The sequence below is a fragment of the Halichoerus grypus genome, chromosome 2 (genome assembly GCF_964656455.1).
Source record: "Halichoerus grypus chromosome 2, mHalGry1.hap1.1, whole genome shotgun sequence".
Taxonomy (NCBI): domain Eukaryota; kingdom Metazoa; phylum Chordata; class Mammalia; order Carnivora; family Phocidae; genus Halichoerus; species Halichoerus grypus.
This window is the reverse complement of record NC_135713.1, coordinates 74,059,419-74,203,597: the sequence shown is the minus strand read 5'-3', so window position 1 is coordinate 74,203,597 and position 144,179 is coordinate 74,059,419. Positions and strand designations below refer to the sequence as shown.

The following is a 144,179-nucleotide window of genomic DNA, read 5'->3' as shown; positions in this document are numbered from 1 at the left end:
ATATGCATACATGAAAATGAGAAAAGTTTCCATCTTATTCTTAAAGTAAGTTACAAAAGTTTAATGAAGATTTTCCAACACTCTGAAGTGTAATGCAATTTATTACACAATTTAGGCTAATTTCATAGTTGATTTATACATTGGCATTTTATATTAGATGCCAGTGAGCATAATGAGATATAAAATTACGGGACTGCATAAAGCTTGTGAAGAGGACAGGAATATATATCAAATGTAAGTTACTATTCAAGGAATTGCTGATTACCTATCCTTTACCCTGGGCTATTAAAGATTAACGTTTTCATGTAGAACCTGAGAAAATATAGTCTGGGGATCCCATCTCTGCTCTCTACACACTAAATGAACAAATAGCAATACATTATGAATTTTGCTCTTCCAATAGTTCACAGTGCTTTCAGTATTTTGCCTCATAACATAAATTTTATAGCTTTACCTAAGCCAACTACTGAAATAAATAGGGTCTCCCTCCAGAAACTGAATTTTTAAAAACAAGCCAAAAACCCCTAAAGAAATCAAAAGGAACCATTAAAATTATCATGTCATCTCCTTGAAAATGCAGCCAATGATACCATCAACACAGCATTGGCTATAGATAGCAGCCCAGCAACAGGACTAACTGCCCACTACGGGTATGCCAATCAGAGAACCCACTGAGAAAGACTGAGAAAGACTTCAATGTCAGAATAGAGGGAAGAGTAAAATCAAGAGTAGTGTGAGCACTCAAACTTCCTCTGTGAAAAACACAACATAGGAAAGCATGCTCTGGTGTCTTGAATCATTCATCACAAAGATTAGTGGGATTCAAGCCATACTTCCAGTGACAGTTGGCTAAAATAAGTTTCTCATCAGATCTATTTGGGATCTTACAACTCTTCACTGTGGATTCCTCCACATTTTGTAGAAAATGCTCAGTTTGAATCATCAGAGAAAAATTAGCATCCTACTTGGTCACAAAGAACTTTAAACTTAAAACAACATAAGTATGGGAAGTATTTTTTAAAAGATTTTATTCATTTATTTGAGAGAGAGAGTACATGAGAGAGAGAGAGAGAGAGAGAGAGAGCACTGGCACGGGGAAGGGAAGAGGAAGAGGGAGAAGCAGACCACCCACCGAGGAGGAAGCCCCAATATGGGCAGGGCTCGATCCCAGGACCCTGAGATCAGGATCTGAGTTGAAGGCAGACACTTAACCACTGAGCCACCCAACTGCCCCAGTATGGGAAGTATTTTAATTAGGATTGTACAACAATTTATCCAGGATGACAAAGATCCATGCACAAAACTCACCAAACTCACAGAATGAGATAGAATTTCATTTTCTACCCTCTTAAGTTACATATACAGAATTTATGAAACTTACCCTTTGGTTTTCCAGGCTAGTTCCTATCAATCCTGGTTCTTTCAGAAAGAATAAAAGAACTCCTCCTTTTGTCCAAGTCTTTTAAACTTTCCCAAATTTCAAACTCTCTTTAGAGTCTATCAGTATACTCATCATTAACAGAGTTAATCCTTCCTTGTCAGACATGCATATTCTTGATAACATGGAAAAGATGGTGGAGGAGTAGGGAACCCTATTCCAACCAGTCCCAGGAATTGAGCTGAATATCTACTAGACCACTCTGAACACCCACAAAATCAGCCTGAGATGTAAGAAGATAGATCTGGAGCTCTACAAAATATCGCAGGTGGTGGGTTTCGAGGTACGAAGCAGGGAGCCGTGATTCCGTGGGCAGATATCAGAGAATAGGGAACGTGGAGGGAGCCCAGCAGTAGGGATCCTATACCACCAGTGAGCAATAGCCTCCTAAGAGGGGGACAGGGCACAGACTCACAGACCGGTAGTGACGGGAAAGGACTTTAGGGCAGCCCCCCAGACGGAAACCCAGAGCAGCGGGGTAGCATGTGTGAAGTGGGAGTGGCTGGTGGTTTTAGAAGCACAAAGGGCAGAGACTTGCCTCAACCTGGAGACGAAGACTGGAAGTGCAGCAGAGGGGTGCACAACCCAGGACAGTGCAGTTTATAGCAACACAGACAGAAACGGAGATAGCATGGCCTGGAGAGCTCACTGAAGAACAGACTGTGATCTCTCTGCTCTGAGGCAGAGGGTTGGAAACAGTCTCGTCTGCTCTGACTCTCGGAAGAGATACGGAAAGCCACTAGGGAAAGCCGCCAGAGAACAAAAGCCCCAAAAACCGGTTTTCACAGAGCCCATCCCCCACAACAGGGGGCAGGACAACTCTGCCCAAACAGCGTTGCCTGAGTAACAGCACGGCAGGCCCCTCCCGCAGAAGACAGGCTGGGAAAACAAGAGGCCAGCAACCCTAAAGTCCCTAGAAAACAGGTGCATCTTGCTTGGGTTGTGGTCAATAATTTGGACTCTATACATTCCCTCAAACACCCCTCAACAGAATGACTAGGAGGAGGAACCCCCAAAATAGGAAAGACTCAGAGACTACGACTTCTGCCACAGATTTACAAATGGATTCAGATATAACCAAGATGTCGGAGATGGAATTCAGGGTAGCAATTGTGAAGACAATAGCTAGAATGGAGAAATCAATTAATGACAACATAGAGTCTCGAAGGGTAGAAATGAAAGTTGAATTGGTAGAACTTAAAAATGCTATCAATGAGATCCAATCTAATCTAGATAATCTAACAGCTAGGGTAAGCGAAGCAGGAGAATGAATTAGTGACCTAGAAGATCAATTAATAGACAAAAAGGGAAAAGAGGAGGCCAGGGAAAAACAACTCAGAATCCATGAAAATAGAATCAGAGAAGTAAGTGACACCATGAAATGTTCCAATGTCAGAATTATTGGAATACCTGAGGGGGTGGAGAGAGAGAGAGAGTACTAGAAGATATATTTAAGCAAATCATAGCTGAAAACTTCCCTAATCTGGGGAATGAAACAAACATTCGTGTCCTAGAGGCAGAGGGGACCCCTCCCAAAATCAAGGAAAACAGGCCAACACCCCAGCATGTAACAGTAAAACTCGCAAATCTTAGAACCAAGGAAACCATCTTAAGGGTAGTTAGGGGGAAGAGATTCCTTACATACAGAGGGAGGAACATCAGAATAACGTCAGACCTATCCACAGAGACCTGGCAAGCCAGAAAGGCCTGGCAAGACATATTCAGGGTACTAAACGAGAAGAACATGCAGCCAAGAATACTTTATCTGGCAACGCTGTCATTTAGAATGGATGGAGAGATGCAGAGTTTCCAAGACCGGCAGAAACTGAAAGAATATGTGACCACTAAGCAGGCCCTGGAAGAAATATTAAGGGAGGTTCTATAAAAGGAGAAAGACCCCAAGAGTGATAGAGAAAAGAAATTTACAGAGACAATCTGTAAAAACAAGGTCTTCAGAGGCAACATGATGACAATAAATTCATATCTTTCAATAATCACTCTCAACGTGAAAGGCCTAAATCCTCCCATAAAACGGCACAGGGTTGCAGATTGGAGCAAAAGACAGGACCCATCCATATGCTGTCTACAAGAGACTCATTTTGAACCTAAACCTACATGCAGACTGAAAGTGAAGGGATGGAGATCCATCTTCCATGCCAGCGGACCTCAAAAGAAAGCTGGAGTAGCAATTCTTATATCAGACAAATTAAATTTTAAACTAAACACTGCAGTTAGAGACACAGAAGGACACTATATCATTCTTAAAGGGTCTATCCAACAAGAAGATCTAACAGTTGTAAATATCTATGCCCCCAACATGGGAGCAGCCATCTACATAAGCCAACTGTTAACCAAAATAAAGAGTCATGTTGATAACAATACGTTAATTGTAGGAGACCTCAATACTCCACTCTCAGCAATGGACAAATCATCTAAGCAGATAATCAACAAAGAAACAAGAGCTTTGAATGACACACTGGACCAGATGTACCTCATAGATATATACAGAATATTCCACCCTAAAACAACAGAACACTCATACTTCTGCTTGAGCGGTCATGGAACTTTCTCCAGAATAAACTACATACTGGGTCACAAATCAGGTTTCAACTGATACCAAAAGATTGAGATTCTCAGACCATAATGCTTTAAAACTGGAACTCAATCACAAGAAATAATTTGGAAGAAATTCAAACACTTGGAAGCTAAAGACCACTCTGCTCAAGAATGTTTGGGTCAACCAAGAAATCAAAGAAGAACTTAAACAATTCATGGAAACCAATGAGAACGAAAACACATCAGTCCAAAACCTATGGGATACTGCAAAGGCGGTCCTAAGGGGGAAAGACATAGCTATCCAAGCCTCACTCAAAAAAATAGAAAAATCCTGAATTCACGAAATAACTCTACACCTTAAAGAACTAGAGAAAAAGCAACAAACGATGCCTAAGCCACATATTAGAAGAGAAATAATTAAGATTAGAGCAGAGATCAATTAAGAAACCAGAAACACAGTAGATCAGATCAATGAAACTAGAAGCTAGTTCTTTGAAAAAATTAATAAGATTGATAAACCACTGGCCAGACTTATCCAAAAGAAAAGAGAAAGGACCCAAATTAATAAAATTATGAATGAAAGGGGAGAAATCATGACTAACACCAAGGAAATAGAAACAATTATTAGAAATTATTATCAACAACTATATGCCAATAAACTGAGCAATCTGGATGAAATGGAGGCCTTCCTGGAAACCTATAAGCTGCCAACACTGAAACAGGAAGAAATTGACAACCTGAATAGGCCAATAAGCAGTAACAAGATTGAAGCAGTGATCAAAAACCTCCCAGAAAACAAGAGTCCAGGGCCTGATTCATTCCCTGGGGAATTCTACAAAACATTCAAAGAAGAAATAATACCTATTCTCCTGAAGCTGTTTCAAAAATTAGAAACAGAAGGAAAGCTTCCAGACTCATTCTATGAAGCCAGCATTACCTTAATTCCCAAACCAGGCAAAGACTTCATCAAAAAGGAGAATTTCAGACCAATATCCCTGATGAATATGGATTCCAAAATCCTCAACAAAATTTTGCTAATAGGATCTAACAATACATTAAAAGGATCATCCACCACGACCAAGTGGGATTTATCCTCGGGATGCAAGGGTGGTTCAACATTCGCAAGTCAATCAATGTGATAGAACACATTAAAACGAGGAGAGAGAAGAACCATATGGTCCTCTCAATTGATGCAGAAAAAGCATTTGACAAAATACAGCATCCTTTCCTGATTAAAACTCCTCAGAGTATAGGGATAGAGGTAACATTCCTCAAGTTCATAAAATCCATCTATGAAAAACCCACAGCGAATATCATCCTCAGTGGGGAAAAGCTGAGAGCATTTCCCTTAAGATCAGGAACACGTCAAGGATGCCCACTCTCACCACTATTGTTCAACATAGTACTCAAGTCCTAGCAACAGCAATCAGACAACAAAAAGAAATAAAACTTCTTCAAATTGGCAAAGAAGAAGTCAAACTCTCTCTTTTTATAGACAACATGATACTTTATGTGGAAAACCCAAAAGACTCCACCCCCAAATTACTAGAACTCATACAGCAATTCAGTAATGTGGCAGGATACAAAACCAATGCACAGAAATCAGTTGCTTTCTTATACACTAACAATGAAACTGTAGAAAGAGAAATTAGAGAAACGATTCCATTTACAATAGCACCAAAAACCATAAGATACCTCGGAATAAACCTAACCAAAGAGGTAAAGGATCTATACTCTAGGAACTACAGAACACTCATAAAAGAAATTGAAGACGACAAAAAAAGACGGAAAAACATTCCATGCTCATGGATCGGAAGAATAAACATTGTTAAAGTGTCTATTCTACCCAGAGCAATCTATACCTTCAATGCCATCCCGATCAAAATTCCAATGACATTTTTCAAAGTGCTGGAACAAACAATCCTAAAATTTATATGTAATCAGAAGACCCCGAATCGCCAAGGAAATGTTGAAAAAGAAAAAAACAAAGCTGGGGGCATTACATTGCCCAATTTCAAGCTATATTACAAAGCAGTGATCACCAAGACAGCATGGTACCGGCACAAAAACAGACATATAGACTAATGGAACAGAATATAGAGCCCAGATATGGACCCTCAACTCTATGGTCAAATAATCTTCGACAAAGCAGGAAAAAATATGCAATGGAAAAATGACAGTCTCTTCAATAAATGGTGCTGGGAAAATTGGACAACCACATGCAGAAGAATGAAACTTGACCATTCTCTAACACCATACACAAAGATAAATTCAAAATGGATGAAAGACCTCAATGTGAGACAGGAATCCATCAAAATCCTAGAGAAGAACATAAGCAGTAACCTCTTTGACATCGGCCACAGCAAATTCTTTCAAGATACATCTCCAAAGGCTAGTGAAACAAAAGCAAAAATGAACTTTTGGGACTTCATCAAGATAAAAAGCTTCTGTGCAGCAAAGGAAATAGTCAGCAAAATGAAGAGACAACCCACAGAATGGGAAAAGATATTTGCAAATGACACTACAGATAAAGGGCTGGTATCCAAGATCTATAAAGAACTTCTCAAACTCAACACCCAAAAACCAAATAATCAAGTCAAAAAATAGAAGACATGAACTGACACTTCTCCAAAGAAGACATACAAATGGTAACAGACACATGAAAAAATGTTCATCCTCATTAACCATCAGGGAAATTCAAATCAAAACCACATTGAAATACCACCTTAAACCAGTTAGAATGGCAAAAATTGACAAGGCAAGAAACAACAAATGTTGGAGAGGTTATGGAGAAAGAGGAACCCTCTTACCCTGTTGGTGGGAATGCAAGTTGGTACAGCCACATTGGAAAACAGTGTGGGGGTGCCTCAAGAAATTAAAAATAGAGCGACACTATGACCCAGCAATTGCACTCCTGGGTATTTACCCCAAAGACACAGATGTAGTGAAAAGAAAGGCCATATGCACCCCAATGTTCATAGCAGCAATGTCTGTAATAGCCAAACTGTGGAAAAAGCTGAGATGCCCTTCAACAGAAGAATGGATAAAGAAGATGTGGTCCACATATACAATGGAATATTACTCAGCCATCAGAAAGGATGAATACCCAACTTTTACATCCACATGGGTGGGACTGGAGGAGACTATGCTAAGTGAAATAAGTCAAGCAGAGAAAGTCAATTATCATATGGTTTCACTTATTTCTGGAACATAAGGAATAGCATGGAGGACATTAGGTGAAGGAAGGGAAAAATGAAGGGAGGGAAATTGGAGGGAGAGACCAACCATGAGAGACTATGGACTCTGAGAAACAAACTGAGGGTTTTAGAGAGGAGGGGTGTGTTGGAATGGGTTAGCCTGGTGATGGGTATTTAGGAGGGCACATACTGCATGGAGCACTAGGTGTTATACGAAAACAATGAATCGTGGATCACTATATCAAAAACTAATGTATTGTATGGTGACTAACATAATAAAATAAAATTAAAAAAATAAAATAAAATTGCATAATACAATTAAAAAAAAGACATGCATATTCTCCCCTTTGCACTGCTGTCTCCCTTTCAGCTGTCCCTTTTTCAGAATCAAACTTTTGTTTTGTTTTTCCTCCCAATTCCCTAGATTCTGAATTGCCTGCCTCTTTTGCCTATCTATCCAAAAATTCTGATGTTTAAAACTGAAATGAAGAGTAGCCTGTATCACTGCTGAGTGAATATGAATGAAAATTTTTCTTGGAAGTTAAAGAGTTAAGGACCAGGATGGAAAGGTAGCTGCTGTGGAGACCTAGACTCAATGATTCAGTTTACTTGGAACGATGGATACTCCATCTATTTTGCTCAAACTAAATGACTTCAACCTTCTTATTACATTGCTAATCAAATAAAATTATTCAGAAGCATAGTATTGACCAATAAGGCTACTGTGGCATTAAATTCAACCCAGAAAAAAATCCTATACTACTATTATCACAGGTTTACAGAAACTAGGAACTGGCTTTATTTTTCTACAAACCCTACTTTCAAATACGTTCCGTTTAATCTCTGTTCCCATTTCCCTGGTCATATTTCGTACATATCCCATGAATTTTGAGTCATTTTAGATTAAAATCCATGTTCAGCACTATGATTCACCTTCAGGTACTAAAAATCTTCATCCATTCTAAGTTAAAACTTTAACCTCCTGTTCAATCCAAAACTTTCCTCCTCCAGCACAAGCCTAAATATTGTTCAGATCTGTGGTGGGAGATATACACTCTCATCTTTCACTTCCACATGACTCCTTTCCCTGCCATTTTCTGGCTTCAGAGCCAATGAGAAACTTCAAGAAACCAGGCCAATTTTTATATTTGCACTTCTCTCTGACTCATACTGGTTCACCTCCAATGTCTTAAATGTCAGGTAAAAAATATGGTCATTTTTGTGCAAGACAGGTAAGTTTCCTTGAAGGCTCTGTGAGGACTTTAGCCTTTCACTTTTTCTAGATATAGGCTATCACACTTGACCTGAAGTTTTGTGATCCATCCCTGTTCAATTCATGCTTGCCGAAGCATGCAATACAACCTACTTTTGGACTCTGTATGTCCCAGCATGTTACCATATTGCTTTTAAATTACTGTCTTTGCCAGAAAGACTAAAGGACACGGCAGTCCTTTTCCATTATGCTACATGATTCCAGTGGCTTTCTTGTTTTTAAACCTCATGGTAGTTCTTGAGTAAAGTTTATTAAAGATTCTCTCATGTAGGTAAAGTACACTGAAGATAAAGGACTGATACTCCCCCCCAAACACTGGCATATTCTAAGGAAGTATAAATTGGTTATTCTCAAATATACCACTGTAGTAAATAAATGTGTAGTTGAGAAGAGTCAGACTCCTTTCTTTTCTTTGAAAGTATTTTATTAATGTCCGTCTAAGATATCTAGAAAGAAGACTGAAGTCTTTAGCTCTTTACAATCTAGATCTATCCTTCCAGGATACAGAAAAGGTCACTAATGTCAAGAAGTTTCTTCTTTGACAATATTAAATGTAAATACACCATCACAAATTCCCCTTGCCTAAATTCACTCTCCTTGTCATTTTTACATCTTTTACTTTGTAACTGACTAGCCAAGAACTTGAATGTCAGTTGTATTCAGAATAATCAAATTTGAAATTGCCAATGACAAAAGTTCCCACTGTCAACTTTTTTTTTTAAATTTTTTATTGTTATGTTAATCCCCATACATCATTAGTTTTAGATATAGTGTTCCATGATTCATTGTTTGTGCATAACACCCAGTGCTCCATGCAGAACGTGCCCTCCTCAATACCCATCACCAGGCTAACCCATCCTCCCACCCCCCTCCCCTCTAGAACCCTCAGTTTGTTTTTCAGAGTCCATCGTCTCTCATGGTTCTTCTCCCCCTCCGATTTCCCCCCCTTCATTCTTCCCCTCCTGCTACATTCTTCTTCTTCTTTTTTTCTTTCGTAACATATATTGCATTATTTGTTTCAGAGGTACAGATCTGAGATTCAACAGTCTTGCACAATTCACAGCGCTTACCAGAACACATACCCTCCCCAGTGTCCATCTCCCAGTCACCCCATCCCTCCCACCCCACCCCCCACTCCAGCAAGCCTGTTTGTTTCCTGAGATTAAGAATTCCTCATATCAGTGAGGTCATATGATACATGTCTTTCTCTGTTTGACTTATTTCGCTCAGCATAATACCCTCCAGTTCCATCCACATCGTTGCAAATGGCAAGATCTCATTCCTTTTGATGGCTGCATAATATTCCATTGTATATATATACCAAATCTTCTTTATCCATTCATCTGTTGATGGACATCTTGGCTCTTTCCACAGTTTGGCTATTGTGGACATTGCTGCTATAAACATCGGGGTGCACGTACCCTTTCGGGTCCCTACTTTTGTATCTTTGGGGTAAATACCCAGTAGTGCAATTGCTGGATCATATGGTAGCTCTATTTTCAACTTTTTGAGGAACTTCCATACTGTTTTCCAGAGTGGCTGCACCAGCTTGCATTCCCACCAACAGTGTAGGAGGGTTCCCCTTTCTCCGCATCCCCACCATCTGTCATTTCCTGACTTGTTAATTTTAGCCATTCTGACTGGTGTGAGGTGGTAGCTCATTGAGGTTTTGATTTGGATTTCCCTGATGCCGAGTGATGTTGAGCACCTTTTCATGTGTCTGTTGGCCATTTGGATGTCTTCTTTGGAAAAATGTCTGTTCATATCTTCTGCCCATTTCTTGATTGGATTCTTTGTTCTTTTGGTGTTGAGTTTGATGAGTTCTTTATAGATTTTGGATACTAGCCCTTTATCTGATATGTCATTTGCAAATATCTTCTCCCATTCTGTCAGTTGTCTTTTGGTTTTGTTGACTGTTTCCTTTGCTGTGCAAAAGCTTTTTATCTTGATGAAGTCCCAATAGTTCATTTTTGCCCTTGCTTCCTTTGCCTTTGGCGATGTTTCTAGGAAGAAGTTGCTGCGGCTGAGGTCGAAGAGGTTGCTGCCTGTGTTCTCCTCAAGGATTTTGATGGACTCCTGTCTCACATTGAGGTCTTTCAACCATTTGGAGTCTATTTTTGTGTGTGGTGTAAGGAAATGGTCCAGTTTCATTCTTCTGCATGTGGCTGTCCAATTTTCCCAACACCATTTGTTGAAGAGACTGTCTTTTTTCCATTGGACATTCTTTCCTGCTTTGTCAAAGATTAGTTGACCATAGAGTTGAGGGTCCATTTCTGGGCTCTCTATTCTGTTCCATTGATCTATGTGTCTGTTTTTGTGCCAGTACCATACTGTCTTAATGATGACAGCTTTGTAATAGAGCTGGAAGTCCGGAATTGTGATGCCGCCAGCTTTGCTTTTCTTTTTCAAAATTCCTCTGGCTATGCGGGGTCTTTTCTGGTTCCATACAAATTTTAGGATTATTTGTTCCATTTCTGTGAAAAAAGTGGATGGTATTTTGATGGGGATTGCATTGAATGTGTAGATTGCTCTAGGTAGGATTGACATCTTCACAATATTTGTTCTTCCAATCCATGAGCATGGAACATTTTTCCATTTCTTTGTGTCTTCCTCAATTTCTTTCATGAGTATTTTATAGTTTTCTAAGTACAGATCCTTTGTCTCTTTGGTTAGATTTATTCCTAGGTATCTTATGGTTTTGGGTGCAATTGTAAATGGGATCGACTCCTTCATTTCTCTTTCTTCTGACTTGTTGTTGGTGTATAGGAATGCCACTGACTTCTGTGCATTGATTTTATATCCTGCCACTTGACTGAATTCCTGTATGAGTTCTAGCAGTTTTGGGGTGGAGTCTTTGGGATTTTCCACATAAAGTATCATATCATCTGCAAAGAGTGAGAGTTTGACTTCTTCTTTGCCAATTTGGATGCCTTTGATTTCTTTTTGTTGTCTGATTGCTGTGGATAGGACTTCCAATACTATGTTGAATAGCAGTGGTGATAGTGGACATCCCTGTCGCATTCCTGACCTTAGGGGGAAAGCTCTCAGTTTTTCCCCATTGAGAATGATATTCGCTGTAGGTTTTTCATAGATGGCTTTTATGATATTGAGGTACGTACCCTCTATCCCTATACTCTGAAGAGTTTTGATCAAGAAAGCATGCTGTACTTTGTCAAATGCTTTTTCTGCATCTATTGAGAGGATCATATGGTTCTTGTTCTTTCTTTTGTTAATGTGTTGTATCACGTTGTTTGATTTGCGGATGTTGAACCAACCTTGCAGCCCAGGGATAAATCCGACTTGGTCATGGTGAATAATCCTTTTAATGTACTGTTGGATCCTATTGGCTAGTATTTTGGTGAGAATTTTTGCATCCATGTTCATCAGGGATATTGGTCTGCAATTCTCCTTTTTGATGGGGTCTTTGTCTGGTTCTGGGATCAAGGTAATGCTGGCCTCATAAAATGAGTTTGGAAGTTTTCCTTCCATTTCTATTTTTTGGAACAGTTTCAGAAGGATAGGTATTAATTCTTCTTGAAATGTTTGGTAGAATTCCCCTGGGAAGCCATCTGGCCCTGGGCTTTTGTGTTTTGGGAGATTTTTGATGACTGCTTCTATTTCCTTAGTGGTTATAGGTCTGTTCAGGTTTTCTATTTCTTCCTGGTTCAGTTTTGATAGTTGATACATCTCTAGGAATGCATCCATTACTTCCAGGTTATCTAATTTGCTGGCATAGAGTTGCTCATAATATGTTCTTACAATTGTTTGTATTTCTTTGGTGTTGGTTGTGATTTCTCCTCTTTCATTCATGATTTTGTTGATTTGGGTCATTTCTTTTTCTTTTTGATAAGTCTGGCCAGGGGCTTATCAATCTTGTTAATTCTTTCAAAGAACCAGCTCCTAGTTTCGTTGATCTGTTCTACTGTTCTTTTGGTTTCTATTTCATTGATTTCTGCTCTGATCTTTATGATTTCTCTTCTCCTGCTGGGTTTAGGCTTTATTTGCTGTTCTTTCTCCAGCTCCTTTAGGTGTAGGGTTAGGTTGTGTACTTGAGACCTTTCTTGTTTCTTGAGAAAGGCTTGTATTGCTATATACTTTCCTCTTAGGACTGCCTTTGCTGTATCCCAAAGATTTTGAATAGTTGTGTTTTCATTTTCATTGGTTTCCATGAATTTTTTTAATTCTTCTTTAATTTCCTGGTTGACCCATTCATTCTTCAGTAGGATGCTCTTTAGCCTCCATGTATTTGAGTTCTTTCCGACTTTCCTCTTGTGATTGAGTTCTAGTTTCAAAGCATTGTGGTCTGAAAATAGGCAGGGGATGATCCCAATCTTCTGGTACCGGTTGAGACCTGATTTATGACCTAGGATGTGATCTATTCTGGAGAATGTTCCATGGGCACTAGAGAAGAATGCGTATTCCGTTGCTTTGGGATGGAATGTTCTGAATATGTCTGTGAAGTCCATTTGGTCCAGTGTGTCATTTAAAGTCTTTATTTCCTTATTGAGCTTTTGCTTAGACGATCTGTCCATTTCAGTGAGGGGGGTGTTAAAGTCCCCCACTATTATTGTATTGTTGTCAATGTGTTTCTTTGCTTTTGTTATTAATTGCCTTATATAATTGGCTGCTCCCATGTTAGGGGCATAGATATTTACAATTGTTAGATCTTCTTGTTGGATAGACCCTTTAAGTATGATATAGTGTCCTTCCTCATCTCTTATTACAGTCTTTGGTTTAAAATCTAATTTGTCTGATATAAGGATTGCCACCCCAGCTTTCTTTTGGTGTCCATTAGCATGGTAAATGGTTTTCCACCCCCTCACTTTCAATCTGGGGGTGTCTTTGGGTCTAAAATGAGTCTCTTGCAGACAGCATATCGATGGGTCTTGTTTTTTAATCCAATCTGATAGCCTGTGTCTTTTGATTGGGGCATTTAGCCCATTTACATTCAGGGTAACTATTGAAAGATAGGAATTTAGTGCCATTGTATTGCCTGTAAAGTGACTGTTACTGTATATCGTTTGTGTTCCTTTCTGGTCTATGTTGCTTTTAGGCTCTCTCTTTGCTTAGAGGACCACTTTCAAGATTTCTTGTAGGGCTGGTTTCGTGTTTGCAAATTCCTTTAGTTTTTGTTTGTCCTGGAAGCTTTTTATCTCTCCTTCAATTTTCAATGACAGCCTAGCTGGATATAGTATTCTTGGCTGCATATTTTTCTCATTTAGTGCTCTGAATATGTCCTGCCAGTCCTTTCTGGCCTGCCAGGTCTCTGTGGATAAGTCTGTTGCCAATCTAATGTTTCTACCATTGTAGGTTACATATCTCTTCTCCCGAGCTGCTTTCAGGATTTTCTCTTTGTCTCTGAGACTCATAAGTTTTACTATTAGATGTCGGGGTGTTGACCTATTTTTATTGATTTTGAGAGGGGTTCTCTGTGCTTCCTGGATTTTGATGCCTGTTTCCTTCCCCAAATTAGGGAAGTTCTCTGCTATAATTTGCTCCATTATACCTTCTGCCCCTCTCTCTCTTTCTTCTTCTTCTGGGATCCCAATTATTCTAATGTTGTTTCGTCTTATGGTATCATTTAATCTCTCGAATTCTGCCCTCGTGATCCAGTAGTTGTTTCTCTCTCTTTTTCTCAGCTTCTTTATTTTCCATCATTTGGTCTTCTATCTCACTGATTCTTTCTTCTGCCTCATTTATCCTAGCAGTTAGTGCCCCCATATTTGATTGCACCTCATTAATAGCCTTTTTGATTTCTACTTGGTTAGATTTTAGTTCTTTTACTTCTCCAGAAAGGGTTTCTCTAATAACTTCCATGCTTTTTTCAAGCCCAGCTAGTATCTTTAAAGTGATGATTCTGAACTCTAGATCTGACATCGTACTAATGTCCGTATTGAGTAGGTCCCTGGCAGTCGGTACTACCTCTTGTTCTTTTTGTTGAGGTGATTTTTTCCGTCTTGTCATTTTGTGCAGAGGAGAATAGATTAATGAGAGAACAAAATGCTAGCTGGGTAACAACGTCCCCAGAAAATATACTCTAAACAACTCAGAAAAGACCTGAAGTAGTGGGAAAAGAAAGGGATAGAGAGAAAAAAGAAAAAGAAAGAAAAAAAGAAAAAAGAAAAAGATACAGATAAAAACAAACAAAAGCAGAACAAAACAAAACAAAAACAGAATGTGATCAAATATGATCAGGCTGGTTTATAGATCAGTGCCACACACTAGATTTTGGGTGTATTTTGGTCTGTTAAAAGAAAGTCCCTCCCAAAATTTTAAAGAAAGAAAAACTTATATATGTACAAAAATAAGGGTTGATATGATGAAGGGATGGAATATGACTGTAAAGATGGAAATTATAAAAAATTTTAAAAAAGGATTTGATAAGTTGTTTGAAAAAAGAAAGAAGAGGATTAAAAAAAAAAAAGAAAGAAAGAAAAAAGGGAGAGAATGTGATCAGGCAGGGGAGTAGAAAAAAACCATACACTAGAGATTTAGAGTATATTTTGATCTGTTAGAAGAAACTATCTCAAGATTTTAAAGAGAGAACAACTTATATATATATGCCAAAAATACGTGTAACTACTATGAAGGGATAGAATATGACTTTAAAAATGAAAAATAAAAATGTTTTTTTTTTAAAAAAGGGATTGATAAGATGTTGGTTGAAAAAGGGAAAAAGAAAAATTCAAAAAAAAAGAAAAAAGAAAAAAGAAAAAAAGACAGTTAAAAAAAATAATTAACTTTGAAAGACTAAAGAATCATGGTAAAAAAGCCATGAATTCTACGTGCAGTATTCCCCTAGCGCTGGAGTTCTGCCCTTCTCATTGATCGGTAAACTTGGTCTTGGCTGGCTGTTCTCGCTGATCTTCTGGGGGAGGGGCCTGTTGCCGTGGTTCCCAAATGTCTTTGCCGGAGGCAAAATTGCCCCGCCCTTGCCCGTCCGGGCTAAGTAATCTGCTTGGGTTTGCTCTCCGGAGCTTTTGTTCCCTGCAAGCTTTCCGTACAGCTTTGGAGGCGGAGAGTGAAAATGGCGGCCTCCCAGTCTCCGCCCTGGAGGAGCCGAGAACTCGGGGTCCCGCTCCTCAGCGAGCCCCCAGAGAAAAGCAGTCAGTCACTCCCGTCTCCCCGGTCTCCGGCCACACTCCGTGCTCACCCGGCCTGTGACCACGCCTTTCTATCTGGCACCCGACCCCGGGTGGAGTCTCCAAACCCAGCAGATCCCCGCGGTGCGCTCCCGCACCTCTCCTCCCGGGGGAAGAAGGTGAGTCTCCCCGGATCTGCCGCTTGTTGGGTCCCTGCTGGAGGAGCAGGGGCCGACGGTGCCGCGGATCACGGTTTATAGCAACCCCGAGCTGAGAGCCCGCGCCTGGGCTCCGTCTCTGCAGCCGGCTTCCCTGCTCCGATACCTGGGAGCTCTGCCGCACTCAGGCACCCCCGGTCTTTCTGTGACCCCGAGGGTCCTGAGACCACACTGTCCCGCGAGGGTTCCACCCCCCACTTCGCCACCAGAGTGACGTCCCTCAGCGGAGCAGACTTCTAAACGTTCCGATTTTGTGCTCCGTGGCTCTATCACTTGCCAGAAGCGGCCGACAGAGGCCCCTCCCCCGCCGTTTATCCTCCCGAATAACGCCTCGGATTCACTTCTCTGCACGTCCTACCTTCCAGAAAGTGGTCACTTTTCTGTTCAGAGAGTTGTTGATATTCTTTTCTTCGATCTCCTGTTGAGTTTGTAGGTGTTCAGAATGGTTTGATCCCTATCCAGCTGAATTCCTGAGAGGAGACGAAATCCAGGTCTCCTACTCCTCCGCCATCTTGCTCCGCCCCTCCCACTGTCGACTTCTATTTATATAGAAAAAAATCACAGATGGCAGTGGATTTTACAGACCTGACACTGAAGCTTTTTATCATTGGAGACCCACAACGTTGTACAAAGCAAAAATGCCAAATAATTCACACACGGGCAAACACAGGCCATAATAAGAGGAAGCAAAGTCTATGCATACAACTGTTTTCTACTTAAAGGCTTCTTTACACATGCTGGAGTTTGCCTGAAGTGCCAGACTTCACAGCACCAAGTAAATACACAAAGCTGATTTGTGTACTACATTGAATACACATGCAACAAATATTTAGCTGTGTATATTTTATTTGTTTGTAAAATACCTGCCTACTTCAAAGACAAGAATGTCTTGAAAAAGGGGATGTGATCCCTGACTGCTTCTAAGGCAAAAGTAACACAGGAAAAATCACAGCATAGTAATCCTTCTCCCTACCCACACTGTTCCTTCTGGGTAAAACCAAGGTGAAACCAACATTAGATTCTGTCTGGAAAAGACAAACACACGCACACACATAGAGAGAAATGCCTGGGAGTTTCCTGGCATTCTCTCTACCTCTTGTATGCTCCTGCCAGTTAACTCTGAAAACTTCTATACTGTGTCTATATGATCCAGGATGAGCACCTGAATAGAAATCATCATCAACAGCCCCTCCAACCCTCCGACGCCTTTTGCCCTTTTGTTTGGTTGGGCCACCTGAGAGCCCAGCAAGATACTGGAGGGGAGGATAAGGCAGAGTTGTAGAAGGGTAGGCAGGGTATTTGTTCTCCACTCTCTCTCTGAGAAATCACCATGGATTGGCAATATCCTCCACCCCCACTGAAGGTCACAGCTTCACTCAAGGTGGCTCCTCTCCACAAGGTGGTCTTCTTCCAGGTAGTAGAAACCACTTCCTTCCCTTGTTTCTCCAAGTCAAGAGTGATAACAGCTGTTACTCCAGGATACGACCTTCCACCACTTTTAAAAATATTCCTTTTATTAAGCCATTCTTGAATCCTCCATTTTGGAATGTGCCATGGTTTCCTGCTGGAATCTTGGCTGACAGACATGAGGGTAGCCAATACACCTGCTTCGTTCCCCATCATACACTAAGTTGTCAGGATAAGGCTTGACAAGGGCACATAGTAATTGCTTAATTCAAGGAAGGAAGGAAGGAAGGAGCTAGGGAGGGAGGAAAGAAGGAAGAAACCTGCCTACAGGGTTTATATTTAAAACTAACAATGGAAAGGCTTACCTGCTTTTGTGATCCCTCTTTTAATTATTACCTGGGAGGAGCATCCAGACTAATTATAGTGAGTCTCTGTTTTAAATCTTCCCTCCAACATCTCACCTGGACTCTTAAAATAGCTTTGACTGCTTTCTCTGTTTTGATTTTAGATCTCCTACAATTCACTCTTTGTACAGCAGTCAAGTTGATTTCTCTAAAAATGCATACTTCACCCCTGCAGCTTCTAAGCTACTCATGGGTTTGGAGGTCAAGTCCAAACTCTTGAATGTCCCACATAAAAATTGCTATCTCTAGTTCCTACCATCCTCCTTAGACTTATCAAATTAATGTCAACCCTGAAAACTGTGTCCCAGGATACAAAGCTACTCTGTGAAACAGCAAATGTCCACTGAAATTACATTTAGTCACTTTTTTAAACTTAGGAAATGAAAACAAACAAACATAAAGTACATACATTAGTGAGTAAGAAAGTTTAGGGACTTTAAAATGTGGGCCACAGAAATAAGCTAAGGTTGATGAAGGACTAAAAGGATAGTTTTAAAATGTCTTTTGGATCACAAAATCCCATTAATCCACATCTAAGTTACTATACCAAAACTAAAAGTAAAAATTCCCTTGAATGTTTAAATTTATCGTTTAATAATTTGTTTATAATATAAAATACAGTTCAACTTTTTAGAGGATTATTCTATTTAAATATTTTAAACTTACTTTCCTTTTTCCCCCCTCTATAAGTACCTCTTTCAGTGGAGGAACACAGCTAACCCAAGGGGAGGCCCCATGGAATAAATCTGATACATACACACACACAAACCTCACATTATAGGAACTATTCAGAAGAGCAATTAATCAACAGAGTAGGACGCACATATTGTGTTGTTCTTATCATGATGTGCAAGCTAAACACCATGCTTTTTGTTATTGCTATTTCACATATCTTGCAGAACATAATTACAGAATTATAGACTGTCTACCCAGGATGGATGTCTCTTCTCAAACAGATCGCACACAGCTTGACCCATTTGTTTTGGTCCCCTTTAATTACAATAACTGTCAGTTTGACACAATTTTAGAACAAAGATTATAAGATTATACCTGGTTATCTATCACCCACAGAAGGAAAATGCAATGTTTCTCATCTCTATTATATAGCCTTTTTCTGTCCACCTGCAACATTTATAGCTGTCTAAAGAAATGTGTCAAAGTGATAAGGCCCAATCAGTGGAAACTACAATAAAACAGCAGCATATTTTCATGTATAAGCTCATCTATTGGTTACACTTAGGACATTCTTGGTTATAAACCAACTCACACAATCTTAAGTCAAAAGGCAATTGTTCACTGCAAGGATGTTGAGTGTGACTTTGCCTTTTGCCATCAAATTGATGACAAGGACCCCAAGTGAAAATCAGAAGCTTTAAACATTCCCCATTTTAATACAAATGACCCAATTGTTAGTCAGTGTTATAGGTTAAGTTCTCCAGAAAGCAGACTCTGAGACAGAGTTCAGCACACAAGATATTTAGGAAGGAACACTTCCAGGATCAACAATCTGGAAGGGAAGATGAAGAATCAGAATTGAGCAGAGAGAGGAAGAGGCCAGATTGTCATGCAGGTCTTACAGGCTCACCAGACCAAAGAATACACTGGAGCTTAAGTGATCCTTTGGAGTCATCCCACTTTGGAACAAAATAAGTGAGCCTTTACCCCTCTGCCTCTATCACTCACTGGATGTGAACAGAACCTGGAAGGACATGCCTTTGGGGGAGACAGCTCTGCAGCTCAGACTGTCACTCAACAGATGAAGACTATTGCTGCAGCACCAAGATAGTATGTCCTTCCTTGAAGAGATTCTAAGCAGGACATATTCCTGTCTATATGGACCCCTTTGCACCACTTAGCTCTGTCTATGCATGTATGTTGAAACAGCATGCTCAGGAATCCAGTAAGCCTCACTTTTGTGGAGAAATGTAAAACAGGGAGGTTAGTAGATAGCAACAGCTGCCCAGTCTGCCATCCATACTGATACTCACCTTCCTCCACTACCCGTGCTAGATTCCCCTTGCAGCTACCACTCTGCAAGTCCCCTGGGCTTATCTGGTGACATGACCCAAACCCTCACTCCAGAGGGGACTAGGACCCAAGTCGGTATGCTGTTTTCAAACTAGAATTGTTGTAACTGTTCATTTACAGTAAAATAATAAATGGGCAACAGGAATGTATTAGTCTGTTCAGCCCTCCCTAACAGAGTGTCACAGCCCAGGTTTGAACAATAGAATTTCTATTCTCACAGTTCTGGAGGCTGAAAGCCTAAGATCAAGGTCCAGTAGGGTTGATTTATGGAGAGGCCTTTCCTCCCGGCTTGCAGATGGCTGCCTCCTCACCAGGCCCTCACATGGCCTTTTCTTCTTACACATGCAGAGAGAGCACATGCTCTGGCAGCATAACTCTTCCTTTCCTAAGGATAATAGTCTTGTTGGATTATGGCTCCTCTTAGGACCTCACTTAACCTTAATTATCTCTCTGAGTACTCTATCTCCAAGTGCAGTTATAGGGGGCATTAGGGCTTCAGCATACAAACCTGGGGGGAAGGAATACAATTTAATCCATAAATAGGACCCAAGTGGTACCTAAAGACTTTGCCTTGCCCTGCCCTGACTGTGTATCAAAAGTCCTACAATCTCCTTATGATCAGGATCAATTACTCCTGCCAAGATGGTATCTCCACTTCTCACCTATTAGCCTCTGAATGTAAGAAATTCAAAGTGCCCAGTTGGCTGATGTAGACTGCAATCCAAAAGGACCTAGGCAAGTGCTGCTCACTATGGGGACAAGACATCTAGCCCTGAAGTCTACAGTTGCAGGGATAGGAAGCATCCAGCCCACTCAGGTATTTATGAGTAACAGAAACTGAAATCACTTCTACTCTTTGATTCTGCAAAGATAAACATAGAGGAGCACTGGTTAAAGTGGTGAAAACAGACTGTACTCAGTAACTACTGACAGGAGGAGAAAGAGTTGAGCGCCATTCTGATTTGTGCAAAGGTAATTTGGGCATCTTAAGGGAGAATGAGGAAGGGAGGAGATGTTATGCATATAAAACACATTTTAAAATTTTAGTCAAGGGCGCCTGGGTGGCTCAGTTGGTTAAGCAACTGCCTTCGGCTCAGGTCATGATCCTGGAGTCCCTGGATCGAGTCCCGCATCGGGCTCCCTGCTCAGCAGGGAGTCTGCTTCTCCCTCTGACCCTCCCCCCTCTCATGTGCTCGCTCTCTCTCATTCTCTCTCTCTCAAATAAATAAATAAAATCTTAAAAATAAATAAATAAAATTTTAGTCAACATGAATTAGTTATTAATATTATTGTCTGCATTTCCAAAATAGATAATTGGATAAACATTTTATCTGTGGTTTTGTGACAGGACCAAGCTAATTGGTTCCTGTTGATAATTACCAGTGTAACAACAACCATGAATACCACAACAAATAATAATAGTGTTAAATGACAATTGTTGCATGATGTCTAGGTGCCAAGGACTATACTAAGTGTTCTACCTGGATTACTTCCTTATTCTTCACAAACTTTCTATTAGGTAGTACTATGTATATGCATATAGATACACACACACACACGCACACATATACACATGCATATATATACATATACACACATTCTAGGTCCTAAGGAATAAAACATTCCCTGGACTTACTTAACAAATAAACATACACCTGCATATTTCAAACTGCATCGTCCTAAATACATTCAATATTTCTCTATAATGAACCCTACATTCTACAATACAGATTCAAGCACCTAAAAAATAATTTTTCATAAAGTAAAGCTCACCATGTATTCTCTCACTGAGAAAAACGATGAGCTTTTGATGAATTGTTAAATGGCTTAGCTATAAAAGAACAAGATTTATTGCCTTACAAGAGCTAACTCCTTGATGGAATTTACTCTGTCTTCATTTCACAGAAAGAAAAATAAAACCAAAGTGTCTGCTGTTGTCCTTCAGTGCCAGTCAATGTCATTTGAAACCTCCTTGTTACTGTATAAAGGCCAAAGGCATGGGTCTGCATCAACCACTACACTCAAGTATGTCAAGGGAGTAAAGAAGACAAAATGTGTGGTTATAGAATCATATATTGCCCCAGCCTGCATCATTCTGGCTGGAGGGCACCCATCTCCTGAACCATGGCACAAACACTAATACATCGCGGGATATAGTTTCCAGTTCAACTTAAGTATTTGCTTTGTGGATTCTGTGGTCTTTAAATTCCTCTGAACTCATTAAAATAAAGTTCACTAGTTTTTGAATTTAAATTGTCACATTGCCATCTTGTGGCTTCAGAAGAGGAAATTGATGATCACTGGGAACTTCTCCCTCCGCTTGGAACTTCGGTTACAAGGACACGGTATCTCTGCCTGACTGACCTCAGGGAGGATGAAAAGGCTCTGTTGCTCTGACTGACAGCCATAGGACCTGATAGAGGACAGAACTTTTATATAAAATGGGGATGTGATTGCTGAGCAAAAAAAAAGCATCTTCTAAATTAAGTGTAAAATATGTAGAAACTAAGTGAAAATCTGAAAAGGTCTTGGTGTGAAGCATCATACAGTGCTCCATAGGAAGACCGTGAAGTCACATTTGCTCAGGAGCCTTGACTATTTTCTCTAACTTGAACAATTACAGAATGAATGCATTCAACAGCATAACAGATTGCACAACCAATTCATGCAGCTAAGAGATCAAATTTAAAGCAGAAACCACTCTAAGCAAAGTGTCCCTGCTTGGCTGATTCGAGAGCTCCACTAAGGTCTGCAGCAAGACAATTACCAAGGCCAACTCTGTTGGCTTCAATTCCCAACCCTGTTTTGTTTTTTCTAAAAAAAGAAAAAAAAATCTTTATTTGAACATAAATGGCATGCCCTAGTATGGCTGCATATTAACATCTAATTACATTTGCCTGTGGATTCATTAATTCACCAAAATTTGCCAACTTTAGTGTTGAGAACTAATAACAAAAGTATGAATTTTGTGAAGTGCAGGTTATTTTTCTAACATATGACAGAGCAGGGAGATTTTCAAGAAAAAGACGATGTATATAGGGAACCAAATAAGCAGCTCCTGCTAAGTTAGTGGGTGAGGAAAGGCGTATATAATAGTCTAGGAAGCCTCGGAGGAGGAAAAGGGGTAAAAAAGGCAGGGCAGGGCGTTTAAAGAAAACACAGCATCTGGAAGATTGGGTTTCATACTGCCTTAGTTTGAGAATGTTTTGCAATCCATGACCCATGACCATCCCTGTGACACTCCAAGGAAACTTGAGAGCAAGTGGCAGTTCCCAAGAAACTGGCACCATGACCGGAATGGGCAACCACAGACAGAAGAGACTCAAAGACCTTGAACTTACCCCGGTAGAGCTCTTCTGCAAGTGAGCTCTCCAAAAACACCTATTAGCTGCTTCACACATATGCTATTTATTTCCAAAATTCTATTCATCATGGAAGAATTCTACTGATGAAATAGTTCTTGCTATCCTTCAACTTGTCCCAGCCAAACTGTGGAAAAAATCTGACTGTTTATTAGCTTTGAAGTGTCATTTACCATTTCCTTTAAATCCCTAAATATCTACGAATCTTTAAAGTGTTACATGTTTTCTTACTACAGTCTCCCACTGACTGGAGATACGTGGATTTTTAATCAACAGAAATGTGTGTCTCTATCTTCACTTCAATAAAGGATTTCTACCCCCTCTATTTATTGCCTGTTAAGAGGTAGTCAAGATTGGGGCGACTGAGTGGCTCAGTTGGTTAAGCGACTGCCTTCGGCTCAGGTCATGATCCTGGAGTCCCGGGATCAAGTCCCACATCGGGCTCCCTGCTCAGCAGGGAGTCTGCTTCTCCCTCTGACTCTCCCCCCTCTCATGTGCTCTCTCTCTCCTCTCATCCTCTCTCTCAGATAAATAAATAAAATCTTTAAAAAAAAAAAAAGAGGTAGTCAAGATTATTATTTGGGGGAAATTCACTGTCCTTATACACATGAACGCTCAATTTAGAAGTTAGCAGAACCATCACTCCTTCTCAGATAATGGTATACATTCAGATCATGTGTAATTACATGAGAGTGGTCAGCAGATCTCTAGAGACATTTGGAAATCAATTTACAAAATTGAGTTGCTCTTGAAATATAAAGAAACAATACAGAGAAATCATTTTCATAGGAATCAAAATTCTACTCCTCTCACAATTGATCCTCTGATGAATACTTATTTTAGGGAATCCTTGTAAAGACAAATATCATTTCAGGAATTTTTGACTTAAGGAAATTGAAAATAATTTATAAAGAAGAGATTTTCTGGCAAGTCAAAACACTGGCTTCAATTTTAATTGACACCTTTATTCAGGTGCAATAATTGATGAAAAGAACAAACTCTGGAAAGTAAGACTACTGGGTCATTTTAATACATTACAAAAATCTACCAAATACCAGTTTAGGCCAAACTTTAAGAAGCGTTTGTGCATATTTCTGTCTCTGCAAATTTGTGTTGCAGAGGACCCAGCTTGAATCCTTTGCTGGGAATCAGAGTTAGCTAGGCATGATAGATGTTTCCTGGAGGAGGTGTACAAGCAGGTTAAGCTTTGTAGCCTGAACTAACCTTCATGAGGGAAATGGATGCATGAAGTCTCAGCCTATTGTCAGACTGGAATCTGGGCCAATTGGTAGGTGGGGCTTCAAGAATACATAATTGAGCTATATTCATGACATGCTAGACTTGGTTCTAGTCCTAAGAGAATTTAAGCTTGAATCAGAAAGTGAACATTCTCTCCAGTTCCGCCAAATACTCATCACAGCTCTAAAGACTGTATCACCCATCACCCTGGGCCCCAATTTCGCAAGTATCAGAATCTCGGTTCTGGCACGGACACTGGCACCGTCAAGGTGGGCATCAGTTATAGTGACAGACACATACCCATGCTTTTCACAAGCAACAGCCACCATGGAGAGGGCCAGAGCTGCTGAGGAAGAATACAGCAGATGTTCACAAGGTAACTGGAGAGGGACAAGACTAACATCTTCCGCCCACTCCTCCTCTTCTGATGGGTTGCTATGAGCAGCATAATGGAGAGCAAGGCTTCTAACATATAGCAGTAGCCTTCGGTTATCTGTATGGGTGCAGATAACTTGGTTATCAAGTCTTTACCAAGAGAAGATTGAGTATTACAAAGCAAGACCAGCCCTTTGTGTTCTAATCTTTATGCATCAGTAAAATTGCAAACTTATTCAGACTTCAGGATTTTTATTGTTGGTGATGTGTATTAATTTGAAAGTATGCAACTTAATTTTGTGATAAGTTGAGCTCAAAATACAGGCTCTGAAAAAATTATGCATTTAATCTGACAGCACAATTGATATGAAAATTATAATTGGTTAATGAATATAGAACACTTGGATAACATTCATTTTTCTGATTACATTCATGGGTTTCCTTCAATTAGTTTTATTATCACATATTCCTTTTCATTTTTAACTTCTGTTTAACAAAATAGGAAAAATATGGACACTAACTTGAATAAACCTCAGAATAACAAGAGTATATCCATCCACAGTTGCCCTGGACAACAATGAGCATGCAGCTGCTCATGTCCCACTGGGGCCTTGTTCCTGAGGACCAACACTCTTGAAGCCCTGAGATGGCCAGATATGAAACAGTCTGACAACACTTTGAGGTCTCAGAAAATTCTAAAACTACATCAATGTCTAGCTCTAACCCTAGTGTCTTGCTTGTCTTCTCATGTTGCCTTTCCCTCAGCAGCAGCCTGAATTGGACTGGCAAGAAAAACAGTAAATTCAGGAAGAAGACAGACAAGATTAGGCAGGAAGACAACCTAACCACATTGGAAAAATTTGACTTTTACTTCAGATAACCACTAAAATAACATGCGAAGGCATGTGTGATTAAAGATTAAGAGTGATTTACCTATCCCAGGAAAGCTACAGAAACCTATCAGGCCCTGATTTTGGACTCTGGAATGAAAGAACAGTCTCCTCCCCTCCACCCTCTCCCCAAAGCTCAATAGGACACCTCATTCTTTTCAAAATCCACATGTACTAGCCCAACAAAATTTTTTTCAAATTTTACTCAAGATACACTGTATTTCAGTAAGAACCATCCAACCAAATAATCCAAGGAAGTAGGGAAAAAAATCTAAGCCTGGAATGATCTCATAGACTGTCTAAACCCACAGACAAAAAGAAGTATAAACTGTATTCCATGATTACGATAAAAAAGCAGAAACACTTTCTCTTTACATCCAATCTAAAGAATGTACCTTTTCTTTTTCCCCAATTACATTTTCCTGATCTCTCTGAGAATGTTTTTCCTTGTTATGAGGAATATCAGAGTCATAGTCATTTGTAGTTTTGAAGAGATATGTAGTCCCTGAACATAATTAAAACTCTATCATTTAACAGTAATTATTGTTACTGCATTTATTTGTTATCCATGTTTTCCTTTAATTTTATTGTAATTGAATTCAGTTACCTACCTGTCATTGTTACCTACTGTTTTTTTCAAAATCTCTAGATGGCAAATGCCACGTTGTTGAATCACACTGGTTCTATATCATCAAATCTGAGACTCTTCACCATTAAACAAAATATTTAGACTACTCTTATTACTATGATTATATTAGGATTGATTTCAGTTTTCCTATTTCATATTTTCTACTTGTTTTCTTGACACTTTAAAATTTTGTCTTCAATGTACACACTAGAATATATTTCTGTTTTTATCATTATTTACAAAGTAAATATCCTAGATTGCTTTACTAGGATTATTTTAAACCACATAATAAGTTGTGTGTTTTTATAGTCTAAGAAAAATTACTTATAATTTACTTTTATTAATGGCTACTATAAAGAATTAAATTGCTCTGGCACATATTATAATAGAAATACATCAACAGAAATAACATGTTGCAGTCAGGCTAACTAAATTTAAGACTGTGATTTGCCTTACTGTTGGATCTTTATCCTTGGAAAATAATTTCATAGCAATAGAAAAAAAAAAAACATAGCATTGGCATGGTAGAGAACTCTATCTTCCCTCTTTCCTTATTTTTACCATGGTTCTTGAAATTTAAGTTCATTTATTTAGTCTATCCTATTGGACATAGATCTATCACCTTATCTTCATTCCCCACGTATATTCTATTTCTCTCTCACAACGATTGCTATGTTCCTTTTACTGCTCCATTTCTATCTTGATTAGGCAGCTGTTGCTAAATTATCTTAATTCTCACATTCATCCTACACAAAGGAAATCAAAAGTTTTTTGAACTTATTTTCAAACAGTTGATACCATTTATTGTCTTATGTTATAGATGTCTACCTTTTCCAAAAGTGCAAATAATCTTTCCACTATTAAAATTTAAAAATGGTGATCAGTCTTAAAAAGTCCCTGAGCAGACAAAACCAATTTAGTCATACAAGCAAAGCTTTACTTATTTTGCAAGACTATCTTTGATCTGCATCATTTCTTGCTTATGCTTCTGGAAATTATAAGCAAAACTCAAACTGTTTCCCAAGACTGAAACAAGGTAACCACAAACCAATTTCCTACCATTTAAGAAAATTCTAATATTATAAACAATCACTGTGAAGAATCGTCAGTTTTCTCACTATAGAAGCTGCTTTATAACAATATACACCTGAGCCTCATTCCATGATTTGGTTTGAGTGCTCCTGGTTGTGAACAGTTTTTTGGTGTCTGCATAATGAACTTTCTCAACTACTACTTCACCTATTCATTGGCTTTATTTATTTTTTTATTTCTGAACTTGTGACACCACTTCCTTCAAAATTTATGTTTTAAAAATATCATTGTAGGACATCTACCTCTAATGGTAGAGAATTAATTTGTATCAAACCAATCTTCCTAATAAAAACAAATCCAAAATATGAATAAGAAAATTTTAATCTATTTGACAACGTGAATGACCTACAAAGGCTTTAAGTTTCAAGGTATTTGTGGTAGATGAATTTCAAACTTGTCCCCAGTTCTCCACTCCCCCCATTGGCACCCACCCCCTTTGCAATTTGACTTAGTAGATAAAGGTGGTATCTCTTCCCACATCCCAGTATACAGGTGGATCTGTGACTTGCTTTTAGCCAACAGAATGCAATTGATGATATGCTGTGCCAAATTCCGGGCCTCATCTCCAGCAAATTTTTGAAGCTTTTGTCTTTCTCTCATGGATCCCCACCACTACCATGTGAACGGGGTTAGGGGATGAGACACCCAGACTGAGAGCCAACAAACCTTTAAAAGGGTAACTGTTTAGTTACTTGTACCTGATTTAAGACAAATGAAGAAACCCAGCTGAAATAAAAGAAGTCCTCAGCAGGATCCAGACTAAAGTGCAAATCTACTAAATCAAAGTTAAATAAATGTTTGTTATTTTAAGCTGCTGATTTGAAGAGTGGCTTGTTCCACAGCAGCTGCTAACTAGTATAATAGCGCAAGAAAGAAAAGTATCAACCTGAGTTCCAGTGAATCTATCCTTTAACAATAAAGGAGAAGTGGAGACATTCTCAGACAAAGCAAAATTAAAAGAGTTTGTCCCTAGACCTACCACTGAAGAACGGCTAGGCACACCTCTCCTCTCCTCCTTGTTCCTCCAGCTGCAACAGCACACGCACCCCGGTCCCGGCACCAGGAGCCCGGACTCCAGGCGCTACCTGCGCACGCCTTCTCCTACCGCAGGGTGAGCGATCAGAGATGCCTCTCGCCTGGCCTCTCCGGCCGTCAGCGCTGGTGGCTTCTGCTCTCAGCCGCTGTGCCGCCGCAATGTGCCTCCTTGGCCTTCTGCAGTTCGGCCCTACCGGACCCGAGCATCAGCACCAAAAAGGAGCAGCCGCGGGGGCTCTACAACCCGTGGCCGCGTGTTCATCAAAAAGTTGCTCCAGCTGGAGACGCAGAACGCGAAAGTTGGCCTCAAAGAGAAACTCCCAGAAAGGGGAAAGTTTTGAAGAAATATTGGAGGAGATAGTAACATCTACTAAGAAAACCAAGGAATCAAATATAAAATAAAAATACATTTCAAGCCAGAAAATATATAATTCTATTGCCAAAAAAAGTTAATGCTTAAGAGGGAATAATATTCATTTGGCTTATTAAACAGACTATTCCTGAACCAAAACACCTGTCACCACTGTAAAATGCCTTCAAGGCTTCAGTCTCCTATTTAGCATTGAATACTTAACTTTCTCTAATAAGAAGACCATGCCTTAGATTTGGCACTAACTGCAGTCTTAGAGCAATCTCAGAGAAGTTATCTAGGAATACTGCTTTCTCACCTAAAGCTCAGGTTTCATGCAATAGATGATTCAAGTACAAGGGAAGTACAAACTAAGGTGCTAAATCGTGATCATGGTCATTTGCTGACTGCATGATTTATGACAAAGTTGGCATAAAGAGTAATAAAAAAAAGACATCTTTCTAGTACTTTTGCTGACTTTATTGGATATCCATGAAGAAAAAATGGATTGATCACTATCTCACAACATACACTTGCACTCTCACACAAATCATAGTGTTCTCTAATTCCATCTTTTTAAATTTTATTTTATTGTTATGTTAATCACTATACATTACATCATTAGTTTTTGATGTAGTGTTCCATGATTCACTGTTTGCGTATAACACCCAGTGCTCCATTCAATACGTACCCTCTTTAATACCCATCACCAGGCTAACCCATCCCCCACCCCCCTCCCCTCTAGAACCCTCAGTTTGTTTCTCAGCGTCCATAGTCTCCCCCTCTGATTTCCCCCCCTTCATTTTTCCCTTCCTACTATCTTCTTTTTTTTTTAACATATAATGTATTATTTGTTTCAGAGGTACAGGTCTGTGATTCATTAGTCTTACACAATTCACAGCGCTCACCATAGCACACACCTCCCCAATGTCTATCACCCAGCCACCCCATCCCTCCCACCCCCAAAATCTAGTATCTAATTTCATCTTGATGGTGATTCCATGGGTGTGTTCAATTTGGGGGAAAAAAAATCACCAGACTTTATACTCATGATTTATCCACTTTTCTCCATGTGTGTTATACTTCATGTTATACTAAAAAGTATATTCTAAAAAAAAAATCCTTATAAATTTCTTTTGTAAATTAATGACATTAATGGCCTCCCTGTACCCATGCCTTTCGCTCTGAAATTTTATATATCTCATTTGTATTAGTCTACAATGGTTGCCATATCAAAATACCATAGACTGGGTAGTTTAAATAACCAAAGTTTATCTCTCACCATTCTGGAGGCTGGAAGTCCAAGATCAAGGTGTTGGTAGGTTTGGTTTCTCCTGAAGCCTCTCTCCAGAGTTGAACACTAGAACTCAGACTGAAACTTTTTAGCTCACTGTGTCCTGACAAGGCTTTTTCTCTGTACATGTTCATGTCTGGTGTTTCTTTCTCTTCTTGTAAGGGCACCTGTCATATTGGATTAGGGCCCCCCCTTATGACCTCATTTAACCTTAATTACCTCCTTTAAGGCCCTGTCTTCAAATACAGTCACATTGAGGATAAAGGCTTCAACATCTGAATTTTGAGGGGACACAATTCTGTCTGTAATATCACCCATTCTGATTTGGGGGCCCAGATGTGTGATTTGTTTTGCCAAACTAGATGTGAAAAATAGGATGCAGAGCCATGAGCCCAGATTCAGGATAAGCATACAACAATGAGGAATTAGCCAGCCATAAACCCATCTTTCCAAGAATATAATAAAGAGTCTTAATGATTCAATAAAACAAAGGAGGAAGAAAGGAAGGAAGGAAAGAAGGAAAGGAAGAAAGAAGGAAAGAAGGAAAGAAAGAAAGAAAGAAAGAAAGAAAGAAAGAAAGAAAGAAAGAGCCACAAAAATAAGACCTTACAAACAACAACAATGAGATGGAAGGAGAAAAGACAGTGACTTACACTTAGAATCTGTGACTTATGCCTTCCTGGGCTTTGGCCAAGGGGACAATATACTGGATAGTTTGAAAGGAATGTTAAGGACAGAGGGGCTTAAAAAAAAAAAAAAAGAAATCTGTTTGTAGGCTGACCCACATGATCTTCTGGCAGCTATGTTAAGGCAAGGTGGACTACATCTAGTTAGTATATATGAATTAAGCACACACCATTTGCTTAGATCTGTGTTAAATAATTTTTAAAGTATATGGAAGATTTTAAAAAGTATGTGAAAGATAAAATATTCTCCCTGCTTTCAAGGAGTGCATGATCATTTTGGAGAAAGAGGACAACACCATCAGTCCTACAAATAATGTGCACAAATTGTCAGATTTAGGAATTGTATAATCAATTATAGGGAAACAGTGCCCCATGTTTTTGCTGCAGAGCTGTGATGCAAACCTTGCTGTAAAATTAAGATTGATATTTAAAAAGGAACACCCTGTCCAAAATCTTACTGCAATATGTTTCAAAGTACATTGCACATAAATATTTCATTTTCAGTATGTCAATAAAGCCAAATGCCACACAGTTTCCCATTCTCCCTTCTATGAGGCAGTACACTTTTAGTTATGGAAACTGAGTTCATATTAACCACTAAATAACTGTCTATCAACTAGCTTCTTAAGAAACCCATTGACAGGTGGAAATGAAATCAATTAAGAGATGCCTGATCTCAACCCCTTTGGATGGCTTTGTTGATTTTATAATTGTTTTAAATTTGAGAGAAATAACTGGTTTATACGTTGTTGTGTTTCTACATGGCCTTAGGCAAAGAATTAGAATCTGCAGGCCATTTCTCCCTCTTCGGTGTGTGGTTTTAAAGCTAAGAGTACAAAATATACTTGGTATTTGCTTTTCATAATGAGGAGAGGTATAATCTGTGCTGAAGGGGTTAAGTTCAGGGCATATTTCACTACACATTATAAAACACTTACAGGATAATAACCATGTTCAATTATATCCAGTAAGGCAGCAATACTCAAAAATTATTTTAGTAAAATCTCATTCCTATTCTTTCAAATAAGTAATTCTTTTTGTCTAAGGCCATGTTTTTCAAAGTGGAGTCAAAACTTTCCATGAACATATAAGCTTTTGCCAAGGCACAAAACTCTGAGGCAGACCTGTATCTTCAATTTATCAACAATTTGTATACTTTCTGTCCTCTTCACGTCTTCCATTGCTCCCATAGAGATCCTTATTGCTTTGCTTTTTTTCAGTTTCTCCTCTCTTCTTTTATTGGTGTTGCCTGTCTTTTCTCTCTGCCTTCCTTCTTGTCCTTCTCTCTGCTTCCCTCTCTCCTTCACACATACCCACAAGCATTATTTTCTTCCCTTCTCTTTAAAACATAGCACATAAAGAAACCAGAGCCAGACTTCAAGAAGGTTGTTTCACTGATACAGTGTGACCTTAGGGGCAAAAGGAAGCTACTCATCAACAAATAATGATACCTCTGCAACAACACAAGTTATTAATCAGATAATTTGTGGTGAACAGATATGGGCCTATATGCACACAACTGGGCAAATAAGAGCACTTCACTCTGCTGTCCAAACAGAGCCAAGTGTTGGGCAAAGTATGCAGACCAGTCTGTATGGAATCCTTCCCTGGTGAATTTCCTTTGCTATTGATGGAAAAGAACTTCTACATCTCAGGATGTTCACTAAATGAACAGAACTCCAGGGATGCTCAGGACCATGCAGTCTTGAGGCTCTTAATGTCTTCAACTAATTGAATGAGGCTCATCTACATAATGGAGGGTGTTCTGCTTTACTTAATGTCTACTGATTGTAAATATTAATCATATCTAAAAGATACCTTCCCAGCAACATCTGGACTATAGTTTGACCATAAAACTGGGCACCATAGCATAGTCTAGTCGACACACAATATTAGCCATTGCTGAAAGTATATGAACAACTAATTGTGTACAGATGATTTTAGGTAAGACATTTATAAACTTTTTGAAATAGCTATTTATGATATTTGTTTTAATGTGACTTGAAAAAGCATAATCAAAATACTAAACCCATGATACTTAGCAGATTATTGCAAAGAATAATTCCAAAGCTATTTAATAAAGTAAATGTATTAAGTAATAGTACAAGTTGTATGTGTCAAAAATTTGAAGGTGGGACTAAAATGACTAAAGTTTGGAAAATCCTAGCCTAAGACCTACCATTACAGATGAAAATATCCTTTAATGTTAATAAAACTAGTAGATATTTTCCAAGGAGTAGATTTTGATGAATGAAAGCCATACGCTAAGGATAGCATAGGAGACACATTCTTTGCAGTTAGAAATGACCAATGAGGTAAAAGCAGAGATTGGGGAGGGCTTCTGGGAAATATTTTGCCCTTTGCCCTTCCTCTTTCCTATAGCTTATAAAGAGGTTCTAACTTCAACGGCCATACTGGACCACAAGTCAAGCTTAGGATGAAAGCCACATGCTAAGGGTGGCAGAATAGAGAGACAGAAGTAGCCAGGGGTTCTGTTGTTCATGACACCAACATACTATTCCTTGGCTGCCCACCTCTAATTTCTTATAAATGAAGAAAGAAATAAACCGTTCCCTTATTAAAGCCACTTGAAGTAGATTGCTGCTTCTGGCAGCTGAGTGCCATCCTAAATGCTACAGGAAGGACTTCTAAGGAAATTTAGGAAGGAAAAACACTTAACTGGCTCAAAAGTTAGGAGGAAATGTTAGAGACAGGACATGAAAACAAACTACTAAAATCAATTCTAAAATGGACAATAGCTCAGGTAAGAAACTGACAATTTTTGAAATATTTAAGACTAGTTAATAATGTTATCATAGTATTTTTTTTCCATTTTAACGTTTAATCCTTCTTCAGTCTTGTTTCAGTTGAAATGTGATATAGAAATGTGAGTATTCTCAATAAGCTTCAACCTTTCACAGTTCTGGATAGGGACAAGCCAAGACTGGAAAAGTGCAAAAGGAAACATGAGAGGGTCTATATGAGCTAAAGGATTAAGAAAGCAAATCATGAGGACACAGAAAAAAAAAAAAAAAAAAAAAAAAGAAAAAGATCACTAAAGAAAAATTAACACTATTCTTCCTTTTTATGGATAATTTAAAGATTGTTAACTTTTCATGGTCTTTATCACTATGTTAAATTCAAAATAATAAAATCTGAATTCACCAAATAGGCTTATTTATATTTTTCTAATGACTTCTTCACTTTCCATAATAAATTCTTATGATTACTTTAATAGTGGAATTTTCTTGTGTGTGGAATGATATCAAATAACATATCAAAGTAAAATGAAATAATTTTTAAATAAGTACTCACTGGACAATTGAAGAGTACAGTACTTTACTACACAAAGGATGATTATAAGTAGTTTCTTAATTGGAAATAAGATATGAGGTTAAGATAATGACCCTTAGTACACATGGTAATAGCCATGAGGACAAGGTATTTCAATTTTAAAATTTCCTCCTCTTTAGTTTTTAAAGCAAAATATGTCCTCTTTTTTTTTTTTTTTTAAGATTTTATTTATTTATTTAAGAGAGAGCACAAGCAGCGGGGAGGTGCAGAGGGAAAGGGAGAAGCAGACTCCTTGCTGAACAGGGAGCCTGATGCGGGGCTCCATCCCAGGACCCTGGGGATCATAACCTGAGCCTAAGGCAGACACTTAATGACTGAACCACCCAGGTGCCCCTGTCCTTATTTTTTATAATGTTTGAGATAGTATCTTGCTACCTGGAATTCAGTTCTTACCATATACTTTGTTTCTCAGTTTTATTTCTTTCCTGTCTGCTTGCTTCCCATGTTCTAATCTAAGGAAGTCAAGGAAAAATACATGAGAAGTGAAGGAGTTTTAAATGAGATATATCATTTAAAATTATAGGAAGAAATAAAGTCAAGAAAGAAAGTCAGAATTCTTAGCTCTGCTCTCAAAGAGGACTATATACCTGGAAGGAATTGAGAGTAGTCAAGCCATTCTGAGAAGCTCTCTTTCATGGATTTCTTCACCAGTGCCTGGGGCCAGACATCAGAATGATTCACCTCAATGATCTAAAATCTCATCACAAATCTAGTAAAAAGAACTTTGTATTGCTTATTATCCTAACTTGTTTCCAGTGGAGAAACAGATCTTTCAAGATAAACTGGAATGTGTGAAAGTACAAGCAAGTAAGTAGATTGGGTCAGAATTATTATTGTCATCAGAAGGGAGCTTGATGGGGGCGCCTGGGTGGCTCAGTCGTTAAGCGTCTGCCTTCGGCTCAGGTCGTGATCCCAGGGTCCTAGGATCGAGCCCCGCATCAGGCTCCCTGCTCCGCAGGAAGCCTGCTTCTCCCTCTCCCTCTGCCCCTGCTTGTGTTCTCTCTCTGGCTGCCTCTCCCTGTCAAATAAATAAATAAAATCTTTAAAAAAAAAAAAAAAAAAAAAAGAAGAGAGCTTGATGTATCAGAGCTTTTCATGAAATGCAGACATTGCATCCTGGGTGTAATTGTGTGAAGCATTAGTCCTTAAGTGTATGTGGTGATTGCTCACACTTCATATAAACTTTAAAGCGATGCCCCACCTTTGCATCTTACTTGTCATATTTAAGTACAGAGACCTTGTCTTCCTAAATGTAATATAAACAAAGTAGTACTTTTCCCCTCAACCCTATAACTTAAATCACTTGGAACACTGAAAATTCTCATGGAATAAAATTTTTGTCTTAAATCCTACTAGACAGAATTACTTGAAGTTCTTGTGGCACATTAACTGAATTTGGCTGAAGATTCTACAGTACCCAGGTGAGAGGCTATGTGGCCTGGGCCAGTGTGGCAACAGTGGAATAAGAACTGAGATTTAATTAAGTTCAGGGTATCATTTTGAAGATTGAGATGATTTCACTGTTCATGGTTTGGTCATGGTTTTGTTATGAAATAGAAAGTATCATTGATGGAGACTGAGGGACACTCAGGTTTGTGGGGGGGGAGGTTTGGATAATGAAGTTTGATAAAGAAATCTATTACACATTCAAGGACAAAATCAAGCAAGTATTTATAGTTACTAAAATCTACAGTAACTATAAAATTTATAGTTACTGAACACAATGAGTGCTTGAAATATGAAGTGGGGAATTACAGGTATATAAAATGGTATTTGAAGTTTTGAGATTAGATCAGATCCAGGATGTGAGTCTAAATAGAAAAAAAAAAAAAAAAGAAAGTTGCACAGATGCACAGATAAGCACCAGGTGCTCCAAGATTTAATGATTCAAAAGAGGAGAATGTGTAGGTAGTATGCTACATGATGGGCAAGTCTTTCCTAACACCACAAGGGTCTCTGGCCTGATGAGTGGAGTTTGACAGTAATTCCTGCTACAAGTAAAAGGGAAAAAAAAAATTTAAAAATAAGAGGAGAAGAAACCAGAGAATGAGTCTGAAAAGGAGCCACCAGTGAAGTAAAGGAAAAGTGTGCAGGGTTCTAAAGAGTGTTGTAGCCCAGAAGTCAAGTAAAGAAAGTATTTCAAAAAGGTAAGATAAATCAATGGTGTTAAACATTGAGATCCAGTAAGAGTATTCTGTGGATTATCCAATGGGTTTTGGAGATAGAGATCACAAAGCCCTTATACAGGAGTAATTTCAGTGAAGTGATAGAAATGAAACTGATCAGAGTTGGTTGAAGATAGAATAGGAAATGAGTAAACAGAGAGAATGAGTATTTAAAAAAGTATTAGATCTAGTATCTGTAGATATTGGTTTTGATCCTCACTATAGCATAAAGTTCTAAATTATAGTGAAAAGTAAGTATATATTATGCCTACTAGAAAAACCTCATTCAGATCTTTCCTAAAGGTTCTGAGTCACAAAAAGGCATGAATAAAGATATTTACTATCCTCTCAGCACTGAAGTCTAATATAGTATTCTATATAAATCACCCGAAATGTAATTGAATGTCTACTCCCAAATTGTGTGGTACTATACAATTTAGAGTTGAGAGATAGAAATAGAGATAGAATAGATATATATCCAAAAATGTGAAGAATGGAAAGAAAAGAGCTGAAGGAACTCCACGTGCGGCAGAAGCACAGTTTGAGCGTGCCCCATGGTTGCTCATATCACGGCATTATTCTTAAAGTGTCTTTCTTATTTTTCACTTACCTAGATCATTCACTCATGACACTTTACTTAATTTATCTGAGAAAAAGAGAATGAATATTCATGTGAATATTTTAGCATTACTAGGAAAAACAAAGTGACAATCTACTCTTTCAAGTGCCTATTTATTGGCATTTATTTATACAAGTAGGAAAATAAAAGCAGGCCATGTGTAATAAGTACCATGTTTGTTGAATATCTCCTGATTTATATTCTTCTCTTCATAAACTTCTTTCTCCTCCCAATCCCTACCTACCGCCTCAAGAAAGGAAATAGGGTAAATATCATTACAGAAAGGAAACACTGATTTAAGGGAAATCCTGGCAGAAGGCATTTTGGCAAACAGCTGGGGATGACAAAAAAAAAAAAGAAATGTTGAATCATCCCAAAGAGAATACATTACCAAGTTACCTGAATTAAAATTGTTTGAATTGTTGAATTTGAGTTTACTGTATTATAAATTAATACAGTGAGGTGGGCATGGGAGGACATGAGAACTGTTGGTTCTCATGGTCGAGGCATTGTAAGAAAAATCAGATAAATTATAGGAAGTAAAGAAATACTTTCATTTGAATACACAAATATCAAAAAATATTCCACCCTCATACATGATTTCACATAGTGGATTTCTTATTCCTTGAAAATTTATTTTATGAAGAAAGGATGCTAATCCAATGCTTACCCTCACAATTCTTCACCCTTTCTACATATTAAGATAGGGAGGGAAATGCAACTTTTCACCTTTAAAACAAAGGTTGACACAAGGCTTTGATTCCAATAGGAAGAGAAAAAGTGAACAAATAATGCAGTCCCGCAGAATAAGACAAAAATAACCAAATAGCTGGAATTTGCTTCACTTTTGCATAATACTAGCTTTTCTATTTGCAAATTTCAAACAATAAGATGCAAATTTGGGAATACCAGGAATGAGCAAAAGGATCTATTTAAGCACATGAGTTTAATTAAAGCTAGGTGATATGTTATGCTGAGAGAGAAAATTTGATTTGGTGGAAGCAGCTTCTCCACCCCCGGTAGGCTTGTCCCTGCTTTTACGACACTCACACATTGCCCATTGCACTAAGAAGGCACTTTGCCCTAGTTTTTAGATCAAGCGCAACTTGTCCATGCTCCTGATGGCTCTCCCATGTCATCTTGGTACTGTGGCAAGGTTATAGAAGAAAACACAGAACTGACCCATATCATTTTGAAGGCAATCTTTTTCTAACTATTCACTAGTGGGCCGGTTTCTAAAATATTATAACTAAGGATGGAAATTAAGCTCTATTTTCCCAGATGACTCTCATATAATATCAATGACAGAGACAAACAACAAGAATCTGGAAGTATGGCAGTACTTTACAACTAGAAATTTGTTTTTTCAGTTAATTCTAAAGCTTTCCTATTACAAAGCTCCTTTAGAGGCTGATCAATGAGATCAAGGACTTTCCAGAAACCCCATGTTCTGTTATTTTGTGATCGTAAGAAAACTTTAGCAAAGACCCCTGCTATTTATTTACTTACTTGTTTTGCTACATAAAGAGAAGTCTCATTCCTGAAAGCAGAGATGCTGACTTGATTTCTCTAAGCTTAGAGATTTAGAATATTGTGAAAAATGGGAAGAAAGGATCCCTGGATCCCCAAAGTTACAGGTATTAAAAGTGTATGAAAGGACAGGGACAAATAGTCAAAACAAAGAATGAATACCATATTATTATTATTATTATTATTATGGTAATTATTATTAAAAAGAAAGAGTAGCATATTATTGTGATAATAAATACCATAATTACATAAATCCATATTTTTCTCATAATTTCACTCTAATTTAGAAAGAAAGACAAGTGGTATGCAAGCATCCAGGTTCTGATCTACAGATGCTCTTTTTTTAAAAGATTTTATTTATTTATTTATTTATTTGAGAGAGAGAGAGACAAAGACAGCGAGAGAGAGCATGAACAGGGAGGAGAGGGAGAAGCAGGCTCTACGCTGAGCAGGGAGCCTGATGAGGGGCTCAATCCCAGGACCCTGGGATCGTGACCTAAGCCGAAGGCAACACTTAACCAACTGAGCCACCCAGGCGCCCCAAGATCTATGGACACTCTTGACAAATCCTTTAAATCTCACCATTAAATAAAGAATAATAACTGCATTTAAGAGCTCCTTTTATTTATGGATATAGTTAATTAAAAATAAAAGAGTACCCTTAATTGAGAACTCCATTTCCTGATATTTATTCCTTTGAACTACCTAATTCCACAGAGCAAAATCTGTCTAATCATGAGGAAAAAAAGACAAATCAGCAGACCTTTCTTTTTCAGTTTGAATTTGTACATTTTCAAGCAACTTTGTTCGTAGGCATAAGGAAACACAGGTGAGGATATTTGTGTTTTCTATAGTTTACCCTTTTCCAATTTCAAGGCTTTAACCAGGTCTTCAGTATTTCCTTGCTGAAAGAGTTTTGCAGGGTAGGAAAACAAAATGTTCTTGAAGCCAAGTCTTTGTCCTGTCCTTTGAAAAACGTTAGTCTAATGAAAAGATTATTTTAAGTGTGATGGGGGCTGGGGAGGGGAGAGGAAGAGCCAAATCTTCCAGAGGGTTAAGACTCTCCATATTGGGAAGTAAACCAAAGGAAAAAGAAGTCAAATTAATGTGATTTTCTTCCTTCTGAGAGGACAGCAATTCTGAAGAGTATTTTAAGCATTTTTCAACATTTCCCACCTCTTCATATTCGCCAGCAGTGATAAAAGCCAAGAGAATGGATTGAGAGAGTGGTAAAAAGGTCAATTGGAGATTAGAGGAAGATGAAGAGGCATCTAGGGGGAAAAGTAGCATTTCTATTTCCATTCTAAATTCCTGATAGTGGCAATGCTGGCTTAGTAATCTTTGATGTGTTATAACTTCATTTCTGATTTATTTTGTGAAGAGAAGTAAAAGTTATAAAAGGTAAATAGTGATTACAATTGATTTATTTATACTGCTGTTTCTTCCATTTTATTTATCAGGGGAAAAAAAGTCAAATGTCAATCTAGATGATTTCCTATGGTCCTCTACTTACCCAGGGTTTCTGTTAGTATTCAGAAAATTTTATGATGCATGCTATTATTTCTAAGTATTGAACCTCATTTTCTGGACTATGTTTACTTATAGGCTGTTCAGAACAATTATTTATTTAATCCAAGGCTGCCTCATAAACATACTTTAAAGGTATGCTGTGTGCAGGAAAGTGAGTGAGGTTTCATGTTACTGTGCTTAAAGTGTATCCTTTCATCATTTTATAGTGGTTAATTTGAATAACAGTCATTTAATCTTTTATCTATGAAACCACCTGAAAAGGTTGTGTGGCCTCAAGAGTTTAAGATATGGGAAAACATTTGAACTGGTTTTAGGAACTTAGAAGGTTCTGAATATATCTGAAGTGTATTAATTTCATTAAGTGCCAACTAGGAGATAAGTGATTTGAATGCAGGCAAGGACATATATATGGCCTGTCCTGTACTCTAAATTTCTGAGGTACATTCATGCTTAGGTCAGTAGTAGACCAATAAAACACAAACAATAAACTTTTTGCATATCAGCATTCTGTCCCTGACAATGATTTAGGAAAGGTCCCTTATGTTTTTCCTGTCTGGGCAATCGGGAGCCTTTCTACCAGGAGCCCAGAATTCTTTCAGCATTGACTGCTTACTGGGCTATAAATCCGGGTAGGCACCAGTGGATCAACTTCCCCCTGCTCTCCTCTCCCCAATTATGGTGCCCCATCATCATTTAGTCGTGACCTTGCTTTATTGCTTAGGGAAAAATTAGCAACATGTCATAGATAAGCCACATAGAAAAGAGCAAGCTCATAATAAATATACCACGGAACAAAATGACTGGCAGATAATGCCCTGGTATGGGAACCAAGTGGATAGGGGACACATTCACTAGATTTGTGTGACAAGGAATGTAATTTTTACACTTTGTTTAAGGCACAGATTTCCACATCTTCTTTAAAAGAATAGGCAATATGATAAAAGAAATGTATGTTTTATGCTAGCACTATGAGGACACTTTGACATTTCTTTCCATTTTCTGACAGCTGTTTTTGCAAGTTTCTCTGTAATACTTCCATAAATCAGTAGCTGAGTATATAAAATTATGCAGTCTCCATAAAATCACAGAAAACCTTTAGGTGACTAACTTCAATATTTTCAAAGTCTTTGTTTTATATATTACAAATATTAGTTTAAAATGTTGGTTTAAATTATAAGCAGTCAACTTCCTGGCGCTTTCAGCCAGCTCGATACATGGGTCAAACCTGCTCCCATGACCAGAGGATTCCCTCAGGAGGCCAGCAAGTGGGGCAAAGATCTGTAAATCACCTCCTTAGAATGTGCTGAGGGGATGTGGCTGGGCATTGAGGTATCTTGGTATAGTAAGAAATGCTAGAGTCCAAAAGATTTAAGATGATTTGAATCTGTGTGATTTAGAGGCAAGGAATAAAATAAGTATAGTCGACAAAAAGAGCAATGTGTAGACTCTAGATCCAGTTTTGCTAGCCCTGGGTATGTGATTCTAATAGGAGAATCAGAAATGTACAGCTGGAACTTGAGAACTGATTCAGGCAACTTGTATACAACATAAACAAGAAGACAGGTTGGGAACAAGGGAAAAAGTGACATCTGGAAGGCAAGAAGAAAAGCCAAAAAAAAGAATAAGCTTAAAGTTTGAAGAAGAACCAGATGTTAATAAAATGTTGTATTTATTGGCATTAGACTACAGCATTGGGATGCCTGGGTGGCTCAGTCGGTTAAGCGTCTGCCTTCAGCTCAGGTCATGATCCCAGGGTCCTGGGACCGAGTCCTGCATCGGACTCCCTGCTCAGTGAAGAGTCTGCTTCTCCCTCTCCCTCTGCCTCTGCCCCCTGCTTGTGCTCTCTCTCTCTCTCTCAAATAAATAAATACAAATCTTTTAAAAAAAATAAACTAAAAATTTTTTAAAACTACAGAATTATGCTAGTTTTACAATATTACAATTTTTTATCCAAAACAATTTGCCGAAAGTTTATGGAATATTTGGTTTTCCAATATTAAGTTTCATCCATCACTGATTTAGGGGTGGCAATATGAGGAAATGCACAAACTAATATTTGCAAAACTAGATATACTTCCCCAATACCTTGGTTTTCAAATACTGCTGAATAAATTCTTGTTTGACTTTCAGGAACAACACCCTCAGGAAAGCCTGAGAACAAATGTCAAAAAACTCAAATCAAAACTAGGTTTTATTTTAGTTAATTCCTAGTGATTGAAAACAAGAGATTTCATTGAAAAATAGCATGTAACCTTAGTTATTTGTATCCACTATCATATACCCCACTCTACTCATTGGGTTCCAAATGACCTTCCCTTGCCTTTGTTTAATAGAAATGCTGTTTCAATATTCACTAATTCAGAAATATCCTGAAATCACACTGCCACTGCAAAGTTAGCCACTGTTGGGATTGCAAGTGTTGCAAAGACTGTAAGCTGCTTTTGGGAGATTCTTTAGGCTTGTTATCTCTCATGGTTGAATCTTAGCAACATAATGAACTCTTTTATTAGTTTAATGTTAAAGCTTCTGATATCTAGATAGTAAATGAATTTAGTAGACGGTTTTCCATTTTCTCAATCTTAAAGCTTAAGACTTGATAAAGTGAAGGAGAGTTTCAACTTTTAATGTTTGTGGGCCCTGCGTATGGGGTCTCAGAGAAACCATACTTTTACATTTACCAGAGTCAGCAAAACCTCAAAGCATGGACTCAGTTTCTGCCCAGAGTACACATTGTACATTTGTTTCATTAACAAATAACCTAAAAAGAAACATTCCAAACACAAAGATAAGAGTAAAACCTCCTTAGTTCCCCTAAGATTGGAATTGAGCAGTCTTGCACATACTACAAGCTTAAGATAAGGTCTGTAACTTTCTGCAAGGTCTTTGGTCATGATGATTTGTAACTCTTCATGTGAAAGTGTGTGTAACCCTGCACTAAAAGGTCGTTCCCCACAGCACTCTTCTTTGTGAAGATTGTGTATCCTGGGCAGCAATCCTAACTTGGGCTTTAATAAAACTCTTTTCCTTCTTTAAAATTTTTTAGAAAGGTGTGCTCATTTGCATTGAGACTGTTTATCAGTAATGGAGAAAGAAAGATTACTTTGATTTTCAGAGTGCCTTACTGTTACTTACACACATTTTTTAATTTAAAAAGCTGTGGGGAGCACATAATTCTTAAGACATACATTGACCTAAGACTTATTCCATGTGAACAAATTACAGAGTCTGACTTTCTGACCAACTCCTGATAGTTTTCATGCCATAAGCTGGCAGTATTCAGTTTTCAACCAGAATATTTTTATTACTGTGGTTTCTTAAAACTCAAGATTTGATTTCTTCTATGAGAAAAAAAGAATATGCATGTGTGTGCACACACACAAAAACTTGGAGTTAGATTTAACCATTCCATAGCAAATGTATCTAAAACATTTTTTTTTTATAAATGCTAGAAAGCACTGAGTTTGTATCTATACGACATTGAAAAACTTGGCAATGTCAAAAACTTGACTGACTGCATTCTTCACTTTTTAGCTAATTATTCTGGCATCATGTGCAGACAGGGAGTCAGTATATATTCCATATTTGTGGACAAATCCCAAATCTCAGAAATCAGGACTTTGAACAAAGTCTTCAAAGAATGTGCTTCCCCTTGAGATATATTAGATAGATAGATAGATAGATAGATATAGATAGATAGATAGATATAAATTCCTGTGCATCTTTTTCACAAGTACATGGGTGGAGTAGAGTGAAACAGGATATGCTATCAAAGGTGTATCAAAACTTAAGAAATTGTAACTGAAGGAAAATTTTAGGCATTCCACTAAAACAACCACAAAACCCTTTGTAAGTCAATGATTTTTCCCCTGAAAATAAAATTTCCCTGCATAAGTCAAGAGGTTTTAACTTTAATTCAATCTTTATATAAGTAATAAATACATAAAGTTTGAAATGTCAAATAGTTCTGAGAGCTTAATAAAAACATAAGTCTCTGCTAACACAGACCTCTTCCCTCTACTCCCTGGACACGTATACCAATCTACTGACCAGAGATAACTATCTTCAAGTCTGTTTTCTGTTCCTTCTTATTATTTCTTTGTTACTAAATAATTATTTGTTGTTAATTTTTTGTCAGTTTTAGATGGTATCCATTAACTTCTTATTTAGACAGGTGAAAATATCATTATTTTTTTATTGAAGTAACATTGAAACATAAGGTTACATTAGTTTCAGGTGTACCACATAGTGACTCAACAAGTCCGTATGTTATGCCATGCTCCCCCCAAGTGTCACCATATAAGACTATTCCAACACCATTGGCTGTATTCTCTTTCATCCTCATGGCTTAATTTTCCGTAACCGGAAGCCTATACCTCCCACCCCCCTTCACCCATTTTGCCAATCCCCCCACCCCAAAATATTATATTTCTTAAATGTACCTTGCCCTCCACTCATTACCCACTAATAATTTTTTTTCAGCCTCTATTCAGTCATTAATTATTTGTATTATCACATGCTTCTAAATCAAGTATTATAATTATGTTTCTATTTCTGTCGATATTTGTGGTGGTGGTGCTTTTCTAGCAGTTCTTTTCTTTCCTTTCCTTTCCCTTTCTTTTTATTTGTATGTTGCTTATTTTTTAATCTTGGGCTGTTTTATCCATCACCGTGTCCATCAGGGTCTAAAACACATTATTAGATTCTATTTTCCAGGCTCATGTTTTGAGTTCCAGTCTCACAAGTAACTATGCTGAATTTTGTATGCAGGTTTCCTTATTTTCAGCTCAGCTCCTCATCTCTGCCCTCCTCTTTGATCAGTTAGGATCTTCTCTGGAGGATATACTCCTTTATTCTGATTATTTTTGAAGTATCTATTAGATACTATTAGAACCTACTGTAACAGGATTTTGAAACAAGTCAAGAAATGTGAACAATTCAATTAACCAATTTACACGAGTCCATTCCTCAAAAACCTGCTTGATACTCTGTGGGAGAGAATGGGAGGAATTTGTTGGACATGCTCAGCTGTATCAAACAACAACAATGATAGTATCTTTCTCTTTAGTTCTAAAATGTACTACCAGATATCATGGTAAGCACTTTTCATGGAGAAGAATTGGGTAAAAAGAACAGCTATCAGTTCTCAATAAACATTAGGGTCCTCATTTAAATTAACATGTCTAGGAGTAAGCCTCAGACACAGCATTTTATAAATTATCAGTAAAATGTAATGTGTGAGCCAGGTATGGATTTGGGACCACAAGAACCTGGGTTTGGATATCAGTTCTACTACTTAATTGCTGCAGGACATGCTTAAATTGTTTTAGTTCTTTCATCAATAAGAAAATATTATATGACTTAATCTTTGAGTAATTTAAGAATCATATATGATATCTAAAATAATGATTCCTATTTACTGAGGATAAACATGTGCCAGGCATTGAACTAAGTAGTTTTACATACAGCTTTTAATACACATCCCCAAAGTACCTGACAATCTGTACTCAGAAAACTACAGAACACTCATGAAGGAAATTGAGGAAGACACAAAGAAATGGAAAAACATTCCATGCTCACGGATTGGAAGAACAAATATTGTGAAGATGTCAATGCTTCCTAGAGCAATCTACACATTCAATGCAATCCCCATCAAAATACCATCCACTTTTTTCACAGATTTGGATAAATAATTCTAAAATATTATGGAACCAGAAAAGATCCCAAATAGCCAAAGGAATGTCAATGGGGATGCCTTTTATTTCTTTTTGTTGTCTGATTGCTGAGGTTAGTACTTCCAGTACAATGTTAATTAACAATGCTGAGTGGACATCCCTGTCTTGTTCCTCATCTTAGAGGAACAGCTCTGTTTTTCCCCGTTGAGGATGATATTAGTTGTGAGTCTTTCATATATGGTCTTTATGATGTTGAGGTATGTTCCCTCTATCCCTAGTTTGTTGAGGGTTTTTATCAAGAATGGATGCTGTACTTTGTCAAATGCTTTTTCTGTACCTATTGGGAGAATCATATGATTCTCATCCTTTCTTTTATTAATGTGGTGCATTTTGTTGACACACACAGGGTGAAGGCAGGGATCTGATAGACACCTGGGATACAGGAGGGGAGACTGTTCGCTCTTCTGTGAAGGATTTCCAGACAGTGGCAGGTGCGAACTCCCCTCTCCTGGGATGAGGGAGAGGGCTGGCACCACTTTTCTCTGCCCCAGCTCCCATCAGCACAGACTGCAGACTGACTTCGGTGAGCAGAACAGCACCAACAGTGGAGGCCTCAGCTGCTTACACCAAGCCACACCCAACTGTGCTCTGCAGGTGTTTCTCTACTAGGGCAAGTGTGCCTGAGAATCAGTGGGGTCTTTGGTTTTGGAATCAAGATAATGCTGGCCTCATAGAATGAGTTTGGAAGTTTTCCTTCCTTTTCTATTTTTTGGAACAGTTTGAGAAGACTAGGTATTAACTCTTTAAATGTTTGGTAGAATCACCCCAGGAAGCCATCTGGCCCTGGCCTTTTGTTTGTTGGGAGATTTTTGATTACTGATTCAATTTCTTTACTGGTATGCGTCTGTTCAAATTTTCTATTTCTTCCTGTTTCTGTTTTGGCAGTTTGTATGTTTCTAGGAATTTATCCATTCCTTCCAGATTGCTCAATTTGTTGGCATATAATTTTTTGTAATATTCTCTTATTATTGTTTATATTTCTGTGGTGTTGGTTGTGATCTCTCCTCTCTCATTCATGACTTTACTTATTTGGGTCCTTTCTCTTTACTTTTTGATAAGTCTGCCTAGGGGTTTGTCAATTTTATTAATCCTTTCAAAGAACCTGCTCCTAGCTTTATTGATCTCTCCTGGTTTCTTTTCCAACAATATAAACATAATCTTGTCCTCTTCATGTACTGCTCAAAATGTGTTACTCCTTTGAAATTTTTCTAAGATACCAATCTCAGATCTATAAAGTTGAATGACATGGTTTCAAAAATATTAACAAAGAAAACTGTTTATCTATTCTTTCAATTTCCTTTTTTTTTTACTGTTCTAAGCTCTTTATTTTTTTTATTTTTATTATGTTATGTTAATCACCATACATTACATCATTAGTTCAATTTCCTTCTAAAACCACTTTATGTCCTAAAGTATCAAATCTATGAGAAAGACCACATTATATACTACCATGTAAGATTGTTTAGTCTTTAGGTAACTGACAGACTCATCAAATTCATCTATCTGATCAGAACTGCATTCAAACCTAATTAAAGGTATTGGCCTGCCATAATATTTTTTAAAATATGGAAATGAAGAGTAAAATAATCATCATAGTCATACATTGGAAATCTATAAGGTTGCTTAAACACTGGGTTAGATATACCTAGGGAGACACTGACTATTCCCATGACATAATAAATGAAAGGGGGGGGGAGTAGTATTAAATTCTGTGTAACACAATTGCATTTACTAGTTTTATAAAATTAAATAAACAAAGATTGAGAAAGGACTAAAGCGATGGTAGGATTATTTGATTTGTTTCAATAGTCATATAACAGTGTTATAATTTTAACTAATATGGAAAAATATCAATAAAGTATAATCTCCTGAAAGGAAAGTTCCAGAACCTTACTTGAACATAATTTCTTGTCTTACAACTTTTAACACTTAAATTATGAGGGTTTTTTCCCTCATAATTTAACCATATTTCTTTTTTAGCAATCTTTAAAAAAAACTTCTTTTATAAGGCTATGGAAAGTAGAATGAGATACTGAAATTTAGGTGCTGAATTTGACTCTCTGGCAAACCACATATTCTAAGTTCGTTAAAATAATGAAAAAAAAAATAGGTATCATACTAACCTTGTCATTTTTCTGGCACACCACATAATCCCTGTTAGATTGTTCTTCATCTCTAAAATCAATTTTTAAAAATGAGTGTGACACCTGCCTTCTACCTATTAGAAGGTTGTGGTAATGTTATGGAATACAAATCATTTCTTCAACATATAAAAAAGTGAAAATGTCTAGATGTGTAAATCTATAATGATCATAATTTGTAATGTTTGAATAGGTCAAAACTTGGAGGAAACTTGTGTCTAGGATCATATTCTGAAACAAAAGCCAAAGCCTCAGGAAATATAATTAAAAACAGAATCTCCTCCCAACAGGAGGAGACAGAAAGAAACTACAATTAGAAGTTTTTTAAAGTAACAGCTCTAAGAAAACAGAAAGAGAAGAAATCTTTTCCCTTATTTTCCACAGGGAGAAGTAAGCCTCTTTTCTTCAATTTGCATTTGCCTTCATACATCCCAGTAGGCCATAACAAATTCACAAACGTCCTGGGGAATATTTAACAGGCTTTTTTTTAGGTTTATTTATTTTTTAGTAATCTCTACAACATGGGGCATGAACTTGCGACCCCAAGATCAAGAGTCAAACATAGCAATACTCAATATCCATTGTAGTCCATACAAACTGCTAACTTAAGGATATCAAAATCTTAACATTTGATTGCACTATATTCCTTGAGATGATGTCATATATTTGCAAAAGTATGTTTTCAGCAATCACTATGATGAAAAGTAAGTACCTATGAAAATCAATGTGGGATAGGAAAAAGGGAAGATAGTGTCCAATCTGATTCAAATATTTGAGAAGTTGTGCAGTGTTCAAAAGGTGTACACATTAATAACTGTGACTAACAATGAAATAAAAATGTTTTCTTTCAACATATGTGTCATTTCTTTCAAATAACTATTAAACTTTTAAGAAATAAATATTTATTAAATTCTTGGACATATTTAGTTAACAAACATTGTTAACCACATCTTTGGATCTAGATGTGCCAAGAAAAAATTACTGAGACAGTATGTTCATTGTGAACTAAGAAAGTATGGGAACCCCTGGACCAATACTTAATTTCTGCAAAACTACTGTGCAATATAGGAATGCAGTAAACTCACCTCAGGCTGTACTTCATATTTTCATAACTTTAATGATAGAAAGATATTTGCTCCCTCTCACCCACTGAAGGTTAAGTGCATACTCATTAAAATGAGAATGATTCTAAGACAAACTTTTTATCTAGGACAGATCTGAGATGGCACCAAATTTAGGTTTTGTTTCTTCTCCCTATCCCCAGAATCCAGTGATGTCTTGTCATAGGAATAATAGGAATTATTATTATAATGTGAATAAGCATATTTTACAGTTATGTGAGCATGAGAATGAATTAAAGAAAAAATTGCTTTCCACCAAAATGGAAGCATCCACTCAACAAAGGGCCAGACTTTCTGGGCCTAGCAATTCACTGAAAACTGGGAAAAGGCTGACAATACATCCTTCATCAGTTAAATAATTATTAATGTGTAAGTCCAGCAGGTGTGTGACTGGAGAAGAAGATACGACATTGGAAAAGTCTTGTCTTCAACTAGATAAGCATAGCCTATTGCATCTCTATTCTTCAAGGTTTCATGTGTATAGATTGTGTATTTGCAGTATAGCTCATTATCTAGGCATTAAAGAGAAAAGAAGAAAAAGGCAAAAAGAAGTTAACCTGTATGCCATTGTATGCATCTGTGTTCTCTTATAAATATTGGATTCATGAACCATTGCCAATGAAGGTCATTCACTTTAACTGGAATGAAACACAATAGCAATGTAATTTTCTTAATCTCCTGTATGACTTTCCTTCCATGCATTACATTTCCATCCCTCATTTCTTTTGTCTCATTTCATGTCTTCTATTATAGTGGCTTTAATATGCTTATTCCCCAATCTCTTATTGGCCCACATTCAAACCATTTACTGTAGGTAATTAGCTTTACTGTGTCTGAGCCTCTGTTATCTCTGCCTGCTCTGTTCACAGCAGCCTTTTATGAGTATTCTTCTTATATCAGAATTTAAGAGAGTCAAAATAGGATCAATGTCTGTTGAGGACACTGTGGCTTACTTTTTCACAGTTTCTAACAACTACTAATTGTTCTGTTACACTCTTTTGAGTAAGAACACAAATCATTGACAGACATACTGTTTAATTAAAAAAATAATACGTTAAGTCAGACCAAATTTAAGAAGGGCTACTTTATTACAGAGTCTCTAAATCCAAAATCAAATACCAAACAACCACAAGGATATGCTATATAAAAATGTGCTCAGAGAGACTCCAGGGCAAATTGAAATGAAATCAAAGAATTTACATACCCTTGACCACGACAGCCTTAACATTTTTCCTCAGCTTAACTAAACATTAGTAAATCTTCCTGACTCTAGGCCCCAGCTCTTACTTTTCTGAGAACATTAGAATACTGAAGGGGGGGAAATCGGTGGGGGAGACGAACCATGAGAGACTATGGACTCTGAGAAACAAACTGAGGGTTCTAGAGGGGAGGGGGTGGGGGGATGGGTTAGCCTGGTGATGGGTATTAAAGAGGGCACGTAATGAATGGAGCACTGGGTGTTATACGCAAACAATGAATCATGGAACACTACATCAAAAACTAATGATGTAATGTATGGTGATTAACATAACATAATAAAAAAAAATAGAACCTGAAAACAAAAAAATACTGGTCACTAAATTTTCTCTTGGCCCCTTTGAAATGTAAGTATTTTTAAAAACTTGCCTATTTTACAACCTAGGAATATCTTTCTCAAGACATAGGAGCCATCCCTTTGAAATGTAGTTATCAAGAAAGATAGGACCCCAATCCCCATCTCCCCCACCCCCATTTTTGCAGAAGGATAGAAGTCTAACTTCAGTGGGCTCCTTGATCTGAGTTGTAAAACTTCTTCCTGTCATGAAGATATGATTTCACTTACATGTGGAATCTAAAAAAGAAAACAAATGAACAAAACCAAAAACCCAGAAACAGAAGCATAAATACAGAGAAAAAACTGGTGGTTGGGGGGGGGGGGGCAGGAAGGGTATGGCAAAATGAGTGAAGGGGATTAAGAGGTACAAACTTACAGTTATAAAATAAATAAATCATAGGGATGAGAAGTAGAGCATGGAGAATATAGTCAATACTGTAATAACATTACATGGTGACAGGTGATGACTACCACTTATCCCAGTGAGCATAACTTAATAGAATTTTCCAATCACTATGTTGAAAATAAGAAACTAGTCTGACATTGTAAGTCAACTATACTTCAATTTAAAAAAAAGAGAGAGAGAAAGTTTACTTTTCCTTTCGTGAAAGCCAGTTGGCAAACACAGATGGCCTATTATCTTTCTCTCACCCCATCTTTTAAAAACCATACTGCCTTTTTTTTTTTTTCTGCAGAGCTGAGTTCAAACTGAGTTCTGGTCTCTCAACCAGAATAAAGTCTTCCTCTCCTGTTTAATGTTGCCCAGTGCAATTTTTACTTTGCCACACTAATGCTTAATAAAATTATTTTAAAAAATATTCAAGGGGCGCCTGGGTGGCTCAGTCGTTAAGCGTCTGCCTTCGGCTCAGGTCATGATCCCAGGGTCCTGGGATCGAGCCCCGCATCGGGCTCCCAGCTCAGCGGGAAGCCTATTCTCCCTCTCCCACTCCCCCTGCTTGTGTTCCCTTTCTCGCTGTGTCTCTCTCTCTGTCAAATAAATAAATAAAATCTTAAAAAAAAAATATTCAAAACCATCAAATTTATCTCATAGGTTTTCCCCAGCGCTCGCTCTGGTCAGTGAGCTGGTGGTGTGAAACTGGAAAAGAAGAATTCAAGAAAATAAGAATTTCCATTTCCAGTTTATATCAGCATGTTATTTATTTTAGATTATTAAATTATCATAGACTCATGAAAGAAATAATGTTTGAAAATAAAAATTAAGCCAGGAAATAAAATTTAAATATTTTATCCTTCTTGATTTTTCCTCAGCTCAATTGTTTCTTGACAATATACACAAAGGTAATGGAGAAATAAAAATGTCGTCTAGATCTAGACATGGCATTGTTTATTCTGCTCTCACATAATACAACCCAATACATATTTATTGAAGAAATTTAAAACTGTTTATATGTTAAATCTTTTCTTTGAAATTATAACCATTTTATGTAGTATTTGTTGCTGGTTTATAGTCAATTGTCAACCTGAGGACTGCTTATGGGTTTGGAGTAGGATAGCTGATGGGTTTAGAACACAAGGGCAGGGGAGGCTGGGAGTCAGCTGGGTACAGCCATTCATCAAAACGGAGAAAACAAGAGTGGGAAGAAAGGAGGTGCGGGAGGGGTAGGGCAGCAGGGTAAGTGGTGAGTTCAGTTACTGACAAACTGAGTTTTCACACCTGTGATTTAGCCCCAGAAAGATGTCCACTATAAACCTGAATATGGAGGCAGATCAGTGCTGGTGTTGGGCATTTTGAAGGCATGAGGAGAGAGAAAGAATTTTCTACAGAAGGGAGAACCTTGAACTCTTTAGATGTGCAAAGGATGAAAGAGAGCAGAGATTAATATATTCTACAGAACAGAGGGAAATTGATTGAGCGAGGTCCTGAGAAAGAAGATCAGGGGGATCCGGAATGGATGAAGAAACCAGGTTGGTAGTTTACCTTGAAAAATGAAAATGTCTTTTCCACTGAGTTGAGATGAAAGACAGATACATGTTAATTTGTAAGCAGGATATAAAGAGATGTGAATAGGACCTGAGAATAGTCCTATTTAGTAGTCTCTCTCTTCTCTGTAAAGAAAAAAAGCAGTATTACCTGTGGAAAATGAGGTTAGATGCATAATCAGGGCTTCTAAATGTCTGTTCCATTATAGAGATAGCTCTAACTAAACCAGTTTGAGCATAGAGCTGTGCAAGTCATTTGTGATCAGGCATTGCTTTGTAACATCACGTAAATTCATCACTTTCTAAACCACTAACACAGCTGTCACCCTCCTGCATTAAAATCCCAGATAGAGATGTTGAGTCACTTCCATTGTGTGTTCTGGAAAAATCTGAACCCTCCATATTATATTTCTTTGTAGATTTACTGACCATAAATCAAGCAATGGCTTGAGAAGGGGACAGGAGGGGAGGGACTATATTTCTGTACTAATTATCAGTGCTGTGCTTGACACTTAACTCCTCTACAAAAAAAAAAAAAAAAGCCTGGGAATAAAACCAAACTGTATTTTAATAGAATTGATTAAATACAGTTCTATTTACAAAAGCCCATGAGCACCTGAAGAATATAGACAGAGTACCTCTCTGTCTCTATCTCTCTATCTCTTTCTCCCCTCTTTGTTCCCCAATTTTTGGAGCTCAAAACAGCCTTGTTTTGAGGATCAATAAATGTTTCTGGAGGCTGAATGCCATTAAGGATCAATAAATGTTTCTGGAGGCTGAATGTTTTGACTTTTTGTTTAAATCTTGAATTGCTTTACTTGTTAACGTTTCATATACTTGTGTTTTACTTTGCCAGTTAGATGCTAAGTTTTTGAGGAGAGTAACTCTAGTCACAACACTGCATATTAAAGCCCCAACTGGCTTAAAAAGAAAACTCTAAGAGAGGCAGTTTTGTAAGAAAACTACATAACATATTTCTTGGCTAACCAAAAGGGTTTGGGAATTATAAATACAGTTGAAGTCCCTTTTAATAGAAGCATATAAGTGTACGAACATATTACTTATGTTTTCAGATTCATTTTTAAAAATTCTATTTTGAGGAGGTTTAGAGAGACCGATAGGAGAAAAATCCAGTATAATAGTGAACAATATTAATAATTTTAATATGTAAAAAATTCATGCTTAATAATAGAAAGACAAACCTGGTCAAAATTTTGAGGTTTTTTTTTTGTTTTTTTTTTGGCATTTCTTTTCTAAGTTTTTAAAGGATCAAATCTTCTTATGGAAGGTAATTTAAATGGCTGCTTGCTATTTAAAAATAAAATATAGATTAATATCAAAAATTCACTCTTGGTCAATATCTAGAGAGAAAACCCATGAAATCAGAAATATGTATCATCTATTTCTAAATGAAAAAAGTCAAAGTAGCAAAAGCTGAATCCACCAAATGATTCTCATTAGTTATCAGTTTTTCTTCTACAGGAAATCCTTCCAGTGATCTGCAATGAGAAAATAATTCTGGAAAAATTGCAAAAAGGATATGAACAACGATAATGAAAAAAGTGCAAATGAAATTTTTACGGAAGAGCCAGAAATCCTCCTCCAACAAAAAAAGAAAAAGGCTCCTAAAGCAACACTTTTACTGTGGCAGTAAAGACAATACCGCCACCTGCTGGTAAAAATATAAATTGTAATCCTGGAAAGACTAGGAAAGGATTTTTTTTTAATTATGTTAATCACCATACATTACATCATTAGTTTTTGATGTAGTGTTCCATGATTCATTGTTTGCATATAACACCCAGTGCTCCATTCAGTACGTGCTCCCTTTAAAACCCATCACCATGCTAACCCATCGCCCCACCCCCCTCCCCTCTAGAACCCTCAGTTTGTTTCTCAGAGTCCATAGTCTCTCATGGTTCATCTTCCCCTCTGATTTCCCCCTTCATTCTTCCCTTCCTACTATCCTTTTTTTTAAAACATATAATGTATTATTTGTTTCAGAGGTACAGGAAAGGATTTAATTGTATGTACCACTTTTTTTTTTTATTTAAGAGAAGAGCACATTTTTGCCAACTGTCTCAAATTTGCTTACTTACTAGCTATAACTTCAGAAAATATAATTTTTAGAATTGAAAGATATTGGATAATCTCCATAAATAAAAGTTGTGTTTTGGGTTTAAAAAATATATCTATGTAGTTAATTTCAGCAAATTCCAGTGGAAAAAAAAAATAAGCATGAGTTTTAGAGCCACAGACACCCAGATTCAAGTTCTAGTTCTGACACTTACTAGCCTTTTGGCCTTGAAAATTTATCTCCCTGGGCTTTAGCTGTCTCACATAAGAAACAATTGATAGGATTGTAATGAGCATAAACATGTAATACATCTTGTACATTTCCTCATACCCAATAGATTAGCAATAAGCAATATTTTCACTAGAATTACCTGGTCTTTGCTTTTTTTTTTTATTTTGAACTGTTTTTCAGGCAGTATTTCCTAACTGGTTTTGCTGCTTATAATTTTCAGACTTTTAAATTGTCTGTCAAAGACATATGATAATATCATTACACCATTTACTCATATATAAAGGAAAGCCAATAATAGATTGATTTAATCAACCAATGCAAAAACAGCATGAATATAAGACAAAGAAAAGAGAGAGAAGGAGAAAAAAGGGCATAGTTGATACAGTGATTTATTTTTTCCTTTCCTTGGGCCAGCTTCTGCCTTGCTGACAATTAGCAGAGAGACAAGTTAGGGTATTCTGCCACTGGGAAGCCAGATGGGTCAGCTGTTTCCACATTCTTTGGAAGATCTCAAGAACATAGCTGAGGAGCTTGTAACAGGATGTCTTTGTTTTATGTCTGTGTCTTTAGAATCTCCACAAAGCTATGTCAATTCTGCTCTATTTTCCTTATCAGAATTTCTCACATTACAGTACCACATGATGCCATGCATTCAACCCAACTACCCTTGGATCTCTCCATGAAATAATCCTGTAGTAGGTATTATGTCCACATCATTACCGAAGTAACTCAATAATGCGGGAAAAGAAGGAATCTAGTGGTGTTCTCTGATGTTTTATTTCTGAAATCGAGAGCCTTAAGAAAAATTTAAAAACAAGTCAATTTTTCTCCATTACTTTCTGCACCTTTTTCTCTCCCAACTCAACTTTGTCCCATCCCAGAGACATGCTTCTAGAAGAAGCCCCAGTAGTATCTCAACCCTCAAAATTACCCCATTACTCGTCTCACCTTTACTTTCAAGCCAAAATTTCTCTTACAGATAAAAATTGGAAATCAGGAAATGTAATTAAATCACTGACAACAAAATGTGATCCATGCCCTTCACCCCACCTTCTTCAATATGTTAGTTTTTAACAAAGCATATTTATTGGTCCTGGATGGGGCTTGAACATTGTTCATTTTTAGAGGTCCACAGGCAACTTCCATTTTAGTCATTGCTGACCACTCAACCCAAAGTCTAGTTAATGGATTTCAAAAAATTAAGGAATAGTTTCATGGATTAGAGAGGAAGAAATATAATAAAATCATAATGTTTATTTCCTCTGAAAAGTAAAAAGATACAAAAATAATAAAGTAACTCAAAAGAGGTGGAACTTGTAAAAAAAAAATTGTTAAGTGTCTTATTCTTATCCTATTGTTACCTTCAAATATATTCTGTAGGAACTACTAACTCTACCCCTTTGACAACATTCTTAGATAAATTCCATAGCTCTGTGGCCATTTTTAGGTATTACAAAGGTCTCATTTCTCTCATGCCCCCATATAAGAACTGACTTGTAGAAAAGTGTCCTACTAAGGGGAGAGAGGAAAAATCCCTAAACCCTTTCCATCTTCTGTATTCTTCTGCACATGGAGTGAAGGAGTAGAGGAAGAGAGGCAAAACCCCTGTACTACCATGACCTATATAATTTTTTCTTGACTGATACTGACTTCCATGCCATCCATTATGGCAGGACTCCAAAAGCCGGCTTAATTATGGGGTGCAATTGTGGGTTCATACTGACTTCTGAACTGATCAATTCCCAGAAAGCTTGATGCTCCTTACCGACTTTAGTTCCGTCTAGTAGGACCTTCTAGTAGGACCTCACAGCAGGCAGCTGTTATGGACAGAGTCCCATCAACACTGCTCTAGAATGTCACATTTCATGGAATGGGAAATTTTCATTTTCAGATGTTATCATTGAAGCTATTCCTCCGAGGCTTCCTCTCTGGGAATTTGGTCCCTAGTCTTAAGCGAAGAATCTAATTCTTTGTTCCTTTCTTCCCTCACCATTTTGGGGTACATGCTCCATTCTGATGGGACTGAACTAAGAAAACATCCAATTAGGAAGGAGACACCAGCACACTTTCTTAGAAACATCCTCAACACTAGCAAGATCCTCTTAGGGAATTCTCATTAGACTTGGAAAGACCCAGCAATAGTTGTTTTAAACACTGTTTCTTCCAATCATGGATTGCAAGAACAAATATTGTTAAAATGTCTATGATACCTAGAGCAATCTACACATTCAATGCAATCCCTATCAAAATACCATCAACTTTTTTCACAGAGCTGGAACAAATAATCCTAAATTTGTATGGTACCAGAAAAGACCCCCAATAGCCAAAGGAATGTTGAAAAAGAAAACCAAAGCTGGTGGCATCACAATTCCAGACTTCAAGCTCTATTACAAAGCTGTAATCTTCAATACAGTATGGTACTGGCACAAAAACAGACACATAGATCAATGGAACAGAATAGAGAGCCCAGAAATGGACCCTCAACTCTATGGTCAACTAATCTTCAATAAAGCAGAAATGAATATCCAATGGAAAAAAAGACAGTCTCTTCAACAAATTGTATTGGGAATATTGGACAGCCACATGCAGAAGAATGAAACTGGACCATTTCCTTACACCATACATAAAAATGGACTCAAAAGGGATGAAAGACCTACATGTGAGACAGGAATCCATCAAAATCCTAGAGGAGAACACAGGCAGCAACCTCTTCGACCTCAGCTGCAGCAACTTCTTCAAGATAAAAAGCTTTTGCACAGCAAAGTCAACAAAACCAAAAGACAACCGGCAGAATGGGAGAAGATACTTGCAAATGACATATCAGATAAAGGGCTAGTATCCGAAACCTATAAAGAACTTATCAAACTCAACACCCAAAGAACAAATAATCCAATCAAGAAATGGGCAGAAGACATGAACAGACAGTTTTCCAAAGAAGACATCCAAATGGCCAAAAGACACATGAAAAAGTGCTCAACATCACTCGGCATCAGGGAAATACAAATCAAAACCTCAATGAGATACCACCTCACACCAGTCAGAATGGCTAAAATGAACAAGTCAGGAAACGACAGATGTTGGCGAGGATGAGGAGAAAGGGGAGCCCTCTTACCCTGTTGGTGGGAATGCAAGCTGGTGTAGCCACTCTGGAAAACAGTATGGAGATGCCTCAAAAAGTTGAAAACAGAGCTACCCTACGACCCAGCAATTGCACTACTGGGTATTTACCCAAAAGATACAAATGTAGTGATCCAAAGGGGCACCTGCCCCCAATGTTTATAGCAGCAATGTCCACAATAGCTAAACTATGGAAAGAGCTGAGATGCCCACTGACAGATGAATGGATAAAGAAGAGGTGGTATATATATATATATATATATATATATATATATATATATATATATATATATACACACACAATGGAATATTATGCAACCATCAAAAAATGAAATCTTGCCATTTGCAACGACGTGGATGGAACTAGAGGGTATTATGCTAAGCAAAATAAGTCAATCAGAGAAAGACAATTATATGATCTCACTGATACATGGAATTTAAGAAACAAGGCAGAGGATCATAGGGGAAGAGAGGAAAAAATGAAACAAGACAAAACCAGAGAGGGAGACAAACCATAAGAGACTCGTAATCTTAGGAAATAAATTGAGGGTTGCTGGAGTGGAGCGGGGTGGTAGGGATGGGGTGGCTGGGTGATGAAAGGGTATGTGTTGTGGTGAGCGCTGTGTGTTGTGTAAGACTGATGAATCACTGACCTGTACCACCGAAACCAATAATACATTATATGTTAATAATAAAAATAAAAAAATAAAAATAAACACTGTTTCTTATATAAATTCTTTTTGCAAATTAACTATACTGGGGCCTAAGTTATATATAGTAAAATGCACCATTTTAATTTGTACAATTCAACAATTAAAAAAAGATATACTGACATCACAGAAAATAGTTCTGCCATGCCCTTTTGCAAATGTGGTATTAACTATATTTTAATGCTAATTTGCTGATTTAGATAATTTTTCTATGGATATTTGATATATTAACATTTGGGAAGCTGGGTAAAGCTTACAGGAGAATTGTGTGTACTATTTTTACAAGTTTTTATAAGTCTAAAATTATTACAAAATAGAGTTTAAAAAAGAAAGTCAAACTAAATCTAAAAAGAAAAAAATTAAAATGTCAATTGAGGATGATTTTTATAAGCTGTTAATTTTAGTAAAAAACACTAAAATGTTTTAATCCAATTTACCCACGCAGTTTTTAAAATAGATTGTCTTTTATTTATTTTTGATCACTCATATATAATGTGTAAGTTAATGTTTACTGCTTTGGGTACAAAAAAGGCTGAAAAAGCCTGAAATGTGTTGTAGTGGGGGAAAAGGACATTACCTCTAAAATTAATGTCCAACCTGATTTCTTTAAAAATTTTGTACTGAGTGTTTTGATAACCCAAGATGACTTAAATATAACCTTTCCAAAAACACATTACTTTTGCAGTATCAGATATTTGACAACCAACCATCTGCAACTGTATCCTACTCCTATAAATCCTATATATCCCCCTCTGTCATACATGAAAACTATTGTATGGAACAATTTTAGTATATATTTCATAGTGAATGTGGTTTATATTGAATTAATAAATCTGTTGAGATACCAGAAATTACTGAATTAAATTACATTCACCAAGTTCAAAAGTACACTGATTTTCCCTTTTCCAATCACCAAATGTGTGTGTATTCATAAACAGATACAAACCCCATTTCAAAATCTGTGCCATTTAATAAGGTTAAACACTTAACAATCTGGTACAAATATTCTCATTTTTAAAAAGATACATATATGCATTTTACATAATTGTTTAAATTAAAGAAAATACTAAAAGAAAACAGAGCTAAAATTCTACTTATATTTTTCTCCAATTTACATAGCTAAATCAATTGTATATAGTTCTTTCAGATATAAGAGTTTTAGATTTTTATGTGCTACAAATAAGGAAATCTAAATGTTAAAAGTAAGTTTTAAGATATATATCCAATTATGTACAAAAATCACCACAGGTCAATTTATAGATTCAAGTTTAATATAAAATTAATCATATAAATTGTGAAAAAATATACTATGAAAAATTTTGTTCTTAAAGTAGCATACCAACAACACATATAACCTAGTTGATTCAAAAGTATAAATAATGTTTATAAATTATAGTAGTGTCTACACTGCCCTGTCATGAAAGGAGGTATTCTTTGTAAATATGTATAAGAGTCTGACTTCTTTCAAGGGTCAAAATTATTTTCACTTTACCCATTTTCATTAAAAAGTTTATAAAAATGCATCATCTTATAAAATTGAGTACACTGAATAAGACGAAACCCTTCATAACTAAAAACCATTGGGAATGCCAATTATTAAGTGACTTGTTCAAACTATTTGTATAGATAGGGTGATTTTTTTCTTCTCTCTAAATTAAGTATGAACTTCAACACTTTTCTTAATCGGTAAAATTCTTGACCAGGTAGAAGTATTTGTTGTTGTTCACCGATCTATTTCCTCCACATTCTGAGTAGACAAAGTTGGCTTAAATCTGAACTGAAGACATGGAGTGTTATAATGTTATCAGATATGTGAAATACTTTATCTTTCAAATAAATGGATCAGTTAAAGTCAAGCAACCCTAATACATACCTACTATGAGCAAAGCACTATTTTAGGTGCTATAAATAATATACTAAGTAACAAGTTTTTAAAACGAGAAAAATTAAATTACTGACTTATGTAAACACTGATCAACAGTTCATGAAGAAATCTTTTCAAAGAAAACCAATAAAATGCACCTAAGCCATTAAAAAAATCTTTTCATATATAATTGGCACTTTTCTTTACTGAATCTGGTACTTTTTCCTGGAGGACATATAATTGAATACTGTCTTGGAATCATTAAAGTGTTAAAAATAGGCAAGATTAGCAAATTACCTCCGGGAATTCTTGAGAATATATGCATATGTAATGCTATTTCTGAATTCACTATATACTGGGACACAAAGAAGATAATCAACCTATATTTTAATAGTTCAGTAACCTTTTATGATAAAGGACAGACTAGTGTATATAAATTTAAAAACAAAATAGCTAGTTTTAAATTCATGAATATGTAATAGTAATAGTTCTTAAAAATCATCACATAAATTTGATTAGTTTACATTTTTATACCACAAATTTTCCTAAATAAGCCCAAACTACTGGCAATGATAATTAAAATAAAACAAGTTGCAAGAAGAACAGAAATGTCACTTTGTCTTTAAAATGTAAACTTTTAACTAATAATTGGCTATTTTTTCTAATTTAGTTTATTATCTTGTTATTTCACAGCTGGACAATGGGAAGTGTCTGTGTGTGTCTGTGTGTGTGTGTGTCTGTGTGTGTGTGTGTCTGTCTGTGTGTGTGTGTGTGTGTGTGTGTGTGTGTGTGTCTGTGTGTGTTCTGAGGCTTTTGGTGGGCTCTGAAGGCACAGGTCTGTTTCTTACGTTAAAACAAAAATAAACAAGTCCATAAATGTACAGAAAACACATTTAATTATAAAATACCAACTTTTAAAATGTGATTGTCCATATTGGGTAGATACTGCTGCAATGGCAATGTGCACTCTTACAAATGATGGCCAATTTTCCAGCTGTAAAACAGTCTCCTTTTTCTATTTCACCCTTCATTTCCTGTATTGCTGAGATCACATTCTACTGAAACAGTACTCACAACTGTTTTCTGATTTTCAAATGATACATCTGTGCCTAATGGTGGCGGCTTATACAAAAAGACTGCACACCCATTGAAGAAAACGGTGATAGTTTTACAAGTAACACCTAAATATAAAAACAAAAATTAATCATGCATTTGGGCCTTCAAGTATTAGAAAAATGAATTCTCACTGAGAAATTCCTCACAAATAGAAACCTACTTTAAAGAGGAGTATATGCATCATAGTTCCATGTTTTAAATTTTTAAAATTTTAGAGAGGTGATATTCTTCAGCAAAATATTTCTATACAATTCAATGAACTAGACCTTAATTTTCTTTCTAAACATTAAAACTGTACAATAACTATTCTTTTCTTCATTATGATTGTACATTCTTATAAAGTATTATATACAATTAAATAAATCTATGTTCTACTTCTAGCTTTATTAACACCACATCATATGTATAAAAAATTGCAAGAAATGAAGTCAATGACAAAATAAAATAGCTTACAATATCCTTGAACCTAAATAATAAGTTGTAGAATTTTCATGTCCATGATGGAAAATAATTCTAAAAATAAAAAGGCTTTGGGGTTCTTAGGAGAAAGCCTCCATAAAATATACCATATTGAATACTCAACCAAATTTAAGTATCAACTAAAAATGTGAAACAATGAGATTCACTGCACAAGTTTTGTTTTCAAAGGACTCTGATTTTGAGCTTGGCTATATAAAGAGAAACTATTCCTGGCCAGAGTATAAGCATTTAAGTGACAGTTGAATAAACTAAATGGCCTCACAATATAGTTTCTTCAGTACATAATTTGTGTTAGCCATTAGTATTTTACTCAAAATGTGTGTTTGAAAAACATGAATTCTAATTGAACTAAGCATTTATAGATTTACAGGAAGACTAATTAGGCAGGTACTACCACGATTAATGTTTTTAGAAAATTTAAAGGTATATATGGTTTGGGGAAAAAAAATTCTCACATTCACCACAGAGTAGAAAGGGGAACAATTCATTATTTGTATCTTCTGGTCAAAAAGTACATGCATAACCAATTAAATGATATTTTAAACATAAAAACACAGTGAATAAAAAAGGTTCAACAAGTAAAAGTTGTGAAAAGATTAATTTTGCCTATTCTAGCCAATATTTACCCCCCATTACATTTTTGGATTTATGTATTTATTTCTTCAGTGGGTATTTTATTATTTTGTCATTACAAATTAAGACACCATTCTCTGGGTTTAAATGCATTAAGATTAATAAGCTCTCTTGATACATGTGCCAAAATACACACAATGAAAATCACACATTATGTAATAATACATACATATATGTGTGTATGTTCATCTAGGATTTCTCTTTTTATTGAATTATAATTGATGTACAACTTATATTAGTTTCAGATGTACAAGAGTAATCTGATATTTTTAAACATTATGAAATGATCACAATAGGTCGTTACCATCTGTCTCCATACAAAGTTATTACAATACTATTTTTTTAATTTACTTTTTTTTTTTAGAAAGATCAGGGGCTGAAGGAGAGAAAGAATCTTAAGCAGGCTTCAGGATCAGTGCAGAATCTAACTCGGGGCTCAATCTCACGATGCTGAGATCACTACCTGAGCCAATTCAAGAGTCGGATGCTTAACCAACCAAGCCGCCCAGGCGCCCTTATGATATTATTGACTATATATCTTATGCTGTAAATTACGTCCCTGTGACCTATTTTATAACTGGAAATTTGTACCTTTTGCTCTCCTTCATCTATTTTGCCTGTCTGCTCACTCCCCTCTGTCAACCACCAGTTTGTTCTCTGTATCCATCAGTCTGTTTGTTTTGTTTTGTTTCATTTTTTTGGCTTTTTTAGATTCTATTTATAAGTGAAATCATACATAATTTGTCTTTATCTGACCTATGTCATTTGGCATAATACCATCTAGGTCCATTTATGCTGTCACAAATAGTAAGATTTCATTCTTTTTATTGCACTGGATATATAAACCACATTTTCTTTATCCATTCACCTACTAATTGACCCTTGGGTTACTTTCATATCTTATTTTAAATAATGCTGCAATAAACATAGGGGTACATACATCCTTTTCAATTAGTGTTTTTGTTTTCTTCAGATAAATACCCAGAAATAACCAGAGGTAGAATTACTAGATCATATGGTAGTCCTAGTTTTAATTTTTTGAGGAAACACCATACTGTTTTCCATAGTGGCTGCACCAGTCTGTATTCTGACCAATAGTGCATGAGAGTTTCCTTTTCTCCAAATCCTCACCAATAATTGTTATTTCTTCTTTTTGATAATAGCCATTCTGAGGGGTGTGAGGTGGTATCTCGTTATGGTTTTGATTTGCATTTCCCTGATGATGAGTGATGATAAGCATCTTTTCATTTGTCTGTTGGCCATCTGGATGTCTTCTTTTGAAAAAATGTCTATGAGATCCTCTGTCTGTCTTTTAATCAGGTTGTTTGCTTTTGTTGTTGTTGTTATTGAGTTGTGTAAGTTCTTTATATAGTTTGGATACTGACTCCTTACTGGCCATCTAATTTCCAAGTATCTTCTTCCATTCAGTAGTTTTCCTTTCCATTTGTTGATCGTTTCCTTCACTGTACAAAAAAGCTTTTTAGTTTGACGTAGTCCCTTTGTCTATTTTTGCTTTTGTTTCCCTGGCCTGAAGAGACAGATCCAAAAAAATATTATTAAGGCTGCTGTCAAAGAGCTTACTGTCTATGTTTTCTTCTAGGAGTTTTATGGTTTCTGGTCTTGCATTTAAGTCTTTAACACATTTTGAGTTTACTGTTGTGTATGGTGTAAGAAAGTGGTCCAATTTCATTCTTTTGCATGTAGCTGTCCAGTTTTCCCAGCACCATTTATTGAAGAGACTGTCTTTTCTCGATTGAATGTTCTTGCCTCCTTTATTGTAGATTAATTGAGCATATAAATGTGGGTTTAGTTCTGGGCTCTCTTTGGTGCAACTGTAAAAGGATTCTTAATTTCCCTTTCTCATAGTTTGCTGTTAGTACAGAGAAATGCAAAAGATTTCTGTATATTAATTTTGTATCCTGCAACTTCTGCATTTGTTTTAGTTCCAATAGTTTTTTGGTGGAGTTCCAATACTATGTTGAATAAAAGTGGTGAGAATGAACATTCGTACTATGTTCCTGATCTTAGAAGAAAAGTTTTAGATTTTTATTGTTGAGTATTATGTTAGCTGTGGCTTTGTCATATATCGCCTTTATTATGTTGAGGTATATTCCCTCTATACCTACTTTGGCTAGAGCTTTTATCATAAATGGACGTTGAATTTTATCGGATGTTTTCCTTCTATTTTTGAGATGGTCATATTTTTATCCTTCATTTTGTTAAAGTCATGTGTCACGCTGATTGGTTTGTGGGTGTTGAACAAACATTGCATCCCTGGAATGAATCCCACTTAGTCAGGGTGTATGATCCTTTTAATATATTGCTGAATTAAGTTTGATATTTTGTCGAGGACTTTTGTATCTATGTTCATTAGGGATATTGGCTTGTAATTGTCTTTTTTGTAGTGTCTTTGTCTGGTTTTAATATGAGGATAATGCTGGGCTCATAAAATGAGTTTGGAAGTGTTCTTTCCTCTTCAATTTTTTTCAATAATTTGAGAAGGATAAGTACTAACTCTTTAAATTTTTGGTAAAATTCACCTATGAAGTCATCTGGACCTGGACCTGGACCTTTGCTGGGAGTTTTTTGATTACTGATTTAATCTCATTACTAGCAATTGGTCTATTTTCTATTCAGATTTTCTATTTATTCAAGACTCAGTCTTGAAGATTATAGGTTTCTAGGAATTTATCCATTACTTCTAGGTTGTCTAATTTGCTGGTGTGTAAGTGTTCATAATATCCTCTTATGATCCTTTGTATTTCTGTGGTGTCCATGTAATTTCTCTTCTATCATTTCTGATTTTGTTGGGCTCTCTTTTTTCTTGATGAATCTAGTTAAAGGCCTGTTGATTTTGCTGATCTTTTCAAAGAACCAGCTCTCAGTTTCACTGATCATTTCTATTGCTTTTTTAGTCTCTATTCCACTTATTTTTGTCCTGCTCTTTATTATTTTCTTCCTTCTAAGAACTTTGTGCTTTGTTTTCTCTTCTTTTTCTAGTTCCCTTAAATATAAAGTTAGATTGTTTGAGATTTTGATTTTTTTTTTTTAAGATTTTATTTATTTGACAGAGAGAGACACAGCAAGAGAGGGAACACAAGCAGGCGGAGAGGGAGAAGCAGGCTTCCCGCTGAGCAGGGAGCCTGACGTGGGGCTCAATCCCAGGACCCTGGGACCATGACCTGACCCGAAGGCAAATGCTTAACAACTGAGCCACCCAGGTGCCCCGTGAGATTTTGATTGTTTCTCAAGGTAGGCCTGTATCTGTATAACTACGAACTTCCCTTTTACAACTGTTTTTGCAGCATTCCAAAAATTTTGGAAGATCCTGTTTCCATTTTTATTTATCTCGAGGTATTTTTTTAATTTCTCTTTTGGATTTCTTCTTTGATCCATTGGTTGTTCAGTAGCATGTTTTTAAATCTTCACATATTTGTGAATTTTCCACTTTTCTTCTTGTAACTGATTTCTAGTTTCATATTTTTTTTGTCAGAAAAGATGCCTGATATAATTTCAATCTTCTCAAATTTATTAAGATTTGTTTTGTGACCTTGCATGTCATCTATTCTGGAGAATGTCCCATGTGCATTTAAAAAGAATGTGTACTGTGCTGTTTTAGGATGGAATATATATCTGTATATATCTATTAGGTCCATCTGATCTATTTAAGGCCAAGTTACCTTATTGATTTTCTATCTGGATGATTTATCCATTGATCTAAGCGAGGTATTAAAGTCCCCTACTATTATTATATTACTATTTCTCCCTTTACTACCGTTAATATTTGCTTTATATATTTAGGTGCTACTATGATGGGTTTACAATGCTGTTTTTGTTGATCCCATTACCATTATGTAATGCCCTTTTTTGTCTTTTGTTACTGTCTTTGTTTTAAAGTCTATTTTGTCTGAGGTAAGTATTACTATTCCAGCTTTCTTTTCATTTTCATTCTCATGGAATGTCTTTTTCTATCTCTTCACTTTTAGCCTGTGAGCATCTTTAGATTTTAAGTGAGTCTCTTATAGGTAACATATACAAGGGTCTTGTTTTTTTATCCAGCCACTCTATGTCTTTTGATTATAGAATTTAATTCACTTACATTTAAAGGAATTATTGATAAGTATGTACTTATTGCCATTTTGTTAACTGTTTTCTGGCTGTTTTTGTAGTTTCTCTCTGATCCTTTTTTATTCTCTTTCCCTCTTCCCCTGTGGTTTATTTTCTTTAGTGTTATGTATAGATTCCTTTTTCTTTTCCTTTCTGTATTTACCATAATTTTTTTATGTGTGTGATTACCATGAAGTTCACATATAACATATATATAACAGTCTCTTTTAAGTTGATGGTAACTTAATTTTGAACGTATTTCAAATCTTGATACTTTTACTCACACCCTCCATGTTTTAGATGTTTGATGACACATATCTTTTTATTTTATGTTCCCTTAACTAATTATTGTATTTTAAATTAACTTTACTAATTTTATCTTTCACCCTTAACACTTCCATTATAAGAGGCTTATCTACTACCTCTATTATTTATTTACCTTTACTTCTGAGATTTTTATTTTCATGTTTTATTAATTAATGCCTTTCCTTTTTAGCTTTGAAAAGTCCCTTTAGCATTTCTTGTAAGGCCAGTTTAGTGGTAATGAACTTCCTTAGCTTTTGCTTACTTGGAAAACTCTTCATCTCTCCTTCAATTCTGTTGGGGAGAGTATTCTTGGTGGCAGTTTTTTTCCTTTCAGTGTTTTGAATGTTATTCCACTTCTTTCTGCCCTTTGCAATTTCTGCTGAAAAATCTGCTGATAGCCTTATTGGGTTTCCCTTATATGTAACTTTTTTTCTCTTGAGGCTTTTAAGATTCTCTATCTTTACCTTTATCATATTTTAATTATAATTGTTCTTGGTGTATTTACCTTTGGGTTCATCTTATTTGGAACTCTGGACCTGCATGTCTGCTTCCTTCTCTAGATTAGGGAAGTTTTCAGCCATTATTTCTTCAACTAATTTTTCTAGCCCTTTTCTTCCTCTTCTCCTTCTGAGGCCCCTAGAATGGAAATGTTATTCCACTTGATGCTGTCCCAGAGGTCCCTCAAGGTATCTCGTCTTTTAATTCTATTTTCATTTTGCTGCTCTGAGTGTTTTCCATTGCTGTCTTACAGCTCACTGATTCATGCCTCTAATTCATCCATTCTGCTACTGAAACCCCTAGAGTATCTTTTAGTTCAGTTATAACTTACGTTTGGTACTTTGTTATATTTTCTACCTCTTTGTTAAAGTTCTCGCTGTGTTCATCCATTCTTTTCTCAAAATTGGTGAGCATCTTTATGGCCATTGCCTTGAACTCTTTATCAGGTAGACTGCTTATCTCCACTTCCTTAAGGTCTTTTTTCCTGGGATTTGCTTTGTTCTTTGGTTTGGAATCTGTCTTCTCATTTTGCCTGTCTCTCTGTGTTTATCTATATGCATTAGGTACAATAGCTACTTCTTTCAGTCTTGAGGTAGTGGGCTTGTATAAGAGCTGCTTCATGTGGCCCAAAAACACAGTCTTCCTTGGTTACAGACCCAGGCCCTCTATGGACATCCCTCATGTGGGCTGCATGTCCTAGCTGTCTATAATAGGGATGCACCTGCTGTATGGGATAGGTGAGACTCAGGGTACTCACCCAGCCCAGTTTTGGCTTGGTAGCTGTGTAAATAGGGCAGGGTTGGAATGTTTACCTGATCCAGCTGCAGCTTGTCTGCTACATTAGGGGGGTGGAGCTCAGGGAACCTGACCACATGTTTACATCTTGGCTGCTAAATGGGAAGGATAGAGCTCAGGAAGCTTGCCCATCCTAACTGTGGCTAGATCTCTGCACAGGGTGGGTGGGGTGCAGAGTATGTGTCCAGTCTGGTTACAGGGCAGGATGGACAGAGTATGCCCTCTGGTGCTAGTAGGCTGGAGGAAGGGCATGGAAAATGGCACACCCTGATTCTGTCACCAGCAAGTTAGGATAAGACTACAAAAATGGTGCCCGCCAGGGCTTTTGTCCCGGGATAAAACCCCTGCAGGCTCCTGCCTCTCTAGCAGCCACTTTAAAATTACTAAGTGGGTCTTCTGTGCTTATGGTCTGGGTGTCTTTCATTCTGTTGCTTTTGTGCTGGATCTCAGGATGAGTGGGTTTGCACATGAACCCTTTAAGAGTGGAATCTCTGTTCCCTATAGTTCTGTGTTTCTCTTGGTCTTAATCTCTATCGATTTTCAAAACCAGATGTTTGGAGATCTTGTCTTTCCAGTGCCAGTCCTCTGAGTCAGAATGCCTGTTGTGGGACTCAACCCCTTCGCTCGTTGAAGAAACACTCTTTGTTTTTGGGATCCCTCCCAATTGTGGAGTTATCATGTCTGGGGTAAGATCATGGGCAAGGCCATGTCTCTGCCTTTTCTACCCTACTCCATGCATCTCTTTTGTCCCTTGTTATGGGGTGCTGTGTTCAGTGCTAAGATCCTTTTCTTCAGAAATTATTCTACATGTAGCTATAAATTTGTTGTGTTTATGGGAGGAGATGTGTTTAGGGTCCTCCTGTGCCACCATCTTGAAACCTCTACCTCTATTTTTAATTTAAATATATAATTTTAGGTTGTTTTTAAATTTTTAAATATTAACTCTTACAAAATAGATATATTGGTCTATTTCCTCAATCTTCATTGTTATTTATTGTTTAACCAAGACTATCTAAGACAGACTACCAAAAGCAAAAAGGGTTAAACATCATAGCTAACCTTTTAAACTATAAAAACATTTCTTACAACATGCTTTAGAGCCAAAGGATACTTCCTACCTCAGCTCTAAGTGCTTTCCAAAGCCCAGGTACCTAGATGACAATCATTCCAGAGTTTCTCAGAATTGTCTTTTAGCTTTTTGTTAGACATTCAAAAAAAATTTTGAGAGAAGTTGTTTAAAAAAAGTGTATGTGATTTTATGAAAGCTAAAATGTTATTCTCTTCTATTTTAGACTGAGCCTTACAACTCATTAAAGTCTTTCATAACTTGCTGTGATAAATGATCTCTGCTTCAGAACTACAGGAAAGCCCAAGAGCACAGACTGAACATTACAAAACTTAAGTAACAGCAAGATCTTTTTCTCTCGACATCATAAATTTAATCTAAAGTTATCAAGAAATCACCACTTACTTATGGCTACTAGCATATGGGCCATCTTGATGTTATTATAAATCCAGCAAGCTCCTTTAGCTCCACATTCATTAATATCCCACAGAATACATGTGCTGTCTATTGTGACACCAAATATAATTGGTCCAGGTATTGTGCCTAGAAGAATTATATGTGAAATACACAATCAGTAAAGATTACAGTCTATAGTTAACAGGTTTTTATATACATGTTTATAAATATATTTTATGTAAATAAGACTAGGAACTAATCTGTCCATACACAGATCAATCAGGTCATGTGCAAGTAAAAGTGCTAGAAAGAAATATAGATAAAACATTCTAAAATAATTAAATAATTACTATATATTTCTAATCAACTCAGAAAGTTATTTTAATAATAAATCTGGCATATATTGGGTTAACACTTAGCTAAGTAAATATTTTAATCCACTGCTTTTCTAATTTTTCTAATTTAATGACTATGCCTTTGAAATTAGCTGTTCTACTTTTTTTAAAGATTTATTTATTTGAGAGAGAGAGAGAGTGAACACAGGGAAGCAGAGAGGGAGAGAAAAACTTTAGCAGACTCCTCACTAAGCTCAGAGCCCGACACGGGGCTTGATCTCATGACTCTGAAATCATGACCTGAGCCAATATCAAGAATCAGATACTTAACCAACTGCACCACCCAGGGGCCCTAGCTATTCTACTTTTTAAAAATCGAAATTATTGATATGTGTTATGTGTATGTGCAAGTGCATGCATGAGAGTGCACATGTGTATGCACACACACAGGCACACACATTCATACCAACATGAATACTATCTCAAACATACCCCCTCCCTCGCATGAAGTCATGAGGTAATAAACTTTCACATATTTAAGGAGTTTCCAACTGTTACAAATCAAATACATTTCTTAGACAAAGATTTCAACTACATCCAGCCCGTTCTTTCATGACCTGCAGCATGATAAAGAGTCAAAGGAGCACTGGACTGAGAGTAAGGATATCATTTTCCTAGTTTCTTTTTCACCATGAATTGTTTAACTATGGGCAAATCCCTAAATCTCTCAGAGCCTTAATTTATTCATCTGAAAATTGGAAAGCTGGTCCAAGTGATCTCTAATGTCCCTGCTTCTGGTTTTTGTTTTCATAAATGATCTCAGTATTATCTGTATAATATTGTGGGTATAATCATATACACATATAATTATGTATATAATACAGTACTTCTGTCCTTCTACTTCTTTCTACATCTGGAATCTTATAAAAATTTCCATAAAGTCTTTCAACAATTCTCAACTAGCCACAATATCTATGCCAAAGTTTCATTTAAATACTTTAACTCATTATTTTTCATTTCTAATAAAATATAATTATGTCCCAAATGGAGATAAATGCTGGGAGAAAAGGAATTACCATAGCTATAAATAAGATTTCATCATAATTTATATTGGTAATGGGCTTTACATGAATAGAAAAAAATTTACGTATTTTACTATGCTCTATTTTTAAACGTGTGTTCATGATCTTATGTTGTACTTTAAATAAATATGATATACTCTTTAAAGTTATATTTGTAACAGAATTGGAAACAACAGTTAACCAATTAGGTAGGTGAAAAGTGAAGTCATTATTTTCTTATGTGATATATAAATAATACTATATCTTCAATATTAGAAAACAGCTTTCTTCAATGACAATTAGGCAGTTTTCCATGGTATTTAAATTAATTATTTTCTTGGCACATAATGTGAGTAAACCAATAACACTAACGAACAAAAATAACCAACAGTCACCAATGAATTAAGAAAAAGAGCATACCTAATAATCGAAGCAGCATAAACTGTATTCCCAATGCTAGGGACCGCTGCCTGTGATGAACACACCTGGAGATAACAAATACATATTAAACCAAAAGTGGTTGTATCGTATATTTGCTCTTTGAGCAAATTTATTTTTATACCAGCTTAGCATTTCTAGATTAAAATAAATGTTATGTGCATTAAATAAACTATTTGTAACAGCTTATATACAGTTCAACCTTTCTGTAATTATAAAAGAAGAAAAATGTGAACGAAAAACCCTACAAATGTAAGTAACACCAAAAAAGGTCAAATAAAGTTTAACAAATGTATTGAATATGTATGAACTGTAACAAATGTAAAAAAGAAAGGACATTTATTAATAAGACTTATTTTTAACTATCCCTTAAGTCACAAGCAAATAATTCCTACTCTAACTTACTAACTTTGAGATAGAAGTCACATCTATGGGATAAGGTACAAATCTGGGTCAATGTAAAATAGTTGCTGAGGCTCAATCTGATTTTAGGTAACGGTTATCAAAGATGAATAAAACATGACACTGGCACCCAAGAATTAGATAGGAGATAAAAGGGATCAACATGTAGTTGAAAGGTAATGCAGATAATTTTTCAAAAATGAAGTTTTAAAAAAGCATTTTCTTAATTCTCTAAACAACTCCAATGTCCACGTAGGATAATGTTAACAGACTATTTAGTATTTCTAGACAGAATCTCTAAAATTTCCAATTGACAAAAAAGTGTGTGAAAAGATAGTATCAGGGAACAAAAACTGAAGAGTAAAAAAGCTAGAATTTGTTAGGAAAGACATAGAAAGGCTGATGAACTTATGACAGCACAGACAGAAAATAGTTTTATCAAGTGATGTAGAAGGAGAAAGAGCAACTTGAAGCTCAAAACACTGTTAAGAGCCAGGTGACAGCTAGCTTCTCATCCAGCAGAGCACTGTTTACAGGAAAGCTGAATTATCACAGCACCTACTACATAAGGTAGAATTCTGTCATTCTGATTCTGACATATGTGGAATGCACCGCATTTCCATCATACTCAAACACAGTCCAACAGCTTCAACTGAAGGGTCATGAAAGAGGCAGAGAAACTAAAGTCAAGTATATTCCAGGTAGGCAACATCAAGACATTTTCACATACATAATCATATTTAAACCTCATTCATCTGGGGATCAATGAAATAGGTTTTCCACGCCACAGAACTAATGATCTTAAAAGAACCGAATTAGTATTGGAACTAGCGGTCAATAGAAACCCCAAATGAACCCTTGAGTCCATTTTCTTTTCACCCAACATGTCTTAGGGATGGCAAATTTCACAATATAATATATACCTTAGGATGGACACAGTTATAGGAGTACCAGCCATAAATGTAAAGATAATTGTAGCAAACAAAATGCCAAGAAAAACGGGTAACTTTGCACATCGATTTTCACATTTTCCAGCTTTAGCTTCAAAATCAAAATTTGCCAAAGTAGGTGTCATTTCTATATTCCTTTCAATACAGGAACAGTTGTAATATACCTAGAAATATTAGACAAGAAAATATTGAAAGCACTTATCTTGAAAATATATATTTAAAGATTATTTATTTATTTGAGAGAGAGCGAGCAAACGGGGGGAGGGACAGAAGGAGAGGGAGAAAGAGAATCCTCAAACAGACTCCCTGCTGAGCACAGAGCCCAACACAGGGCTCCATCCCAGAACCCTGGAATCATGACCTGGGCCGAAATCCAGAGTCAGCCACTTACCCGACTGGGCCACCCAGGTGCCCCTCTTGAAAACATATTTTATCATTTTAAGTTATGTGATCTCTAGACATGGCAAACATTTTACACAGTCTTAATCTATACACAACAAATAATGCTGAGAAAGAATAACTTTTAAGAAATTAAGTGAAAATAAGGGGCCATATTTATGGCCTGTATTTGAGTTTTGTGTTCATTGTTTCAAATTGTAACCTACTATTCACTCATGACTTATAATATAAATTGACAAGAATACAGCAATTACCAGATCTCACATTCTAGACTACTTTTAATGGATCATAACTTCAAATAGTTTTCCATTAAAGAAGGCAAAGAAGCATGTAGAGTGACAATCTCACTCTCCACATTAGTTTGAAAGGATGAACACTGTAATTTTAACAAGTGCCACAGTCAAATCAACTAATACATCACAAGTCTCTAGGAAAAAAAAATACTACTTTCAACTAAATTACTATAACTTTCTGAACTTTTTGTAATTGTTTTACTAAAAGCAAAAGCAAACTATATGCCTTCTAAGATGACATATTTATAACAATAAAAAATAGAAGTTATTACTTCATTATCCTGAAAGCTATTTTATATGTAAATATAAAATATTAACTATTTAATATATACATACATATAAATTAATAATATAAAGTGTTGGAAGGTAACACGTTAAAAGATCACAAGTATCACTTTTATAGGAAAAGAATTGAGAGTTTAGGAAGTTCGTAAGGCATAATTATTTTTTAAAGGTCTTTTACACCTCAATTCTATCCTTACTATAAATCTTTTTACAAGTTTAAGGTCTCAATAAAGTTAGAGTAAAGCCAAAGAAGTCAAAGGGAAATGGTCCTTTTATTATTCTGAAGGCCAGAAACCTTTTTTCAGTGCTAAAGCTAATCTAAGGCCACTGGTATTGATTCAGGACATCCAAATACGTGGATGACACTCCCACAATGGAATATTACATGCTCAGCAACGGGATATATCAAATAATGAAGAAATGTAGCCTTTTAAATTTTTAAAATAAAAGTATTTTCTATCTCGATGTAATTTTACACCTCTTACATAAAAACGTATACAATTTTGCTTGCACTATAACTATACCTAGCTGTCAGTCAATATCTGTTTTGTTGTTTGGGTCACTAGTGTGAAATATAAGACAAATATTTCTGTGAACAAATGTACATAAGTATTTACTATACTATTATCAATGCATTTTGCCTATTTGAAATATGTCATTAAGAAAAAAAAAAAATCCTGTGAAAAAATGAGTTGTTACATGGACTAAATGGACATGAAAAGGCCAGGACAAATAGAAAATATGAAGTCAAAATATTTGTTTTTCCTAAACAATCTCTAGAAGACAATTTGCTAGTTAAGATGGCAATTACAGTATTTGGAGAAAAATATAAATATCAAATTAATCATATCAAAATAACCAATACCATTTAAAATGTGCTCTGGCTATTAGATATTTTTTTTCTTTTTTGGGGAGGAGGTTTCCATATACAGGATAGTATTTGTCTCTAACGTTTTTAGTTATGTGAGTAAAACCCTACAAATATCTCCTTGTGATCTTTTTCTAAGTAGAGTCAGTCAGTAACAATTATTAATCATATTTTATACACAAGAAAATAATACCTACATACACCTGCCTCTCAAAGGAACAGTTAGCTACCTTACTGGTAGTTCTGATTCTATAATGTGCATCATGCTCATTTGTGGAATTCGATTCCTTGTAACTGACACAAACACCTAATTTTCTCAACCTGTTTTGAAACTAAAGCAATCCCAGATGTCTACTGGTTTGAAGGCATGATGAACTTCAGACTTGAGAGCTCAAAAATCTTCCTGATGTCTTTTATTTTTCATAGGCACCTAACAGTAATGATCTAATTAGTTTTATCCCAAGGATTAAAACTGCACATATGGCATCCAAGTCTATTAGGTCTACTATGATTCACCACAGACAATTTTTTTCTGTCATATTTTTTAGTGTTCTTAGATGATCATTTAAAAAAATCTATAACCTAGGTAATATGAAAAAATGTACATTGTTTCTCATATTCTCACACTTCTTGCAGGAAGATCAAATCCTAGTATGTTCAAACTTCTACTGTATTTATTGCACATAAAATTATTAAAGATATGCATATATACGTACATGCACATACATAGATTTATGTATGTATTTATGAACATACAAATGTATATAACCACACACACACAAACACATCCATGTTGGTTTTAGAAGAAATCTGAAGTAATTTTACGGATCGTTTCAATTATCTATTTCTACTTATTTACAAAGAAATCTTTTCTTGCAATCTTAAACTTCTCTTTATATGGGAAAATGAATGCCATTTCATTATTCTACATTTCAAATACTCAAGATTGTGCTGTTTTGTCATGTAATTCTTATATATCTTATTCATTGTGATCTCTTATATCATAGTATATATTTCCCTCAGGTCTTCTTAAAGTTATCACATTATCTATTAATGCATAACATATGTACTACAAATAATCTGAATGTTATTTTTTCCCCAAACTCTTAAATTTAGCCAAGATGAAATCCAACAAAATTCTATTGGATTCTCTTAAACCATTTAATTGTTAAAAAAATCATATATAGGTAAACTAATATGCATTCTAATCTAGAATTAAAAGTAAATTTGTATTTGAGAATTAATGATTTGGGTATTTTAAAATGAACCCATGGTGCATCATATCAAAGCAATAAATATTTATTGTGCTTCCATTATACACACAGTATTTAGTAAGAATAGAAGTTCTCGGACTTCTGGGGCATAAAGTATGGCTGAGAAAAAAATAAAAAATATAAAAATGTAAATAATATTTCACTACTATAACAGAAGTAATGTTACAAAGATGGATGTGAATAACTGCAAAATTGATTTTTCCACATTCAATGCATCTGAGATATAAAGGAAGAAGAGTCTTTTTCAGCTGGAGTGCTCAGGTGCTTAAAAAAAAATATATATATATATATATACACACATAATTAAAGTAAGAACGCTTTGCATGAGCTCTACCCTCCTAACAAATTTAAAGCTTACATTATTGTTGATAATAGTTACAATGCTGTACAGCAGATCTCTAGAGTTTATTCATCTAACTTGACTGAAACTTTACCTCTGGCTTCTGAATGGAGGAGGTAGGAGAGCAAGGGAAGAAGAAGCACTACATAATTCCACTGGAGGAATAAAGATGGCCATCCATACTTATACAAACACACTGCCTCATTAAAGTAAAGTAGAAGACACAAGTTACCTTTAGATGTCTTTTTGAAATATAATTTCTACAACCTGCAAAGCAGGGAGAAAAATACTGGATTCCATCTCCTCCACAGACAGGATAATAATATGATCGCAAGCAATTACAATTGGTATTACAAGGAGCGGTCAAGTTTCCCAGTTTTCCTGTCCTGTGAACAAGAAATGAAATAAGGGCAAATTATCTACGTTATAACTTTTAATGAACAGTTCAGTAGCATTGCTATATCTTGCCATTCAGTCAATTTACTCGCTCAACATGTATTTAATTACTGAAAGAATAAAACAAATAAAATGTCTGCCTTTTCACATAGAATTTAATTTCTTATGGGAGAGAGAGGTAGTATAAACAATACTTATATAATGTATGTCTGTGATAAGAAAAATAGGCAGAGTAAGCAAATAAAACAAGGTTTCTCATTTGGCACTAGATTATTCTTTCAAGGGGTGGCAGGGAGGGGCTTGATGATTTTGTGGATTGTAGGATGCTTAGCAGCATCCCTGGTCTCTACACACTAGATTTCTGTAGCAACCCTCAGTTATGACAACCAAAACGTCTGCAGACATCAAAAAATCTCCCTGGGGTGTGGGCAAAATTTTAAACCTAGAAGCATGAATAAAATAATGGTATTCAACATACTCATTTTATCAGTGGAAAAACTAGGGCCCAGATAGATTAAGTTACTTTTCTGTCTTTGCCAAATATTCCTGGTTCCCAGGCTCAGTTCTGTTCCATGCTGCTTCTTAATAGGATGCAATATCTTGGATAAAATAAAGGGTTACCTTAAGCAAAGACACTTCTCCAGTCCCTATTTATTCATTCATTCAACCAATAAACATTGAGCAAATGCTGGACCCTATGCTAGGTATCACGAATACCTGCCACAGGCTGCTGCTAGATTTCTTTATCAAGCACTGTTTTACTCACAAAAGAAAGCATTATGGTCTACTTACAACTAGCTTACAATATAAATAGAGAAGTACAGCGACTAGAAAAATACTACCCCTTCAATTCTAGAAACAACCTCTACACAAACATTTTTAAATTTAAATTTTCCAATGTATAATTCTCACGTTATGAATAAGTGACTACTGAGAACATGAAAATATAAGACACTATGATGCAAACTTCAGTAGAAACAGAGAAATATAGCATATATTCCTTATTTTCAAACCTATATAAGCCACTTAACCCTATATATTTTATAAGGATTTACTGCATGAGGTAAAGTGGAACCTGTTATTAGGAAAATAGCTAATGCTTGCAAAGTTTATTAAATGGTCTTAATATATACATAGTATTTTAAAAATATATAAAATATTTTAAATTTTAAAATTTTTGAATATTTAAAAAATATATACATGTGTATAAATGCACACTTTCATGTATGAGTAACACATTTATCACAAGTAGAATTTAAATGCTAATTTCTTATTTGAACCCAAACTATCCTCTAATTATTCTTCTACCATAAGCAAAGATTTCCCTAAACCTATTACAACATCCTAATAGGTATGTTTCTTTAAGGCGCTGTTTCAGATAAGCAAAGAAATTCTAGCTAGAGACCAGATAGAGAAAAAATACTGTGTGTACTTACTACAATATTTCATATTTTATGAAGTTCTAAGTATAAAGTAAAACATAAATCACCACCACCAACAGATTACCAAAACAGACCCAAACTGCCTAAAGATTGTCAAGGCAATAAAAGAACCATAGGAAGTTTTAATAACTAACAGATTCTAGAAATGACAGTCTCTTTTCAATTGCTGTGTCCATATTAAGCATTTAAGAATGAAACTATAGGGGCGCCTGGGTGGCTCAGTCATTAAGCGTCTGCCTTCGGCTCAGGTCATGATCCCAGGGTCCTGGGATTGAGCCCCGCATCGGGCTCCCTGCTCGGTCAGGAGCCTGCTTCTCCCTCTCCCACTCTGCCTGCTTGTGTTCCCTCTCTAGCTGTCTCTCTCTCTGTCAAATAAATAAAATAAAATCTTTAAAAAAAAAAAGAAAAGAATGAAATTATATAAAATACTATAAATACTAATAATATCCCCTGAAATAATCAGTATTGTTGATCTTAAGTTTTTTATATATACTGTTTAACAGGGTTTTAAATGAACTTATCAATAAGCCTAACTTATTAGTACATAGTCGAAAAAGCTGTTTTTAACCATGTGATTACATGGCAAGGGCAAAGACTCTTTGGATCACTCTACTAGAAACTACATTTCCATAACTTCTTTCTTCCACTAAGCTTCTTAGTCTAGTCTTCTTTCCATATACTACTTTTTCTTATACATGTGTTTCTTGGATGAGGCTACACTGACTAAGCTGCCCATGCTATGTACATTTTAATATGCAGCACGCAGAGCTAAAATTGAGAATTTGGAGCCACAGAGAAAAACAGAAAAAAACAATCTGACAATGTCTCACCTCCTTTGTGACATTAAACTCTATCTCTATTTATATCTAAACACTCACACCCCTCAAACTGGCACCTTCTCACTTGTCTTCCTTCCTGTCCATAGGCTAAAGAGAACTTATTTGGTAGTAACTCATGTTTAAGGTTAAAAAATAGCAAACAGATTCATATCTACATCATTCATTTTTCAAGGTGATTAACTAGTGTTAAACTATCCAGAACTTTCTGTTCTTCTAAAAGGAACATACAAAAAAACAAGTGGTTTCTCGGGATATGTTTGGGTAAAGTTTGTTGGTGTGCACCTCAGGTCTGCAGAGCTTACCTCCACCCACATTCAACATTTCCAGATACTTTTTTATTTACAGGCACATGACCTAAGTCCCATTCAAACTGGTTCCTGAAGACCTAGCCTTTATTTTCCAGCATTTATGGCTAACATATTCCCTTTGCCTTTCTCTCTACTCAAAGCTCTTTTTATCCTTAAAGGATATGCAAGCCCATACCCTTCCTGAATCTTATTAAAGGAAACTGAGAAGCTCTCCTTCTTTTGAATTTCATAGCCCTTTGTATGTCTCTCATTACCTAATGCATTGTTCATTTACCATTTTGTTTCCCAATCTCTCCTGCTGCATTGTAAACTCCTTTAGAGTAGAGATTTTGTCCTAAAGGTCAGCCAGAGGATGTGGTCAACAAATGTTGAATAAATGTAATGGAACTGAACTTAACATTGCTTCAGAATGCTCAGCGTCTCATTAATGTAACAGAATGACAGAAATGCATAGCACCTGCAAATCATAATTGTTACAGGCAAACTCATCCAAACAAAGTACATTCTATTTAGGTTCTCTGAATGCCATATTCTACAAAACTGTGGAGTCCTTGACCTGGATGGAGTACCAGCTCCCTCATCAGCCTCAAACACATGCAATGAAACATTAAAGCAACAATGCAGGCTATAAATGCACCACTGGGCAACGCCCTCCTGCCTGATCCCCTAACTCATGGTTTAGGATTTCAAAACCAAACAAACACGGCAAAGAAATAAAATGATCACATCACTTATAGGTTAAAAACATGTTTACTGGTCAGAACAAAAAGTCATTTATTTCTCTACAATAAACATGAACTCCTACAGTAGAAACAAAAATAAATAAATAAATAAATAAAGTAGAAACAATAATCATTAGTATAACCTAGGACTAGCTTCATTTTAATTTCTCTCCTAGACTATTTTCAACCCACCTAGTACATGAATTTCATCATAGGGAGTCACCTCCATTTTTAAAGACTTAAATCAATAGCAATATAAAATGTAAAATTCTCCCTAGGATGTGAATCCCTTCAGAGCAAAGACTCTGTTATATTCATCTCTGTATCCCTGAACGTAGTACCCAGGATAGAACAGGTGCTCCTTAATTGTTCTCCGAATAAATACCCAACATTTAATAAGATGTAAATTATTTAAGTGAAGAAATAAAACAAAACAAACGTACATATTTTTTAGAGGAAAAAGTCTTCCAATTGGGATGGGTTAGCTCGGTGATGGGTATTAAGGAGGGCACGTACTGCATGGAACACTGGGTGTTTTACGAAAACAATGAATCATGGAACACTACATCTAAAACGAATGATGTACTGTATGGTGACTAAGATAACAAAACAAAACAAAAAATAAAAAATAATAAAATAAAATATAGCCAGTCTTTCATTATTTGATTCAGGAAAGCATATACTTTGAAATATGCACATCATTTATAACCCTGATATTAATACCAAAAAGCACTGAAATATATTTACCCATTATACAATTCAGACACACCGGCAAATGGCTCATTTTCACAGTTGGCATAAACAAATACAAAACTCAGTGCAAACGCAACTAAAGATGTGAGCAAAGCAAACTTCATTGAGTTTTTACATGTCATTTTGAGTTTTGAAACAAGGACACCACCTAAAATCTGACCAAGAGCGGCTCCAGGAATTAAAACAGCCCCTGATGAGAAAGAAGACACAGAGTGAGAAAACATACAAGTGTACTCAGTTACTCATATGACAATTGGAAAACATCAAAAACAAGCACAGTATTGTTTTAACGAATACTATCATGCAATTTAGAAACCTATAAATAAAATAGTGGTTATGTCAAGAGATTAATAAAATTAATGTGTTGGATATTAAGATCAGCAAATATTCTCTTTAGTTACACAGCCTCTGTAATTCTCATTCATACAACAGACTAATGTCAGAAAATCAGAAACTTGTATGAAAATCAGTATAGTTTAAATTTTAAAAAGTGGGCTATCTAAAATGATACACTATTCTAATAAACATTTAATGTGGTAAAGTAAATTATTAGATTAAACTCAAACAAAAAGGAAAATGGTTTACCTGCAAGGGTGGCTGCAAAGCTGGAAGACAATCCAAATTGATTTTCTATAAATTTAGGTAAAAATGTAGCAAACCCAGTAGTAATTAAGGCTTCTGAAGCAGTTGAAAGAACTAAACACATAAAGACAGTATTCCGTATCAAATTCTAAGGAAAAAACATAGTTCATCAAATGAATAACTATGATTATACTGCAAGATATAGCATTAGAATAGCAGCATGATGAAATGACTAATTTTTAATAAATACAATATAATTATCTATAAAATTTAAGCATTTTCTCCAGTACAAAAGCATAACTATGGAAAATTAATAGCTTTATATATACTATGTTGAGAACATTCATATGTGCAACACCTAGAGAACTGACAGGTGATTCATCAGGAGGGTGATTGTGCCTTATCATATGCAGGGACTGGGTAAAGGATTTTAAAAGCCAGCTTGGAAAGATTCCCTTCCCCAGTCTACTATAAATCTCCATACATTAAATCTACCCCTTGTCTGATTTATTTTACTGTGTTTTGAATTTCCATGTCTAGTAAATGAAGAACTCAACTACAAGCACAGAGGAGAATGGTCTCTAAGTCATCAAATTTATATTGTTCCATAAGTAAAGGACTCAATAGTTAAGAACCTTAGGTAGTTATAATTTTAAATATGGATTGCTGGACTTCTCAGAATCTTTTTCATTTATCCGGGAGACTATAGAGATTAATAAATCCAATTTATCTAACCATAAAGTAAAACCAAATTATAGTTCTGGAATATTAAATGCAAAAAATTTCAATCAAACAAAATACACACATGTACACACCCACACACAGGAGTGATGAAGGGGCAAGATAGAGAGTTAGAAGTCAGATCCAGATGATCTAACATAAGAATAACAATAGCGACAAAAGGAGAAAAAGTACCTGAATGAAAACATTCACTATTTTTTAAAAATAATAATAGCAGAAAATATTTAAATCTTCATATTAAAAAAGATAATGGATTTCTGTCAAGGATTAATGAAAAAACACATACAGTGAGGTAAAACCTAACAAACTGCCTGAAATTAAAGATAAATGAAAAAAATGTATGAATTTGTAAATGGAGATAAAAAAGAATCACACTAACATGAAACTTCTCAACTACAACACATTTAAGTAGAAAAGAGCAATATAACACCCACAGACTTCTGGGACTAAAAGAATATGATCCGGAAGTGTCCATCTAGTCAAAATATCATTTAGTATTCAAGGATACTCAGATGGTATCCTGCCTGAGGAAAACTAGCAATAAAATACCGTACCCAGAGAGATCTGACTGAGAATTTAGACGTCGAAGCACGAAACCATAGGAATAAAAAAAGCAGCAGGGAGTAATAACCCTTGATGGCAATATACATAAGAATTTATAAAATAAATAAAATTTTTATGAAAGAAAACAGTAGTTGGAACAATCTCAGCAAAACACAAGAATTTGCCTGCATGGGAGAGAACAGAGAGTTGAAAGGTGGGATAAACGGAGTTAGAACATTTTAAGTTTTCATTTGAGGGGGAAAATAAAAATAATTGAAAAGTAAATAATTTCAAATCTTGAAAAGGTAAAATTATAAACTCCTGTATGTATAAAACTTTTATGATGCTAAATGGAAAGAACGTTTTTCTGAGGAGTACAACAGAACAGACCAGAACACTTGTTTCTTCAACCTCAAATTCAAACCAAGTAACCACTAACTGCCACTTCTTTCACAACGGAAAAATATTGGTTTGACATTCTCAAATATATATTTACAATTCAGTGATAACTGATCGATCCATTACATGAGGGAAATGGCAAGGAATAATGATTGGCTATAGCGCTAATGAGGAACCACTGAATAATGATATTTGATATCAATAAGTTAACTCATGTTCTTTTAACCGTTCTACCCTGGAATAGTTCTCATTTACTCAAAGCATAATAAAATTAAATCTGAAGTCATTTATTTATAAGAGCTGGAACTATAGTAAATAGGCAAACAAAAATGCATCATGAAAATATTTGTGTGAATATACGTATATATTTATTCATGTATATATGTAATATATACATATATCTACCTATCTATATGTGCAGGAGGGTGTGTGGGTGTGTGTGTGTACAGTGTTATTTTACCTTTAGAGCAGCTGGAAAATCTTTCAAACTTGTTCCAAAATTCTCCTCTGTGTGTTTTAAGGAACTATGCCTTTCCTGATGAGTCTGGCAAGTTCTTTCACTATGAATTTTTGCTGTACCTAAAAAAATAGTAAATGGACTTGCTCTATCACTTCATTCTTCATTTTTTTAAATGCTTACTTTTTAACTGACACACACTTCTACAAATATATAAATTCTGTAACGTAAGAAGCCAGTTCCTCTTTATCAACCAAATTGCACAAATTATCTATGTCTGTAATTTGTCTGTCCTGAGAGCTAGTATTATTCCTATTAGCTAAAGAACTTCCAATCAGTCTAGATATTAAAATGAGACAATTTTGTTCCAATGACATATTTATTCCCTTTATTTACAAATATCTCTTAAATTCTTTTCTTCCTTTAAAATGGATCGCTTTTTCATCCATCATCCATTATATATTAAATGAAGTATGTTTGAGGCTCTTTTCCTTTACATTCTTTTATTCTAACATGCTTTGCAAATGAAATATTTACCATGTATTACCATGACCCTTTGATTTTTAATAATGGCACTGTCAATAAATCTGAGAAAACAGTCAATATATGGAATTATAAGTTGGATGGCCCAGGGTAGAAAGAAATCAATGAGTCCACCTATTTCTACTCTGTCAACTTTTCTTCTGCCCATTCCGAAAAGTTAATCATCTATCCTGTTATACATAACAATAGGAACAGCTATTTAACTAATTTCTGCCTACAGAAAAATACTTCGACAGATAATGTATTTGAACCACATGGTTATATAGAAGCAAAATTTTACAGAGAAAGGAATGGATATTCTTTTCTCTTAATCTTTTCTTTTTTAGGCAAACTAATATTGAAATATGGTGAAAATGAGCACTGTGAATTGTGTAAGACTGTTGAATCACAGACCTGTATCTCTGAAACAAATAATACATTATATGTTTAAAAAAAAAAAAAAAAAGAAGCCTATGGCCCTAGCAGCCTGCTGGCAGTGCATCTCTTCTGCTCTCGGAAAAAAAAAAAAAAAAGAAGAAGATAGCAGGAAGGGAAGAATGAAGGGGGGGAAATCGGAGGGGGAGACGAACCATAAGAGACTATGGACTCTGAGAAACAAACTGAGGGTTCTAGAGGGGAGGGGGGTGGGGGGATGGGTTAGCCTGGTGATGGGTATTAAAGAGGGAACATACTGAATGGAGCACTGGGTGTTATACACAAACAATGAATCGTGGAACACTACATCAAAAACTAATGATGTAATGTATTGTGATTAACGTAACATAATAATAAAAAAAAAGAAAATGAGTATACTGCAGTATTACTTTGGTGACAATTGAAAAAAAAGTACTTGTACTCTCATCAACAAATAACATCAATGATTTAAGGCAGATTGATTGTTGGTTAGTGAGGAACTGATGCAAACTAATAGTTTGAAAGATCCTATATCTTGCATATACATAAAGCAAGATTCCAGATAACACATAACACACAGGAAACAAATTTATTATTAAGTGTGTGTGTATATATATATATATATATATATATATATATATAAACAAAATATTAACATGTTATATAATATTGTATAGTATATATAATATTAACATAATAATATATTAACATAGTTATTAATATATTAAGTTATTATAATATATTATTAAGTATATCTATAGTAAAAAAGTGAATATATACAGTTTTATTGCTTTTATTAATTGGAAATAAAGGAAAACCATGAGTATTAAGATAGCTACCCAAAATTTCCTAAAGACAAATATTCAAAAGTTTATATAGGAAGACAACTGAAATTCTATAAAACAATGAATTTTCTAGGGTTCTTAGAAATTATAAGCAACTCTTGGCCCAGAATTGGAATAAAACTCCCTGGTTTTGAAGAAAATATGCTTACCTGGTAAATGTTTTGGAAAGCATAAGAAAGGTATTATCAAAGACCAAGCAAAGAGCCAACACAGAAGAAATCCAATCCACCACGCCCCCAGCCATCGTGGATCATCTTCAGTGATAGCTATGCTATAGGACAGAAAAACAAAATGTAAAAGTCAACTCTACCTTGCTCACTAAAATGCAGTTATGATAAGTACAGACTTTGTAATTCAAGTGCATATATAGGGGAATAGTATTATAGTATCCAACATTTTAAGTTGAGTCATTGTGATGAATCAGATAACAGAGAGCAGGCATAAATGAGATCTATAAGAATAATGGTTTACAAAGTATTTCAACTGGCAACATGACAGAGAAGTGCAAAATATTTAATAGTAAATACAGGTATGCTGAATATCTGTAGGCATACATAGAATTTCTGAACATTGTTTACCTAACTTTGGCTAAGTTTTTCTTCTCTACTATACTGAGTATATCTTACAGCAAATCACTGATCGATGTTAAAAGCCCATACACTGTGCTTCGATTAAGGCATTCATTTAAATGTAAAATTCATTTATTTTATTTATTTACCTATTTATTGAGGTATAACTGACATACAATATTATATTAGTTTCAGGTATACAATATAATGATGCAATATTTCAATATATTACAAAATGATCACCACATTAAGTCTACTTAACATCTGTCACCATATAGTACAGAATTGTTTTTCTTGTTTTGAGAACTTATTAAGATTTACTCTCTTAGCAACTTTCAAATATGCAGTCCAATATTACCAACTATATTTGCCATGTTGTATATTATATCCCATGACTTAATTATTTTACAACAAGAACTTTGTACTCCTTTTACCCATTTCACCCATCCCCCACCTATGGTAACCACGAATTTGTTCTCCGTATCTATGAGCTTGTTTTTTTGTGTGTTTTTGTAGATTCTACATACACATGAAATCATATAGTATTTGTCTTTCTCTGTCTGGCTATAAGTTCTTCTTAAAGTAATTTAGTAACAGTACTTTATAATGATTCTCATAGTTTTATATCAATAGGTTTCTCCCCCAAACACACCATTCCTACAACTCATGTAATTCTCCACTGAATTTAAAAACCTTTCTTAAAAAGTCAGCTCTCTGCTTCAAGGACTTTCTCTGTACATTTTTTATATAGTCTCTAAAATATTAACCTGGGACTAACAGCTCAAAGAACAAATCACATATCTATAACCACATTTTCTTATTCATTACTCAGAGTCACACATAGGATTGTGCAGTTTTGATTCCTAGTGGTAAAATGAGAAAATATGGCCTCACCAAAGGTTACTAACTTCTCTATATTCAGGAAAAAGAGAAGGTAACTTAGTGGTTAAAAGGAGGATTTGGGGGCGCCTGGGTGGTTCAGTTGGTTAAGCGACTGCCTTCGGCTCAGGTCATGATCCTGGAGTCCCTGGATCGAGTCCCGCATCGGGCTCCCTGCTCGGCGGGGAGCCTGCTTCTCCCTCTGACCCTCCCCGCTCTCATGTGCTCTCTCTCTCTCATTCTCTCTGTCTCAAATAAATAAATAAAAATCTTAAAAAAAAAAAAAATAAAAAAAAAAAATAAAAGGAGGATTTGGGAGTCAAAAAGATCCCCTTGAATTCATGCCTTAGCCACTTACCAACCTCTGTGTATCAATTACCTAATAAGATTATTAAAAGGATTAAATTAAGTGGTATGTAAAATAAAGTAACACACAAAATCTATGATATATATAAAATAGTATGGGATAAATAAACATTACCTATTATTATCCTCTATGGCCACAGTTAAAACCACAGAACTGTGATTCCTTGACCATATCAGAACTACTACAGAACTTAGTCTGAGAATCATGGACTCTCAAGGCTTTTCAGGCTGTCTACATCCAGCTAAGTCTACTAAAAAAACAACCAATTTTGATTAAATTCTTCTTTCTGAACAATGCATGGGGTCCTAGATACGTATGTTGAAAAATTTCACAGGTGACTTTTAAGCATCCTTATTTATGAATAAATGCATTATACTAGGGGGTGGTATGGCATTAATTCATGAAGTAGTGCGGTTAAAACATTATAGAAAAATTGTGTGTATTCAGTTTTGTTTCAAATACTTTGAAAATGTTCTATGCTGTTAACATCGTTAAAATAAAATAAATTTAAATAAGAGAAAAATAGATATTGCCTTGCCTTTGTCCCAAATCCACATCAATGTACAAGGTTAGCAGCTGTCCTCCCAATACATAGCCAACAGCAGGGCCTAATATTGACATAGAATAGCCAATTCCTAGAAGAACAAAGACATTGAAAATGGTCAACTATACAACTTTGCTATGAATGTCTTACAGTAGTGAGGAAATATTTTACTGTAAAAATTTGAAATGATTAGAATTACAACAAAGTTATGCATTTTCAGTAAAAAAAATACAATTTGAATGGTGCCACTTGTTAATAAGTCAAGGAACTTAAAAATATTTTAAAAATAAATATAACTAGGGAGTAGGAGACCTGGATTTCCTCTCCTCTCAGGAATTCAGCTGGATAGGGATCAAACCATTCTGAACACCTACAAACTCAACAGGAGATCGAAGAAAAGAATAGCAACAACTCTGAACAGAAAAGCGACCACTTTCTGGAAGGTAGGATGTGCGGAGAAGTGAATCCGAGGCGATATTCGGGAGGATAGACGGCGGGGGAGGGGCCTCCGTCGGCCGCTTCTGGCAAGTGATAGAGCCGCGGAGCACAAAGTCGGAACTTTTAGAAGTCTGCTCCGCTGAGGGACGTCACTCTGGTGGTGAAGTGGGGGGTGGAACCCTCGCGGGACAGTGTGGTCCCAGGACCCTCGAGGTCACAGAAAGACCGGGGGTGCCTGAGTGCAGCAGAGCTCCCAGGTATCGGAGCAGGGAAGCTGGCTGCAGAGACGGAGCCCAGGCGCGGGCTCTCAGCTCGGGGTTGCTATAAACCTTGATCCGCGGCACAGTCGGGCCACTGTTCCTCCAGCAGGGACCCAACAAGCGGCAGATCCGGGGAGACTCCCCTTCTTCCCCCAGGAGGAGAGGTGCGGGAGCGCACCGCGGGGATCTGCTGGGTTTGGAGACTCCACCCGGGGTCGGGTGCCAGATAGAAAGGCGCGGTCACAGGCCGGGTGAGCACGGAGCGCGGCTGGAGACCGGGGAGAAGGGAGTGACTGACGGCTTTTCTCTGGGGGCGCACTGAGGAGCGGGACCCCGAGTTCTCGGCTCCTCCGGGGCGGAGACTGGGAGGCCGCCATTTTCACTCTCCGCCTCCAAAGCTGTACGGAAAGCTTGCAGGGAACAAAAGCTCCGGAGAGCAAACCCGAGCAGATTACTTAGCCCGGACGGGCAAGGGCGGGGCAATTTTGCCTCCGGCAAAGACATTTGGGAACCACGGCAACAGGCCCCTCCCCCAGAGGATCAGCGAGAACAGCCAGCCAAGACCAAGTTTACCGATCAGTGAGAACGGCAGAACTCCAGAGCTAGGGGAATACTGCACATAGAATTCATGGCTTTTTTACCATGATTCTTTAGTCTTTCAAAGTTAATTTTTTTTTTAACTGTCTTTTTTTCTTTTTTCTTTTTTCTTTTTTTTTGAATTTTTCTTTTTCCCTTTTTCAACCAACATCTTATCAATCCCTTTTTTTAAAAAAAAACATTTTTATTTTTCATTTTTAAAGTCATATTCTATCCCTTCATAGTAGTTACCCGTATTTTTGGCATATATATATAAGTTGTTCTCTCTTTAAAATCTTGAGATAGTTTCTTCTAACAGATCAAAATATACTCTAAATCTCTAGTGTATGGTTTTTTTCTACTCCCCTGCCTGATCACATTCTCTCCCTTTTTTCTTTCTTTCTTTTTTTTTTAATCCTCTTCTTTCTTTTTTCAAACAACTTATCAAATCCTTTTTTAAAATTTTTTATAATTTCCATCTTTACAGTCATATTCCATCCCTTCATCATATCAACCCTTATTTTTGTACATATATAAGTTTTTCTTTCTTTAAAATTTTGGGAGGGACTTTCTTTTAACAGACCAAAATACACCCAAAATCTAGTGTGTGGCACTGATCTATAAACCAGCCTGATCATATTTGATCACATTCTGTTTTTGTTTTGTTTTGTTTTGTTCTGCTTTTGTTTGTTTTTATCTTTATCTTTTTTTTTTCTTTTGTTCGTTCTTTTTCTTTTTTCTCTCTTTCCCTTTCTTTTCCCACTGCTTCAGGTCTTTTCTGATTTGTTTAGAGTATATTTTCTGGGGACGTTGTTACCCTGCTAGCATTTTGTTCTCTCATTAATCTATTCTCCTCCGCACAAAATGACAAGACGGAAAAAATCACCTCAACAAAAAGAACAAGAGGTAGTACCAACTGCCAGGGACCTACTCAATACGGACATTAGTACAATGTCAGATCTAGAGTTCAGAATCATCACTTTAAAGATACTAGCTGGGCTTGAAAAAAGCATGGAAGTTATTAGAGAAACCCTTTCTGGAGAAGTAAAAGAACTAAAATCGAACCAAGTAGAAATCAAAAAGGCTATTAATGAGGTGCAATCAAATATGGGGGTGCTAACTGCTAGGATAAATGAGGCAGAAGAAAGAATCAGTGAGATAGAAGACCAAATGATGGAAAATAAAGAAGCTGAGAAAAAGAGAGATAAACAACTACTGGATCACGAGGGCAGAATTCGAGAGATAAACGATACCATAAGACGAAACAACATTAGAATAATTGGGATCCCAGAAGAAGAAGAAAGAGAGAGAGGGGCAGAAGGTATAATGGAGCAAATTATAGCAGAGAACTTCCCTAATTTGGGGAAGGAAACAGGCATCAAAATCCAGGAAGCACAGAGAACCCCTCTGAAAATCAATAAAAATAGGTCAACACCCCGACATCTAATAGTAAAACTTACGAGTCTCAGAGACAAAGAGAAAATCCTGAAAGCAGCTCGGGAGAAGAGAGATGTAACCTACAATGGTAGAAACATTAGATTGGCAACAGACTTATCCACAGAGACCTGGCAGGCCAGAAAGGACTGGCAGGACATATTCAGAGCACTAAATGAGAAAAATATGCAGCCAAGAATACTATATCCAGCTAGGCTGTCATTGAAAATTGAAGGAGAGATAAAAAGCTTCCAGGACAAACAAAAACTAAAGGAATTTGCAAACACGAAACCAGCCCTACAACAAATATTGAAAGGGGCCTCTAAGCAAAGAGAGAGCCTAAAAGCAACATAGACCAGAAAGGAACACAAACAATAGACAGTAAGAGTCACTTTACAGGCAATACAATGGCACTAAATTCCTATCTTTCAATAGTTACCCTGAATGTAAATGGGCTAAATGCCCCAATCAAAAGACACAGGCTATCAGATTGGATTAAAAAACAAGACCCATCGATATGCTGTCTGCAAGAGACTCATTTTAGACCCAAAGACACCCCCAGATTGAAAGTGAGGGGGTGGAAAACCATTTACCATGCTAATGGACACCAAAAGAAAGCTGGGGTGGCAATCCTTATATCAGACAAATTAGATTTTAAACCAAAGACTGTAATAAGAGATGAGGAAGGACACTATATCATACTTAAAGGGTCTATCCAACAAGAAGATCTAACAATTGTAAATATCTATGCCCCTAACATGGGAGCAGCCAATTATATAAGGCAATTAATAACAAAAGCAAAGAAACACATCGACAACAATACAATAGTAGTGGGGGACTTTAACACCCCCCTCACTGAAATGGACAGATCGTCTAAGCAAAAGATCAACAAGGAAATAAAGACTTTAAATGACACACTGGACCAAATGGACTTCACAGACATATTCAGAACATTCCATCCCAAAGCAACGGAATACACATTCTTCTCTAGTGCCCATGGAACATTCTCCAGAATAGATCACATCCTAGGTCATAAATCAGGTCTCAACCGGTACCAGAAGATTGGGATCATCCCCTGCATATTTTCAGACCACAATGCTTTGAAACTAGAACTCAATCACAAGAGGAAAGTCGGAAAGAACTCAAATACATGGAGGCTAAAGAGCATCCTACTGAAGAATGAATGGGTCAACCAGGAAATTAAAGAAGAATTAAAAAAATTCATGGAAACCAATGAAAATGAAAACACAACTATTCAAAATCTTTGGGATACAGCAAAGGCAGTCCTAAGAGGAAAGTATATAGCAATACAAGCCTTTCTCAAGAAACAAGAAAGGTCTCAAGTACACAACCTAACCCTACACCTAAAGGAGCTGGAGAAAGAACAGCAAATAAAGCCTAAACCCAGCAGGAGAAGAGAAATCATAAAGATCAGAGCAGAAATCAATGAAATAGAAACCAAAAGAACAGTAGAACAGATCAACGAAACTAGGAGCTGGTTCTTTGAAAGAATTAACAAGATTGATAAGCCCCTGGCCAGACTTATCAAAAAGAAAAGAGAAATGACCCAAATCAACAAAATCATGAATGAAAGAGGAGAAATCACAACCAACACCAAAGAAATACAAACAATTATAAGAACATATTATGAACAACTCTATGCCAGCAAACTAGATAACCTGGAAGTAATGGATGCATTCCTAGAGATGTATCAACTACCAAAACTGAACCAGGAAGAAATAGAAAACCTGAACAGACCTATAACCACTAAGGAAATAGAAGCAGTCATCAAAAATCTCCCAAAACACAAAAGCCCAGGGCCAGATGGCTTCCCAGGGGAATTCTACCAAACATTTCAAGAAGAATTAATACCTATCCTTCTGAAACTGTTCCAAAAAATAGAAATGGAAGGAAAACTTCCAAACTCATTTTATGAGGCCAGCATTACCTTGACCCCAAAACCAGACAAAGACCCCATCAAAAAGGAGAATTACAGACCAATATCCCTGATGAACATGGATGCAAAAATTCTCACCAAAATACTAGCCAATAGGATCCAACAGTACATTAAAAGGATTATTCACCACAACCAAGTCGGATTTATCCCTGGGCTACAGGGTTGGTTCAACATCCGCAAATCAATCAACGTGATACAATACATTAACAAAAGAAAGAACAAGAAACATATGATCCTCTCAATAGATGCAGAAAAAGCATTTGACAAAGTACAGCATCCTTTCTTGATCAAAACTCTTCAGAGTATAGGGATAGAGGGTACGCACCTCAATATCATAAAAGCCATCTATGAAAAACCTACAGCGAATATCATTCTCAATGGGGAAAAACTGAGAGCTTTCCCCCTAAGGTCAGGAACGCGGCAGGGATGTCCACTATCACCATTGCTATTCAACATAGTATTGGAAGTCCTAGCCACAGCAATCAGACAACAAAAAGAAATCAAAGGCATCCAAATTGGCAAAGAAGAAGTCAAACTCTCACTCTTTGCAGATGATATGATACTTTATGTAGAAAATCCCAAAGACTCCACCCCAAAACTGCTAGAACTCATACAGGAATTCAGTAAAGTGGCAGGATATAAAATCAATGCACAGAAGTCAGTGGCATTCCTATACACCAACAATAAGTCAGAAGAAAGAGAAATTAAGGAGTCGATCCCATTTACAATTGCACCCAAAACCATAAGATACCTAGGAATAAATCTAACCAAAGAGGCAAAGGATCTGTACTCAGAAAACTATAAAATACTCATGAAAGAAATTGAGGAAGACACAAAGAAATGGAAAAACGTTCCATGCTCATGGATTGGAAGAACAAATATTGTGAAGATGTCAATCCTACCTAGAGCAATCTACACATTCAATGCAATCCCCATCAAAATACCATCCACTTTCTTCAAAGAAATGGAACAAATAATCCTAAAATTTGTATGGAACCAGAAAAGACCCCGCATAGCCAGAGGAATGTTGAAAAAGAAAAGCAAAGCTGGCAGCATCACAATTCCGGACTTCCAGCTCTACTACAAAGCTGTCATCATCAAGACAGTATGGTACTGGCACAAAAACAGACACATAGATCAATGGAACAGAATAGAGAGCCCAGAAATGGACCCTCAACTCTATGGTCAACTAATCTTTGACAAAGCAGGAAAGAATGTCCAATGGAAAAAAGACAGTCTCTTCAACAAATGGTGTTGGGAAAATTGGACAGCCACATGCAGAAGAATGAAACTGGACCATTTCCTTACACCACACACAAAAATAGACTCCAAATGGTTGAAAGACCTCAATGTGAGACAGGAGTCCATCAAAATCCTAAAGGAGAACACCGGCAGCAACCTCTTCGACCTCAGCCGCAGCAACTTCTTCCTAGAAACATCGCCAAAGGCAAGGGAAGCAAGGGCAAAAATGAACTATTGGGACTTCATCAAGATAAAAAGCTTTTGCACAGCAAAACAAACAGTCAACAAAACCAAAAGACAACTGACAGAATGGGAGAAGATATTTGCAAATGACATATCAGATAAAGGGCTAGTATCCAAAATCTATAAAGAACTCATCAAACTCAACACCAAAAGAACAAAGAATCCAATCAAGAAATGGGCAGAAGACATGAACAGACATTTTTCCAAAGAAGACATCCAAACGGCCAACAGACACATGAAAAAGTGTTCAATATCGCTCGGCATCAGGGAAATCCAAATCAAAACCTCAGTGAGATACCACCTCACACCAGTCAGAATGGCTAAAATTAACAAGTCAGGAAATGACAGATGTTGGCGGGGATGCGGAGAAAGGGGAACCCTCCTACACTGTTGGTGGGAATGCAAGCTGGTGCAGGCACTCTGGAAAACAGTATGGAGGTTCCTCAAAAAGTTGAAAATAGAGCTACCATATGATCCAGCAATTGCACTACTGGGTATTTACCCCAAAGATACAAAAGTAGGGACCCGAAAGGCTACGTGCACCCCGATGTTTATAGCAGCAATGTCCACAATAGCCAAACTGTGGAAAGAGCCAAGATGTCCATCAACAGATGAATGGATAAAGAAGATTTGGTATATATATACAATGGAATATTATGCAGCCATCAAAAGGAATGAGATCTTGCCATTTGCAACGACGTGGATGGAACTGGAGGGTATTATGCTGAGCGAAATAAGTCAATCAGAGAAAGACATGTATCATATGACCTCACTGATATGAGGAATTCTTAATCTCAGGAAACAAACTGAGGGTTGCTGGAGTGGGGGGTGGGGTGGGAGGGATGGGGTGACTGGGTGATGGACACTGGGGAGGGTATGTGTTCTGGTAAGCGCTGTGAATTGTGCAAGACTGTTGAATCTCAGATCTGTACCTCTGAAACAAATAATGCAATATATGTTAAGAAAGAAAAAAAGAAGAAGAAGAATGTAGCAGGAGGGGAAGAATGAAGGGGGGGAAATCGGAGGGGGAGAAGAACCATGAGAGACAATGGACTCTGAAAAACAAACTGAGGGTTCTAGAGGGGAGGGGGGTGGGAGGATGGGTTAGCCTGGTGATGGGTATTGAGGAGGGCACATTCTGCATGGAGCACTGGGTGTTATGCACAAACAATGAATCATGGAACACTACATCTAAAACTAATGATGTAGTGTATGGGGATTAACATAACAATAAAAAATTTTAAAAAAATAAAAAATAAAACACTAAATAAAAAAAAATAAAAAAAATAAATAAATATAACTATAAAACATGCTTTAAATATAAATATATATGTAATTCAATGTAAAAGTTGTTAGACTATAATAATAATTGCAATAAATCCAACAACAATAAATTCAGGGAAAATTACATTATCTTAAATGGCAACAGAGGTAATATATCTACTATTACCCTTTATAGATGATGATAATTACTGTTTACAATTCTTATGGAAGAAAATAATGTGAAATGAGAAGCCTTTTCCACTCTGTACACACTCTAAAAGCAATCTGTATTTTGCACTATAGCAGCTGATTTTAAAACCTGGATTTGGTGATTAGCCTGGTTCATAAAAGTAAGCCATTAATTTAAACTCCCGCACTTAATGAGTCATCCATTTCTACCCGAAGCAGAATTAAACTGACCTTATTTCTCTCAGATATTTAAAATTTTGCCATATGTAACATTTAAATCTTTGCAAAAAATTATGCATACATTAGCATCTTCATATATTACCACCTTCTGAATTTTTTATTAACTGCTAAGATTCTCATTTGCATACACAAAAGAACAGAATCTATCATACCCAAAGCCAAGCATATGTCAATGGTAAAAATGACTTATGTACTTGACCAAGTTCCCAAAGTAGGGGTCATGCAAGGTGATCTTTTGAAGGACCATTGAGTCAAGATTCTGAAGAGAAAGACCTAAAAAATTAGGACTGATTTTTTGTTTTCCTGGGCATATTTGCTGGTTCTACAAAAGACCCTGGGAAGGTTAACAATCCTTGCTAGTCTCTAGGAAGTAGGAAAACCAAAGTTGCAGTTCAGGGCCCCTAACTTGGGAGTTATACTTTATAAACTTCCCCCACCCTACATTTTATGTAGGCACCTAGGAGGCTATACTCTAAAAGTAAGGGTGAGTTAGAAGTAGACTTGCCCACAGTAAGTAAAGCTTTGCTTCAAATAAACTCAATCTGTGAAGTTACATAGAGGGGATCCCAAATTGTAGAATACAGAATTCGTATCTATCCTCACAAACTTTTTATAAGAAGATGCCCCAGAAAGCCCTCTCTTCCCATCTGTCATGTGAGGACACAGTAAAAAGATGAATGTCTATGAGGTAGGAAGTGGGCCTCACCAGACACTCAATCTGTGAGTACCTTGATCTTAGACTTCTCAGCCTCCAGGGCTGTGAAAAATAAATTTCTGTGGTTTACAAGCCAACCAGTCTATGGTATTCTGGTATAGCAGACTGAAAGAACTAAGACAGTCCCAGAACAGAAAACAGGGCAGGATGTCAACAAAACTCATAACTGCATTCAGCTGAAGTACATGTGTCAGTAAATGATGAAACAAAAACAGTAATATTGCTATATCTGCCATCTACTGGGAATCTAATGGAAATACCCATGAAATTACAACTAACTTTTTAATAAGCATCTATTATATTTTTACTTATAAATTAAGCAATAAAATGAAATGATACTGAAACATTTATATTACAGAGAAAACTTACCAATGTACAGAGAAGATTTGTGTGTGGGAACAGAATCATCAATAAAGGCTGTTCCCAGGGTATAGAGAGGAGTTCCTCCTGTTCCCAGCAATAGTTGTCCCAAGATGAAGACATACAAGTAGTTAGAAAGTGAAGAACTTGAAGAGGCACAATTGGTTCTATTCCTTGTCGTTATGCAAGTATCTTTGGGGGGAAAAAATTAAATTGTGAATTTATAGAAATTTAGCTAATAATTGAAACATCTATTTTTATCAATTATACTTGCCTAACAACCTTCTTTATTTCTCTCAATCACTTCACTATGATTAAACTGTTCTTAAAATACATAACATTACTAAAGAAAATTAAATATTATCATGTTAAAATTTAGACAATGTAGAACAAAACTGAGAAACATTAAACAATCAAAATTAACAAATTTGGAGTAAGTTAATATAAACACAATTGAAGCAAGTGGTGCCAGGGAAGTTTTCAGATTAAGGAAAAAAAAAACTAGCCTTTATTTTTCTTTCCAAGTCATAAATACAGTATGACCAGCATACTGAATTTGTCAATCAATACCCTGAACACATGTGAAAAGCATACTTAGGTTATATGATATTTTGGTCAAAACAATAATTTCTTAATACTCACTACAAAGCCATAATACTTAAAGTTATGTCTAGTTCTTTCTTGTAGCTCAAACTATTTTATTAAATTTATTTTTTAAGCAACTTTTGGCCCTATAGAATATTCTTCTGAATATCATCAAAAGAAAAATGGTTATTTTTAAGATTTGATTAAAATCTTCTTAAAAATCACATTCAAAGGCTGGATAATATAGTAAACCCATATTTCCTAAACTCACCTGATAATATTAATGAATAAAGATGTTTGTTAAAAATATATTCCCAGCACTTTCTTTCCCTTTGAAGCTGGTAGTATCCAGAAACTGCATTTTAACAATAGCCTTAGATGATTCTATTTTCATTTCCTTAATATCAGATCAAGATGTATTACTTCCTGAATGATGAGATGAGTAAGACCCCCAAAGCACCAATCCTGAAGACTCTTTAACTGGTCCATGACCATCAGATTTTCAGATGCAAATTTTATGCATAAAATATTTATTATTCTTAATTTAAAATTTAAAACATACCTATAATTTTGTACATATCCATATTATAAGAGGTTGATGAATATTTTGGCAGATAATTTGTATTTATAACTGGCCTAAGTCTGAATTATTTGTCTTACCTCCCTGGCCATGTCAGACATTTGACCTGTGACTTCTGGTTTCAATGTTCACTTTTCTGGAGGTAGCAGATTAAACTAAGACTAGTCTCTTATTATTTGATACACTGCACAATTAAACATACTTACATGTATTTCTTGGTTTATTATTTTTTCCTATTTCTTTTTTATAATAGAGAAATATCTTTCTGTAGTAATCTAGTAGATACCTTGACCATGTGAGTATTCTGTGGGGTTTTGGTGTTTGTTTTTTCCCATAGGAAGTAATCTATGAGGTTTCGTTTAAGTAAATTTTAAATAGCACAGAAGAAGATCAAGAGAAATACAAAACTCCCCCTTCCCCCTGCCTGCCTCCACTTTATGCTCTTCCATATAACTCACATGGAGGTAAGGACAACTGTTAACAGTTCCTTTTATTTTTTTCAGACATTTTCTCACACATTCACACATTTTATATCCATTTACTTTTTTTACACAAGTATGGTCATACTAAACATACTGTTCTTATACTCAACAACTTCCAGATTTCACTTATGTCCTCGACACCTTTGATGTTGGAGTTTGATTGTATTTAAACTTCTCTGTTGGCACTGCCGTAACATCCCACAGCATAAATGCTGCAGAGCTTACTTAATCCACGACTTACACTTAAAAACTAATAACATAACATTTATTATTATCATACTGTACATATATTTAGGTCATTACAGACATGTTGTGATATGCATTTTTAAAATTCCCTTGGCATATTTACGCAAGCCTATCTGTAGAACTGCCAGGTCAAGGTGTGTAAATATTTATATTTTGATACTGCCAAACTGCCTTATCAACAAGTTAAGCAAACATGCAATCACACCAGCAATGCAATAACGCTTTGCATAATAAAATTAAATGACTACCAGTCTCTCTGGTTAAAAAAATATGCGCACACGTGTGTGTATATACACACACATATTTTTTTAATTCAATTTTTTAGGCTCATCAGTACAATTAAGCATTTCTTATATGTTTATTGGCCATTTGCATATATTTTCTATGGATTTTTCAAATTTACTTCATAGGTTCCGATTTTGATACTTGACTTATGAAAGTCTTCCCTTCTCCAAGATTACATATAAATTAACATGATTTTATCACAGAATTTTTCTTACTTTACAGTTGACCCTAGAGCAATGCAGGATTTGGGGAGCAAGTCCCTGCATAGTCAGAAATCCATGTGTCACTTTTGACTCCCCCAAAACTGAACTACTAATAGCCTGCTGTTGAAAATCCTTATTGATAAAACAGTTGATTAGCACATATTTTATGTTTCATGTATTATATACTATATTCTTATAATAAAGTAACCTAGAGTAAAGAAAATGTTAAGAAAGCCATAAGGAAAATACATTTACAGTAAGTACTGTACCATATTTATCGAAAAAAACCCTGTGTATAAGTGGACCCACACAATTCAAACTCAGGTTTTTGTGTTTCTCAACTGTATTTTCAATTCATATATAATATAGTTTAGGGCGGAAAGACTGGGATGCAGTAGTCTGTTGGATTAACCAAAGATTATCTTTTACTCAATTTCTTGGGTGTGGGGTTATTTTTGGATACTTAGTTTTATGTCACTGATCTTTGCAGTCTTTCAATCACTCCAGCTGTGTAAGCTTTGAGATATCAACATCTCATCCCAGCTATGACCCATTTCACAGTACTACATAAAAGGCATAGTAAGAATTAACATCTTCTTCTATCATTTTTCCCAAGTAAACAAGGCCTAAGGTCTATTTATGAAAACTACTCTATCCAATATATTACTCTCTGTATTATTTCTGAATAATTTCTTTCTATTGCTTTTCTTAAAATTAGTAAAAAGAAATGGCATATCAAGTCACAGAAAGGCTTGAGTGAATCTTAAATATATACTGCTAAGTGAAAATATCCAGCCTGGGGAGGTGGGGTTAAGATCACATGGTAGTAGGAGAACCCCACGCTTGCCTCCTCCCTCGAACACAGCTAGATAAAAATCAAATCATTCTGAACACCCAAGAAATCAATCTGAGAACTGAGAGAACGAACTGCACAACTAAAGGGAGAGAAGAGGCCACAACATGGGAGGTAGGAGATACGGAGATGAGACGTGACTTGGCGGGTAAAAGGATCACAGGTGCTGCAGAGGGGAGGGAGCCCTGATGATGGAGAGTGGAGAAAGAGAGAGTGAGGGAGAGATAGAAAGAGAAAGGGAGCGAGCACACACAGCACGCAGGGGATCGCACAAGAAAAACACTTCCCCAAAACCAATACCTGGGAAAAGGAGAGAGGCTGATTATTGCTGAGTTTTTACAACCAGTGGAACTCAAAAACTGGAGTTTTAGAAATCCTTGCCATGATCAGTGTGGAGCCCAGCAGGCACAGTGGTGCTCCTGGGGGAGAGAGTGCAGACATCGTGATATGAGGATCCCCTGGGACACACTGGGGGAGACAGTTATTCCTACCTGGAGTGCATTTGGGAGAGGTGGCATTACCTCTCAGGAGACAAACGAGACAGCGGGCATCATTGCACTGCCCAGTCCCTTAGCATAGGGGCAGAGACACACCTGCTGAAAGCAGCTAACCTGGACACCGGCTTTTTGCTGTGCTTTACTCTGAACTCCAAGTTCTTGTGAATTGGTCTGGGACAAACGCCACCAGCCACAGCGTAGGGAGACTCTCTTTCAGAAGACCAGCATAGTCTGTGCTGAGCCAGGTCCCTAAAGTTTAGAGTTTTGAAGCTCAGCTGGCACGCCTGAGATAAAACACAGGTGTACTGCACTGCTGGGAGGGTACACAGTCTGGACATGGAGAGGATGAAGGCAGGGATCCGAGGAATGCCTGGGACACATGAGGAGAGAGTGATCATTCTTTCACGAGGGCTTCCCAAACAGCATTAGGCACAAACTCTGAAGACCAGAGAGGGGGCTGGAGCTATTTTTCTCCAGCATGGACTAACTCCATTGAGCAGAACAGCTCCAACAGTGAAGGCCTCAGCCGCTTACACAAAGCCCCACCCCACCCCCAACCTCCCACCCCCAGGCTCTGCAGGTGATTCTTTACTAAGGCAAGCATGCCTGAGACCCAGAGCAGCACAAACCCAGCACCCTTCCCCCAGAAGACCAGCATAAACCTCCCACAGGCACCAAGTCTACTGACCATAGAGTGCTGCAAAGCTTCAGCTCTAGTGGAAATAGGATCCAGCCCCTTTTAACAAGCAGACCACAGCACACCTAGTTAAAACTCTACACACTCTGCACAAGGTCCAAACACTCCCCACTGCAGGCAAGGAGAAACTCTGCAGAAGACTGACCTGAGGGAAAGAGCAGCCAAAATACAACAGCAGAGTGCACACAGCATACACCAGAAACACTGCCTAAAGTGCCAAGCTGTGGAGGTTACAGGACCTCCTCTTCATAAAGCTATTATTCTCAGAAGCAGGAAACATAGCAGGCTTTCCTAACACAGAGAAGACAGAGACCTAAACAAAATGCGAAAGCAGAGGAATTCATCCCCAAAGAAATAACAATAAAAGGTCATGGCCAGGGATCCTATCAGAACAGATATAAGTAATATGCCTGAACCAGGATTTAAAACAACAATCGTAAGGACACTAGCTGGGCTTCCGAAAAGCAAAGAAGACACCAGGGAGTCCCTTACCACAGAGATAAAAGACCCCCAAACTAGTCAGGCTGAAATAAAAAATGCTATAACCAAGATGCAAAACCAACTGGATGTAATGACCACAAGGATGGAAGAAGCAGAGAAACAAATAAGTGATACAGAAGTTCAAATTATGGAAAATAATGAAGCTGAAAAAAAGGAAAGAAAAATATTGCATCACAAATATAGACTCAGGGAACTCAGCAACTCCATAAAACATAATAACATTCATTTCATAGGAGTCCCAGAAGAAGAGAGGGAAAAGGGGGCAGAAAGCTTACTTGAGGAAATGATAGCTGAAAACTTCACTAATCTGGGGAAGGAAACAGACATCTAAATCCAGGAGGCACAGAGAACTCCCGCCAAAATCAACAAAAGCCAGCCAATACCAAGATATATTGTAGTAAAATTTGCAAAACACAGAGAGAAGGAAAAAATCCTAAAAGCAGCAAGGCAAAAGAAATCCCTAACTTATAAGGAAAGACAAATAAGGTTAGCAGCAGACCTATCAACAGAAAGTTAACAGGCCAGAAGAAAGTGGCATGATATATCCAACATACGGAATGGGAAAAAAATAGGCAGCCAAGAATACTTTATCGAGCAAGGTTGTTATTCAGAATAGGAGAGATAGAAAGTTTTCCAGACAAACAAAAACTAAAGGAATTCATGACCACTAAACCACCCTGCAAGAAATAGTAAAGACTCTGAGTTGGAAAGAAAGACCAAAAGCAACAAACACTAGAAAGGAACACAGAAAATCTCCAGAAACAATGACCTGATAGGTAATACAATGGCACTAAATTTAAATCTATCAATAATTACTCTCAATGTAAATGGACTAAATGCTCCAAACAAATGACACTATCAGAATGGATAAAAAAACAAGACCCATCTATATGCTTCCTATATAAGAGACTCATTTTAGACCTAAAGACACCTGCAGATTGAAAGTGAGGAGATGGAGAATCATTTACCATGCTAATGGACATCAAAAGAAAGCTAGAGTAGCCATACTTATATCAGACAAACTAGATTTTATTTTTTTTTTTTATTTTTTTTTTATTTATTTTTTTTTTTTTTAAAGATTTTATTTATTTATTTGAGAGAGAGAGAATGAGACAGAGAGAGCACATGAGAGGGGGGAGGGTCAGAGGGAGAAGCAGACTCCCTGCCGAGCAGGGAGCCCGATGCGGGACTCGATCCAGGGACTCCAGGATCATGACCTGAGCCGAAGGCAGTCGCTTAACCAACTGAGCCACCCAGGCGCCCCAGACAAACTAGATTTTAAACCAAAGACTGTAACAAGACATGAAGAAGGGCACCATATCATAATAAAGGGGTCTATCCAACAAGATCTAACAATTATAAATATTTATGCCCCCAACTTTGGAGCATCCAAATATATAAAACAATTAATAACAAACATAAAGTCATTGATAATAACACAATAATAGTAGGACACTTTAACACCCCACTTACAACAATGAACAAATCATCTCAGCAGAAAATCAACCAGGAAACAATGGCTTTGAATGACACACTGGACCAGATGGACTTAACAGGTATTTTCAAAACATTTCATCCTAAAGCAGCAGAATACACATTCTTTTCGAGTACACACGGGACATTCTCCAGAATGGACCACATACTGGGTCACAAATAGGCTTCAACCAGTACAACAAGACTGAGATCATACCCTGCACATTTTCCAACCACAGCTCTATGAAACTTGAAGTCAATCATGAGAAAAAAATTGGGAAGATCACAAATACATGGAGGTCAAAAACATCTTACTAAAGAATGAATGGGTCAACCAGGAAATTAAAGAAGAAATAAAAGAAATACATGAAAACAAATGAAAATGAAAACATCATGGTCCAAAACCTTTGGGATGCAGCAAAAGCAGTCATAAGATGGGAGTATACAGCAATACAGGCCTACCTCAAGAAGTCAGAAAAATCTCAAATACATAACCTAACCTTACACCTAAAGTAGCCGCAAAAGGAACAGCAAATCTAGCCTAAAGCCAGCAGAAGAAGGGAAATAATAAAGATTATAGCAGAAATAAATGATACAGGGGTGCCTGGGTGGCTCAGTCGTTAAGTGACTGCCTTCAGCTTGGGTCATGATCCCAGGGTCCTGGGATTGAGCCCCACATCGGGCTCCCTGCTCACCGGGAAGACTGCTTCTCCCTCTCCTACTCCCCCTGCTTGTGTTCCTGCTCTCACTATCTCCCTGTCAAATAAATAAATAAAATCTTAAAAAAAAAAAAAAAAAGAAAGAAAGAAAGAAATGATACAGAAAAAAAAAAAAAAAAAAACAACAGTAGAATAGATGAATGAAACTAGGAGCTGGTTCTTTGAAGGAATTAACAGAATTGATAAACCCCTAGCCAGACTTACCAAAAAGAAAAGAGAAAGGACCCAAATAAATAAAATCACCAATGAGAGAGGAGAGATCACAACCAACACCACAGAAATACAAACAATGGTAAGATTATCATTGAACCATCAAGAATATCATGAAAAATTATATGCCAACAAATGGGGCAATCTGGAAGAAATGGATAAAAAATCAGAAAAGTCTGAAGTCAAGGAGGGATTCTGTGGACTGTTGCTGGCTTTAAAGATGGAGAGGACCAGGGCGCCTGGGTGGCTCAGTTGGTTAAGCGACTGCCTTCGGCTCAGGTCATGATCCTGGAGTCCCGGGATCGAGTCCCGCATCGGGCTCCCTGCTCTGCAGGGAGTCTGCTCCTCCCTCTGACCCTCCCCCCTCTCATGTGCTCTCTCTCTCATTCTCTCTCTCTCAAATAAATAAATAAAATCTTTAAAAAAAAAAAAAAAAAAAGATGGAGAGGACCATATGCCAAGGAATATGAGGAGCTTCTAGAAGCTGACAGCAACACCTAATGATGATCATCAAGGAAATGGAGATCTCAGTTAAACAATCCCCAAAAACCATTACTTCCACCAGTTTAATAAGCCTGGAAAAGGATTCTCCTCTAGAGCTGCAAATTAGAATGCAGCCAGCTGACACCCTGAGTTTTGAGACTCTGAACAGAGAACCCAAGCTGAGCTGTGCCAGACTCTTGACCCATGGAGTCAGTAAGATAATATAACTGTGCTGTTTCGAATTAAGTTTGCATAATATATTATGCAGCAATAGAAAACTAATAGAAACATCTTACCAAAAGTTAACCAAGGAACAATTTGCCTCATTCGAGGTTGAATAATAACCGAAAAGGAAAAGCAAAACACTTGGCAGAATAGTCTCCAGAGAAATGTCACTATGATGTAGATTTAAAAAATTACCATATTACCATGCTTTAAAAGTGATGACAACAATTGCTTCTTAAAATCAAAACTGGAAACAGGGATTTAATAAGTTCATAAATGTGATGAATAAAAGAAGAAAAAAATGGGCTGAAAAAATAAGGAAAGACATGAAATAAAAATGAAAACTACCATAGAAATAAAAGTCACATCAAAAATGGGGAAAAGAAAACAGGACTCAAAATTACAAGGAGACAGAATACATATCTGTGACTTGAGAAATATGAACAAAATTAAATAAACCAAAAGTAAGACTTAAAAGATTAGAGAGAAAATTATGGAAATGAGATCCAGACAAAGAAAATCAAACATGTGCATAATCAATCAGAATAGGAAAAAGTATATACTCTGAGGTAGAACTTAGGAAACTTTCCTGAAATAAATGAAGACTGATCTATAATTAAAAGAGCATAAAGCATCCCAGGAAAATTTGATACAGGACTTTCAAGACTATTCCTTTATAAAGTTATTGGATTTTAAAGATGAAGAAAGACTTATTTGTGCAGTCAAGAAAAAAGATAGTCACGTAGAGGGAAATAAAAAACACTTAGCTGGCATCAGACTTCTCTAGGGCAACATTAATCTCATAAAACAAAGGAAATGACTTTCAAAAAAAAGTAATCAGTGAAAGATAATGTGACTCATAAATCTTACACTCAAACTATCATTCAAGTATAAAGGCAAAAGACAAATATTTAAACATATTACAAATCTCAGGGAATTAACCTTTCCTGAAAAAAACAAAAACAAGCACAAGAACTACTAGAGGGTACTTTTCAGCCTACCAAGAAATACTTCATTCTGAAATGCCATGGGGACCTGAAGACTATTCATCCTAAGTAATATTAAATAATTTATTAAATTGTACCTGTTATAACACAGATTTTTAAAATAGCTACATTTACTTATTATGTGAATTCTGCAGTATTATTAGTTGAGGAAAGTACCCGAACCTAGAATTTCAACGTCTAATGAGAAATAAAACAATTCCTGACAAAATACTTGCAACACTAATTTAAAAGCATGTGATTTGACAATATACCACAAGAGGGAGCGCCTACGCTGTTCATGAACCGAGGGAGTGTTGCCAATAAAACTAAGGCTTACAACTTCACTTAATGGACAAACCAGTGTTCAGTCCTACCCACTAACCTGTGCAGAAACGAAAGGTAAAAGGGAAAATGAAAATCTACATACCTGGACATTTATAAATTAAATATCAAACTCAGCCCAAACCTCATCCCCACTCAAAGGCCCACAGCCTGCTTCTGCCGAGGCATTTACCTTCAAAACCTGGAAGTTAAGAGACCACGTTTTCCTCTGGGCCCATCCAGCTGCCAAGGGTAGGGCAGGATGCTGCAGGCTGAGATGAGATTTCACTCCCCCAGGCACACTTTTTTTTTCTTTTTCAATTTCCAAGAGGTACCCATATCTCCTGAGAAGAAACATAGTTTTCTAGGGAACCTGGTCCGCCTAATTACCTACACCAGCTACTTTGAGGTGGCTAACTTGAAACAAAAACAGCCTCTCTTCTCCATTCCCAGGGAATGACTGTAATCACCCCTGCCCCTCGTCTCCCATCTCCTAGCGAATGCCCTGAAGGAAAAAGGGCTCCTGCTTTTGTTTAAACTTGACCAGTCCCAAGTCTAAGCCGCATCCTCTGGCCTAGAGAATACAGCTCATCCTCACATCCCTCTTCTATAACTTCTCTTCACTAATCCTGTTACCAATCTTTCTATAACCTTTCCTTAAAAAAAGTTTCTTTAAAGAGAAAAACAAGTTATCTTTGAGTTTCAGTGTCTGTGATGTGGGTCCCTCTCTGCACGTGGCTCAGGGCAGAGTGCAGCTGGTGGCAGAAGATCTGAGAAAGCAGCAAGAAAAATACTCTTCCTGAACGTGAGGAGCTACCCTCTCAAGTCCACATTTCCCTTGCCTACAACAACTCATGTAGGAACAGGAGATGAGCCAGGTGGCAGAGGGACTTCTTGGGCTGCTACTGTTCATAAAAATAGAGAGGGTGGGTGGGTGGCAAGAGGTTGCACAAGGAATCTCAAGACAATTCAGGACTCTATCTTTCTGGGAAATGAAAAGATGAGAGAGCCTTTGCCTGTGCAGTCAACCTGCCTAGGATACTAGCCTGCTCACTCACCTCCTATGGGGAACCTGAGTCAAGAAAGTGATTTTATAAAGAAGCTCTAACAGCATCTATGTAAAAATGCTGTAAATAAAAAGAGCAACACACTTTTATTAAATTAAGATTTAATCTGACCACAAAAGTACTTTCATGGTGCATGTGAAAAGTATGAACACATACTGCATCATGAAACAAAGTAATTATTTATCTGAAGGAAGACAGCAAGGCAGAAATGACATAAGAAATGTGAGAGAAAGAAAGTGGAGAAGAGACATGAGCTGGCAGAACTCAGGAAAGAAAGGAAAAATTAAAACCCCACAGAAGTGAAGGTAAAATTAAAAGGGGCATAAAGGTGAAGAGACTGAAAAAACACAGCAACAGGCATATAGTACAAAAATGAGAAAAGTGAGAGAAATAAATGGTAAAAAACACAGGAAATGTTAACTACAGAAAGTGGTCAGAGGAGATCATATATACACATAATTGAAGTACCTGACGAAAAAACTCTAACATCATGGAATAAAATACTCAAAGATATAATTTAAGAAAATGTCCCTAACATCTAAAAATATGTATGTAAATCTATATACTTCAATCTCTGTAACTGGGTGCCAGAAACACATGACATCAATAGTCATCACCAACACCTAACTTGGGCTGGACTTTAAAGAGACACTCCACAAACAATGAATCATGGAACACTACATCAAAAACTAATGATGTAATGTATGGTGATTAACATAACATAATAAAAAATATATAAAAAATAAATAAATAAAAATAAAAAAAGACACTCCCAATTGTGTAGACCTATGGACTACTGAGAATATTCTTTGTAGAGAATACCAGCAGTATAATATATATCAAGTGTTACAAGCACTTCTAAATGACTTCAGAATACACAGGTGGCCAGAGGCTACTGAGTACTAATAAGAATGGATAAGAAATTCCAAAAATGTTAATGAGCAAATTATGAATACACAAAAGAGAAACACTGAAGTTACAAATATGAATAAAACCTTCTGAAAACTAACACATTAACCTTTCACTAAAGTGAAATAGATCCTCATTTACTCGGGTTGGATGGTTCAGGAGGGGAATAAATTATATAAACAAATACTGTTATACTTTACGGTGCATCTCGATAGTCAAACCTTTCACAGACATTTCCTAACCTAATCTTTACAACTTTCTTTAATCATTTTTTAAATGAGGAAACTGAATCTCAAAGTCACATGCTATGCATAGTCAGATTTTTCTAACATAACCCAATAATCTGATTCCTAGTGTTCTAATCCCCCAGTGTATTCTCCATAATCTTTGAGCTACAACTTAATGAGCTGAACCACCATCTAGAGAGTTATAAAGCAAGATTTCCCCAAGTATACTTTATGGAACCCTGGGCTTCTGAGAATATCCATGAACCATAGGCTTCTATGGTCAGATTAGTGAAGGAAATACTATATTATTACACCCTCCTCTTAGAAAGTAATAAGCACGCATTTATACGTCATATGATAAAGTTTTTCAAAACATATCATATATTCAATTTACTTTTTTTCTTCCATTAATGTAATATCTCACAGAATGTGCTTATAAAACACGCTTTTGAAGTATACTGGTTTCAAGTATGACAAAGGGGTCAAATAAAACAAAAGAACTTTGAGTAATTAAAATGTTTTCAATTTAACCCTTGTATGGATAGACTTAAAACTTACAGAGTTAGTTTTATCAGTGATCACTCAATGATTCCTATTACCAAGATTTACCTTCTTTCTTACTATCTCTCTCCTTTGGAATGAACATCCACTATCACAAATGTAGAAACTGAGAAGATGACTACAGATGTCAATTTTAAACTTCCAAAGTCTTTTATGCTCTAGAACTACATTTCTAATGCCAGATTTCTACCTTAAATGTCTAAAACAGAACTCATCATCATTCTCAAAAAACCATCTTCTCTGTCTGCCTGATTTCCCAATATCTGTTTATAACAACTGTTTTCTAGTCATCAAGCTTAAAACTGGGAATCATTCAACATTATATTCCTTGCCTAAAATGACCACACCATATGCTTTTCCTACTGTAATCATACCCACTGTTCAAGTCCAGTTCAATTTCCACTTCCTCTGAGTTGCCCAAAGGAAACGCTTTCTTCATTTACTACTATCTTTATCCATTCAGTGACAATGAACCCTGGAGTTTTACCTGCCTGTATGACTCACCGGGTTCTTGCTTATCATGCCTTACTTAAATTTGATCCTCATTTATGTTAATAGCCACAACAGTAATATTTACTGAGCGATCATCTTATGCAAGATCCTTCCCTATCATGTATTATCTAATCCCCAGAAACAACTTATGAAGGAGGTACCATTACTTTCCACATTTTACAGATGAGCGAAATCAGGATTAGATTAACTACTTCCAAAATCTCTTAAGACTAAAGAGCCTAAGTTTTTAACAGATTGATCACATGGTTAATGGTGACATAAAGTAAAATTAATTGGTTACATAAATAGTTTGGGATGTAAATTCACAACATTTCCATGAGGGTTTCTATCAAGATAAAATAAGGAGATAAAAACTTTTAATATAATTTCTAACAGCCAATCTACTTATCTAAAATACAAACCCCTGACCTAAGTGCCCATAACTCACTACAAGAAAAGTAGAATCCAACACACCATGAATCTCATAAGAATGACCACAAATGCATAAAATCTTTTTAAAACATTAGAAAATTCTATGTATAATCTTATACTAACAAATTTGAAAATGTCTTAAAATAAAAATATTGACTTTATATAAAATTTAAATTATATAAAATTATATAAAGATATATAAAATTGACTTTAAAATATGTTATATAAAATTATATAAAATTTAATTTAAATTATGTAAAATATTGACTTTAAATTATATAAAATTATATAAATTATATCAAATTATATAAAATATATAAAATTATATAAAATTATATAAAATATGCATCTCTGATTCTGGAATAAATTGAAATGGGAATCAAAAATCTACCTCTAAATGTTTTTTTCTGGAGAATTTATATCAAAGCTCAATCAAAAACAATCAACCCTGTGTGTTATTTAAACTATTCCAATATAGAGAAGAATATATAGTTTCCCAATTTGTTATAAAGAATTAGCACTACATTTCAAAACAGCAGTCATTTGGGGGGCGCCTGGGTGGCTCAGTCGGTTGGGCTTCCAACTCTTGGTTTCGGCTTGGGTTTTGGTCTCGGGGTCATGGGATTGACCCACACTGGCCTCGTGCTCAGCTCAGGGGTCTGCCTGGGATTCTCTCCCTCTGCCCCTACCCCTACCCTCTTTCTCTCTCTCAAATAATGAAATCTTAAAAAAAAAAAAAAAAGCAGTCATTTTTAAGGAGGAACTTTAAATCGAAATATTTTTTAAGGGACACCTGGGTGGCTCAGTCGGTTAAGTGTCTGCCTTCAGCTCAGGTCATGGTCCCAGTGTACTGGGATCAAGCCCCGCATTGGGCTCCCTGCTCAGCGGGAAGCCTGCTTCTCCCTCTCCCACTCCCCCTGCTTGTGTTCCCTCTCTCACTGTGTCTCTCTCTGTCAAATAAATAAAATCCTTAAAAAAAAAAAGAAATATTTTTAAAAGACTAAAGCTAGAAAATATGTATTTTTTATGTATCAGATAAGATTGCGGTAGAATACAGACAAAAGGGATTACTGAGGGAATTTAACATTTTTTATGGATACGGATTTTTTAAAGACAGAGTTAAAGGGAACAAACCTTAAGTACCAGTACCACTAGGCAGTTACCAAAACACTGCAAAAACTCTAGCATAAGTAAAGGCACACAGCAACTTCTGCACCAACTCTGATGGGGAACATACCAAGGAAATAGGCACTACAACCTCTTTCTTTCCCATATGCAAACTCCCATTGGCTAAACCCAACTAGAAACCTGATGGCAAAAGTGCCAAGGCAACATAGTCCATGGGGCTTATTCTATTAAACAGGGTGATAAAACAGGGTGATAAAATGAATGACAGATCTGGAAGAACAAACAGAGGATATCCAGCACTGTCCATTTTTTGTAGGTTTTTTTGGTATCACGCATCCATTTTTATCTTTGTCCAGGTGAAAAACATTATCTTCAACAAAAGAAATCCGTAAGAATCTATTGACCAAAACATCATCCTGGGGTAATGTCAATCCAGTTATTATCCCACCTGAAACCAACACTGAAAGGTTGGTCATCACCGGTGGTCTTCATAGAATGGGTAGAGGAGAACAACAGTAGGACAATTGACAAGTTCTATAGTTCTTCCTTCTATAGCTGGTCAGAAAGCCTTAGTTGACAAACATCGCTTCCTTTCCTATCATCCAGGTTGTGTTCTCTTTACTTCCTGCCTATACCTCAACTGGTCTGGGATTTTACATAGCATTTTCAAGTCTTCAGCTGTTTTATCTCTGTTTGGTTGCCACAGTTATCCTTTTAACAAGTATTATTGGTTGTGGGAGTGTTAAGAGGCACCCAAGTAAATTCCCTCAGTCCAAAATATATTCTGGGGGGACACTGTATAGAAGCAACCCAATTTCCCCTGAGTAACTAAGACCTATCATTTCTGCCAGTTCAGTGACCACCCTCTCTTCCTGTTGATTATTTAATATAAATAGATAAATATTTATATATATATTTTATATATATAAATTTTTATAAATATATATATAAAATATATATATAAATATATAAAATTAGGGTACAGTCTCGGCTTTGACTTTAAGGGAATAATGACTGTGTTATCTGATGAAAGTTTTTATCCCTTGGGGACTAGGACTCAACAAGACCAAGGCAGAAAGCAAAAATTCCATAAATGGATTTTTAGATACAGTAGGAAGAGGCACTAATCCTTTGCCACTCCAAGCTTCTTACCCTATCCATTATGGCTATAAAGGATCCAGCAAAACAGAGTGGTTTCTGCCTTATTTAACACATATACCATGTTCTAAGAAAATTTTATTCTGCAAATTACAACACAATGGACACCATTCGTGCAAGTCAGTGGTTTCTGGGTTTACGGTACAGAGTAAGACATGCAGGTGAATTTCATGAGCAGGACTTTGTTACTATGCTTCTCTTGATGCAAATAAGTTTCTTGGTCAGAAGTGATGTTGTATAGAATATAATAATAATGAATAAGACATTCTGGAAGTCAAACAATGTTGAGTGTTGGTAGAGACATGGAGGGCAGTGAAAATAAATTCATATCTAGAATATATGGTTAAGTCAGGAGGATAATTTGCCACTAGTTGAGATACATTTTAACTGCCTTTGGGTATATTGGTTGCCCTGGGGAAAGGTGGCATATCAGAAGCTCTCAGAACTGGCCCCTATAGTTAGTAAATCAAGCAGTCCATCTGCAGTGAGGGTAGCTAGACCAGTCTTGATGAAGGAAAGGCATGTTTCCGAATCCATGCTTATGTCATTATGGCCACTCTTTACATGGTACAATTACACAAGACACTGAATGACATTCCCTGTACAGACCATCTTTTCTTTCTGATTGAGAACCTCTTCCACAAAGGATATCCTCAAGTGAACATTAACAAGTTGCAAAAGTATCTTTCAGTTCATATACAAGGCAATAAAAACAAGCAACATACAAATGTGAGATGCTTGCCTATATAGTTACTTGTGCTTTCCAAACCTACTTGTATCTACCATTTCATTTAATAAGAAATACTGCTTTACATGTCTAATTTTATGATTTGTTACAGTAGATAACACATACTTCATCATGGGGAGTTCAGATCATAATCATGTTTATGTCTAATATACCAACATCTAGTGGCAAACCAAGATACTATAAGCAGAAGAAAGCATGGTCTTACTACAAAAACCTAGGGGTCCTCACAGTGATTTCCCTGTGAAGACTTGTCAGAGGCTTCCTACATCCTGCCTGTCTGCCAAAAATACTGCCTACACCTGCTGCAAGAACTTTACCTTGTTTCAGTTCCTACCCAATTCTGGCAATCTTAGGCATTACCCAAAAAATATGTTAGATTAATGTATATAAATGAGGTAGGTGAGGTCTCCCAAATCCCAAAAGATATACCAAGGGATATTCAAGTGCAGAATGTGGAACATGCAAAATGGATACTATAACATGGCCTTGGCCACACTGTTATGGTAGGCTCCTGATATTTTTGTGGTTTTTCTCTAGCGTGCATATACTTTACTAAGGCTTCTAAAATACCTTAAAAATAAATAAATAAATAAATAAATACTTCAACTAACCAAGTCCAATTAGCTTAATACCATCAAGATAAAATCCAGCATGACATTCTGTGGGATAGTAAGATAATCATGGTACCTCTAGACTGGAGTTTCACAAATGTCAATCTGGGGCTAGATAATCCTTGTCAGGGCCTCTCCCGTAGGCCTTGTAGGATGCCTCCCAGTGTCCCTGACCTCTACCCACTAGGTGCCAGTAGCACCCTCCAATCCAGTCATAACAATCAAAAAATGTCTCCAGGAAGAGAAAATTGGCCACAGTTGAGAACCACTGCTCCAGACCATATTATACCAAAGAGCAAGACGATGTATGCAGTACTGATATAAGACAATGGTGGTGTACTCTTGTTCCTCCACAGAAAAGCAAGTCATCTTGATTACTTTGCAGTTGAAAAGTGAAACAAAACATGTGCCAGATCAATAGCTATATATTAGATATCAGGGTCTATGTTGATTTGCTCCAGAAAAGGTACCAAATCTGGAAACATGGCTATAATTAGTATTATGTATACTTTATGATTATAAAGTAATAAAAAAATAAAGTTATAAATTTGATTATATTTATAATGATCTAAAGTCATTTTCCATGACTTTATCGTTCACTTATACCAAATTCATAAAGAAAGTGAAAATGTAGTAGGACTCACCATCCCAATATCTTTCAAATCTTGATGGCATCACAAAACTCCATAATCCTCTTAAGAATACAGTATCACTTCTAGTTTACTATTTCATTCACGGGTTTTTAATTATTTCTTCCTACAATAATATCTCTCAATCCACAGGCCAGGTAACCAGTGTGGAGATTCTACCAGCTAATATATCTATACCCTTTCTATATTCTAAGACTAGGGGAAATTACAGGATGGGTATTTCACTGTGATATAGAGCAGTTTGGGGCCAAGTCTATTATTGGACCTCTGTAAGTCCCTTTCTTACCAGTGGACCATGGCACTGTTCTGGAACTCCAGAGATCAGGTGAGTTCAGAGCCATTATCTAATCACCTCTAATGAGTATGAATACTACCCTTCCCCCTCAACACTGGATAAAAGGTTTTAGGATAGGTTTAGGAAAAGAGAAGCATCACATACTCCTGGCTTTGTTGTAAAAGTCTTCAAAGATATCTAGCCTCCCTATCAATAACGAATTCTGTATCTGTGAACTAGCTTAGATCTGGGAATTGGTTAAAGGGTTGTGAAACCCTACAATATTGATTCAGACTGGGTTTCTGCCCATGAGACTTAGAATTTTCCCACTTAAACATGTCAATTCAGGGGCGCCTGGGTGGTTCAGTCGTTAAGCGTCTGCCTTCGGCTCCAGTCATGATCCCAGGGTCCTGGGATCGATCCCCGCATCAGGCTCCCTGCTCTGCAGGAAGCCTGCTTCTCCCTCTCCCACTCCCCCTGCTTGTGTTCCCTCTCTCGCTGTGTCTCTCTCTGTCAAATAAATAAATAAAATCTTAAAAAAAAAATGCCAATTCGGTTTCTGAAACTTATTCGTGTAATGGAGCCAACCTTGCCTCTGAAGATTAGCATAGCCATGTAGTTTCTATCTCCCCAGGATCTGGATGGACAAATGAAGAATATCCAGTACAACTTATATCCTACAGGTCTTTTTGAATTTACAAAAAACAAGGGTTACAATAAGAATATAAGATTTGGGGCACCTGGGTGGCTCAGTTGGGTAAGCGTCTGCCTTTGCTTCAGGTCATGATCCCGGGGTCCTAGGATCAAGCCCCGCATGGGGCTCCCTGCTCAGCAGGAAGCCTGCTTCTCCCTCTCTCACTCCCCCCTGCTTGTGTCCCTCTCTCACTGTGTCTCTGTCAAATAAATAAATAAAAATATTAAAAAATAAATAAATAAAATCTTAAAAAAATAATATAAGATCAATTAAATTTCATAGCAAAAAGCCCTGGTTAATTCAATTTATTAAAATTTGACAGAGTAGCTAATATTTTAGCTACTGAAAATGATGAATAAATTATAACCCCTACATTCCTCAAAAATTCAGTCTGATGTAGTAACAGTACTGATATTATAAAAATTAAAACCTGACAAATACAAAATTTATATGTTCTAAGCATTATAGTAATAAAAATAAACAAAAGAAATTAAGAATAAATGCCAAAAAAACGAAATGGAAATGTCAGAGTGTAACAGATTAATCTGAAAAAGAATGGATAGAAATCATAGATTAAGGACAGTAATAAATGAAATTTAAATGCTACATTAGGACTAGAGAATATATTTCAGTTTGAAGTAACCAGAATTCTGTCACAAAAATTGCATCCTAGAAAATGTCATATTTAGTAAAAACAAAAGGACCAATATTTTCTATTTTATACTTAGTTATTATGACCTCTTCTTAATACCACTGAGTCTATCTTAAAAACTCAGACAAAAGGTAAAATACTTTTTATTATAGCAATTAATTGCTCTTACAAAACTGAAATTGGAAACATGACCAGATTGGTAACAAAATGTAGATAATAGGAAATACAATCTACAAAAAGAAAATAGCATGGCTACAGATAATTTTTCAAGAAAGAAATGTTTTTCACATTATTCCCAGGGACCCCATGAACAATTTAGTATTACTCAAAAAGCTCAGAATTATTTCAATAAAGAAATCCTGTAAGTTGGTTTATTCATTAACTTTCTGAAACAGTTCCTTCCTCCCTTCTGTCCTCTTTCATGTGGCGGGCTCGTCTGTGCATTATAGAGTGTCCCTCTCCTTATTCAACAAATATCTACAAACTATCTACCCTATGCCAGATAATAGGCTAAACAGTGGTACAAGTTTGTGCTGAAACTCTTAGTTAAGTAACACATTTTAACATCCTACAGAGGCTTATGGGTCACTGCCTTTCTGAACTTCTCCAATAACCCAAATAACTGACAGTAATGATATTGTGGGTGGTCAGTGGATCTGTGCCAAGTATTCTGGATGGAATGAAAGGGAATAGGATGATTAGAGTTTAGAGTTGGAAGAGACAACTGCTTCTCATCCAAATCCTATAAAAGATAAAACTCAGAAGTCCTTTGTGAGCAACAAAGGTCAATTAAAACAGATTGTGTCATGGATTAAAAACAAGGCTCTGGTCACACTCATTGTCAATACCATTAAATGGATAAAGATGGTACCAAGCAAATACTTTTAATTGGAAAATACGACTTAGAGAAAAGTACCTAAGAGTATGACTCTCCCATTAGTCTGATATGCTTAATTAAGTCCAGAGAGAGGCATGAGGTTAGGAAAGATAAGACATACAACAAAACTATGAGTATGGTTATTGGCACATACACCTGAATCAATTAGATAACACACTGGCTTTTGAAACAGCTGCACCACCAAATGACTCACCAGCCTCTTCTCAGAGGGATTATGACTGAATGAGTATGACAATAACCCTTAGCTCCCAAATTTCTACAGGTAAGAAACAGGCTGATCCAGATTCCAACCATCCAAGGAGTATATTCTCTTTTTGCCCTCTTCAAATATAGCCAAAGACAATAAAAAGGACCAACAGAGAACACTGAGCCCCTCCCAAGAAGCAGGTTTACTCAAGGAGCAAGCATAACATCTTCCCAGTGGGATTTCACGATTTCTCTGAACTAGTGACTGCTATGTATTTTCTCCTTTCCAACCAGTATGATTATTGTGACAAAAGATTTCTTATGTGTTTGGAGTATTAAAGGAAAAACACAGAGAATGCTAGTGCTAATGGGAATACAAAGAGAGTCAAGATTCAAAATGTATCACACATAAAAATGGAAAACAATAACATTTTTTTAAAAAATTAGAAACTCTTTAGGATCTAGAACTAGGTAAAGAATTCTTAGACTTGACAACAAAAATATAATCCATAAAAGGCAAAATTGATAAACTGAATTTCGTCAAAATTAAAAAAACTTTTGCTCTTATAAAAAACCCTGTTAAAAGTATGAAAAGATAAGCTATACATCAGGTGAAAACATTTGCAAATCACTTATCTGACAAAGATCTAGGACTTAGAATACATAAGCAACTTTCAAAATTCAACAGTAAAAATTAAACAATCCAGTTAGAAAATGGGCAAAAAACATGAACAGACATTACACCAAGGATAAATAGATGGCAAATGAGCACAAGCAAAGATGCTCAACATCATCAGCCATTAGGAAAATGCAAGTTAAAGCCACAGTGAGATTTCATCGCAACCTATCAGAATGGCTAAAATAAAAAATAATGACAGCACCAGATGATGGCAAGGGTGGAATCACTCATACTTTCTGGTGGGCTATAAAATAGTACACTCCCTCTGGAAAATAGTTAAACAGTTCTCAAAAAAAATAAACATAAAACTACCACATGACCCAGGTGTTTTGCTCCTTGGCATCTATCCTAGAGAAATGAGAATTATGTTCACACAAAAATCTGTACAAATGTTCATAACTTTATTTGTAACAGCCAAATAAGGGATCATCTCAGATGTCCTTTAGTAGGTGAATGGTTATACAAACCATGCATGATATATTCATACCATAAACTACTTAGTAATTAGCAATAAAAAGGAATGAATAATTGATAACCACCACTCTGATGAGTTTTTAGAGAATTAGCCTGAGTGAAAAAATCCAATTCCAAAATGTTAAATACTGTATAATTACCAAAATATAGTAAAATCTTTAAACATAACAATGTTAGCATGAGGTAATTTACAATAGAAAACTTTTTAAATATACGTATTCAACTTTATGAGAATGGTTAAAATTTAAAATGGAATGTTATGCAAGAATAAGAATTCTCCTTTTTTTCTTTCTTAACATATATTGCATTATTTGTTTCAGAGGTACAGAATGAAGGGGGGGAAATCGGAGGGGGAGAAGAACCATGAGAGACAATGGACTCTGAAAAACAAACTGAGGGTTCTAGAGGGGAGGGGGTTGGGAGGATGGGTTAGCCTGGTGATGGGTATTGAGGAGGGCACGTTCTGCATGGAGCACTGGGTGTTATGCACAAACAATGAATCATGGAACACTATATCTAAAACTAATGATGTAATGTATGGGGATTAACATAACAATAAAAAATTAAAAAAAAAAATGAAACAGGATAAAACAAGAGAGGGAGACAATCCATAAGAAACTCTTAATCCCAGGAAACAAACTGAGCATTGCTGGAGTGGAAGGGGGTGGGAGGGATGGGGGGGCTGGGTGATGGACATTGGGGAGGGTATGTACTATGATGAGCGCTGTGAATTGTGTAAGACTGATGAATCACAGACCTGTACCCTTGAAACAAATAATACATTATATGTTAATAAAAAAAAAGGGGGGGAAACAAAAACAAAAACAGCTGCCACGGATGCCAGCAAGTCTGTTCAGGGTTATGTCAACATACGACTAGCCTCCTGGGCACCTACTTCTCCTGCACGTGCCCCCCATTTCCCATGCCTTCCCCTTTAAAAGCCTTTAGCTTAACCTGGACAGGAATACAGTCTTTGGGACATTATTCCACCTTCTTCCCAGGTTGCTGGCTCCCTGAATAAAGCAAACTTTCCTTTCCCACCATCAAAAAAAAAAAAAAAAAGAATAAGAATTCTCAAGGTTTGCAAACTATACAAAATACTAACTTGATTAGAAATAGGCATATTAAAAACATTAACATGGTCCCAAAGTTTTCCTTGAGAAAAAACAATGAATTATGTTTTTCTTTTTCTATTTCTTTCTATTGTCCAAATTGTCTGCAATGACCCACAGAACTTCTCTAACCAGAAAAATGTATTAATAAAAAACACAACAAAAGAGGGCTCATTAAAAAGGTTATCTATAAAATAAATATAAAAGTATAAATAATTCACAACTCTGTTTTAACATATAACAATATCCAATATATATTCTTAAAGAAAAAGTGGGTATCTAGAAATTCAAAATGTGTTTCCTTAAAATTTACATTTGAATACATATGTGTAAATGTGATGTAAGATGTATGAATATGTATGAATGTTAGTAAGAGTGTGTGGATGTGATTGTGCATGAGTGTGTATTAATGACTATAATGAAAATGTGTGTATTATGTGTGACTATTTGTGAATACATGCATAAATGTATATATACATTAAGAAGGCTAAACAATATTAGCAGTGGGTAATCTATGTTGTGTTATAAAAATATCTTATTTCCTTCCTTTTTTGTTCCATTTATTCACCATTTTTTTCCTTTTATTCCATTTCTTTTTGGTTTTGGTTTTGGTTTTATCTTCTGAATGGCTTGCAAAGGATGTATCATGTTTAAAATTAGATTTAAAAAATTAAAGATATTTAAATAGGCACTTTGACTATTTAAAAGGTAATATTTTAGTATACTATTTTGAGTGGATCAATTTAAGCTGAGCTACACCAAACAGATTTACTTTCTCATCTCCTAAGAATATAATCCTGGAAACATAGCTAATTAAAACCCTCTCTAATATATTATTTTGGAAGTGTTTAGCCAGACTTGAGATACATCAGTATCAAGTGACACCTACCAAAGGAAAAAAAAATATATGTACCATTTTGAAAGATTTTTAGTTGTTTATATGATTTTGTAATTACCATTGCCCATAACTAACCAAACCAAGAAAGGTAGTTTTTCATTTGTTTTGTTTGTTTCCTTCTTTTGAGAGAGAGAGAAAGAGAGGACTAGCAGGGGAAGCTGCGGAGGGAGAGGGAGAAGCAGGCTCCCCACTGAGCAGAGAGACCGAGGCTCAAGGCTGGATCCCAGGGCCCGGGGATCATGACCTGAACTGAAGGCATATGCTTAACCAACTGAGCCACCCAGGCGCCCCAAGAAAGGTAGTTTTTTACATTAGTATAGCTGTTACTTAATTATCATGAGCATCATTATTCATTGCTACTATTTAATGAGCACTTACCTACCCCAGGTACTGCCTTATCACTTATGTGTACAGTCTCCTATGAGGTAGGGGTTATCATCATCATCATAATTTATAGTGAAGCTTGTCCAGGGCCACATAGCTCTATCACACAATGTTTGAGCAAAATTTAAATTCAGTTTTGTCTGACCCTAATATCCCTGCTATACTCCCGCATACTTTCCTTGAATGTAATGTGCTAATATTATTAAAATAAAGGGAAAAAATACATTAAAACACACAGTGGCTCTTCGTGTATTTTTTAAGAACAGTGACTTAGAAAACAGAATTTCCTCATTTCTTTCTTGCCACAAACCACATTTTTACCAACCTTTCTGAGGAAGCGACAAAAGCATTGCTTAATTATTACCTCCCATACATTATACCAGTAAGAGACAACTATGCCTATGGTCAACTTGAATGCCTTAGCAGAGCATTTCCTTTTATTTTATACATGAAAACAAATAAGGGTAATCCCTACTAATAGTCTATCAAGAAAAAATCCTGCCATTTTAGCATCACCTTAGACGCATGGTAGCTACACAGGGAAATCCATAGTTTAGCAAGTAATTAAGACAAAAACCAAAAGCAGAATATCAAAACATTGTGTTACTATTTCTGAATATGCTTCTCATTTTAGCTTCCTTTTTCACATTGCAAATTTTTCAGATCCCAAATCTTACACATAAAGATCATCTATACTTTGCCTCTGATAACACAATTCCGCCCAATTCAGTGGCAAAAAAAAAAAAAAAAGAAGAAGAAGAAAGAAAGAAAGAAAGAAAGAAAGAAAGAAAGAAAGAAAGAAAGAAAGAAAGAAAGAAAGGAAGGAAGGAAGGAAGGAAGGAAGGAAGGAAGGAAGGAAGGAAGGAAGGAAGAAAATGCCCCATTACTCTTTAGGCCAAGTTTATGGAAAATGTGAACAGAGCATCCCAAACTGCCTCTATCTGACATTAACTGCTCTTACTGCCTTCTGTGGAAAGGAAGTCATTAGACTCCTAATATGCCTCTACTGAAAGGATCCATTCATTCATTAATGTATCTGACAACTCAACAAACCTTTCTTGAACACATACTATCCATGACATGCTATTCTAAAGCTGGCCATAACGAAGATGCTAAATTCAACAAGGGCTTTCAAAATTACATAAGATAGCATAGAACAGGTATTCCCAAAGCCTGTTCACCAAAACACTTATCTGGCGGAGAAAACATAAAGTGAGCCCTAGAAGCCGAGTAAAGGGGCAAGCAGTGGAGTCCTTTGGTACATATCACATCCTCTAACTAAGGATTCAAAACTGCATTAACTTTTATAGGGATGCAACAGAGACACCCCTTAACTTTGATTTTCCCAAACTCATTGAACCATGGAACTTATTTTTAAGATACTCCTAATATCTTCAGAAACTGTGCTCTGCAGATCATACTTTGGGAAATGCTGGGACATTATGTTCTTTTGCACAAGGGCATGCATTTTTAAGTCTCTATTTACAAATTATAGCTGTGAGCAGAAATGAGTTTGTGCTAACAACTCATTGACACATGCCTTCCTACTTAATTTTCTCTGTTAGTTTCCTCTATTTCAATAGCTTGGTCATTTGAATTTCAACAGAACTGGCTGCATTAAAGTATCTAGTATTTCATGACAGTTGTGAAACTTCTATTTTAAAGGAATTTATAAAGCAATAATCCTGAAATGAAAAGAACCTCTGTGCCCACAGCTGAAACGGTACAAAATAATCAAGCACCAAACTGGACATATGTTTCCCCAAATGGACTGATAAGATAACCTGGGTAGTTTTAAAAAATATAAATTCCTGAGTCCTACTCCAGACTTACTGAATCAGGATCCCCAAGGGCATTAAGTGACGGTAGTAAGCATCCAGGGTAACTCATATTATCTGGGAAGTTTAGGGAAGACTGAAGTGCCTTGGATATTAAAAACTGTGCTAGTTGCATCTGGAGCACTGACTATCCCTAAAATTTAGTTCTAGATCTTTTATTGTATGTATTGAATTTAAAAATCTTTTGAATCATTTGTTTTATTACACCATTACATCTTCTAAGATATCATCTTTCCTTTTTATTCATTTGTTATAATTAAATTGAAATATAAGAAAAATAAAACTGATTCTTTATAAGGAAGAAGGAATATCAAGAAAGAACACTCAGAGGCCCAGTAAAATCAAAGTATACTGTATTAAATTAGCGATTGTAAAACTGTAAGATCCTTGGCCCTATGTCTTCTCCAATCTAGACAAGTATTCCATATTAAAAAAATCCTTATGAATACAAGATAAAAGACAAAACAGTAATTAAAACTAAATCACACATTGAGTCCCACGTTAATCATTTTCCTAGTTCAACATTTTAAATAGTCACTTTGCATAACTAACGTCCTTTGGTACAGAATTCTTCCTGAAATACCAATCTAAAACATTAGAAATTTAATGATGAAGTGAATGTAAAGTGTTGAGAGCTACCTTTTCCTGAGAAAGGAATGGAAAAGAGAAACATGAAAATAATACAACTTAAGAAAAGTTAACCAACTATTGGTCAATAAAGAAAAAGAGCTTCACTGGATGTAGTAATTACTTACCCATAATTTCTAAGTTTTTACTAATGATCCCCCTCCCAAACTCTCAAAGAGACAAAAAGATTATTTTCCTTAACACCGTTAAATTAACACTCATCCACAAGGAATTAAAAAGTGCTTGGAGGAAAACAAAATATTATGTGGTAAAGATTTACTTAATATATTTTTATAATATTTCAAAGTTATATTAAAATATATTATAACAAGTTAAAATATACCAAAAGTAAATATCAAATATTATTTACTTGAAAATATTTTATGACACTATTCTATTTTCAGGCTAACATATATAAAAATTAGTCCTGAGAAGCATTTCTCTCAATTTTAATTCTTCCCTTTTTTGTATCCAATAACAATCAAAACTTCCCTTTGATAAATATTATCTCCAAAGTTAGATAATCACATCTAACCCTTAGGTCTTCATAAAAGTTTCCCTTAAAAAAAAATTTTTCCAAACCTACTTTAATTTTTACAGAATAGAAAATTCAAGCTGTTTTCAAACACACTTTTCTACCTTTTGCTAACTCTTAACATCCTTTTGTTTTTCTAACACCTGTAGAAATTATACATGCTTACCATATTTCACATTTTGTTTTCCTTTAATTACCATTATATTATATCACTTTAATCTCCTCTTATAGAGATGATTTCATCCAAACTGAGCCCTGACTTTTCTCAAGTTCAAAAAACAACAACAAAAAAAGCACATGAAGGAAAAATGCTAATTCTCTCAATGTCATTTTCAAATTAAATTACATGTATAATTTTAATTAATAAAATGATTTCTTAGTGTTAGGCTCTTTAGGTTATTTATGTTATATTACCTAACAAGATTGTACATGCCCTTGTTTCCAATTTATTTACAGGGAGTTTTCAACTCTTTTGTTTCTTTGCCCACTGATCTCCAGTTTTCTTGTATACTCTCCTTAGACTTGGACAAATCATTAAGCTTTTTGGTTACAGAGTCCAAAATGTGCAAAAGTGGATTAACTTACTTGAACAGACAAGTTATTATGTTTTTAAGAAAGTATAGATCATTATAACTGGCTATTTGAAATTGCAGAAAATGGTTTAAATTCATAAAAATAATTATGTAATAAGTAAACACTTAAAAATAAATTCATAAAAATATTTAAACTATTCAATATAGTTAATAAACCTATGAGAAATAAACAAAAAAATTAAAAACAATAAACAAAGTATAAAAACTAGTACTAGTTTTAGCTATTACTGACCTCTCTATGAAATCACTATGAAGTCACTTCACCTCTTATCCTAAGGTTCTACACTGTAAAAGAAGGAATTTATGATTTCTAACATTCCTTCTGTTTCTAAATGCCTGAGTCCCGTTCCTTTAGATATGTAATGTGGTTTTAGTCCTGAATTTTGTATTGGTTATACTGTTAACACGACACATACATACCACAAAGGCACATTCCTAAAAAATGCAAAAATTCAAAATAGCAACTAGGCATTTTCATATACTAAGTGTGAGAGAGTAACTGGTACATCCCTTCCTAAAAGTCAGTGTGGCATTATCTATCAAAAATTAGAATGAGGAAGGCCTTCAAACCTAATATGAGCACTTCTAGGAATGAAAACTAAAGAGTAACTGGCACACTTATATAAACATGTATGTTCAAAGATATATATTACAACACTGGATAGATATATAATATTCAGTTCACACTAATTCCAAACCTGATTTCTTGATTTCCACTCCTAATGCTGTTCTACATTCTAGTGAATGGCCCCAGTTGGTCAAGCCAAGTATCAAGGAGTCATTACTCATTCCTCTTTCATAATCAATCTACCAAAGAGTCCTATCTCTTTTTCCTTGAAAATACATTGTGAATCAATCATTCCTTTAGATCTCTACTGATACCAACCCAGTCCAACCACCTTTATCTCTCACCTGGACTCTAGTAAAAAACTCCTAGGTGATTTTTTCCCATTTACTCTCATCCTTCAGAGCAACAGAAGCCAAAATGATATCAGAACATAAGCTCATGCACGTCTCTTTGGAAAACTTTCTCAGGGCACTTGGGTCGCTCAGTCAGTTAAGCATCTGCCTTCTGCTCAGGTCATGATCTTGGAGTCCTAGGACGGAGCCCTGCGTAGTTGGACTCCCTGCTCAGTGGGGCGTCTGCTTCTCCCTCTACCTCTAACAAACCCCCATCCCCTGCTCGTGTGCTTCCTCCTCTCTCTCTTTCAAATAAATAAAATCTTAAAAAAAAAAAAAAAAAGGAAAAACTTCCTAATGACTTTCCACTGCACTTAAAGGAAAATCTAAATGCCTCATGTTGGCGTCTACCTGTCTCTCCAATTCATCTCATGCCATGTTCTCCCTTGCTTTGATCATGCTGGCCAAAGTGACAATTCCTAAAACCTACCAACCTCTTTCCCCCTCCAAGGCCATTTACCATGTATTTCTCCAACCTGGAAAGCATCTTTCAAAGCTGGCTCCTCATTATCCAGTTATTGTCACAACGGCCTTCGGTTGCCCACATATTTTCTCTTTTATACACTATTACTTCATACTATTTGTTCCCTTCATACACTCACTTTAATCCTCAATTATTTTGTTTATCAACTTTGTATTTCTTCCCACTACTACATAAAATCCTGATGGCATGAAACTGTTTCACTGCTATTATCTCAGCACCATGTACAATCCGTATCAATATTCATTTTATGAATGACAGAACATAAGGGCAACCTGAGTTTTTGCTTCCATTTGCCAGTGATAAGCTATTATATAAACTATGAGTCTAATTTAGACTAAAAACCTCACAATCAGCCAATTCCTCTATCTAATCTACTTCAACTAAAATAATAAAAAATATCAATAAGACATAATCAAAAAGAACTTAGTGAAAACTTACATAGTACACCATAATGTGACCTGGTTTTAGCAATCTTCTCGGCTTCATCTCTGCCCCCCACCCACACACACACCTTAATTTGTGGCCATTTCCCCTTGAGAATTATAAATCGTTCAGATTAGCTGCAATTCAAAGTGTGTATGGCAAGAGATGAAGCTAAGAAAATTGCTGAAGAGAGATCAAGCTTTGGCACTGGAACAGGGGTTATGTTTTAGTTTAGAGAGTCAGAGATTTTATTGAAGCTATATACTTTAAGAACAAGTAGGGCATCTGATCAACTGGAAGAGTGAGGAATCTGATTTAGCACAAAGATTACCACGTAAATGCAATAAACACAATATTTTTGCTATCACAGAATCAGTATCATGTTTGTGTGACAGACTCAGGTTTAGACTTTACCTTACTGTTAAAATTTCAAAAGTATCATACTAAAGCCTAGTGTGCCTTGTTCCTAAAACTACCTCCAGTGAAATTACGTGACACTGGCCTTACAGAATCTTGTCCAATATTAGATAATGTACTAGAATCTATATAAGTGATCTTTCCACTGATAAAATATTTTCCTTATCTCATTTATTCCAAATTCTACCACACTTTAAAAACACCCTCTATGGGGGGCTCCTGGGTGGCTTAGTTGGTTAAGCGTCTGCCTTCGGCTCAGGTCATGATCCCAGGGTCCTGGGATCGAGCCCCACTTCTGGCCCCTTGCTCAGTAGAGAGCCTGCTTCTCCCTCTCCTACTCCCCCTGCTTGTGTTCCTTCTCTAGCTGTCTCTCTCTTTCTGTCAAATAAATAAATAAAATCTTTGGGGAAAAAAAAACCCTCTATTGGTCCTATATGCTTGTATATTCTATTTTTATTTCCAAAATGAAGGCTGCTTACCTAATAAGTATATTCCTAAAACCATGATGCATAATTGTTAAAAATATTATTGTTAAATTGTTAAAAATACTTTCCAATTTGTCGTCATTCTATAATTTGGAAGTTGGTCTTAGGAATGTTAACACTTTAGTATTAATTTTCAATATTAAAACTCACAAATGTAATGGCCTTAACTTTTTAAAAATAATGCCTATATTGCAGCAGGCCCCAGTTCTCCTTTCTTCTTACCCTAAGCCTTTTCTTCACTTACCTAACTCCTGAAAGTTAATTTCATAGCCCTCTTTTTCTCAACATTTGCTATTAAAAATCCCAGGAAAGACAATAAAAATGTTAAGGTCCTCATTAGCACATCCCTCTGGCTCTACCATAATTGTTTTTCCATTGAAAATGATTTTTGGGAGGAAAAAAAAAGTAGAAATACAGTCAAATTTCGTTTTGAGCCTTTGTATAATGTACTTTTTTCAACTAACCAGAGCAACATGTTAGATAACTCATGAAGTTCTGAATCTCTAAACTACAGTCATAAGTACAGCTAGCTTCAGTTCTTAGGAAAGGCTTCAGTTCTATAAATTTCATCTCTCTTATCTCAGGAATCAGGAATCAATATGTCCAGGGTGCAGAGCTGTAAGCACAGCAAATAAAACCAGAAGCGGGGGGCGGTGGTTTGGGGGGTGCCTGGGTGGCTCAGTTGGTTAAGTGTCTGCCTTCGGCTCAGGTCATGATCCCAGAGTCCCAGGGATCCTAGCATTGTGCTCCCTGCTCAGCAGGGAGTCTGCTCCTCCCTCTGACCCTCCCTCCTCTCGTGCTCTCTCTCTCACTCTTTCTCTCAAATAAATAAATAGTATCTTTAAAACACACACACACACACACACACACACACAAAGGGGAAAACTATAGATCTTAGAACCCCAATGAGGTTACAAGTGCAAAGGAAAATTGATCATTGCTTTTTGAGGACTGTATGTAATTTGGAGAATGAGTATCAGAGGATTAATAATGTAAATAACAACTGAAGCAATGAATAATGTAATCTCTGTAATCTACTTCACACAATTCACATCAAAACAAAGCAGTAAACAGTAGAGGAGACTAAGTCCTTACCTTACCTGTACAAGTGAGTTGCAATATAGAATTAAAGGCCTTGTTTTATAGTACTTCTTAAATTAAAACAAACAAAAACACAACAGAAACTTACCTTCAAAAAAGGACCCCAGCTGGTATTTTCCACCAAAAAATTTTGGCATTGAAAATACAAGTGCTCCCAGTCCTATCATAAAGGATGCAAATGCAAGCCATCTTGGTTTGTGTCCTCTTTCACCAAAGAATGACACAAATAAAGATAACAAACAGAATGAGATATCATAGCTTGATGATATCAGGCCTGTCAGAGAACTCTTCATTTCATAGCGCTTCTCAATAGTGGAAATGCTAATATTTACGAGGCCATTTACTATAATACCTAAAAAAGAGAAAAGAAAACGTATGTGCATGATTTTTATTAACTTCACCATATGGATTATGATTTTTAACACAATGTACTAAAATTTGGTTATGACTAAAGTCTGTCATTTATTTTGATATTTTTTTAATGTACCAATTTTAAAAGTCCCAAAGTTTCAAAGCTAGCAACTCAAACATACTTCCTTAAAAATCAGTTTGCTTTTTAAATGGTACATTTGTGAATTTTCAGGTGTTAAATAAAATCAATGCTTACCACATACTAAATTGTAGCTAACTTCATTTTTCTCTATATGACAAATAGAAAATCAGGCAGTAAATTCTCATGAAGTCAGTTCGCCAGAAAGACTCCAAGAGTAGCATACTCATGGACCTCACTCAGAAGAGTACAAAAATACAAGTAACTCCATTGGTCATTAAAGTAATGCCCAATTGCCTCCCAGGTTATTTAATTATTAAACATACTTATCTGTAACTAGAGATCCTTGACTTAGTCTTATGAAAGGTGAAATTGAGCTCTCAAACCTCTTTTCCTCTAACACTTTTATAGACATTAAAGTTATAATTTAAAAGGTCCTAGAGCAAATATAAACGCTAAGAGTCATTTCAACTACCGGCATTCTAAATCATATGCAAAGTAAACAAAAAATATACACTTCAACTGTCTATTACAACTATGATGGAAGAATATAAGGTAAACAAGGAAAAGTTGAAAATTTAATTGTGACTGACTTAACAAAAATGTTCTGTCCAGATACAGATTAAATTTACAGGAGTCTAAACATTAGTATGAGTTGAAAATAAAAAGCATCTGATCAAATTACAGTTTTTAACTAGTTACCCCCTTTACTTAAGAGGATACCATGAATTGTTTTCATTCATTAATTAACAGAGTATACACAAGCCATGATTTCTACAACCTCTTTAAATTTTGCTTTATCGAGACTGTTAACTGGAAATACATTTCAAGAAAATCGATACAACAAGTTTTAAAAGTCCTAACATGATTTTACTTTTATGCCAGTTTAATAAGTCAAAAGACAATTTACAATTCTTAAAATTTAAAGGTAAAGTGTCTAATGTACCTAGGAATGACATGCTTGTGAGATAAATCTGAGAATATGAAACTTTCCCCATCCAAAAATCAAGTCCACCTCCCAAAAAAAAATCAACTTCCCAACACACTTGCCATACTGATTAAAAGTCAATCATGAAAACTCATTGTCTTTTTGGTACTTCTCTGAGAAAGTAAATTTATAAACTCTTCTGGAGGTTTAGCACATTAAGCCTATGAATACCACCCTGAATTCTATGCTACAAAAGTTCTAAGAACTCTGCTTTAAAAAAGGAAATTTCATGAAATATTGTATACTATATGTCTCTATTATACATACATGAAAATAGGAGGCACATTAGGATGTTAAGTGCTAAGAGAAACTCTGTTTATCTTTGAGAAACTCTGTGTTAAGTAAACTAACCTGACAAGTTTTGGGTTTTTGTTTTTGTTTTTCCCAAGCACTTCTTAATATACCATGGAAAAGGACCTCCCAGGGATCATGTCCGAGAAACATGGTAATAATTCAAACTTAAATGGTAATAATTCAGATTTAAACTGAAACAAGAATTTATTGGGTCACCTTCATCTAGGATTATGCTTCTTAAATTGGGGACCTCTGGGTAGATGTAGCTCTAGGCTAAACCTGACACATCTTTTTAGGAGTGTCAATAATATTTGCTAATAATTTTAAACAACATTTTACATTAGATGTATGTGTTTTGGAATACAGGAATTTCAGAATATGTTCTAAGATAAAACAAGAAATTTTAATTGTGTCCAACTTCTTTGAACTTTGCATTCCTTTGGCACTGAAATGTCTGATCATGGATTTTGGACAACTAAGACCAAGACACTGAGAGAAGGCTAACTTGGGTGGGGACAAGAAAGGTGGAAATGGAAATAAATTTTTAGCACAAAACAACCTTTGGCAGAAGAGCTGCAGTTGACCTTCAATCAATGCTTACTTCCTGAACACCTAATGTGCAAAAGCAAGGGGCGCTGAGTTCCTTTCAGACAGGGGAGCAGGAATAAGAACAGAAAGAATATATTTAGATTTACTCTTCTGTTAATCTTAAAAAAGATCCCCCTCCTCAAACATGTTTCTTGGATTACACTTCTTTCAATCAGCCCTGGATGGTCTCTTTACAAAATACTTTGAAAGTAAGACTCAAGTGACCAAAAAATATCTACATACCATCAAATTCTAACTAACCTTCAGCATTTCCTTCAGGATGCTCCATCTTAATGCCCACCTCTCCTCAATGTGTCTGTCACCTTAGTGTAACTTCCGGTTTCTTTCACCCCCTGCATTAGGCAACACAGCAACAGCTTTTACCTTCTCCATGCTTTCTTTCCTGGGAGCCATTCTCCCTCTACTCTACCTCTCACTCCTCCAAACCAGGTTTAGACTGCAAACTCCTAAGGGTATAAACGTGGACTTCATCAGTAACTCCCAAGAGACCCTAAAAGAGATCCTGGAACGAAACAGATACTGCACAACTCCTCTGCGTTTCAAAAGCCTCACCCTTCAACAACGCCTCGAGCCTTTGCTAACATTTACTGGGCTCCACCTGTACCTGCACACAACTCAAACTAAATATACACACAAAACATGAATGCTGCTACCTAACCACAAGGTTCTCCTTTGAGAACTACCTTACCCTCACCTGCAAATTAATCCTTCCCTTCCAGAACAATGTAAAAAAAAAAAAACCCTTCAGTAAGGAGCTTAGCAAAATATATGCTTCCGTAGCATAGAATTGGATACCCCCAGTGTAAACGGTTCCCAAAGGAAGGCTCCAGGAATTTCCACCTTCCTTTAAGGAATCGAAACGACTAACTGAGGTAGAACACAAAAGGAAAAAAAAAAGGGGCGGGGGGGAGAAAAGCTCGTACGGCAAGTTTTAAAAGTTGCTACAACAAAGGAAAAGCTAAAATGCGGATGCCTGACCCTGCTGACGTCTGTGGGAGAGCTTGCAAGTCCCCAGGCCGGGGCTGCCTCGCCGCGCGTCGACCATGCGGGCTCGGCGCGCACCTGCCCTCTCCGCCCCACCAGCTCCGCGCGCCCCTCTGCGCCCTCGCTGGGCCACTGCTCTCTCTCGGGCGGGCGCTAGCCATTACCTTGCGTGAGGGCCAAAAGGCAGTAGTAAAGCAGAAAGCCCTGGGGCGTGTTGCAGCGCTGGAGACTCCGCGGTTGTAAGTTCCCACACCCACAGGGTCCCTCCTCAAACTCGTTCAGCGGCTCTGGAACGGACAGCTCTTGGGAGACAGCGGGATCCGCCGAAGGCCGGGGTGCCTCCGGTGAGTTCTGGGGCTTCTGAGGCTCCTGTGGCTGCGAATTCTGTCTCTGGGTATTGGTGGACAAGTCAGAGACCTCGACGTGAGAGGGCGATGCAAACAAACGGTGCGGGGTGTCTGGGCTGGAGGCGACGAAAGCCGGGTTCTCGATGCCTTTGCCGCCCTTCATGGTCAGGATGGGTTCTCCCAACTCCAGTGCGTTCGAGCTGCAGAAAAACCCGGTTCCCTTCTGGCTCCTCCCCCGCGCAGGTGGCAGCGCCCCCGTGCGGGAGGACTTCCCGCCTCCGTGCCGTCGCTCCTGCAGGGCTAAAGCGCCGCGCCGCCGCCGCCGCCGCCCCCGCCGCCCGCCGCCGCCCGCCGCCGCCCGCCGCCCGCCGCCCGCCGCCGCCCGCCGCCGCCCGCCGCCGCGCAGCCGCCGGGACCCTCCTCCTCGAGCTCGCCGCCGCCTAGAGCGCGGAGCGCGGACGCCGGGCCCGCTGGTGGTGTGATTGGCGCTCGGCCGCGCCTCACCTGTTGCCGCGGGGGTTTACTGGAATGCGGCGCGCGGGCGTGCGGTCCGGCCCGGACGCCGCGAGCTGACCCCGCGAAGCCCCTCAGCCCGCCGCGCTGCTTCCCAGAGCCCAAGGCCTGGGAACTAACCAGAGGTTGCGAGTCTGGTGGCCATAAAGCTCCCTCTGGGTGCTGACAGGAAAGCTGTAAACACAGTTGCATCAGGAGATCATTCCAGAAAATATCCTGCCGGTTTTCTTCCTTTGCTGACTACCAAACCGGATTAGGTCTGGACTGCCAAGAGTCAAGCAGCCACAAATACAATACTTTGGATTTTGAACATCATGGTGAGACTTTTACCTGTCATGCTCCCTAGAAACAGAAATCCCCACCGGCCTCCCCCCCCATTACCACGGCCATTAACGTGGCAACATAACCACCTGTTTGGTTTGGCTACCCCAAAACTGAAGATACAGAAATTAGAAATCCTTAAAAGCCTATATATGATATTCTTTCTGCTGTATATTGCATAGCTAAGATCAGCAATGCTGATATTCATGTAATAATTTCTACCTGTGAAATCAATTTTAAAACACTATTATGCAATAGTTACAATTCATTCTTTCATTCATTCATCAAAAAATGGTGGACGGGAAAGGCCTCACTGAGTTTGAGCAAAGACCTGGAGGAGATAAGGGAGGGAGTCTCATGTGCAGAACAGAATGGCTGGGGTGAATGAAATGGTTGGAGAACAGTAGGAGTTGAAGGCAGGTGAAGGGGTGCAGATGGGGTGGGGAAGAAGTGATTGGGGCTAAACCTTGAAAGCCATTATAAGGACTCTGGCTTCCATTGTGAGTGAAATAGGAAGGTTTGGAACCAAGGAGTGACATGTCATGACAGGATTAGGTTTTCAAAGGATCCATTCTCTTTGCCTTCTGAACATACACTAATGCATACTAAAATAATATATTTTAAACGAAGACATTTTTAAAACTGTATCAACATCTCAAGATGTTAATCTTTCCCTAAATTAAATGTGTCTTGCGATAAGGAACATAATATAAATCACACATATTTCCTTTTTTGCTGTGTAATAGGGCCATATACACAAAGCTGTTACATTTCCTAAGACTTCAGACTATTAAGGAAACTACTTCCTCAAATCTAATTATCGATTATTAAAAAAACTTCAAAACAATGTGTCTGGACTACCTTTAGCAAAGTTAATCGAGGTCTCAGATGTCTAGATACTATCTACACCTGTCTTATATTGTTTTCAATACATTAGTACTATTATTCATTTATAAGGGTCCTTTGGTTAAAAGATTACTTCACTAAAAATTGGAGAGAGTTTCCAGGTTTTGCTGTCTTCATTTAACACCTGGCTGATAGCCTGTCCAAGAAGCTACTTCCAGATTCAGTGCTAATACCTCCTGAAGAGCAATGATTTGGTAGTATATGATGATCATATCCAAGCATAGCCTTAATCCTAGAGAAGAGAATATGGTGATGGAAAAGTTACCCCTCATCCTAAAACAAGATGTGTTTATTTCTTCTAACTATAGTCACTAACCTCATTTAAAATGGTTTAGAGGAATGTTTTCAAATACTATTACTTCTTAATGAGATAAACTAGAATTCAGAAGAAAATACACAGTGCACGACACATGATAGCTACTATTTTGTGCAAATTTTATTTCAGTTATATCTGCTTTATTTACTGAGCTGAGGGATTGAGATCAAAAATACATATATTTTACTTTGAACAGACATACATCCTGTTCCTTGTTCCCTGACAATCTAAACTGGCCAAGAACATAGTGAAAGAGTAGAAATAGGAACTATCTTTTTTTTAAATTTCTTCTATATATTCCATTATTAACCCTTACTAGAGCAGTAGCTATTATTATCTACATTTTACATATTAAAGAATCTATATCCTAGAGAGGACTAGTAACTCTCCTAAAGCCATATAGCTAATAAGTGCCTTGACAGACTTGAACTCAAAGTTCTCTCTGAATTGCTACAGCCTATCACTATTGGTTAGAATTTTTGCTAGCCGTTCTAAGAGATCAACAGTCATATGATTTGATGTTGATAAGGTTTGGAAGACTAATTCTGCTCTGAAGTGCAGATATTCAGATTTTGCAGATATCCAAATTAGGCTTGATATGGAATCCCCCTAGGCCTTCTATTGTAAAAAGTTTCCACAGAAATGGACTTAGAGGGGCGCCTGGGTGGCTCAGTCGTTAAGCGTCTGCCTTCAGCTCAGGTCATGATCCCAGGGTCCTGGGATCGAGCCCCGCATCGGGCTCCCTGCTCAGCGGGAAGCCTGCTTCTCCCTCTCCCACTCCCCCTGCTTGTGTTCCCTCTCTCGCTGTGTCTCTCTCTGTCAAATAAATAAAAAATCTTTAAAAAAAAAAAAAGAAAAGAAATGGACTTAGAGTGATGTCTAAAGGTGTAAATGTACATATGATCATGATTTTGTCTATGAAATATGAAGTAATTTAAACAACCAGCAAATTTTGCTTTGATGAAATATTAAACACAATCATGGATTAAGACTCTTTTGCACAAGCTTTGAATTAACAAATTCAAATTAAACTATCAGAATCAAAGTAGCATAATCATCATGCACTTAAATTGGTACTGTGTAAGGAGAAATCTCCACTCTCGCAGTGCTAAAGAGTAGTACTTTTTTTGGGCGCCTGGGTGGCTCAGTTGGTTAAGCGACTGCCTTCAGCTCAGGTCATGATCCTGGAGTCCCGCATCGGGCTCCCTGCTCAGCGGGGGGTCTGCTTCTCCCTCTGACCCTCTTCCCGCTCATGCTCTCTGTCTCTCATTCTCTCTCTCTCAAATAAACAAATAAAATCTTTAAAAAAAAAAAATAAAGAGTAGTACTTTTTTTAAAGATTGGTGAAAGCGCTGTTGCTTCATCTTAAATACATCTTGCTCTTACTGAAAGTGTTATCAACACCACTTTCCTGTTCCCTTACATCCTTTGTGCTGCAATGATGGAAGGAAGGGGGTTCAGGTTTGCAACAGAGACAACAAAACAAAGCAAAACAAAAAAAATTTGTTAGAATTTTTTCTCTTATAATTCTGTGGAAAGTTGTCTTTTTTTATTATTATGATATTTTTTAATTCTTTGGTCAATGTAGGGTAAATCTAGTGAGCATAGTCAAGATACACCATGTTAAATTTCAGAAGGTAATTAATAAATTGCTATTCTTTTAATGGATTTCAGTTGATATATTTTTAAAGGGTAGAGAATGGGATAAAGAATAGTATCCAAATTTTATAGTAAAGCTCCAACATTGTACACAGGAGCAGATGTCCCTGCCTATGGATCTTTCTCTTGAATGTGCAGTAGGTCTTTCCCTTCAGGAATTGGATGAACCAAGATAAAGTGGCTTAATGACAGAAGCTATCAAGATTATCCCACTAACTCCCCTTGGTCTGATTCCATGCTTAAAGAAATCTTATTATATGTTGGCCTTCCATGTAGATATACCTATCGGATGGAAATATATGCCTATCTTGAGTACTTTATCATTTTTCTTTCTGTGTACTTTTAATAGTTTATTAGTTCCTTTCCAGTTGTATAGTGGATGTAAATCCTTTAGTAATATAACACTATGACACTCACAGAATTTTAAAATTACAGGATCTTGAGAGAGCCTGAATACGAAGATGGTCAAGTGCAGATATTGTTGTGGTAATTAAAAACACCACTATTAAGGACTTATTAATACCACTGGATCTTATATTTATTAAATAAAAGCAATGGCACAATCTAAGTGATCTTAGTATTGTTCATTTATCTTTTCTATTTTAAATCCTCTACAAAATGCGTAATTAAAAATAAATTATATCTAAGAAAAATGTAATGCTGAACTAGATTATTTTTAATACTTTTTGATTGCAGTTGCACAGAAAGATACATTTATGTTTAGAAGAAATTGCAGTTATATTTTTTTAGTAATACTAATCATAAATCATTAAGAAAGACATATCTATGAACATGGATGATTATAATTTTTAAAAAAGAAAACATGTAAACATTTAATACTATAATCCCATAAGAAAGCTAACTCAGTAGGCAGTGAAAAATGCATACTAGCAGAAAATTTACTGTACCATATCAAATTAAGCATTTCACTGATAAGTAATTAATATTATAATTTACTCAAAATACTGTGAACTCTATAGAAGAGTATTTATTATACAAATATACAACATTAGGTATAGTGAAGATAGCGTATTTGGATTTATATATATATCAAGAAATGCTTTAAGCTAGAAGAAATTATTCTACAACAAATGAATAGTTAGGATAATATTTCTAAAACATATTTCTTTTCTGCTCAAGATCTGATTTTGATGCCAGGAAACAGTCATCAATGTTATCATTTTGTAGAATATATGTAATCACAAGGTCATCATCATGACAAAACACCAGCTTTGCTGAATAGAGAAACAGCCATGCTGCCACTCTTGATAGTCCAATCATTCCTACAATTTAATCACTACCGTTTCTTAACAAAGTGGATGATGACGGTTATTAAAATTTAGATTTATAGAACTACAAGGGACATCAAGATGTCATTTGTTCCAACAACCTATTTCTAGGCAGATTAATGTCAAATGCACCCAAAAGCTCAATGTAATTAGAAGCAGGAAATAGGCCAGTAACAGAGGGAATGATAGTGGTGAGTGAGGAATTGTCATACATTCTTTCATAGTAATCTTTTTACAGTTTATTGGAAGTTGGTAGAAGTCTAGTGTAAGGTTGAGGGAGCTATCAGGCTACTATTAATTAGTAAAATAATTTACTTGTATATACAAATAGGAGCTTTAATGAACAGAACTCAAGTCAGTAGACATAAATAAAACAAAGCAAACCTTAAAAAACCCTTACATTTCTACTTTATAACTCGTGAAAGTTCTCAGAGCATATTCCTAAAGGACAAGGACGAAGATTTTATACTCTACAAAAGAGATAAGAAAAGAGAGAATTTCTTGATTATCAGATAAAATTCACAGAATCAAAGTGTCTTCTTTGATTGAAGAAAAGATACGAAGTTCTCCACTACTTCAGCTTATCTGAGGAGAGGAAAATTTGCTAGACTAGAAAGAGAAAAGGATACCAAAAAAACTCTAAGAAGGTGAAACTTCTGAGGCAGTGGTGAAACAAAGGCAAACTTTTTAAAATAAATTTTAAAATGGGCACTAAAAGTACAGCCAAAGGAGGGACTTCCACTTCCAGACAAGATGGAATAATAGCAGAGACCAGACTTAACTTCTACTTGAAACACCCAAAAGAAAAAAAGAAGAAGAAGAAGAAGAAGAAAATACATGAAGAAAAAAAAAAGTTTCAAGACACTGGATTTCAGGTAATAAAAAAGTAGTCTTTAAGAGACGGGAAGTGAATGAGGTGAGTAATCTACTGCCTTGAGAGTTTTCAAGAGATGGTGTGGGAAGGGTGGGGCAGGACGTGAAATGCACGGAAAATCCAGCAGACTCTGAGATGAGGAGACAAAACTGAAGGTCCAAGGATACCAAGATTGCTGGAATGTATAGAGCAGAATATGAGAGGGGAGAAAGCTGCTCAGAGTTGATGTGCAGAGGAGTCCCTCAAGTATTCAGCAGAGTACAGATGGCATGTTCATATGAAGAAACCACCCTAGACCACAGATAGATTCATATGAAGGGGTTAGAGAGACAGTGGGCAATATTCAGAAAAGAAGGTAAAATAACAAAGTTTTCAGACATTAAAAACAAAAAAAAAGAAAGAAAACTGAAATAATACCAGAACCCCTGCATACATGTCAAAAGAAGTCCTTCGGTCAAATGGAAAATGACACCATGTGGAAATAATGATTTATACAAAGGAATAAAGAGCACCAGAAATGAGGAGATGTAGTTTAAGACTGATAAAGAAATGTATGTGATTTTTAAAATTATTTCTGTTTCTTTAAAAGATAAACTGCTTGAACAAAAATTTAAAAGTATTGTAGTATTCATAAGTTATGTAAAGGTAAAATATATGACAATAGTGAAAGGCCAGGTAAAGAGAAATGGAAAATAAATAAATAAATAAATAATAAATAAATAATAAATAAATGTATATTATTGTAAATATTTTATATCTGAAATGATATCCTTGTCTTATATGTGAAAGTGATATGTCAAAGGTAAAATATTATAATGACCTAAGCAACCTATGTCTATTAAAGAAATTGAATTTGTAGTTAAAAATGTTCCCACAACCTCAGGCTCAATGATTTCAGTAGTGAAGTCTATTGAGCGTGTAAGGGAGAACTAATACCAATTCTACACAAATTCTTTCACAAAATTAAAGATAAGGGAACACAGGTGCGCCTGGGTGGCTCAGCCAGTTAAGCGCCTGCCTTCGGTTCAGGTCATAATCCCAGGGTCCTCGGATCAAGCCCTGCGTCGGGCTCCCTGCTCAGCAGAGAGCCAGCTTCTCACTCTCCTTCTGCTGCTCCCCCTGCTTGTGCTCTCTCTCTCTCTCTCTCTGTCAAATAAATAAATAAAATCTTAAAAAAAAAAGATAAGGGAACACATCCCAACTCATTCTATGATGACAACATTATTCATCATTTATCCGAATTTCACCATAGCATCTATCAAAAGTTATCTTGTATTCTTGTGGATAAGATAAATAAGTGTGCGATAAATGACAGCAGGGTTAGTACAATTAGTACAGTTGAAGTAGTATGGTCTTTTCTGATTGAATGACTATGGCAAAACAGGGATTGAGTAACAGATTAATGTCAGCATAGAGTGTTTTAATAAAGCTGAGAACATGTAGTGGCATAGGCTATTAAAAATCCCATGAGCTTAAAGCAATACATAACACTTTCTAGCTCATGGAAGAATCAAAGTGGATTTCCTCTTCAGGAGGCTTTTCTGGAAAGTTTTCCTTCAAATGGTGAACTTGGATCCAAGTTCCTCCCACTTTCTAGTACTCTCAGAGTTCTCACTTGCAGCAAGTCAATTGGGGAGAGACTGCAAATATTTATATTGCATGTTTCTGGCCAGCACTGAAATGTATCATATGACATTTCTGCCTACACCCCACTGACCAGAACTCAGTCCTGGGCTCTACCTGGATAAAAGGAGGGCTCAGTATGTGGTCGTGCTGTATGTCCAGGAGGAAAATGAAACAATTTGGTGAAAACTATCTGTCATAAATATTATGAATACTTCATATAACATTATCAAGTTCCACAAGCTAAACTGATGATCCATTATCCAATAAGATGACATAGATTTTTTAAAGTTCTATACATCATTTTTAAACTGTAAAATAGGAAAGCTTAACATTAGCAAGTTAAAATATGGATCAAATTGTATATAAATTTAAGAGACACAGAATCCAGGTTAAGATTTTTTTTTCTCTACTTCCCAACATTCAGACTATCTTGAAATATTGTACTCAACCCTAATTGTTTTACCAAAAGAACAAATGACTAATGAGTGCAGGTCCAAGGATAATATAACTAAGATAGAAAGAAAAATTGGGATTTGTCACATGAACATTAGTTGAAATAACTATGAAAGTTGATCCTGAAGTAAAGATACAGGGTTAACAACAGAGTTGTCATAAAATATTTGAGTAGAGATACCATTTGAAACAGAGATCAGACTTATTCTTTATGGTTCTTGAGATTAGTACAAGGACCTTGAAAGTAGAAGAAGAAAAATATGAGCTCAAAATAAAGGAAAATCTTTATAAATAATTAGAGCAGTGATTCTCAAAATGTCATCCAGGATCCCCAGGGGAAATCTGAAACCTTTCAAAAGGGTCTTCAAATTCACAACTATATTCAAAATGATACTAGGGTGTTATTTGCCTTTTAGATTCTCATTTTCTCATGAGCCTACAGTGATGTTTTCCGGAGGCCACTTGACATGTCATACCACAAAAAGAAGACATAAGAACCTCTTATTAAGCCAGACATAAAAGAGATTTGACAAAAGGTAAAACCATTCCATTCTTTTCACCATAATTTTTGAAAATGTATTTTTCCAGCTTTATTGAAGTATGATTGACAAACAAAAATTGTATGTATTCATGGTATACAATATGATATTTTGATATATGTATACATGGTGAAATAATTACCACAGTCAAGTAATTAACATATCTATCACCTTTCACATAGTTATCTGTGTGTGGGGTGTGTGTGTGTGTATGAGGAAAACACTTGAGATCTACTCTCAGCAAATTTCTAGTATACATTATTATTAACTATAGTCATTGTGCTGTATATAATAGATCTCCAGAACGTTCTCATCTTACAACTGAAAGTGTGTACTTTTTGACTAGCATCTCCCTTTCCTCCCCACCTCCCAGGTCCTGGTAATGTCCAGTCTATTCTCTGTTACATGAATTCAAGTGTTCGTTTGTTTGTTTTGTTTTTGGATTCCACATACAAGTGAGGTCACGAGATAGTTGTCTTTCTGTGTCTGGCTTATAATTATTGAATCTTAAAAATATTTATGTTAATATATAATGGGTTTATTATAGCTATTTAAAATGAATCATTAAAATGGTTCATTTTAATTTCTAATATGATAAACATCAATAGATATATCCCACAGAAACAAAAGCTCTTTGCAATTTAAATAAGGGCTAAATATATAAATGGGTCTTGAGACAAAATAGTTTAAGACCTGTAGAATTAGAGCTTTACAAAATGGGATAAACTAAAGTAGATTGAAGCCACTGAAACCCATTCCAAATCTGAAATACAATGAGGCTAAAAATCTGTAATCATCCGTTAATTTAATAAAATACTGACATGAACATAAACTTGTTAAAATTTGTTTCATCAAACATCTATTTAGTGTCAGAACTAAGAATTCCGTTGTCTTCTCACTAGACCACTTTTATTCCTTCCCCTGATCCTATTCCCATAGTTTAGCAATTATGTTTACCTCCAGGCTTTGGCCAAGCAAATAAATGGACCGTGTTGTATTTTAACTGGAACCTTTCATGAGTTCACTGCCTAAGATGTTTCTTGGTTGTAACTACCTTCCTTTCTTAGTACTCCTTGACTGAATAGACAAAAGATTTCTCAGGCTTCTGATATACTGTTTACCTAGACTCTTGTTTTCTTTATGTATCTAAGGCATTCAAAGTACACGTTAGCAAAGGAAGATTCAGTTCTGGAATGTGGGTGGAAACTAAGAAAACAAGAATGAAGCCACACAAGGATACTACCTGCTTTTGAGGTTATTCGTGAAGTGGAATGAGTTATAAAACAGTAAGTCATATACAATTGTACACTAACAAATGCTTTCCCAAATAAGGTACCTGAATATAAAAGGTATATTGAACAAATGCCACATGAGACTTACCGAAGTATAATAAATCAATAAGTATGATATGCTATAAACATGAAAATACTGTAAGCATAAACATTAATTGGTTACTATAATGTATATGTCATAATATTCAAGCATGATAGATGGTATCAAAGCTTTGGAATCATTTATACATTCTTTTATAATGTCCATGGTTCAGAAACTTACACCTATATTTCCTTATCAAAAAAGAGAAAAAAGTCAAGAGTAAAGGCAAACATCCTAAGGTAAAATTCAACCAGTAAAATAAAATTGCTCATGGGATACTTGGAATGACACAAGACAATAGAGGATGATCTGGAAAATAGTTTCCCATCCGCCAATAGGTGCCAATCTGTGGCTGTCCTAAACATAAACACTACAGATAATCTTAATAGTCCCTCCAACATTTTTGTAGTTATTGTCTAAATATTTAAAGATAAAGGAACCTAATTATTATGATTTCTGGTTCTTATGTAATAGGTATAGAAACGTTGTCTTTCTTTGAATCCTAGAAAAGTAAAGGGCAGTATACCATTTTAGGTGTTTGGAATAGATTTGATCAGAATAATACAAAGCGGGCATTGTCATATAATTTTCACCTCACATGAAGGGTGTATAGAACTTCCTTGCACTATTCTTGTAAGCTTTCTATATCATTTTGCAATGAGACTAGAATTTATAAAAATAAGATCTTGTTATTACCTTTCATAAAACTCTCCAATGCTTTCCATCATACTTAGAGTAAAACACTGTTCTTCCCACGGCCTACAAGGCTCTATATATCTTAGCCCCTGCCCACCTCTAACATGAGTTCATAACACTTTACCCCTTGCTAAATGTGATTTAGTCATAAGGTTCTCCTATTTCCTTCACATAACAAACTCTTCTCCATCTCATGGCCCCTGAACTTGCTAGTCTCTCTGCTTAGGATGTTACTTTCCAGGATCTTGTAACGCTGATGTTTTCACAGCACTCAATCTCAGCATAAATGTCATCTCAGGAAGGCTTTTTCTGTTTGAAATACTCATCATACATGCACACAAATACACATTCTGTAACACCTTGTCCTGATTACTTTCCTTATATCATGTATCACAATTCACAAATATTTCCCTTAACCTGTTTATTATTATCCTCCTAAACAAGAGGAGTTTTGTATTTCCATTTCTGGCATACTAAGGGGTCCACAAACATTTGTTGAATGAATCAATGTGAAAGAAAGCCACAAAATAGTTATCATTGTAATAATCATCATAATAGCTACCTTTCATCTTGACAGCAACATGCTAAGTCATTTATGTGCATTATTGTATCCTTACCTTACCTACTACATCTTTACCTCACCTACCACCGTATCCCTACATTTCCTTTCATAAGTATGAACGTGCAGCTTCTGCCATGGCACTCAATGAACTCTATCTTCTGGAATTTATGCCATCATATCATCTCTTTCCCTCGTGTGTACTGGATAGAACTAATGACTTGTCTCCAACAAACAAGATATACCAAAAGTGGTGGGGGTGAGATGATAAAAAAGGAACTTTGCTGTGCTCGCTTCGGCAGCACATATACTTAAAAAAAAAGGAACTTTGCTGGAGTGAAACCTGCTGTATACAAACTTAACCAAATTATCAAGGTTAACAATACTGGCAATACATGACCTCATGTATCCATGATATGATGCAATGGAAAGGGCAAATCACTTCTGTGTTATCTTTCCCATACTGCAAAACTTCACGTAATCATGAAAAAATATCATGCAAACCCAAATTTAGGGGCATTCTACAAAAAACCACCAGTTCTTCTAAAAAATGTCAAGATCATGAAATGTAAGGAAAGAATGATCACAGATCAAGGAAACTAAGGAGACATGACTAAGCACAATGTGACATCCCGGATTGGGTCCTAAAACAGAACATGGGTGGAAAAACTGATGACATCTGAATAAAGTTATAGTTTAACTTTTTAAAAAAAGAGATGAGATGTGGGGTGCCTGGGTAGCTCAGTTGGTTAAGCATCAGACTCTTGGTTTCAGTTCAGGTCATGATCTCAGGGTCATGACAGTGTGGGCTCCACACTCAGCAGGGAGTCTGCTTGAGATTCTCTCCCTCGCCCTCTACCCCTCATCCTGCTCATGCTTTCTCTTGCTCTCTCTCCAAAATAAATAAATAAATAAAATCTTTAAAATAAAAAAAAAGTGATAAGATGTCACCTTTCAGCCAGAAACTGCCATCTTCCTGTAATTCTCCAAAATGACCAACACAAAGGGAAAGAGAAGAGGTACCCATCGTATGTTCTCTAGGCCTTTTAGAAAACATTTAGTTGTTCCTTTGGCCACACACATATGAATCTACAAGAAAGGTGATATTGTGGACCTCAAGGGAATGGGCACTGTTCAAAAAGGAACAACCCACAAATGCTACCATGGCAAAACTCTACAACGTTACCCAGCATGCTGTTGCCATTGCTGTAAACAAGTTAAAGGCAAGATTCTTGCCAAGAGAATTAATATGCATATTGAGCATATTAAGCACTTAAAGAGACAAGATAGCTTTCAGAAGTACGTGAAAGAAAGTGATCAGAAAAAGAAGGAAACCAAAGAGAAAGGTATTTGGGTTCAATGAAAGTGACAGCCTGCTGCACCCAGAGTTACACACTTGGTGAGAACCAATGGAAAGGAGCCTGAGCTGCTAGAACCCATTTCCTATGAATTCATGGCATAATAAGTGTAAAAAAATAAAGGATCTCATGACTATAAAAAAAAAAAAAAAATGATGTGATGTCAGTTCTGAGACCAGGCTATAGAAGGCTATTTTGTGTGCACTTACTCTGTGACTCTTCTGGCTTGCTGCTCTGATGAAGCAAGGTCTATGATGTGAGCCCACATGGACAGGCCCACAGGACAAGGAACTGAGAGTTGCCTCTGGTCAAAAGCTAGTGAGTCGCTGAGTCCATTGGTCCAACATACCTTGAAAAACTGAATCCTGCTGGGGCGCCTGG

The 144,179-nt window shown here is 36.4% G+C and overlaps 1 protein-coding gene across 1 annotated transcript; it reads right to left on the bottom strand.

The window, feature by feature from the left end:
* Window positions 1-61,057: 61,057 nt before the first annotated feature.
* Window positions 61,058-131,523, bottom strand: SLCO4C1 (solute carrier organic anion transporter family member 4C1). The gene is made up of 13 exons (XM_078067002.1): window positions 131,133-131,523; window positions 127,692-127,955; window positions 96,570-96,752; window positions 87,638-87,734; window positions 85,434-85,555; window positions 83,507-83,625; window positions 81,367-81,511; window positions 80,776-80,971; window positions 76,554-76,707; window positions 72,836-73,026; window positions 71,493-71,557; window positions 69,686-69,823; window positions 61,058-61,460 (listed from the first exon to the last, which is right to left on the bottom strand). Exons 1-13 carry the CDS (start codon window positions 131,476-131,478, stop codon window positions 61,300-61,302), a joined length of 2,181 nt encoding a protein of 726 aa, XP_077923128.1. The 5' UTR covers window positions 131,479-131,523; the 3' UTR covers window positions 61,058-61,299.
* Window positions 131,524-144,179: the final 12,656 nt, after the last annotated feature.

Excerpts from the sequence above, each read along its gene's own strand:
- SLCO4C1 (XM_078067002.1), bottom strand. The coding sequence starts at position 131,478 with ATGAAGGGCGGCAAAGGCATCGAGAACCCGGCTTTCGTCGCCTCCAGC. Across the intron at positions 85,556-87,637 it reads GATGTGGATTTGGGACAAAG|CATAGCTATCACTGAAGATG; the intron begins GCAAGGCAATAT and ends TCTGTCCTATAG. Across the intron at positions 71,558-72,835 it reads ATAACTGTGTCCATCCTAAG|GTGTGTTCATCACAGGCAGC; the intron begins GTATATATTATA and ends TGTTATCTCCAG.